We start from the raw sequence: 101297 nt of genomic DNA on the forward strand, positions 1-101297 counted from the left end.
TAAACAATGCTTTTTTGTATACATTTAGAAACAATAAGAAGCATACTGCCATGCAAAATAAAAAGTGAAACTTTACATAGTAAAAAAGAAAAAAAAAAATTAATGGATATAATAAAAGTAATTGAATTAAAAAGCAAATTGTAAATAACTTGTAAAGAATTCAAACAAAAAAATAAATACATTTTCATATACTTATAAGTATAAAAAAAATGGTATCAACAAATTATTGTTAAAAACAAATAATGAAAATTAGTTAACAGTAAGTATATATGTGAAAATAATATAATATACGGGACACAAAAATATTTGATAAATTAATATCAGAAAGAGATAAGATAATAATAATACACATCAAAAACAGAGAAAGAATTGTATGAAAAAGAAAGTTTTATTACGACATTAATAATTAGTTTCAAACAGTGCATTTAAGAACGTTTTAAAATGGATAATTGTCGTATTAAAAATGTCTATTTCACAAGTAAACTTGTTGGCTACGGAATGTAAACGCGGAATCGGAGAGTGTCGTGCAGAGTTAGTACCCACGTATGTACTCGTAGTTGCAAACAACTCCGTACTCTCATTTATTACGAATGCTCTCAAAGAGGAACGGAAGATTGGTTGATGCCTGGCAATAGCCCGGCTTCTCCTGTATGAGTTTCCACCACCAGATCCTCAGTAAGGAAATTAGAAGGAACATACTTTTTGCAGTTAATATAAGCCTTGTACATATTAAGAATGGCAAAAAATAAGCAACTCCTTTATTAAAAAAAATTAAAAAATCTCTAATTTATTATTTTACAGCCAATTATAAATAATTCGTAGCTTCTTCATCGAACATTGCTCAAATATTGCGAGTAGCTTTGGCAGCATTATTTCCTCGATTGAACGCACACAGAAAACGGGTCAAAAATGCCATTCCATTTTGAAGGATTGTAATTTTTAAAAATCTCAACAATGTTTGATTATGTCCAAATGCTTGCAGACTGGCTGGATTTCCTCCATAGGGAGTTGTTCATATTTAAATTTATTTCAACAGAGAGGGAAAACATTTTTGAGAAGGGAATATGGAAGTCTAGGCGTTTACTTTTTTCACTTTTTTATTTTGCACCACAACAGGCCAGAAAGCCTAATTACAGCGGTGAATTACATCACAGAGCACCCAGGCTTGAGAAAAATCACATTTAAAATTTTTGTGTTCTCACCGGGAATCGAACCCGGAACCTTCCGTGCGTGAGTCAAGCGTCTTGACCACTACACCACGGAGGCCGCATTTACGGGGCTTATGACCTGTGATTGGCTGGGTTTCAGCTCTTTTACTTCACAAAAGTCAACAGATGGAAGATTAAAGGAAATGTGGATGTTCAAACATGGGCAGAATGGTGAATGTTACAGTGTGTAAAGTGGCTACTTAAACCAGCCAATGACAGGTAAGCCCTGTAAATGGCAAGACTTCCATATCCCTTCTCAAAAATGTTTTCCCTCTGTGTTGAAATAAATTTAAATAAAAAAAATTCTACTAGTGGTGTAATGGTCAGCGCGTTTGCCTACCATGCGAGTGGTCTCGGGTTCGATTCCCGGCATGGTTGATATGAAATATTCATTTAAAAGGGTGTTTTCACACTAAACATATTTCATAGTCCATGGACTGGTACCTGAGGCGTGAGACTGATCATCTTACCTGTATGTAACGAAAATGCTCAAGATACGCTGCGATTGGTGTGCCAGTCTAGTGCCCTATGCACCAATATGTACGGAAAGGCAATGATGTTGAATTTTTTAAAAAGAGCAGAATCCCTTTTTCAAATGTGGTCATTTTAAAATTTGAGCAATGTTTAACACCCAAGGTAACAATATCTACTCACCAGTACTGTGACATTCACAAATACACCATTTTCTCCCTGTTCGCCTTTGTAAATTGTGTTCACCGAGCCGCTCACAAATTCATCGGAGTAAGGAGTCATCGAGAATGCAGAGTCAACCTAAAAATATCACAAAAGGTTAGGTAAGGCAAGTTTATTAATACGTTTTTACGCGTCAACGGAAAAATCGGCAGAACTGACTGAGAAGAAGCGCAAGAGAACTTGAGGCGTTACAAGCGGAGTAATTTCAGAAATACGAAACTTTAAAAATTACAGCTTTGATAATATGATACTACTTAGTTTAATAGTCTATGAACAAATGAAATATCATAACGCTGATAATACGATACTACTTAGTTAAATAGTCTATTAACAAATGAAAAAATCATAACGCTGATAATATGATACTACTTAGTCTGATAGTCTATTAAAAAATCATAACGCTGATAATACGATACTACTTAGTTGAATAGTCTATTAAAAAATGAAAAAATCATAACGCTGATAATACGATACTACTTAGTTGAATAGTCTATTAACAAATGAAAAAATCATAAAGCTGATAATACGATACTACTTAGTTGAATAGTCTATTAACAAATGAAAAAATCATAAAACTGATAATACGATACTACTTAGTTGAATAGTCTAATAAATAATCGACTAGAGGGAAAAGTTGAATTTTTATGAAATATAATTTGAATAAATAGTTTTCGTGCGGTTTCTTAAGGCTCAATATTATTATTATGGGCTCCTCATCCAATTATGCCATAAGAAAAAAAAGACTGAACAAAAGCATTGCAAACCATTTTCCTAGTGTATGGATGAACATAACTAGTTAAATGTTTGAAAACATAAGTCAAATACCTCAATTTGTTAACATTTTTCATAATATGATTAGTCCATTTAAGTTGACAGTCTGACGTTACTCCCAAATATTTTAACCACTTTAAATTTTTCATTTTTTTAGTTATAAATAAATGTTGTTATAAAATTCTCCAAAGTCTAAAAAATATCACTCACTGCTCGAACGGCTTCATAACTCAGTTGTTGGTATGACTCCGATTCACTGTCACTCAATTTGCTATCCCAGGAAATCTAAAACAAAATCATAACATTAAGAGACATTAATAAGCAGAGTTGGGCAGTGCCTTATACATAAGCCGACAGAGTTTGTATACCACCGCCTGTGGTGTGCGTAGCACAAAATAATCTAAATGTGTTTTTTCAATACCAGATCTAAGAGGTATGTTCATAGAGTAAGTGTAATGGATTTTTAAAAAAAGTAATTTGAAAAAACATACAGGATATTGTTGATACACTTATGGTCTTTTTTTCCACATAACCGTCATTCCATTCAATGCATGTGGTGAGCTGTGGCACAAGCTTCTTTACACCCTCCTCGAAGAATCCCACCAGCAACATTCTCCACTTCAGAACCTCTTTCTGTACCTGTTCGTCGATCAAAAATTTCATTCCACCCGTGTTGTGCCTTCAGAGAGATGAAAAGATGATAATTTAAAGGCGCCATGTCAGGGGAATACGGGAGATGGTTCAAAACATCCCAACTAAGTGGATCAAAAAGCGCCTCGGTGAATAGGGCTGTGTGAGGACTGGCGTTGTCGTGCAACAAGCAGACTCCTCTCGTCAGCATTCCCTTCCTTTTGTTTGGAATGCTCCTTTTGGAGTTTTTTTAGGATCTTACAATATCATTGTGCATTGATGGTCTCCCCTTGAGGCAGAAATTCCAAAATTATTTTTTGGCAGATTTGGAATTGGTGTGACGCCACTGTGACAATTGACTTTTCAGCTCAGTCGTGTAATGAGCTGCCCACACTAGAGCTCAGAAAATCGTCACTTCTAATTCAAATCGCTTAAGAAACTCGCGGGCGCGATTGACCCGATTTTTCTTGTGCTGCTCTCTTAGCTATTTTGGAACCCATCTTGCGCTCAGTTTCCGGTATCCCAGCGTTTCTGTTGCGCCACATTTCCTATATGTATTATGTATTGCACATTTATTAGGTTGTGGCATTAAATTTATTGCTACCTACTGCGCCCTAGTGAAAATGTTGTAATTATCCTACTATGGGTACAATATTTTTCTCTCCGGCCCAATAACAATTGAACTGTCGCCAAATGTGCATGTTATTTTGCTATTGGGCCGGAGAGAAAAATATTGTACCCGGAATAGCATAATCGCAACATTCAAACTAGGGCTCAGTAGGTAGCAATAAATTTAACGCCACAACCTAGAAAATGTGCAGTACACAATACATATGGTAAATGTAGCGCAACCAGTAATATCCATTCAATAACAACTGTGTATTATTTAACAATATTTTGGGTGTGTCCAAATTTTTGTAGACAAGGACTGGATTCAACTCCCTGGGGAGCTGTTTATATTAACATATTACAACAGAGATGAAGAACATTTAAAAGAACGTAATATAAAAGTCAAGGCATCTACAGGGCTTATGACCTGTCAATGGCTGGTTTAAGTGGCCACTTTACACACTGTGTAACATTCACCATTCTGCCCATATTCGAATCTATATTCCTTCAATTCTTTCATCGGTTGATTTTTGTGAAGTTAAAGAGCTGAAACCTTTATTTATGCGGGTGAGATTCATCTAATTGAATTAATTTACCTACATACTAGGCAACGCCTGAAGTTGTTTTTTTTAAAATTTCTATACTTCTTCATGAACCAAGTGGATTTATCAACAATATTTTGAGTGGTAATATGTTAATATAAACAGTTCCCCAGGGAGTTGAATCCAGTCCCTGTCTACAAAAATTTGGATACACTCAAAATATTGTCGATAAAGCCACTCCACGAAGAAATACAGAAATTGAAAAAATAACATTTTCAGGCGTTGCCTAGTATGTGGGTGAAATAATTCAATTAGATGAATCTCACCCGCATAAATTAAAGTTTCAGCTCTTTAATTTCACAAACATCAACATATGAAAGAATTGAAGGATTATAGATGTTCGAATATTGGCAGAATGGTGCATGTTACACAGTGTGTAAAGTGGCCACTTAAACCAGCCATTGACAGGTCACAAGCCCTGTAGATGCCTAGACTTTTATACTACCTTCTCTCATCCTACTTAACATGTACCATTTAAAATCATACATACCACACCCAGTGCTGAGACTAGTTTACTTGGGGCTAGTTGACCCAATTATTCAATATGGATTAAGAATATGGGGACTAAGTTTTAAATCTTATACGGATAGAGTCTTGAACTTACAGGTACAAATTTTAAAAATTATCGTACCTGTAAGAATAAAGAATGAGGCAAAAGACAACAATAAAATATTATTAGATTTTGTTAACGTTTTGCCAATTAACAAACAGTGTCAGTATAAAATAGTGACAGATCATTTCCTCGATTGCAATTTTAAATCCAAAATAAACCACCAGATCATGACCCGACAAGTATCGGCACAGCAGCTGATGGCACCACGACAGAAAAACTACTATGGTGACAGAACAATGGGTAGTGTAGTACCAAAACTGTACAATTTAATACCAGCTAAAAATCGTGAAGAAAAAAACCTAATTTCATTTAAAAAAATAGTCAAAAAATTATTAAACAGCAAGTGAAACTTAAGTGTATAAATATATTTTATTATTAAACTATGTACTTACTTATAAATTTAAAAAAAAATGTAATGTAACCTGCAGACAAGCTTCGGCTTTGCGGGAACAAAAATACAATTATGTATGTTACTTATTTATTAAAATGAATAAAACTTTTTTAAAAAAAATTTAAAAATGTTCTTCATCTCTGTTGTAATATGTTAATATGTAGTATTTAATGAAAATGTATTTAATTACTAATTTAGACACTTGATAAATATGTTATTACTGTATGGCAGTCTTGATGAATGATTAAAGATTATAGATAAATTATGTCAGAGTGCCGTTATGCTCTCTGTATGCGGTTATATTGAACATTTTTACTGTGGCAGTTTGGCGCGGTGTACTTCATTCCAAAATCTCCCAAAACGTGTCATACCATGGCTAAAAATGCAGTTCAGAACTTCTAGCTCCCTTGACGGGGGAGGAAATAACGTTTTAAAAAAAAACATACCTTTCTGTCATACATTCTGTCGACTCGCAAGCTGAACACCATTGCAGCAACCTTCCTACAAGGATCGCGATGGTTCCTTCTCGCATATCCAGGTCGGCAGTGACAACTTGAAATGCCTGCAAAATAGAGAAGTATTAACGTGAGCAGGAGAGAATAGGTGCCTTCGAGATGTGGTGCTGGCGTCGAATGCTGAGAATACCATGGACAACCAGAAGAACTAATGTCTCCATACTGGAGGAACTCAACGTAAAAGTTCGCCCGTCGGCCATATGCTGCAGTTCTTCGGACACAGCTAGAAGTGACCCAGAAAATCTGGAGGAAATTATAATCGCGGGCAGTGTGCCAGAACAAAGAAGTTGAGGCTGAGTTTCAGCTCGATGGATCGACCAGGTGAAAACAACGTCATGGGCGACTTTATATGCGCAGAGCCGTGAGGGGTGGAGACGCATTGTCTATGGAACAGCTGGAGATAGTATCAATGATCACGATCGTCTGAACTGAGGAACGACAGAGAACAAGGAAACATTCAGATTCGTTAATTAAATTACTTGGTTTCCACCAAAAATATCACATACTACAAGTACCGATAAATATATGTGAAACGGCTGTAAAAAAATTAGTCGTATTTTCAAAATCAACGTGAATATTATTGCGAAATGTTTTCATATACAACTTTTAAAATGAAATTCTTTAAAAAATATGTAAATGCAAAAACGTGACATGTTTAGCGTTGACAATTGTGACGGCAAGATTCGTAACGATGTTCTGTTTATATTTAAACAGTTACAAAAAAGATCAAAATTTAACTGAATCATGACGTATTAGGGGCGTGGCCAATGCGATGAATTGTTTTCGCGGGAGTTTAAAATCATTTTTATAATATTAATAAGTACAAATTTTTTTTTTACTCGACAGTACTTCTTAGATCCTTATTTTAAATTATAAGTAAGTGATATTCCAATATTTCAATAAATAAAATACAAATCTTGGTAAAGGACAAATTGACACATTAATTCACTCGGCTTGATGGATCAATATAATTTGTTGGACATGTTCAAGGAAAGCACTCTCAGTTCAAACAAGCTTGTCCCCTTTGGATCTCGAGGTCTAGCGACGATCCGCGAATGTGTATTTAAAAAAAAGTGTTCCTCTGAAATTGATAGAAGTCAAGGTCAAGGCCGGGACTTCCTCATTGATGAAGGGCACGGAGCGTACGTGAGGGTCCACGCTCGACCTCCATTCTCGATGCTGCCCTGGTGGTCCAGCAGATTTCAGACTGCCGTTCGTTTTCATGTTTTTGTTTCCTACCACACGCTCAATGACATTAAATATTAAATCTCAAAATCTTTACTTATGTCATTTTTAACCGATATAGGAGCTTCTTACCACATCCAGCGAAAATCGTTCAAAGCAGCATTTCTACCAATATGATATTGTACAAAAATTTAAAATTAATAAAAATGTTATTTCATTACCTAGATCTGTTTTGCACTTTTCATTTTGAGTCTGATCACAAGTAGAGTCGTCTCCAACTATGCAGGTATCAATTCTAGAAAAAAAAAGTTGAATAAATAATAAAAAATAAATCTTTGTCTCAATTAAACCTAGAGAGATAATTTATAAGCTATTGGTCTCAGGCGATGGTTTGTGGGCATATATTTGTGGTTGGAAATTATGTAGGCATCAATGGGTCAAGTATTATCACAACTTCTACATCTTTTTACCCACATTCACTATTCACCTCCCACCTCAGTATTTTTTGATCACCCGCCACATTAAGACCTCGTGTCGTACATCACGCGTTTATTTTATTGAACGTGCGCCGTATCATAAAACTTTTTTTTCACCATCAATCAGCCTTGAGCTCTAGATCAGGGCCTGTTCTCGTGTTAGTGCAGTTCTCCAGTGTGAAGTCGGATCCGGCAAGTCCATCAAGAACGAAGATAAGGTTAGTGGCATTCCTATCTAATTCATCTCATTTGCTGGGGTTCTGGCCGATTGATACTGCATTCCGCATATCGAGGCTACTCACTTGTTTTCATTAAATTTAATTACAGTCCACTCTGCACAATAATATCGTACAAGCCCTAGCGCTTCGCCCCCCCGAATCCATGTGGAATTAGTTGATCCACTAATTTGCTTGTCATACCTAAACGAGACCATTAACTCGGCTCCTGGGGGACAAGAGACTGGGGGAGAGGACCTACTCACTTCTCAATGGAGCAATTCTCATTCAGCCTGCCACGTCGCGGGGGTGGACACCTTTCACTTCAGTAGACCGGAGTGTTCAGGTGGCTAAGTTTAGAGGAGAACCCAGTATTGCGGGGTATAATACAATCAATTGCCCAGGGCTCCGGTCGAAGACCTCAGCGGCTGTGATGGCGGAGATAAAGAACATCAGTACGGCGGAGCAGGTAAAATCGGTGCAAATCTTCTCTCAAGCCACCCGGACTTACTTCGGACTGTGGGATGTCGGAAGGCAGTGGCGTCTGGCAAGGCATTGTGTCAATGATGGTACCGAGGAACAATAGTCAACAGTGACATCCGAAGCCACAGTTAGCAAGTGGGGTTACTACTGTCTCGACATCAGGTGGCAGCCAGCCGGAAAACAGAAACTAAATCTCCTAGTCCAGCGTGTAGACTGAGGACTAGAAGGCCTGACCCCAAGTAAATGGGCAAACTGCCAGGATACAGAAGAAGATTTTTTTTAAAGAAATATTAGCGTTCTTATAATCTACCCAAATATTTCAATTTTGGTGGCCATTTTTAACGAGTTGTAATTAAGTCACTATTGGAAAATGGAAATCAAGTTGGAGTAGAGTGGGGTTCGAACCTCGGACCTCTGATCCATGAGTCCACAACACTAGCTACGGGACTACAACCCGATTAAATAGATAATTAATTAACATTGGTAAAGTCGTTGCCAGATTAGAAAGTCTTCAGACAAGTACAAGGATAAATTTAAGAAAAGGTCACTGAGATGGTTTGGTCATGGAGACCAAACGGATGACGAAAGTAGAATAGTACTGTCGGTCGACGACGACCAAGAAAGAGGTGGGATGATTAGATAAACCACAATCTCAACTCTGGTCATGTCAAAAGCAGACACAACCGAAGGGCATGAACGTGGAAAAAGCTAGGAACGTATTTCAGGTTAGACTTGTGTGGGCAGTCCATCCTCTCTGCATATCATATGGTAGTAGTGGAGTAGAAGTAGCGTTTGCTTATCAGGCCTGAGGTCTCAGTTCAAATGCTTTTGTCAACAACTAGTCAGCTAAATTACCTGACTGGTGGCTGCTGTGTGGTTCTCCTAGAGGGCAGTGGAGGTCGCGCAGGAGCTGGAACTGGCGCTGCCTGAATCTCTGGCACTGCATACCCGGTTCCTGAAATACCTGGAACATACAATTATTAAGTGTATATTTTACTATGTTTTAAACACATAATATATGCTTCTAACTTTTTTTCCACTCAACATATTGAAGATGTTATTATTATAAACCTTGAGAGCGTAAATTAGAAAATTTTGCGAAAAACCGCACGTCAATCTGTCACGCCATTTTTGAGTTTTTGCGAGACTACTAACGGCGATTCATTTTTATATTCATAGATTTAATCATTGTTGACTGTATGTTTCTATAAAATAAATAAATAGCTTACCTGCAGTAGGCTTGACCACGTTGCTGGGACGGTAGAGGGCGGAGGTCGGCTCTCCCTCCCCGAGCAGGTTGAGGTAAGTCCTCTTGCCGTCTATGGACACGAACCCTTGCTCTCCGGAAGCGGACACGATGATATCCCCCGGTTGCCCACTCAATGGGTTCACGCTCTCGATATGAACTGCACGAAAGAAAACATTAATTGCATTATAAAATACAGCAGATGTTGAAAAAGGCATCTATAATACATTATCATCATCAGCCGGCTCTTGTCCAATGGTGAACATTGGCCTCCCGCTTTAGTCTCCATACCTTCCTATCCTGAGCCAACCGCATCCAACCATTTACTTCAACTCGTCTTATGTCATCAGACCACCTTGTCTAAGGCCTGCTGACACTTTTACCTGTTCCAGGATTTTTTCGGTCCATCTAAAGTCTGCAGTTCTGGCTATATGGCCAGCTCAGCTCCATTTCTGGTTGACAGCCCCGTGGACCACATCGGTGACCTTTGTTCTCGCTCTAATCCGTGTATTGGTTTTTCTGGCTCTCAACAAAATACCCAGCATTCTCCTTTCCACGGCTCTCTGTGTCACTGATAATTTGTGTAAATAGTTTCACAGCCATATGTCAGTACAGAGAGAACACAAGCACCAAAATGTTTCTTCTTTAAGTAATGCCTTTTAGCATGCTTTCCTATTTCGAGATAACTGACACTATCATTAATACTACTCTCGACTCAATGCACAGTAACATAAAGCCAGCTTTCATTGGAGACATCCATCGGTACAGTACTCGATCAAAAAACAATATATATATTGGATCTGTGAAGTCTACGAAGTTTGGTACTAGATCTTTACAATACATAGGTTTCAAGGAATTTAATAAATTGCCACCAAAATTTAAAGTACCTATTTCAAAATATAGAAACAGGACGTGCGAATTGAAGAATTATTTTTTCCAGAAGTACTTTGAATAAATAATGTTAGTTTATAGAGAATGCGCATCTTGAACAAATACCTTTTAATATTTCACCGTTTTTGCTTGTATATGTTATTTTTAATACTATTTAAATGTTATTTGTGTTTTTTTCTTTTTATATACTTTTTTTGGCTTGTATACATAATTTCAATTTTTTCAACGTTTTTGATAAAAAAAATTAACCTGTATTGGGTGTGCGCATATTTTGTTAATTAAAAAAAATGATTTTATTTTGTACTAGTTTAGTATGTATATATACATACATGTAATTTTTAAACTTTTTCAATTTTCTTTCCCAGATTGCATAATGTAAACATTATTTTGAATTTATTTCCATGCCTAGTATTCTGTTTATTCTGTTATTTTCAAGTATTTTTCATACCCTTTTTAATTTGTAGTTTATCATAATTTTAATTTTTCTGCTTTTGTTAAATAATATTATAGTTTAAAATTTAAAAACGTCTCTAAAAAAATTATTATCTGTATGTCCCTAAATGAGTTTTTTTTTTAAAAACTCCTTGGGAATATTGTATATAATTATGTATAATATGTTTTCAATATAATAAAAAATATTAAAAAAATGTGAGAACTTCGGAGATTTCGGATATATGAGAGCTTACCAAAAGCAGCCCATGCTAAACCTCAACTACTTTCTATTTCTACCTCTTGATTATCTTTCACGAGCTTTATTTCGTGTCCTTTGTAAATATAACTGTCAACCTTTTCAATGATTTGCCCATTTACTAAGATGTTACATGATTGGTTTGCATCATTTATTACTTTAGTTTTTGAAGCATTCATTTTCCAGTCTATTTTCAGGGATGCTGTATTGACTTCGATTATCATGTTTTCAAGTTCTTTTTCATCTTTAGCAAATAGGACTATATCATCTGCGAATCTGAGATTGCTAATGAGTTCGCCGTTGATGTTAATATCCTTGTCGTTCCAGTCAAGAGTTTTAAAGACATCTTCCAGAACTAGTGTAATAATTTGGGGGATATTGTGTCACCCTGTCTTACTCCTCTTTCGGATGGTCCATTGAGCTGCACAATAGAAATGGTATTATTGCATATGTTTTTTAGGAGTTGTGAGTAACTGTGATCCACTCTACAATTATTTAAACCTTTCATCACTGCCCATGTCTCTACAGAATCAAAAGCTTTCTCAAAATCAATGAATGCTTGTTGTAATGAAATGTCATAATGAATGCATTATATTTCTGGATGATATTTTTCAAGGTCTATACAACTATCAACTTAGGAATTTTATATGAAAACAAAAATGACATTGAAACCACTAAAACCATCAACAATGACCTGCAAAAACTATTAGAATGGACAAACAAAAACTTCTTAACACTAAATGCCAAGAAATGCAATATAATACATTTCCAAACACAAAAGAAGAACCATAACATGAACATAAAAATAAACAACGAAACTCTTAAAGAACTAGAACATGTGACTTACCTAGGACTCACAATGGACAGACAATTAAAATGGACAAAACACATAGACGGACTCACTAAAGTAATGGCATCACTACATAGCCTCTTCTACAAAATTAAAGATTTTATATCAAGAAAGGAAAAAATTATGATGTACGAAGCCTATGTCAAAAGTAAATTGAGTTACATGATCGCCTTCTGGGGAACTGGTAACAAGACAGACATAACAAGAATACAAAGACAACAAAATAAAATTCTTAAACTAACATACAACCTACCCTACCTGACCTCTACGACTGATCTGTACAAAAAAACACACCAGTTTGACATAAACTACTTGACTAAAATTGAGACCTTAAAAATTGTGCACAAAATAACACTGGGAAACATACAAGACGACGACATAATATTAGTCAAAAATGCTGACATACACAAATATAACACCAGACAACAAAAACACTATCATATTGAAAAAGCAAAGACAAACACAGGACAGTCAAAAATACTACAAAATGGACTTAAACACTACAACGACCTACCTTACTACTTACTTACTACTTACTGCCTATTTTCAGGGATGCTGTGTACATACAATCTATAATACAATTATTGTGTGGCTGTGATGTCACACCAGGCTACATACTAAACAAGACTTAATATATGAGGGTACTTTAAGCAAACCAAGACAACTCCATTGAAGGAGTTACTGAGTTATTTGCGAAAAACTAAGAAAAATGAATTGTGAGATTTCTAATTATGCTTCACCAATTTAATGGAGAATGCGGTGTCAAGTAGTATAATTGAAATCTGTTTTTGCAAGATTTAGGAATGGTTTTGAATTACGCTATAATTTAGGTAGGTATGTTTTTATGTACAGTTTCTTTTGAGATCAATAACTAATTTTTCGTTTTTGATGGAGATTTCCAAGTTTGCATCCAATACCCTCATATCTATCTTTTTTTTAATGATGAAATTATATTTTTCGTTATCTTCAAATAGACATTTTCACACCTGATTTGCAATTAAAAAATTGTATAAATATGCAGGATTAACAAAAACATTAATGTGACGCCAATACAACAATAAATCTGTACAATAGAGAGCTCAAAGATACAACTTATAACAAGGAAGACAGAGACGCTGTTCTGCGGCCGGTGTTTGTTTGATAGATATTCAGTCGGTTATTGGCAGTGAGCGGGGGTGCACGAATTTAAAACGACTACGTATTTATGATTTTTAATTTATTTCGGTTTAACAGAGATTAATTATTTTATTATTTTTATAAATTATAGAATTGTTCTATTTTTGTAAGTTTGTTTTTTGTTTAACTTATTTTAAATATAACTAAATCTCCAAACTTTATTGTCAAATAAAAAATAAAAAATGTAAATAGGGGCTAGATTTCTGATTGTCTATGCACTCTGTAGCTGCAAGACGTGCTGTAATCTAGCTCCTGTATATCCTAATTGGAGACTAGGAACAAGAATCTCAACCGTCCATTCGCTCTGTAGCTGCAAAACGTAGTGGGATATTTATTTATTGTACAGTGCCCTTGAGATGATTTTCACAAAAACGGCACTATATAAATTATTCAAATATATATATAAATCCTTATATATATATATATATATATATATATTATATATAAAGGATACTTTAATCCACAAATTTGGAATATCCAGTGACCGGTTTCATCGCTTTCGCGACATCTTCGAGACTGGTATCTTTATTAAAGAGTTAAATGTATTTATACAAAACAGAGGTAAGGATAGGTAATTCAAAGTTATATGTAAGTAAATTAAATAAAGTTATTTTTATCTTAAGGATCATTATCAACAAATTTTCTTTGGGTTAACTAATGAGTTGATATAATGCTATTTTAATGAGTTTAAGTATTTTATTTTATTTTTGTGTCCCATCCGTGTGGTTTTGTAAATAATGATTTCTGAAAAACAAAGGATGACTTTTTACCCTCATAGGGTTTTTACCCTCGAACATGTCGCGAAAGCGATAAGCGATAAGCGAAAGGATATTCCAAATTTGTGGATTAAAGTATCACTCGTGTTGTATTTATATAATAAATTACAATGAACTTCCATCAAGAATTTTCACTTACAAACTTAAATGTTTTATATATAAGGGAATTATTAAACAGTACGTCGGTAATAAGGATTTTTTTACCACAGCCAAAAAAAAAACACCCATCACGAGACTGTAGAACGCCACAAAAATATGTTTTTGCATACGGACCTCATTTCTTATTCATTATTATACCTTCTTATTCGACGATTCATTTTAGAAAGCATTCGCCCGTTACAAAGCACATAGGTAGATAAAATTATCAAGACAATAGTTTTACCAACATTGATCAGTCGAAGATGTGAAAAAAGAAGAATCGATATTACCTGTGGCAGAGCCGGTTCCTCCACCAGGGCCCTGAATGGCAGACACCGTAACATCGAATATCTCTCCCTTCCCGGGCAGGGGGCGCTGCTGAGGCCTGTGCGCTGTCCCCTGGGGGCCCTTGCCGCCTGGCCGGCCCTGCCCGGGGCGGTACTCCGGATCGTCCAGCACTATTCCCGGGCGGGGGCGATACTGGGATGGTGGTTTGCCCTTCCCAGCTGAAAAAGGTTTTACAAAATCAACAGCTAGCCAATGGTAGATATAACATAGTGTTGGTTGGAATACTGGGGTTTTTAAACGGGATTCAAAGGCAGATAGTGTTTTTCTGGGTTATTATGCCGTGTTTGTGGGCTTTGTATTGCCGACGTTTCGGAGCACATTGCAGTGTCCATCTTCAGGGTTGAATGTATGAGTGTAGTTTTTAGTGTGTTTAATTGTGAGGAATTTGTACCGTGTCGCAGTCGGGCAATGTATGTGGTTAAGTGTGTGGAGTTTGTACCGTGGGCTTTGGAAGCACCGGGTACCATGAGGTTCGTAGTCGTAACCCATCATCCCTGTTTATGTTATTAGGATGCTTGTATATTTCTATGGCTTCCTTTATTAAACGGGCTTGATGATTTTTGGGCTTTCCAAGGACATTTGGCTCAAATGAGAAAAATTATGCCCTGTTGAGAAATAGAGCGGGAAGGAATAATAGGGAAGCCATAGAAATATACAAGCATCCTAATAACATAAACAGGGATGATGGGTTACGACTACGAACCTCATGGTACCCGGTGCTTCCAAAGCCCACGGTACAAACTCCACACACTTAACCACATACATTGCCCGACTGCGACACGGTACAAATTCCTCACAATTAAACACACTAAAAACTACACTCATACATTCAGCCCTGAAGATGGACACTGCAATGTGCTCCGAAACGTCGGCAATACAAAGCCCACAAACACGGCATAATAACCCAGAAAAACACTATCTGTATTCTGAAGGCCGTGAAAACCTACGAACCGGGATTCAAAGGGTTTTGCCAGGGTTTCCTATTCTTTGTTGGTGCCCCAAATCGAGCCTTGGCCTCCTTCAACTCCGTCTGTCCACAGTAGCCGTTTTCCAATTTGCAACTTGTAGAAGCTGTGCTGTACATGTTTATGTCATCCTCCCATCACAGCCTGGGTCTTCCGATCCTCCTTTTACCCCATGGATGTCCAGTCCTGATTCTCCTGGGTACTCGCGCATTTGGCATTCTTTGAACATGTCCAGCCCATCTCAACCTGAGCAGTCATACGTTTTTTGTTTTTTTCGCACCACAACAGGCCATGGCTGGTATTCCAAACGCTCTCGCGGTTGTAGAAAAACTATTTATCTCGCGTATTTACATACATTTTGTCGGCCTTGTGGTGTGATGGTCAGCGCGTTTGCCTGCCATGCAAGAGGTCTCGGGTTCGATCCGACATGGTTGACATGGAATATTATTTAATAGGGTGTTTTTACACTAGAACATTTCATAGTCCCTAGACTGGTACCTGAAGCGTAATACTGATAACCTGACCTTCATGTAACAAAAAAAGATCAAGATACGCTGCGATTGGTGTACCAATGCAGTGCCCTATGTACCATTAGGTGCGGGAAAGGAATGATGATGATGATTTACATACAAAATAAACCAGATAAAGTGTTTTCTCGTGCCGCCAGAGCGGTTTAAAATAGCACTGCAGGAAGCCCAATTACCATGGTGAATACAGCACAGATCACGTTTGATTTTCGTGTTCTCATGGAGAATCGAACCCGGAACCTTCCGTGCGTGGGTCAATTATCTTAGCCACTACACCACCAAGGTCACTAAAATGTTTTCTAATAATGGTCTTGAATGGGGTGCAAGGATTTTAGAACAGGGTGACTATTAAAACAATTCATTGACAAGTGATAAGCCTTGTAAGATTACACTTCCATATACTGGTACCCATCTAAAAGATGTTCACCATCTCCGTCGGAATATCTAATATTCTTGATGGCTTCTTAGAGAGTGGGACTACGAAGATAGACAAAGAGAACATATAAAAGAAAAAAGACAAACTAGGAACCTTCTCGGATGAAAATTTGTACTATCTCTTCGTATTTAAATATAAAGTAATCAGAATTATCTTCAATTATCTATATGGTAAATAAAAAAACATGTACTGTACCAGGCAGTAAATAAAATACATCGGGCCAAAGAATTGAGACTGCCGACTTTATAGAGCGTCGTCTCTGCCGCAGGAGTTCGGTATTATTTGTGTGCATGTATGTATGACAAAGACGACGCTCTACAAAGCCGCAGTTTGCCCACTACACCGGCAGTCTCTTTCTTAAGCCCAATGCACTTTATTTCATGCCGGCTACTAAGCATTTTCTTGCAGGAAATTCAATTTTACTTTACATAGGTATGATCGAAGATAACCTTGTTTTTTTTCCATTGTGAATGGAACCCAGGCGGAATAAAAATGATTTGCTAATACAAAAAAATAAGCTGAATTTTCTTACTTGTTGTTGATTTTTGAATAGTGCTGGTTGGAGTCACCGATATAACACTTGTAGAAGGGCTACTTGTAGAGTTATAAGTAGTCCCTATACTCGGCAGACCCTCAGTCGGAGTGGCTGATGATGTAGTCAACTTATCTACTGAAGAAGAGGAGTCCGACAGAGAAGCGGAAACATCTACCTTCGAAGACTCGACACCCGGTGTCGTGAACGCAATGCTGTTATTAAAATCTTTGATTGCATCGTCTTCGTTTAATGTGATGGTGTTTTTGACGTTTTGTTCAAAGTCTTTGACTTTCTCTTCTTGTTTTTTGTTGTTTGGTTTTTCTTTTTCTACTTTGGTCATCGTTTGCTTCTTTTTGTCTGAGATTTCGTCTTTGAGCACTTGTTGCTTTGTCGGTTCTACAGTTGTTTGCGCTTCGGTCGTTGTTTTGATTTCCGGGTCTTCGGTTGTGGTCGGCGTTGTCAGTTGCTCCGTCGAACTCGGAGGATCTCGATCTCGTACAAAACTTACGTTTTCGTCGTCGGATATTTCGTATTCTGGTTCTTTGTGCGTGAATGTTTCGTTCATCGTCACGCTTTCGTCCGCGTTATCGTGCTGCGTTTTATCGTCTGTCGTCGGTTGTAATTCTTCGTTATCTTTTTCGTTTTCTTGCGGTTTTGCGTACGTTTCTTTGTGCGGTCGGAGAGCCGGTCGGTCGAATGGTATATCAGCTGTCGCAGATTCTTCCGAATTCATGTACGTCGGTGGCGGTGGTTCGGGCATATTGTTGAGTTGCGGTTTGTACATTGGGAGATTCGGGTTCGGCCTGCGATTCGGCATAGGTCTTGGCCTAGGGCGCTGCCACGGTGGCAAATTCTGTGGTCTCCCGTTATTTATAAATCCTGGTCGGTAATTATTTTGGAGTACCGGGACTATTTGTTCTGGAAGCGGTATTCCATTCAGGAAAGGTCTGATGGGTGGCTGTTCGCTCATTTGCGGGGGAGGTCTATCGAACGGGTAAGGCGGTGGTATTTTGGTCGAAGTTTGAGGCGGAATCGGCGGCAGCATCTGCCCTGGTCCGGCTGGTCCAGGGGTGTCGAAATCTGGTGGAAGAGGAGGAACATCTGAGATTCTCGGTGGTCCTCTGTTATTGATGCGGGTATTTGGAGGCCTGCCAGGCCTTGCGTTTGCCGGTTGCGTGTTCGCTTGCACGTTGACGTTTCCATTCAAGAGTTTGACGATCCCTGTGATTATGTCTTGGATGTCCGGGTTCGCCTGTCTGCCCGAAGAGTCGAATCTAACGGAGGAAGCAAAATCCCTCGTCTGAGCATTCGTGGTTTGGGGTCCCTTGGGAGACAAAGCTCTTCCCATCGGGACCCCTCTGGCTTCCCCCTGGTTCGAGTGATCCTGACCGGTTCCCATGATCGACGACACCATATTCGGCCCTTCAGAAGACTGCGGCTGCGTTCTTGTCGGTTGTATCTGATTGTAATACCTTGATTTTTGATAGACCTCCACGTCGTTCGTCTCCAAGGCTTCTTCTATGTTTTTAGAAGACTCCAAAGCGTCATACCCCTTGGACCTCCTCTCCACATTGTGCACGATAGGCTCCGCTGATCTTTTTACCAAAATTTTCGGATTCGAGTCTTCATTTTCTGGTTCTTCCAGATTCGCGTCTTCATTATCTCGGTAGCGATCGAGCGACACTCCAACAGATGGCAGCAGGTTGATAACCTCGCTAGTAGAGAGCCGGTCTATGTCTGGACCTCGCTGCTGGACGTACGCTGAGTGGGGTGATATTTGAGACACGCTGGGGTCATCAAAAGCTAAAACGAAAAAAGATCATAGTGAATACTTCAACAATAAGAAAAACTGAATAATCTAAATGCTTCTAAACTCCATTAAACAAATACGCCCAAGCGTTTTCGCGAGTTCGAATTTTTTTTTAAAATTGAATTTTATTGGTTTACACGGCACAAATGACTTTTATACACATAAACATAAATATACATATAAAAATAATACACAGTTGTTTTATAGATTGTACTACATAATAACTTTCAGATTTTTATACTTAACATACTTGGGTAAAAAATAATAAAAGTAAAGATAACGCGGTATATTTGAAATAGCAAAATCATAAATTATTGATTTGTTGGTATTGTTGCCATGTATAATGCCTTAGGTATAAACAAACTGTTTTTTCTTTTAAAAATAAAATATAATTAAAATAAAATATAATACACATTGATAATATTGTAAACAAATCTCTCAAACTTCTCGGTTTTACCAATAGAGTGACGGCGGACTTCAAAAATATTAATACCATCAAAACTCTTTATTGCTCACTAGTTCCACCCCATCTAGAATACGCTTCTCCTATTTGGTCTCCATTCTGCAGGACTCATATTGACCATATCGAGTCTGTCCAACACCGTTTTCTAAGAAAAGTGGCATGGTTGCTCGGATTACAAAGGGGTAATTATTCTTATTTTGAAATAGAGCAATCTCTCAATCTGTCTTCATTGGAGAGACGTAGAACTGAGATGGACCTTATATGCATTTTCAAAACACTTAATGCTTTAAGTGATGTCCCTTCTCTGTTGCAATCAAGTTCTTTTCATGTTCCCAACCGTGTCACCAGAAGTTAAAATCTGCTATTTATAAAATCTTCTAAGAGCAACTTTGGTTTTTATGCCCCAATGTCCAGAATGTGTAGATTAGTCAATTCATCACACGACTTGGAATTTTTTGGGATAGATCTTCCGGCTTTTCGTAGATCTCTTCGCGACTAAACAGTGTGGGATGAAGTTGGATTGGCATGGTTTAGCTCAAAGTTTTTGATCTTTTTTTTTTATATAAATTGTATAATATTATTGTTTTGCCCTTGTTTGTCTTTGCTAAATAGTTTCATGTTTTTTTTGTTTAGTTTCTTGCATTTATGTTTCTTCATGTAACTGTTGTAATTGGCTTAGGCCGTATATATATAATAAATAAATAAATAAATAATAAAAATAAAATATCATTTTTTTTTTTTTAAAATTAAAAACAATAAAAAAACAATTATCTGGCCATCCGTTTACATATACATATTTGACGTGTGTTTATTTATACATTTCTTTTTCTCTTTTTACAAATTAACGTAAATACTTACACAGCAGTCAGAATCTCAACAAGCAATCAGAATCTTAACACGGAATTTTCTAACAAGTCGGGACATAAAAAAATATAACTGTGCTATGATAAAATTATGTATTGTGTGCATTAAATAAATAAATGACGTTCTGAGCAGTTATTTGGTTTTTCTATTTGGTTTTTCTAATTGGTTTTTCGTATTTTTATTTTTTTCTCTATCTATCCTCGCCTCTGTTGTATACACCATGATTTGGTCTGACACACGTTTTGTATATCCGAATTATGTTTCCAATAATCGTGCGTTCATTGTACTATACGACATTTCTTAGGCATCCAGATGTTTACTAACTGAGATGGATATGTTCTCATCATCACTATGGCAGCATCATCTGCATGGCATGTGATGTTAATGACCTTATCTCCCTTAGTAGTTTCACTCCTTTTTTTATTCTTAAAAGCGTTTTTTTATATATATTTATTCTGCTTGTGTAAGAAAATGTTTTAGGCGTATATATTGTTGTGCTATATTAAAATAAAGCAAACATCAATAAAATAAAAGTTTTAAAAAAATAAATACAAGTAAATAAAGTCTTTTTTGATAACGAAATATATAAAAAATAATAAACAAACACTTTTTTTGACACTGTTTTAAATTGTTTGGTTTCCCCATTTTTTAATTTTTTTTTTCATACACTAAACTTACACTTAAACGTACATGAATTTAAGAAAAATATTTTTAAAACCAATTTTACCTTTTTTTTTGTTTATATTCTTTATTTAAACTAACATAACACATATTAATTTTTCACGGTGAAGGTATTATAAATTAAGCAATATAAATATAATATTAAGTATTATAAACAGTGTGGATGTTTGAACATAGGCATAACGGTGAATGTTACACGGTGTGTAAAGGGGACACTTGAACCAGCCAAAGGGCATAGGCCCTGAAATGCCTAGACTTATATATTCCCTTCTCGAAAGTTTTCCCTCTTTGTCGTAACAAATTTCGATCAAAATAACTCCCTAGGGAGTAAAACCAGCCTGTCTGCAAACATTTGGACATACATTGTTAAATAAATGTATATTTAAATCGATAATTCTATCTGTACTAAGATCCGTATTGCTACTTGGGGTTTGTGACTCATATAATTTTCCATTGTAAACTTTCACTGCTTCGTCACAAATTATTTCCAAACTCATTCCATAATACTGTATAACATTATATATTCGTACTTTGTACAATATGATCATCATTTCTCTATCCAGGTGTCAGAGGTAGATTAGGCACTGCATTTCAATACGTCCTAAAGGGATATGCGGTCGTAGAGCGATTTAAGGCTGTAGTCTGGTAAAACGAACGCAAAATTAGGAAATCATACGATGTTGCCATTTTAAAAGGAATGTTTCTTATTTTTTTATTTTTTTATTTAAATCTTAAAGTAGGGCACACATATCATACATATTGTTATGTATGTTCTAATAATAACATTGCAAATATATTTAATTTATAAATTGTTTATCACATATGTCTTGACCATTATTTTAAATTTTGATATGTTTTTTTCTTCATAAATATTTTTTTCCATTTCGTAATACTTTTTAATTGCTTTAAATAAAATAGAATTTTGTGACTTTGCCTTTTTCCTAAATGGAAGTCTAATTTTGTTCTTTTCTCTAGTATTGTGTTGTGTTCATGCTGGTTCCGATCAATTTTTTTCCAAAATTCTGTTTTTTTATTAGAGTTTATAATTTTATGAACAGATATCATTGTATTGTAAAATATTTTTTGTTTATATGTTAATAATTTCATTTCATTTACCATCGACTTTACCCTCGTATATCTGTTTTTTTTCAAAATGATTCTAAAGGCTTTATTTTGTAATACAGTTAGTTTATCTATGTTTTCTTTGTTTGATAAAAATAAAATGCTGCTACAGTAGTTAACGTGTGGTTCAATAATTGCTTTGTAAATAGTTTTGCAGGAGTCCTTATCAATAAATCTTCTGATCCTTCCCAAAATTGATATTTTTTGCAATCTTATTTATTACCATCTTAGCGTTTTGGTGAAATGTAAGTTTTGAATCCAACATTACACCTAAATATTTAATTTCAGTGACTTCATTAAGTTTTTCATTTTCTATTACAATTGATGGTGTAATTTCTATTTTTTTGTTTCCTATATTCATATATTCTTTATTTAACTTATTCATATTATTCATAACTTTATTCATTTTAAATCGTTTCCACCGTTTGTATTTTTATCCTAATATAAATATAAATTTTAATAAAGCGCGCCAGCGCACAGAGGAGTATTACTAGTCAAAAAGTGCGCGAAATTATTTATTGAGGTTTTATGGCATTATATGTTTTAAAATTGATGTAGTCAAGTCCATCAGAGATTTAGGAGTTGTTTTGGACTATAAACTGACATGCAACGAGCATATAGATAATACAGTAAATAAATCACTGAAATTACACGGCTTCATTAACAGAATATCCTCTGATTTTACTAATGTCCGTACAATCAAAACTCTTTATTGCTTAACTGTTCGCCCTCTTCTATAATATGCCTCCGTGGTCTGGTCTCCATTCTATGTCAATCGCATAAATCACATTGAATCAGTCCAACATCGCTTGCTTCGAGAAATAGCGTGGATGCTCGGACTAGAGATAGATAATTATTCTTATGCTGAAATAGAGTCAATGTTAAATATTTCTAGTCTACAAAAACGTAGAACTAATATTGACTCCATATATATGTTCGGCAACCTAAATGGTATAATCGATGTTCCATCATTACTGGGACAAGTCAAATTCAATATTCCGACTCGTAGATTGAGAAACAATGAAGTACTGTTCATCGATCAGCGTAGAACAAACTATGGCCTAAATTCTCCAATGACCCGCCTTTGTCGTATTGTTAACTCGAGACAAGATCATCTGGACTTTTTTGTTTAAGTTTACAAGGATTTAAACGAGCACTAAATAAATAGTCCAGATCTTGTCTCGATGTCCCTTATGTTTGTCAATGCTTCTTTTTTTTAAATGTTTTATACTATTCTTTTATTGTAATATTTAAACCTTATAAATTGTATACATGGACAATGTCCGTTAATAAATAAATAAATAAAAACAAAAAAAAAATGTTACTTATTTATTCTCTTAACTAAACGCAAATATTACATACTTTCAAGTGTCAATTATAGACTTGGGTTCCATAATTTAAGTAAACAAAAAATAGATAATTTCGTAGTTTAATTTTGGTATTTATTTCAAAAGCACAATTCATTATAATAATTTGTATGAGCAAAAAAAATACCTAACTAAAATATTAATTAGTATTTCGACTTAAAATCAATTAAAAAAAACAGAATCTGTTGAATTTTCAGTTTCAGAATCTTCTTCTCCGCTTTCTTCATCTGCTGATTTGGGCAAGAGCGAATTTATCTTGCCGTGGAAAAGCAAGGGTTCTGCGAAACTACTGCTTTTATTGTCATTTACAGTTGTTTGGAGTCTTGTGGAGACTAGTGAGCTATTTTGGAATTTTTGTTTGAGCTGTTGTTGTTTGGATCCGTTACAACCCCATTTCGTAGGCAGTTCAAGTTCTTTATTTATTTATTTTCTATTTATTTTCTTTTATTCAGGAAACATACAGTACAGTTACAAAGTTTAATATTTTACACAATTGGACTTAATTCTAATGGACCAGTGAAGTTTCCATATTAAAAAGCAATTAAATCTAATGTTAATTATGAAAGTATAAAAAAGAGAAGGAAAAAGAAAACATAAATGAAAGCTGTTTAAAAATTTAAATTTAAGTGAAAAAAAAAAATATTTTAAGGTTTGTAGTTTGTAGTGAGTATTTACAAATGGAAATAATATTAAAAATGAAGAAAACTTGTAAGAGTAATTAAGAATTAAGAATGGAAATAAAGAATGAAAAACATACTCAGATGTAAAAATAAAATAAAATAGTAATAACATTTTTTTTTAAAAAAGGAAAAACATAAACACATATTTATTTTAAGGGAGTTCTTCTAGTTCTTTTACAGCGAGTGCCTTAAAAACCTCTTATATTTATTTATTAGTAAAAATTTATATTAAAATAATGGATAATATATCTATATAATATAATATATCACGAAGTTACATCGTTTGAGTTGATTTCATGGATGAGAGTTGTTGTATCACCCAGAACCACAGAAAAATATCAATTTATAGAATATATTACTTACATTATATTATGTACCTCCTATGTAGGTACAAATATATGATATTTTTTATAGCTTACCTGTAAATAAAATCACCACTCGCCACTGATGCAGACAGAGGTTTGTTTGTCCGTATCAGTACGCCGACGACATTTAATTTTCGTTACATTCCAAGCACGCCATACGAGGCAATATTGTATAGAAATATGAAGAGAGGTACGCAACTTTCACGCTTATTGTTTTTGTGCAGTCTGCCTTGAAATTTCAAAGCCCGAAGTTTACTAGCAGCTCAAACAACTCGCATTCGTTCGTCAAACATTCAGAATGTTAATGAAGAAATACTCCCTATTGTGTTGTGGTCTAACCAGCTAACCACTACGCAAGGAACCTCTATAAACGTACCCGTCACACCAAATTATTTTACTGTGCCGACGTAAATACTAACGCAGGAAAAATTCATGCATACAGAATTTGCAAAATGTATTTATTCATATATTTTTTATTACATACTATGTAACCTCACTGCTGGGCATAGAATTAAGAATATTCCAGAAACCGCATACGCACATCAAAGTGGATGCACATCAAAGTGGAAACTTAAATGGACTAATCATCTTGAAGTAATTGTTATAAACTAAGATATTTAACCTATGTGTTCAAAAGACTAAGTATTTACGCCCAGCTAAATACGATTAAAATGGTATATTATGCACTTGTACAGTCATCGCTTTCCTATGGAATAATTGGATGGGGGGGGAACTTACAACAATCATATTAAACCACTAGAAACTGTTCAAAAATGTATATTAAAAATAATGCTTCACAAAAATCACACTTTTCCCTCTTTCCAATTGTTCCAAGAAGCTAATCTTTTAGACCTAAGACAAATATATTGTTTTCAATGTTTGAAATATATATTTAAGAACCAAAATTTATTTACATATAATTCAAATAGATCAAGTCAAAGAAGGAATCGTGTGTTAGAAATACCACATTGTAAAACGAGGCTCGCACAGAGACATGCATATTTTATAGTCCCAATTTTTTTAAATTATTTTTTTACTGATAATATTTCATTGATTACAAACTTTCAAAATTTTCCTTCTTTTAAAAAACATGCACTTTCTGGATTCAAACTAAAGATACGAACTCTTTTTTTCTATGATTTATTTTGTTGCCCTTTTAATAATAAGGAATATTTTTTAGTTTTTTTTAATATTTTTTATTTACTTTTTTAATTACTATAAAAAAAATACCATTTTATCTTTTACAGAATATCTAATTTTTTCTTTGTTATGTTACACAAAAATATTATAACTGTCCATTATTTATTATAGGAGCAAAAATTCATTAACATTTTCTTGTATACCCACGAATAGGCCATGCCTTTGTGGGATTTTTTTGTTTAATATGTATTTCATAGCTATGTAATTATGCTTTACTTTTTTAATACTCTGTTTTATCATTTATGTTTATTGTAAAAAAAATAATAAAAAAAGAAGGCGACTAAACTACTCATAAATGAGTAAGTTTACGTTTGTACCCCTTAGTTTCTTTGCAGACGTCAATTTAGTATTAAGTATTTTGAAAACTGTGATAAATATCGTGGCATCACGCTGCTAAGTGTAACAGGAAAAATACTTTCAAACTTTAATACTGAAAAGAGTTTGAAGACCCATTATGCGAGAATACAGATCGAACCAGGCGGGTTTCCTACCTGGTAGGCCACGTGCGGATCATATCCACAACATTCGCTGTATTCTACAGGAGAACAAAGAACTTAATAGTTCCTTGGCTATGTGCTTCGTAGATTACGAAAAAGCGTTTGATAGTCCGCACAGACCCACACTCTGGAAAATACTAGAAGCATATTGGGTGCCTATAAAACTAATCGAACTTATTAAAGCCCTTCACTCAAGTAGCGAATGCCGAATCAGAATTAACGATGTTGTCACAGATTGATTTGAGGTCACCACCGGAGTTCGCCAAGGTTGCGTCCTTGCACCGTTTCTTTTTATAATCTTCATGGACTTCATCCTAAGGAAGTCGATTCCACTAGACTGAGGAATGTCCATCTCTCGATGCTGATGATGTGGTTATAACAGACGATTCAGTCACGGGTCTTCAGGTCACTGTAGATAAGCTAAATATGTACTCCACATGTATGGGTTTAACAATTAATATTGCAAAAACTGTACTGTGTAACACTTCATGCCTTGATGCCCAAAATTTCCTGACTTTGCCAAAGCAAATCATCGAATGGATTGTGAGTTTCAAATACCTGGGAGTATATATTACAGAAAATGGCTGCTTTAAAAAGAACTGGGAGTGCAGCTAGGAGTAGGGGGCGCCACATTCAACAGTATGAAGGCTGTCTGGAGATTGGATATTTACTCAGTGAAAACCAAATGTGGCCTATATAACGCCTCCATAACGCCTATTCTTCTCTACGGGTGGGAATCGTGGCACCTCACTAGGGCCCAAAACACCAAAATACTGAGTGTTAAGAATAGGTGTCTCAGAAGAATCTCGGTGTGCGGTGGTTAGACTTTGTGAGGAATGAAGTAATAAGATAACGGACGCAGCAAACTACGGTGACAACTGTTATCAAGCGGAGGTGATACGATTGGCCGGGCTACATACTGCGGATGCCTCCTGAGAGCCTTAACCACGCTTGTCTACTGTACAAGGCATCAGGTTCTCGACGTTCTGGACGCCCACTGCTGACTGTTGGTCGGCAGTTTATGCCAGAGTTACGGGACGCACAGGAGCTGACAGCCGACAGAGATTTATTTATTTATTTGACAATTGTAGCCAGCATTAATTTAGGGGCTGTTTAACCCATCGCGTAATGCAGACTGTAAAGATAAGTTAGAAATTAATGAATAGAAAGCAGGTAGCTGCTAAACTGCTGATATGTACAGAAAAATAGATCGATATTATCCGCAGAAGCCGTATTCAGCAAGGGAATAGCCCCATTAATGAGTGAATTCTGACTTGCATTAGTGTGCGTGCTTCTGAGTGCGTAAAACAGTGCGTGAGATCTTGCTCTAGTATAATTATTGGAAACATACAAACTGATCTCTTTCAGATATTTGGATTGTAAATACTTCCAGAAATCAGCTTATAGAAATGTTTCACAAGAAAAAATTGACGACGAGATTCGAGGGTGAGATGCATGGGGCTCTTTGTAGACACCATATGCTCCAACTAGGGAGCGGACGTGGAATGATGAAGAATACACATGTTATGAAACTGGTGAAATTCCGGTACTTTTTGACGCAGACGTAATGACAAGACTATCAAGTCTATGAGTGGGTTATTAAAGTTATGTAGGTACGCATTCGCCCGAGTTCCGTTAGCCGGCCAGTAGTAGCACTCGGGTACCAGTAGCGAACGGTGATTATATTTACAAGTATGTTGTAAAAAAAAATTCATTTATTTATTTCTTTAACACTTTATTCTATTTAATAGGCTTTTAAGAAAAAAAGTGCCAACCTCAAAACGATTAAAAATATTAATAAATCATAAATCATAAGGAAAAATTGCTCGGTGGAACAAAATTTTTACACTTTTAATGCGTAGATAAACGTATCGTCGGTATAAAATGATGTTCTTACATCAAAACTTGATGGTGGGGGTATCGATACTAACCTTTGTTGTCGGTCGGGAGACTTATATCTTCAACTATGACGTCATACTGAAGCTATGTCATTTTAGAGCGTAGATATGTGTACCGTGACGTACGCTTCTCCTTGATTCATATCGATGTACCTACCCAAAACTTAAAGGTTGGGGGTTAGCAGTATATCTTTATAATCGATAGAGGGAATTTATCTTCAACCATACCGTCAAGGTAAAGGTATGACGTCTTTATCTTCCCATCATAATATGGAGACCAGATAACAGAGGAATATATTTAGTACGTAAAATTTTCTCATGGTTATTGCTATCTTTATTTAGAAATGTTATGTTTCTTTTTAACTTTTTTTATTATATGTTTACTAGATTGTTTAGTTTTAATCATTCTATTATTTCATACTATGTACTACATGATTATTGTGCACTGCTGTGATTATTTCTGTAAATTATTATTTTTTCGTCAAAGGTTCTTTGAACCGTTAATCTATAAATAAATAAATAATTAATAACACTTTATGGATATCCGGTTCGAAGGACCAAAATGTTCGATGCCTTTCAGGCGTTGAGCACTGATAACAGAGGGAATTAAAGTTTAGTGGACTGTATGGAAATTGTTACTCACTTAAAAAGTTCTTCCGATCGTTTCTTTTATGGAGCACTTTACTATTGCTGCAGCACGGATACCGGTATCGTGTAGATGTTGATGAACTGTAAAATTTAGCTGTTTATATAACACTAAATTTACTTTGTACGAAATATGCTGACGCAGTATATGATAAATATTTATCAGAGCGACAACTTTTCACATGTGGCTTGCTTGAGTTTACTGTCAAGTATAATACCTAAATCTCGTATACTAGACACCAGGGGCGAATGCTCCTTATAATCGATTACATGCAGCTTACCATATTTTTTGACATCGTAAGTAATGTTTTATAATACTTTAGTATTATTAGGAAAAAACACTTCACCAAAAAAATATATTACTTTTCTTGGATAAGTAAATTTATATCATATTCCTTTACTCCATACAGCGACCAGTTGCGCCTCTATTGGCCAAAATTATTACTACTGGATTACACGAGATTACTCTGCTCACTTTAAAATCACTAATTCAAATACGTCTTTAACCTAAAACTTTAGAATCTCGTTCGAAAAATTACACTTGCGATTACAGTAAAATCTTGCAGCTTTAATTAATGCAATTTAGTCTTTCAATACTTTGTCATAAGGGCTAGTATTCTTTAAAATACATCAATTTGACTTACGACAGTCTAAGGGAGGTGACAATATACGCACTCGTTGTGTGTGAGAAAGAGATAACGAATATATTTTGTATGCCTTAACAGGGAAGTTAATATATATAATCAGTAAGTAATTGATCATACTTATGTTTCGGTGGTTTGAAAGTAAATTTGCTTTAAAATAAATTAATATTTTTATATTTTAATCGAAACGAATTGATATTTTAATCCATTTTATAGTATAAATCCTTTAGTGGGTTTTAAAAAACAAAGATTCGCTAATTGTTTTTGAATTGTAATTCGTTTTTGTGCATACGATGACAGTTGAATATTGAAGGTTATTCTTCAGTATCTATTCAAACTTTTAAAATGTAGTTAGAGTTATGGTAAAAACGTTACTAGTGTATAGTGTTAAGAATAAATATATATGAAGAATTATAATATGTATAATTTATGTCGTTTTGTGAATAATAATGTGATATAAAAGTCGATGAAACAATGATTCTTAAAACGTAATTTATGTTTTGTTTGGTGAACTATCGTACTCGGTAAGGAATACTTTTAAATTATTATAATTTATTAAGAAATAGTGTTTTATTTCAAGACAAGTCATAATAGTCTGACTTAACCAAAGATGCACCGGTACGCTAATGAATTATCTAGTTTATTAATTACTTTTTCGACGCCTAGGCCAAAACGCGAAATAGCTGCGCGGATGGGTCGTTGCTTTCTAATGACGCAGGCGAGGGTTCGAGTCCATAGGGGTTCCATTTTTTTTTGCAATTATATTTTTTTAAATTGTATTTTTTAAATCAAATGTTTGTGCTACATTAGAAAATATTTTTACTGAAACTATTAGCCGCTGGAGCCATTTGTTGGGAATCATTTATTAAATATAAAATAGACTTAACATCTGTTGATGTTTGTGAAGTTAAAGAGCTGAAAGAATTGAAGGAATATAGATGTTCAAATATAGGCAGAATGGTGAATGTTACACAGTGTGTAAAGTGGCCACTTAAACCAGCCATTGACAGGTCATAAGCCCTGTAGATGCCTGGAACTCCATATTACCTTCTCTTAAATGGTCTTCATCTCTGTTGTAATATGTTAATATAAAAAGCTCCCCAGGGAGTTGAATCCAGTCCTTGTCTACAAAAATTTGGACAAACTCAAAATATTGTTAAAATAGACTTGTTTTTTTTTTTTTTTTGAAAAAAGAAATATTTGCGTGCTTATGATTTACCCAAATATTTAATTTTGAGGGCCATTCTCAACGAGTTGTAAATAACTCACTATTAGAAAATGGAATCAAGTTGGGGTAGAGTGGGATTCGAACCACGGACCTTTGAGTCCGAGACACTAACCACGGGACCACAACCCGACTTTTTATATGCCATACTACCGCCATGGACATTTTATCAGAATTTTCATAGCTTACCAATTTAAAAACTCACCGCTCGCCACTGCTAGACACATGATAATATTTCATCGTTCAGTGAGTAGTCGTATATGATTGGATTTTCCAGACGAAAAATTAGCTTGTTTAGAAGATTCGCCCCTGTCGGGTGCTCTGTGGAGTCAGTACCCGGCACTCGGCACTGAGCAGGTGTGGCGCATTCCTCCCTACATTCACCACGCTAACACTCGAGGAGCCATTTGATATTATTCACGAGATAACTGTACTGGGCCACGAGTTATGAATAGCCGACGCGAGAATCGTCAAAATGTGACCGAATGACTCAATAATCGATAGGCGTAATACTGGCGTAACCTGGCTGGGTATTGTATCATATGTGGGTTGTATCATTTTGAGTTTGCTCAATATTTGGACTGATATTTATGTATTCATATTTTTTGCTTACAAACTGTAGTTAATAATAAAAATAATGTGACCTCACTTGAGTTTCCCGTGCCGAGGACACTTAACAATATACTTTTTAAAATTACATTTGAGAATAAACAAAGAAGACTAACCTAAAAAACGAAGATAATTAACAAATATTCAGACAGTTTTAAAAACAAGGTATTTATGTGCATCTACTACTACTACCATCACGTCATTTCTCCGTAGGGTAGGCAGAGAGAATGGACCACCACACACGTCTATCCTGGCATACAATCCTAGCTTCTCCCACATTCACACATCTTGTCATACATGCCCTTCGGTTCTGTCTGCTTTTAACATGACCAGACTTAAGATTTTGGTTTATCCGATCATGCCACGTCTTCCTCGGTCGTCCTCGTCTCACGTTGCCGTTCATTTTCGCCATATATACTTGTTTTACCATTCTTTCGTCGTCCATTCGTTCGACGTGACCAAACCATCTCAGAGACCCTTTCTTAATCTTAAGCTAAACTGGCAGTGCACAACGGAGTTTTAGTCCCACCACTTATGTATGGAAGTGAAACATGGAACTGGCAGAGAAAGGATGAAAGCCGAGTGAACGCGGTTGAAATGCGATCTCTTAGACGAGTGTGTGGGAAATCAATGTATGACAGGGTTACGAATGATGAAATCAGGCGAGAGTGTAAATTTGAGTCAAGTATAATTGTACATCTATCTTATTTAAATTACAAAACACACAATGAAAATAACAAAAACCTAACATAAGCTATACACTTAAGGAGCAGTTGATTTAATATTGATTGGGGCGAATGAGACAATCCATTTTACTTCTACCTAGCTGCACTATCCATTTTTTTGTAGCCTTTTTAAACATTTTCTCGTTACTAATTGTTTTAATGGATAGTGGAAGTAGGTTATAGATTTTAATTGAATAATACTCAAAATCCCTTTGTCCGAAAGTGGTATTAGTTTGTAGTAGTAATAATGATCATGGTCTAACTTTTATTTATACAATATTTGAACTTGTCCAAATGTTCATAGACAAAATACTGGATTTCACCCCCTCGGGGGTCATTAAGATTAAAAAATTACAACAGGAATGGAGAATACCTTAAATAAGGAAATATGGAAATCAAGGCATTTACAGGGCTTATGACCTGTCATTGGGTGGTATAAGTGGCCACTTTACACACTGTGTTACATTCACCATTTTGCCTATGTTTGAACATCCATATTTCTTCAATTCTTCCATCTGTTGATTTTAGTTAAGTCAAAGAGCTGAAACCTTTATTGCTGTGAAGAGATTCATCTGACCCATATTCCCTTATTTAAGGTATTCTCCATCCCCGTTGTAATTTGTTAATCTTAATGACCCCCGAGGGGGTGAAATCCAGTCTTTTGTCTATGAACATTTGGACAGACTCAAATATTGTAATGAAACCAACTGGTCCAAGAAGAAGTTTAAAAATTGAAAAATTGTTTTCAGGCGTTGCCTAGTATGGGAAATAATTCAGTCAGATGATTCTCTTCACAACAATAAAGGTTTCAGGTCTTTGGCTTCACTAAAATCAGCCGATGGAAGAATTGAAGAAATGTGGATGTTCAAACATAGGCAAAATGGTGAATGTTACACAGTGTGTAAAGTGGCCACTTAAACCAGCCAATGACAGGTCATAAGCCCTGTAAATGCCTTGACTTCCATTTTCCCTTATTTAAGGTATTCTCCATCCCTGTTGTAATTTGTTTTATACGTTTTAAAAATATATTTTTATATATTATGCATCTACACCATTGATTTACGTATTAAAGGTTTAGTATATCCACGCCCCGGCTACGCATACTAGGTATGCCTATGTGGAATTTTTGTTTTCGTGTTGCTCCAATAAGCTAAACTTTTAGATATAAGACAAATATATTGTTTCCAATATTTAAAATATATGTTTAAGTATGGGCAGAATGGTGAATTTTACACAGTGTGTAAAGTGGCCACTTAAACCAGCCAATGACAGGTCATAAGCCCTGTAAATGCCTTGACTTCCATATTCCCTTATTTAAGGTATTCTCCACCCCTGTTGTAATTTGTTGATCTTAATGACCCCCGAGGGGGTGAAATCCAGTCTTTTGTCTATGAACATTTGGACAAACTCAAATATTGTAAGGCACTATCAGGTTTTGGTGGGTTTTTCTGTTGGTGTCTATTTCAATTTATGTTGAAATTTTTATTGGTTTGGTTATGTGTTTATTGATATTTTGATGTTATTCTTGTACTTATATTTATCTTGTCTTTTTTTATTTTTTTATTATTTATTTATTTAGTTCTATGTATTACATAGTCTAATATATATTTACAACACAATATTGACATCTATACTTTACTACGTAATATTTTTCACATATATACCTTTTACATTTAATTTTAAATATATTAACATTAATTTCATTTTTTATGCTTTCTGTCATTTCTTCAAATAGTTGTATTCCCTTGAACATGCGGCAGTTCTGGGACATTGCTTTTGATTTCTTTTCCAGTCTTATATTTTGAGATCCTCTTGTTGCATAGTTTCTATGAAAGAACTCATTATTTTTTAGTTTATTTTGAAAATATCTCGGAACTATTCCTTTAATAATTTTGTTTATTTCATTGGCAACATTGAATTTGATTCTTTGATCAATTGTCATGATATCTAGAAGTTGAATCATTTTCTTAACATTTGTTCGTCTCCCACATCTCAATATTATCCTCATCGCTTTGTTTTGTATTATTTGGAGTCTCTTTAGATCTCCTTCATTACTTAAATATAAAATACTGGAGCAATAATCAATGTGGGGAACGATAATACTTTTAAATATCAGCAGAGAGGTTTAAATGTCTAATTTATTCCTTATCCTTCCTAACAGGGATACCTTCTTTGCGATTTTCTTACTCGTATAGTCTGCATTTTTTGAAAAAGATAATTTAATTTTGTTTGTATGTATATTGTTATTCCTGTCTGTTTATGTTTTTCTTATGTGTACAAATGTAACTTGTTTTTGGCCGATGTTATCAAGTTTTAGTAGTAGGCCCTAATAAAGAAAAAAAAAAAAAGAAATGTTGACACTAACCGCACATTCTTCGGGCCGGTGTACAAGTTCTGGTTCCTGACCAGAAGAAACGAGTTGTCGAAATAACAGTTATCCCTACCCGCGTAGTGTGGAGTGTTGTGTGGGTACATGGAGCAGAAAACTAACTGCTTCGTCAATAAAGGCATAACACGGCCCAGAGGAATATCTAATAGGACCCGCGTGTACGAACTGCGGCGCCTTTTTGTTTATTTTTGTGCGTCGGAATGCGATCCCTCGGGCGAATGTGTGGTAAAACGATGCATGATAGGTGCACAGATGTCGAGATCCGTGAAGTGTGTGAGGCTGAGACATGCATCATCGACAGAATCAAGAAAGGGGCGCTGCGCTGGTTTGGACGTGTAGAGCGAATGGACGGCGAAAGAACGGCCGAAAGGATCTACGATGCGAATGTAGATGGATGCAGAAGACCGAGAAAGACATGGCACGATCAAGTCCGTCAAAAACTTGAAGATGGACATGTCAAAAGTAGGAATAATCGGCGTGCGTGCATAAGAAGATGTATGAATGTAGAGGAAGCGAGGTCTGTATGCCAAGATAGAGTGTTATGGCGTTCTATCCTCTCTGCCTACCCCTACGGGGAAACGGCGTGATGGTTTGTTGTTGTTGTTGTTGTAGAATACAAAAAATAGCATAAACGTCATGGAATTATAATTTGAGGGTTCTACTTGCAAACCCGGCAAAATCCAAAATCTAAAGTGAGACATTAAATTATCAACAATATTTTGAGTTTGTCCAAATTTTTGTAGACGACTGGATTCTACTCCCTGCGGAGCTGTTAACATTAACATATTATTACAACAGAGATGAAGAATATTTTAAAGAAGGTAATATAGAAGTCAAGGCATCTACAGGCCTTATGGCTGGTTTAAGTGGCCACTTTACACACTGTGTAATATTCACCATTCTGCCTATATATATTTGAACATCTATATTCCTTCAATTCTTTCATCTGTTGATGTTTGTGAAGTTAAAGAGCTGAAACCTTTATTTATGCGGGTGAGATTCATCTAAATGAATAATTTCACCTACATACTAGGCAACGCCTGAATTTTTTATTTTTTCAATTTCTATACTTCTTCATGGACCAGGTGGATTTATCAACAATATTTTGAGTTTGTCCAAATTTTTGTAGACAAGGACTGGATTCTGGATCTTCTCTGCCTACTCCTACGGGGAAACAGCGTGACAGATTGTTGTTGTTAAATTAACTATTGCACGGTCATAAACACTTCTAACGTTTTATTCTCCTGATGCCATGAACAAGTGGGCGCTGGGGTCGTTTGGTCCCCCCGTTCGGATCATGTGTAGTTTTTGGATGCTCAGTGAGGGAAAGGTTAAAAGTGTGATTTCACACCAGAATATTTCATAGTCCCTGGACTGTTACCGGAAGTGTAAGACTGATCATCTTACCTTCATGCAACAAAAGAAAAATGATCAAGATACGCTGCGATTGGTTACCAATGCAGTGCCCTATGCACCATCAGGTGCGAAAAGGGAATGATGATATATAAAATCATACTTTTAATTAAATTAAAACCGTTTAATAATGTTACCGTTGTCTAATTGCAGCCAGCCACTACCCCACGAAATGGCGGATGAATTCGATAATAGGGCCCGTGACCTACACTCGTAACAAATTAATATTATGTATGTATATTTTTAGCTATTTATTATAAAATACATATATTTGCATACACGTTACATAATCTTAAGATGTATTGGTATGTCATATGAAATGAGCAACTTATGACGTAGGTACACAAACGTGTCCATCTTATGTGGACGAAACACGGGACTTGTTCTTCTGCAGCCTTATTCTCTCCACTGCTGGATGGCGGATGGCGGCCTCTTCCAGCCGTCTCCATTCCTTCCTATCACCCGCTTTCATCATCCACGTTTTGCCAGCAATGGAGGCAATGTCGTCGACCCATCTTTTCTGTGGCCTTCCACCACTTCTTTTGTTTGCCCACGGTCCTTACTATATTATTCTGGGTGTCTACCTGCCATCATTTTGTCTCGCCGAGTGTCCTGCCCACTGCCATTTCAATTTCGCTGCACGATCCATGATATCCACGACTCCGGTTTGGCGCCTTATTTCTTAATTTTTTATTCTGTCTCTTAGACATACACCGAGCATCTGTCTTTCCATGAATCGTTGCGTGCATTTTAATTTCTGGCTACTTTTTTGTGTTACAGACATGGTGTTTAGTCCATATGTTGTCACCGGCAATATGCACGATTCATATACTTGTCTTTTCAAGCATATAGGGACTTGTTTATTTTCAAAAATATATTTAAGTTTTCCGAAAGCCGCCCAACTTAGCCCTTTTCTTCTTGGTAACTCCGCTATCTGGTTATCTTTACCAAGTTTGACTTTGTGTCCTAGATATATATATTCATCAACCACTTCGATTTTATTATTGTCAATGAAAATGTCTCGTCCTGTTGGACTCATAATCTCTGTTTAATGAATATTCATTTCCAAATAAGTGCAACTGAATACAACATAACATTACGTTTAGCTTTTATCAACTATCGAAAAGCGTTTGACTCAGTTGAAAAATGGGCTGTTATTGAAGCACTCCAAAATGCCGGAGTTGATTCTAAATACATTAGATTAATAAAATTCATTTATGACAACGCTACTATGGATGCGAGGATTAATGAGGACACAAAAACTGATACAATCAAAATAAACAAAGAAGTCAGACAAGGGGACACAATATCGCCAAAGCTCTACCTTAGAGGATGTATTTAAAACCTTAAATTGGGAAAATAAGGGTGTAAAGACTGATGGCATATACTTGAGTAACCTCAGATTCGCAGATGATATAGTGGTCATAAGTTAAGACATGGATGAACTAGGCGAAATGATTATGGAACTACATGAGGCTTTAAAAAGGATTAGTTTGGAAATTGATATTCATAAAGTCCGATTGTAGTCTACTAATTAGCGCGTTTGCCTATCACGCTTGAGATCCTGGACTCGATTCTCGACAGAGTTAATGTGAAACATTAATTTAAAACATTGTTTGAACTGCAATATTTCAATGTTCCTAGGGTGGTATACTGGATCTTCTCCACCCCCTAGAGAGTGATCCATTTGAAGAATTTTGGGTTTTTTTTTTCGCTTATATAATGACCACACCACAGAATTAAGAATAGTCCAGAAGGAGCGTAGAATCATAATTGAATATATCGGTTCGATTTTATTATCGTTAATGAAAATGTCTCGTCCTGTTGGACTCATAATCTTTGTTTTATGAATATTCATTTTCAAACCAATCCTTTTTGAAGCCTCATGTAGTTCCATAATCATTTCGCCTAGTTCATCCATGTCTTAACTTATGACCACTATATCATCTGCGAATCTGAGGTGACTCAAGTACATGCCATCGATCTTTACACCCTTATTTTCCCAATTTAGGGTTTTAAATACATCCTCAGGCTAGCGTAAAGAGTTTTGGCGATATTGTGTCCCCTTGTCTGACACCTTTCTCTATTTTGATTTTATCAACCACAGGACACGTAACTAAAATTATAGTCCTTAAAATAAAGCTTGATAAAAATGACAGATGCCAAACTAATTACTGATCGCTAATCATGTACCGATCAAATCAATTTGATCAGTTTTTTCATGCAAACATGAAACTCTATTTCCGAAAATTGATAAAGAAACGCAAAAACAAGTCTATTCTAGTGTGTTTAAGACAATTATTTACTAAAAAATCATCATCATCATCATTCCCTTTCCGCAACTAATGGTGCATAGGGCACTGCATTGGTACACCAATCGCAGCGTATCTTTATCATTTTTTTTACATGACGGTAAAATGATCAGTCTTACGCTTCAGTTACCAGTCCAGGGACAATGAAATATTTCAGGGTGAAAACACTCTTTTTAAATAAATATTTCATATCAACTATGTCGGGAATCGAACCCGAGACCTCTTGCATGGCAGGCTATCGCGCTGACCATTACATTAAATACTTTAAAAATAAGAAATTAAATACTTTTTTTCATGAACAACAACAAATGAATTTATTTTTTTATTCGAGCAATTCACATTTTGTCCCATTTCTCATTTTTGCAAAATGACGTAACCTTGTAAGAACGTCGTTAATAATAAGATTTATCTTAGTTTTTTATAGTTTTAAAGCTGATTTTATATAATTATGTTGATATTAACATATTACAACAAAGATAAAGAACATTTTAGAGAAGGTAATACAGAAGTCTAGGTATCTACAAGGCTTATGACTTGTCAATGGCTGGTTTAAGTGGCCATTTTACACACTTGCTAACTTGCTTTTACAGTGCCAAATTTCTAACGCCTAGATACATATATGTTAATAGGGCAGAAACTAGCGACATTATTTTTTGCATCTAGCTGCTCGTTTTCAAAACTGACAATTATATCGGATTTAATTCGAATTTAAAATTACTTATTTCAATCTCATATTTTAAATAGGAGTTTAAGAAAAAAATGCCAACCTCGGAACGATTAAAAATTTAAATAAATCGTTATTAAAAGAAAAACTTTTAGTGCGTAGATCAACGTATCGAGGGGTTCTAGACCCGTCGGTATTAACATTTAAATTTGATGGTGGGGGGATCGGTAGCGTATCTTAGTAATCGGTCGGGATAATTTTATCTTCAACTATGACGTCATACTGAAACTACGTAATTTTAGTGCGTAGATTGTGTACCGTGACGTACGCTTCCCCTTGTTTCATATCGATATCCTCACCCAAAACTTGAAGGTTGGGAATCGGTAGTGTATTTTCGTAATCGTCAGAGAGAATCAATCTTCAACTATACCGTCAAGGTGAAGGTATGACGTCTTTATCATCCCATTGTTATCGGGGCCAGGTTTTACCAGGATGAGTCTCCTTTTATGATGATTACGATTATGATTCTCTTATCATACTTGTATCTGCTCCCGATGGTGCATAGGGTAATACATTACTACTAAATTCGCAGCTTGTGCGCACTGGCAAATTATAAAACACACCTCCAATTTTAAGTTTACTGTTATGTTTCATATTATGAAAATCATCAGCATTGGAATGAAGAGTCATATCTCGTACCGACTTTTATAGTTATAATATTATAATATGTATGAGCAACATAATATGTTTAATGTAAGTACGAAATGAAATTTATAATATGTTAAATCTAGCGAGGTTACTGTTAAGTATCAAATGAAGCAACGGGACTTAAAAACCTTAGGCGTTAAACCAAATCTTGATTTGGAACAAACAGACAAACCGTCGCGCTATTTGGCCAGGGGTAGACAGCAGGGGCGAATCGTCTAAATAAGCGATTATACACAGCTTACCATTATATTTGAATTTTCCATAATGTTTTATTACCGTGTTTATGGGAAAACAAATTGTTTTTAAATTTTTTTAAAATATATTTGAAGCACCAACTTTGTAATAAAATAAAAAAAAACAACTTTATATCAAACAAATATTTTTTTATTTATTTTTTCCACCGACCGGTTTAATAATAATAAAAATGTTTTATTAACAAAAATTACAATTTATTTATCTACTATGTAGGGGAAGGGTCTACAAAATGACATAGATTTTTTTGTAAAATGAAAAAAAAAACAATTGGTAACATATTTAGTAAAAAAATTCTTTGGTTCAAAATGTACACTATTTTTTAACATGTTAGCACTGTTGTTGTAGGAAAAAATACAAATCTATCAAATAAAAAACATACTGCAAAAAACCGTTTTGCCCCACCGGGTGTACAAAATGACATACGGTATATACTTGGATGGGATGTTTATTTAACACTTTTAAAAAAAAAATTGATAAGTTTTTTATGAATATTAAAGAATTAAAATATTAAATGCACACTTCATAAACAAAAATCTTAGTTTTTTATTTAAACCAGCACATTCTGCATGAGCCCAGTTTCCACATTTCATGCATTTTGACCATGTTTCACTTGGCTTTGATCTCGTATATAACTCATTACAATTAATGCATGAGCAGTTACCTTCATCGTCTGTAAGTAGAAGGTTTCAGTGTCTGAATCAATAATCAATTTTTACATGTACCTTGTTTACACTTATACAGGATATGATTTTTGGAACCTTTAACTTTAGCCTCTGATATATTTGGAGTTGTATTCAAATGTCATGTTTTACGCACATAATTGCGAAGCATTTTTATTCTACTAAAGAAAAAGTATTAAGTGGGGAAAAATTACATAGTTTGTCATTTTACCCTACCGGTACATATGTCGTTTTGCCCCATTACGTGAGTTTTTAAAAAAATTAAAAAATATCACATTGCACTTTGTAAATTTTAACAAAATTTTAGATTTTCATGAAGATTAACAATGACACAACATGTCCTTTCAGTTTGTGTTGCAGAATAACACAAATAAAATAATAATAATACCTTCGGTGTCCGCGCAGCAAAAATATTGCTTTATTTCACAAAGTAACCCGCAACACGTCCTCCTCGGGCGGTCGCCATAAGCGTACAAAATATTGGTGAGTATTTATGTGTCGTACCAGTGCTCATTCTTGTGCGGGTTCAAACATGACCAAGAGTTTGGTTTCTGAGATATGATTACTATGTCATTTTACCCGCCTATGTCATTTTGTACACCCTTCCCCTACATACAAACTTTTTTTTTTCTGGATTATGTCTAATCTGCCTAACTAGGTACAACCTGTTTTAAGGTAGACATTTTTTTGCAAAAATACACAATAACATGTCAACCTACTAGTTAATAATAATGAAGTAACACAATGTATATAACTTTTATTACTTTAGAATGTTTTTTAGTAAGTTTTCTGATTTTTCTGTAGCTAAATCCAACAATCATTTTATAACAAATTTATTTAATAGAAGTCGGGTCATGTTTCAAAGCAAACAAGCTTCTTCGTCAAGGTTTACGTAACTAATGAATTCTTTCCTATTTTATTTTTATCATGTTTACTAAATACTACACGTGGACCCAATAAATAAAGTCTTCTTTTTCCTAAAGGCTGTTACTTAAACCAGCCAGTGACAGCTCATAAGTAGTTCAGCAACAAATTTAGATCTAAATAACTCTCTAGGGAGGAAATCCAGCCTGTCTGCAAACATTTAGATATACTCACAACATTGTTAACCTTTCCCTTACTGTCCTTAAAACACCCGCGCGTTACGGTGCTGTGTAGTCACTACACATTAAAAAAATGAGATATTTAAAAAGGGAAAAATGGAGTATTTATAGGGAATGGCTTTAATTAACCATAATTAACTTGAAGAAACCATTAGGTATCGCTAACGACTCGGGCGAAATGTGCACCCGCGCCAACTTCCCGAGAGCTACTGAGTAGCTATATAGTACTGGACTACGTGACTGACTGAGAGTATCCTTTTGATGATATTTGTAATTTATCCCCGATTTCCGATAAAATGCTTTTTTTGCGCCTAATAAGTACTTATTTTGTTTTATTTATTCAGAAAAACAACAGCAATACAAAAAATATACACAACATTATTAAAAAAATATAAAATAAAGCCAATCAGTTTTCTACATAAATACAATTATAAAAATCCAGTTCAGTTAGATATTAATTCATAGAAGTGCATGTGTGCGAGTTTTTTTTGTGAGGATGCGTGTGTAAAAAAGTGGAGTGTGGTTTTGGTAGGTATGTGAATATGTGTGTGAGTGTATATGGATGTGAGGGTGGGTTTATGGACAGGGTGTGTTTGATATGAGTGAATAGAAACAACTTAAATTTATAATGTAAAGATTTTTTTTTTTTATAAAGATACATATTTTGTTCATGTAATAGTTTTTTGAATTTTGGTTTTAAAAGTGAGTTTACTGCAGTTAAATGTGTCTATGTTATTGAAAAATACATTATAAATACGCGTCAAGCGAATCAGAGGAGAGTTCTGTGCATAGTTGGTGCGAACTGTAGGTACATGGAAAAGAGATAGATTCGTGTGACGGGTGCGGTAGCCAGGTACATTAAGGGCCAACTCAGAAACCAGAACAGGACTATCAAGACGTCCATTAAGAATATCATGTAAAATCCCCATATTATTTAATAACAAATTATTTCAGTCGATACGTAAATGTGTAATTTTTTTTTTTTTTTAAGAATTAACGGTACAAGTACCTTTTACATTACATACATACATAAGTATTTACAGTGGAGTATATACAGTAACAACTTTTTCAATGCTTACTTAGAAAGAACATAATTAAAATATTGATTCCACACTGAAATGTTTTACAAATAATTGTTTATAAGCTGGAAATTTCAATAAAAATATGTCACCTAAATCCGAATATTTATTACCCAGCGCATGTAGACGATTCAGTACTGAATTGCTAGAATATATTGAGATATAATTGTTGCAGTGATAAAGTTGAACTAGCCTAGTCACTCTAACTGGTACTTTAAAACCAATGAGGGCCAAAATGAATAAAAATGGAGGAATACTGAAAATCTAAACCCAATATTTATTAAGATATTATTTATTTATTTATTAACGGACATTGTCCATGTATACAATTCATAAGGTTTAAATATTACAATAAAAGAATAGTTTAAAACATTTAAAGAAAAAAAGAAAGAAGCATTGACAAACATAAGGGACATCGAGACAAGATCTGGACTATTTATTTAGTGCTCGTTTAAATCCTTGTAAACTCAAACTAAAAAAGTCCAGATCTTGTCTTGAGTTAACAATACGACAAAGAATTTAGGCCATAGTTTGTTCTATGCTGATCGATGAACAGTACTTCATTGTTTCTCAATCTACGAGTCGGAATATTGAATTTTACTTGTCCCAGTAATGATGGAACATCGATTATACCATTTAGTATGCCGAACATATATATGGAGTCAATATTAGTTCTACGTTTTTGTAGACTAGAAATATTTAACATTGACTCTATTTCAGCATAAGAATAATTATCTCTCTCTAGTCTGAGCATCCACGCTATTTTTCGAAGCAAGCGATGTTGGACTGATTCAATGTGATTTATGCGATTGACATAGAATGGAGACCAGACCACTGAGGCATATTCAAGAAGAGGGCGAACAGTATAAGTATATTATAGTTATAAGACGCAATGTGAACTACTACACATCACCTCGCACCGGGGAGGGAGGCTTAAAGAACGAAAGCCAGACCTAAACTAAATAAAACACAAAAAATATGTTGGAAAAAAGCTTTAAAAAATATGGTATATTGTAGTTACCTAAAGTGGCCGCTGTGAGCAGCAAAGCTAGCAGCACTCTCCTCCACTCCATGTTCCTCTTCCACTGGCTCTACGCACTAGAGGCGCCCGTCCATAGGAAAGGGGGCGTGACTCCCGTAGTCAATTGGTTCTTGGCACACTGGCGCCCAACTCGTGGTCCTGAAAAATCAAAACAAAACTTGAACATGCGTAGGAATGTTGATGGTTGTTCAGGGTCTGAGCTCCGAACTAGGCTGGAGTGGACGGGTGAAACGACGCTGGCGCTCATTGGAAAAATGGCGGAAAAATAAATAATCAGTAAAAATATGTTAGATACTGATTACCATTTTGCGAATGCAATAAATTGTATTATTTCTTACGGTAAACGCCGATTTCCCGCCAGTGAACTGTATTTATTTATTTACGAGGAAAATAAAAAACAAACCAACACGAGCGTTGACTTAGAGATTTCTTCTTTCTTTTTTTAATGTTTTAAACTATTCTTTTATTGTAATATCGTCAAATCTATATCAAAAATGTATTGACAGTTTTCTGGTCGGGCGACTTCGGAAGGAGGTCCCAACTGCCAACAGAATGCCCGTACGAGGTTTTCGCGTAACCTAAACTACTTAATACCGAGAACGCGTACGATGTTTGCTCGGAGACACTTTTCATATACAGCTCCGAGAGTGTTCAACGTCTTGGATGAGCATATTAAGTTCTCCAAAACAACGTCTATATTTAAGATGAAGATCCATAACTGAATTGTATCGAGGGGTAGAGACCACTGTATGAGATTGCTCCGGGAATAAATGCATAACATCGCTGCTGTTTTCATTATTATCCATATACGTATATCGTATATGTGTAAGTCATCACTGTCATACGTATTATTATATAACTTTTGATTCCATTTTCGACATGTATTATAAATTTTTATTATTTTTATTGTTCTATTATTATTTTGTATATTTTATATATTGTTTTGATTATTTTGCATATTTTTTTTGATTACCTGTATATTGTTTTAATATGTCAATAAATATTTTTGATTTATACATCGAAGAGTCCCGACTTAACACGGAATTTTCTAACAAGTCGGGACATAAAAAACATATAATTGTGTCTATATAAAATTGTGTATTTTGTGCATTAAATAAAATAAATAAAATAAATATTTAAATTTATTTCAACAGAGAGGGAAAATTTTTTGAGAAGGGAATATGGAAGTCTAGGCATTTACAGGGCTTATGACCTGTCATTGGCTGGTTTAAGTGGCCACTTTACACACTGTGTAACATTCACCATTCTGCCCAAGTTTGAACATCCACATTTCCTCAACTCTTCCATCTGTTGACTTTTGTGAAGTAAAAGAGCTGAAACCTTTATCACGTGGGTGAGATTCATCCGGCTGAACCAAATCACCTACTAGGCAACGCCTGAAAACAATTTTTCAATTTTTATACTTCTTCTTTTACCAGGTAGTAATTCAACAATGTTTGATTATGTCCAAATGCTTGCAGACTGGCTGGATTTCCTCCCTAGGGAGTTGTTCATATTTAAATTTATTTCAACAGAGAGGGAAAAATTTTTGAGAAGAGAATATGGAAGTCTAGGCATTTCAGCCAGTCTGCAAGCATTTGGACATAATCAAACATTGTTAAATATTTAAACTTTATAAATTGTATACATGGACAATGTCCGTTAATAAATAAATAAATAAATAAATTACGCACGCGTTGACTTATGACTGCGACAACTTAAGCATGCTCATTATTGTTTGTTGTGATCGCTCAAATGCTTAGCATGGTTTTATCACGTAGATTGCTTTAAATAATATAGGTATACATTAATTAAATATAAACATAAATGCGTAGTGTTTAAAAATGTCTAAATATTATCTTAATTATCTCTGTATATAAAGTCTACTTTGTATTTTCTCCCATGTAAAAACATTAAAAAAAGTATATTGTTAAGATATTACAACAGAGATGAAGAACATTTTAGAGAAGGTAATATAGAAGTCTATTATTATTATTATTATGGATAACTTAGATAGTGCCATTTTCGTTACAAAATACCTCAAGGGCGCTTTACATAGTGATTCTTTTAAATTTGTAATTTAATTAAAATAATTTATTTTGCTGTCACATGCTACGGATTTATTCAAATGATTTAGAGAACAAGTGGGTTTTAAGTTTTTTCCAAAACATCACTTTACTTTCACAGCCTCGCACCTCTGCTGGGAGAGCATTCCATGCCATAGGGCCTGCGACCTAGGAAGTATAGGCATCTACAGGACTTAAGGCCTGTCATTGGCTGGTTTAAGTGGCCACTTTACACACTGTCTAACATTCAGCATTCTGCCCATATGCGAACATCTATATTCCTTCGATTCTTTCATCTGTTGATATTTGTGAAGTTAAAGAGCTGAAACCTTTATTTATGCGGGTGAGATTTATCTAATTTAATTAATCAACCTACGTACTATAGTCCTTAAAATATAGCTTGATTAGAATGACATTTGTCAGAAAAAGTGACGACATAACTTTGTAGTAACGTCTAAGGAGTTATTTATATTGACACACGAAAAATCATTCGTATCTGGCGTGTTAATTTATTTTTTAAATACAATGCTTGACACATAAATCAACATAAATATATCAAATCAGATTTAAAACAAAAAATAAACTTAATTATTAACGACGTTCTTACAAGGTTACATCATTTTGCAAAAACGTTAGAGATGGGACAAATCGATCAATGTAAATTGATCGAATAAAAAATAATTCATTTGATGTTGTTCATGAAAAAAGTATAAATGTCTAATTTTTTGGTGAATAATTGTGTTAAACACACTATAATAGACTTTTTGCGTTTTTATATCAATTTTCGGAAACAGAGTCTCATGATTGCATGAAATAACTGATAAAATCGATTTGATCTGTACATGGTCAGTGATCAGTAATTTCCCATCACTAATGAAATTAGTTTGACAGATGTCATTCTAATCGAGCTATATTTTAAGAACTATAGGCAACACCTGAAAATGATATTTTTAATTTTTTGTCAAATTATGACTGCAATAATTTAAGATTGTTCATTATTGTTCGTTGTGATCGCTCAAATGCTTAGCATGTTTTTAAGCACGTCGATAGTTATTTGCGATTGCGCTACTGGCTGGAGGTCAAAGAACGGCTAAATACGCTTTGGGATAGATCGACCGTTTGGGCATTAGTTAAGTGTCATTATTCTTCAGGTCTAAGGGCATGTTAGGTGTGCACAATTTGCCAATGTAAATTCCTCGCGATTCGAGCGAAATGCGTTTCGTGTTCAGGTTCAAATTACCATCGCAAATGGGCAACTGATCACACAATTCGAGTATATGTACAGCTTCTTTATATCTACAAATAACGGTAGAAGTCTTTGAACGAATCCAGTGGTTATGAACCTTTTCGAAGTCACGGTACACTTTTGACAATAGGAAAAAATTTGCGGTGTACCTAAATTTATTTTTTTATTTATTTAAACGCCTTTTAGGCTTTTACATGTTTTACATACATACATACAAATAAAGACAGACATGTATTTTACAAAGAAGTAGCAAAAAATATATAAATGATTTTTACCAGTGCTTCTAAACCAGTGCTCCGCCGAGCACTGGTTTAGAAGCACTGAACTAATCATTTGCATGATAAAAGCAGGTGTGTCTTTATGAAAGAACGAACTTTTTTATTGACAAATGAAATAATGTTTTGACTCGGTATAAATTTTGATCGACATGTACTTAATTTATCCCTTAGTACGTAATTAATTATAGAGCAGATTTCACTATGTTCGGTACAACTGTCGGCATACCGACGCAGACAGGAGAGATAAGAGTACTATCTGACATTATAACGGCGGTAGACTTTAAGCTAGAGTTTCTAAAGCTAGGGTTTCCTAGGACAGCGGTGCCCGTATTTTAACGGCCGTAGTAAACGGTGATGCGGTAGACAGCCGTCGTAACGTCGACTAGAGAGTGGTTTCCCAGGGAAACGGTGTTAAATGGTGTTGATAACACCGTTTTCCTAGGAAACCACACTCTAGTTATCCACCGCATCACCGTTCACTACGGCCGTTAAAATACGAGCACCGCTGTCTTAGGAAACCCTAGCTTTAGGACTTAGGAATGCTAACGGAGAAGTTTTTGGCAAAAAGTCAGAAACTAATTTATTTATTTTATTTTATTAACAAAAACGGCAAATCTGTCTTTTACAAACATTTGTAATACTACATATTTGGCTTGATATATATAAATATATTTTTTTTAAACATAAATTTCTATATACCTAAGATTTATTAAAAAAAAATTGAACCCAAATATTATACAAGATTTATATTAAAAAAAATAACCTAAAAATTCTACAGCATATTCAGTAGTAGAAAGTTACAATAATAAAACATTCTACAGTAATACAACAAGAAAATCATACGTACTGTTTCATACAGCTGGGCAAAGCGAACAAAAAGCTGTGTATATTATAAAATGCATGAATAAATCAATATAATTACCATTCACCATCTTTAAAAAGTTCAACAGGTTTGTTCTATAGGAACAATACCCTACACTAAATATATCAGATACGTGGGAATAACTATTGCCGAGTTCGTGAAGTCTGTTTAATACGGCATTACAAGTATACACTGTCCGTGAATTGTTGCTACAAAACGGTGGCACCTGTCTAGTTATTCTACCAGGCACCCTGAAGTTAATGAGAGATAATAGTGCAAGGCAATCTCATATTGAATTTACAATTTTAAATCAATTTAAAAGGTCTATATTTTTTCTTCTATCGTTAAGTTTGAACAAATTTAATGTTTTTAGTAAAAAATCGTAATTTAAAAATTCATGACTGATTCTAAGTTTAAAATTTATATACCGTAAGATTTTTTTTTTAACTCTTTCAAGAGAATTTTGGTGACAGTTGTAGTAATGAGTCCATATTGTGGAGTTATACTCTAACTGGCTTCTCACTAATGAAGTATACATCAACTTCAAAGTGCCTATGTTTTTTAATTCCTTAGCCACACGTAACATAAAAGCCTAGAATGTTTAGAGATTTACTAGTTATATTATTTATGTGCCTAATAAAGGATATTTTTTTATCAAAAACGATACCCAGGTCGCGCACCTCAGAAGTTGAGCCTAATTGCATATTACCCATCAAATAAAATTGAGTTTTATATTCTTAAAAATCTCATTATGCGGCATTTTTTAATATTTAATTGTAGTTTATTGGTGGAGCACCACTGGAACATTTTATTTAAATTCCGTTGCAGAGTCACACAATCATTTACGGAATTAATAACTTTAAAAATCTTCATGTTATCGGCAAACAGCGCATTTGTCGATTTGCAAAAAGCGTACGATAAAGTAGATAGAATGAAATTGTGATGCGTGTTGGAAAAGTATGGAGTAAACAATAAGCTTGTACGTGCAGTATCGTCTCTCTACGAGGAGAGTTCAGCGTGTGTAAGAGTTAATGGGGGATTCACGTCTTGGTTTGCCATCTCAAAAGGCGTGAAACAGGGATGTGTAATCTACACATGGACAACTGTATGGAAGATATAGAATGTATGGGTATTGGAGCAAAAATGGATAATTTTTCAGTAAGCTGCTTGTTGTATGCTGATGATGCAGTTCTGTTAGCAAGCAGCAAGGATGATTTGCAGCAAATAGTCTCTAGAATGTACGATGTATGCCTGGAGAGCGAATTGGCGATGAACGAAAGAAAGTCAAAAGTGATGGTATTTGAAAGGGGAAGTGAGGTGACTGCATAATAAATGTAAACAACGAATTTCATCAACAAGTAGAAGAATTTGTGTATCTGGGAAGCATGATTTCAAGAGATGGAAGAGTAGAAAAAGATTTTGAAAAGAGAGTGAATGCGGGAAACAAAATGAACGGAGCACTAAGCACAGTAATTGCTAATAATAATATGTCAATCGAAGCTTAACTGGCAGTGCACAACGGAGTTTTAGTCCCAACACTTATGTATGGAAGAGAAACGTGGAACTGGCAGAGGAAGGATGAAAGCCGAGTGAACGCGGTTGAAATATGAATGTTTGGGAAATCAATGTATGACAGGGTTGCGAATGATGAAATCAGGCGAGAGTGTAAATCTGAGTCAAGTATAATTGATAAGATTAAGTTAATTAATTGTTCCAATTCATGAAGGTACTGGATATTAGACCATTTTTTTTAGAGTCATTGACTCATTTCTGGCCATGTGGCTACAGAGGAAATCCCAGCAGAATGCTCGTACGAGGTTTTCCTGTAATTTGAATTATTTAATTCCAAAAACACGTACGGTGTTTGCTCAGAGATATTTCTCTTTTGTGGCCCGAGAGTGTTCAATGTCCTGGATGGAACATATCGAGTTCTCCAAAACGAAAGCCATTTTCAGGTGTGTACAAGTCTGGATTTTGTCTAAGGGAATAGACCATTGCAGGAGACTGCTGCGAGATAATGCGTGGATTTATATACTATTAAGCGTGTTGTCCAGTTGCCCTTTAAAATATATGTATGTTGATGTAATAATATTTAATTTTTGCTATTATTTAATAATGTACGTGCTTCCACTTTCCATTATGTTGTATCCCAACTCAACACAGGGCCAAAATAAATAAAATGAATAAAATATATCAAATGAATCAAATGAATAAAATTTATAAAATAAATTAAATGAAAAAAAATAATAAAATTTGTAAAATGAATAAAAATTATAAAATTAATAAAATGAAAAAAATGAATGAAATTTATAAAATAAATAAAATTTATTAAATAAATAAAAAAATAAAATGAATCAAATGAATAAAATGAAAAAAATACAAAATTTGTAAAATTTATAAGACGAATAAAATGAATAAAATGAATAAAATGAATAAAATGAATAAAATGAATAAAATGAATAAAATGAATAAAATGAATAAAATGAATAAAATGAATAAAATGAATAAAATGAATAAAATGAATAAAATGAATAAAATGAATAAAATGAATAAAATGAATAAAATGAATAAAATGAATAAAATGAATAAAATGAATAAAATGAATAAAATGAATAAAATGAATAAAATGAATAAAATGAATAAAATGAATAAAATGAATAAAATGAATAAAATGAATAAAATGAATAAAATGAATAAAATTAATAAAATGAACAAAATGAACAAAATGGACAAAATGGATAAAATGGATAAAATTCATAATATGGATAAAATGGATAAAATGAATAAAATTAATAAAATTAATAAAACGAATAAAACGAATAAAACGAATAAAACGAATAAAACGAATAAAACGAATAAAACGAATAAAACGAATAAAACGAAAAAAACGAATAAAACGAATAAAACGAATAAAACGAATAAAACGAATAAAATGAATAAAATGAATAAAATGAATAAAATGAATAAAATGAATAAAATGAATAAAATGAATAAAATGAACAAAATGAACAAAATGAACAAAATGGACAAAATGGATAAAATGAATAAAATGAATAAAATGAATAAAATGAATAAAATGAATAAAATGAATAAAATGAATAAAATGAATAAAATGAATAAAATGAATAAAATGAATAAAATGAATAAAATGAATAAAATGAATAAAATGAATAAAATGAATAAAATGAATAAAATGAATAAAATAAATAAAATGAATAAAATGAATAAAATGAATAAAATGAATAAAATTAATAAAATGAACAAAATGAACAAAATGGACAAAATGGATAAAATTGATAAAATTGATAAAATTCATAATATGGATAAAATGGATAAAATGAATAAAATTAATAAAATTAATAAAACGAATAAAACGAATAAAACGAATAAAACGAATAAAACGAATAAAACGAATAAAACGAATAAAACGAATAAAACGAATAAAACGAAAAAAACGAATAAAACGAATAAAACGAATAAAACGAATAAAACGAATCAAATGAATAAAATGAAAAAAATACAAAATTTGTAAAATTTATAAGACGAATAAAATGAATAAAATGAATAAAATGAATAAAATGAATAAAATGAATAAAATGAATAAAATGAATAAAATGAATAAAATGAATAAAATGAATAAAATGAATAAAATGAATAAAATGAATAAAATGAATAAAATGAATAAAATGAATAAAATGAATAAAATGAATAAAATGAATAAAATGAATAAAATGAATAAAATGAATAAAATGAATAAAATGAATAAAATGAATAAAATGAATAAAATTAATAAAATGAACAAAATGAACAAAATGGACAAAATGGATAAAATTGATAAAATGGATAAAATTCATAATATGGATAAAATGGACAAAATGGATAAAATTGATAAAATGGATAAAATTCATAATATGGATAAAATGGATAAAATGAATAAAATTAATAAAATTAATAAAACGAATAAAACGAATAAAACGAATAAAACGAATAAAACGAATAAAACGAATAAAACGAATAAAACGAATAAAACGAATAAAACGAATAAAACGAAAAAAACGAATAAAACGAATAAAACGAATAAAACGAATAAAACGAAAAAAACGAATAAAACGAATAAAACGAATAAAACGAATAAAACGAATAAAACGAATAAAACGAATAAAACGAATAAAATGAATTTAAATCAATTTTAAAAATAATTAAGAAGATGCGCAGTCTGACTTTTCTTTATACAAACGTATTCCCTTATTTTCTCCCGGAAAGGCACTGGAGCTATGATTTTTTTACACACTTACGCGTGTTCCTATCTGTCCCGATCTTTTAGTATTTTTTTAAAAATTGTCTTTCATAGAAGCGAGAACCATCCAAAAACCTTTATAATTATATTACTTGCATATTATGTACAAATAATCAAACATTTTTTGTAGATTACCGATAAAATAAATCACGGCTCACCACTGCCACTGCCGCCTACTCATTTCCAAAAATAATGTTGCTCATTTTTAATGCATATTTTTTTTTCTTTCTGAATGAAGAATATGTCAATCAGTCGCTCACCGTTGAGACGTGGAGGAACACAAACAAACACAATTTTATATTTGTAATATTAGTTCGGATAACACAGTATATGGTTTGACAAATAAAGACAAATTTAGCCTAAAAATAACCCAGAATAGGAGAGAGATTATTTGCGTTATAATTTATTGTGGTTTTAAGTATACCACTTAAAACTTTTACCAACTGTTAGAGAAATCTTCATACGAGTTTATCATTATAATTAGAATGGTCTTCATAATAAATTTACTTACTAAAATCCAGTTTTAATCCAATGGAAACCAAAATAATTTACAGAGACTAATGTTTAGTATAAAACAGAATTTATCGATGTTATTCCTGTGCCTCGATTATGAACGCTATCTTCATCTGTGTATATCGAGACGGCATACTTAACTTCTGTACTATCTGTATCTTACCTCGGTATGTTCTACCTGCTTGTCATATCGACATCATATGATCGAAACAAGCCAATGGAATGACCGCAAACAATTACTCCGCGTTTCTTACGTCATTAACATTTAAAATAGTTCTCATTTTTATTTAAATAGGCTTTTGTAATAAAAAGTGCTCACTTCAAAGCGATTATAGACTCCAATAAATCTTTCCCCTTTCTGTACATATCGGTGGTTCAGCAGCGATCTGCTTTCTATTCAATAGTTTCTAACTTATATTTGCAGGCTGCATTACCTGGGCTGGTATTCCGAACGCGTTTACAGCGCGCTATAATGCGTATTTAGTACGTAAAAACGCGCTATACCGCGCTATAATTTCGTTTGGAATACCAGCCCAGGGGCTCAATCACAAATGACTATCGACGTGCTAAAAAACGTGCTAAGTATTTGAGCGATCACAACGAACAATTATGAACACGCTGAAGTTATCGCGGTCGCGTTGCAAAACGCCGAACGCCTTCAACAATAGTTTCGTTTAATAGCTTTCTCAATTTGATCCAAATCAAATAAATAGCATGATAAATTGTGAACAAAAAAATAAAACTAAATTATTTTACATACAGTTTATGAATATTCTCCATATTTACAAGGGTAAAATTCAAATATGTGATTGATTTTGCTTTGCAAAACGTAAATATTTTGAATTTTGACATTTAATATTAGGTGTTGTCAAGCATCAAGTTGAAGTATGACAATATTAAACGAATATAATAATCCCGATCGATAACTTTCACGGATGTTTCATTGTGACGGCGCATACGATAAACAACCACGGTGAAAAATTGTTATCACGCCGCTAATTAGCACGTCGATAGTCATTTGTGATTGTGCTGCTGATGGGTTAAACAGTCCGTAGAGTAATCCAGGCAATTATCATGGACTTTTTTTATTAGCTAATAAATTAATCTAAAAAATCACTGTTAAGAAATAAGGGAGATATAAACAATTAAATTCTAGTCATTTGAATGGTGCCAAAAACCAACAATTTGTGACGTCTTCGGATATTTTGTGACGTCATCGGATTTTTTTTCATCAATGTCTATGGATTTTATAGAATATTGTAGATAGCTTCCGTTTTCTATGTATCGTTTGTTTACGTTTACGGCGTCCTGTCACTTATCAAACGCTACGAGTTGTGATTAATAATTTTCATGATAAATTTAATTAATTTAGAAGAGATTGAAAACCATAAAACAATAAAAGAAATATTTAAGATGTAATCCGTTTTCACTTTCGTCTGTCAGTGCCTGGAACTGGAGTGAGGAGTGTGGAGTGGGTAAGGGGGGGGGGGGGGGGCTTAAGATAAAATGCACAGACAACTCTCCTTATATTTCTATCTGTGGCCTGTGGCCTGTGGCATTACCAACATTAAAATGAATGCATTACTCGTAAACTTCTGTGACAAAATTTATTACCAACTTACGAAACGATCGTTTTCGAAAGACCTTATTTTCCAAACGAAAATAATGAATGAAAATATTAATTATAAGGGCTTATATAAACACTAGGAGAATCTTTAAAAAATCTTTTATTTGTAGAATAAGTTAAATCTGATATTTCTCCCGAGTGATAATATCCTATTGTCAATTAAATAAATAATGTTGGGCATTTTTGTTGCATTCCTCACATCGTCCACATAATACCAGCATGAGCCAGCGGCCTCAGCTCTGTAAGTAGTGGACACGCTCCGTTTGTTACCCACTGCTTCGGGCCTATGCAACGTGACTAGCAAGTGGTAACTACGCCAACAGTCGGGGTCTACGTCCGTGGCGTGCGCGGTAGAATCTCCGCGCCTCACGTCACTCAAAAAATTTTTTTTTTTTAATTTAAAAATAAAGTTACATAGTTAACATAATATACTTTTAAGACATAATAATACATACATTATATTATGTTTATAATATAAGGCATAGTAGGATTAAAATAAAACATTATTATTATTATTATTTTTATTTTTTTTTTACACCGGTAAACTAAACTTTAAAGTGAAGTTATCCAAAATGTTGAAAACTGAAAAAGGGTTTTATAAACTAAAAATATATAACATAACACGGGCTAACTTTTAAATGTATATAAATTTTATATACAACCGGCAGCGTCACAAAACTGGCGCATTCCTTCCGTGCGCCATAAACGTAGACCCCAACGTGTAGGCGCACCTTGGTTCCGCTTGTTTGCATTTTCTTGTCTAGGTAAGTACAGCATCTCCACGTTTTCAACTCTTCCATATATTGAACTTAGTGAAGTAAAAGAACTGCAACATTTATTGATGTGGGTAAGATTCGCACGAACCATCACACCGTTTCCCCGCACGGAAAGGCAGAGAGGATAGATCGCCGAATCACGTCGTTTCCTCTACATACATTCGTACACATGGGCATTTTAGTAATTGCGAGGAGAAAAGTAGCCGGCGAACGCTCGCCACAGACTGAAGTCCGTTCAATCAAACATATGCCAATTGGCCGCAGGTTGAGGGAACATATTTTGAGCGCATGTTTACTCTTGGCTTTACTTGGCAAATAAATGTTGTCGCAAGAGGCAAAATTGGCAGTTCACAACGGAGTCCCGGTCCCGACCCTGAGGTATGGGAGCGAAGTATGGAAGTAGGCTGAATGCTGTCGAAGTGCGATCTCTCAGGCGAATGTGTGGTAAAGCTATGCACGATAGATGCACAAATGTTGAGATCCGTACATTATGTAAGGCTAAGACGAGCATTATCGACAAAATCAAGAAAGGAGCTCCGCGCTGGTTTGGACATGTAGAGCGAATGGACAGCGAAATAACTGCGAAGAATATTTACAACGCGAATGTCGATGGATGCAGAAATAGAGGAAGACCGAGAAAGACTTGGCATGACCAAATACAACAAATACTTGAAGATGGACATGTCAAAAGTCGGAATAATCGGCGTGCGTGCATGAGAAGATGCATGAATGTAGAGGCAGCGAGATCTGTATGCAAAGATAGAGTGATGTGGCGTTCTATCCTCTCTGCCTACCCTTACGGGGAAACGGCGTGATGGTTTGTTATTGTTGTAAGTTTACACTAATTATATACCTCAATGCTTCAATTATTTTCAATTTATTTTTTTATTTTCTGGGTGGGGGGGTTCCCCAAAAAAAGATAGATCGATTATTTGCGTTCCATGGCCAGAAAAAATGGAAAACCCTAGTTTACTGTGTAATTAGTTCTCATTTCCATACATAATTGTAGAGAACTAACAATTCCATACATTTTCACAGTAGGTGTTGACGATGGATGGGACATAAAACCTTTTTCTATTACAAAAAATACTTGGTAATAAAGGCTTAAAGAGCCATTCCTTTTGAAAAACTGACAATTATTATATTGACGCGCCTTATATGCGTTTTCAAAATACTTATTTATGACCAAATTCATCGTTTTTTACTTTACATATTGAATACGTGCATAAGGTACATTTTTGGCCTTAGGAAATATGACTACATTTCTGATTATCGTAGGCAACTGAAATGGCTCAAAATTAGACAGCGGAGAGACTATCACTCCCTCTCACTTCTGTTCAATGTACTTCATAGTCCTAACGCTCCTATATACCTGCGTGAAAAATTTCAACGCTTATCGGTTCATGCTTTATCCCACTGAGTTTCTCCAGGGTATGCTTGGTTACAGCAGTTTGAAGACTAGAAGGAATGTGTATTTAACAACGCACTTCTTTCGATTGTTGCGCGGTATTATTGACAACCCTGAAATTATGCGGAGCATTAGCTTTTATGTTCCTGATAATTACCTTAGACAGCGTCAGCATAGACTGTTTCACATTCCAATATACAGGACCAACCTGCCAATGGTTATGCCTGTTGGAAGGGCTATCTCTATGTTGAACAATATCACTTTGGACATTGACATTTTTCACGTCTCTGAGGGAGTTTTTCGTTACAAGATTCTCTTACTTTTTTAACATGTTATTCTTTGGATATTATGTATACTAATGTGTTTTTTTTACATATACCTAATTTTACCTAATTATTTCTATATGTATGAATTAAGATATTTTATTTTGTAATGTACATATATATAAATAAATAAATGATAAATGATAAAAAATGGTTTACCTCTTCGTTCTCATTCTCAAGGCACTCTCTTAATACCCATCCACAATTTCTCTTTCTTCTCTAACTCATATAGTGTCCATGCGGCTCGACTGTGGAATCATCTCCCACCCACCATCAAAGATGTAACTACATTATCTCTGTTTAAATCACGTCTGAAGAAACATCTCCTTTCTCTTTTTTAATCTCTCCCCCTTTCCATTTTCCTCTTTTTTCATTTTTCCCATTGCGTAATAGTTTTGATTTAACGTAATTTATAAACAAATACGTTTATTTCTATTTTCACATAACTTTAGCTTTTTAATCTTTTTTTTCTATTGAATATGTTCTGTAACTTGAATTATAAAAATAAAACTTTTATTTTATTGGTTAGTTGGAAGAAATTGCCATTTGGCAATAAGCCCGCCAATGTACAAATAACATTATGCACAAAAAGTTAAATAAATAAAAAAATAAAAATTATTTTGATGAAATATTCCCAATCAGCAAAAGTGCTGTGCCTCAATTATGAACGCTATCTTCATCTGTATATATCGAAACGGTATATTTAACTTCTATATTATCTGTATCTTACCTCGGTATGTTCTATCTACTTGCCATATCGACATCGTATGATCGAAACAAGCCAATGGAATGACCGCAAACAATTAGTCCGCGTTCTTTACGTCATTAACATTTCAAATAGTTCTCATTTATATTTTAAATAGGCTTCTTTCTTTCTCACTTCAAAGCAATTATAAACTTCAATAAATCCCAAATCAAGCAACAAATGCTCGCTTGAACATAATTTTTATACGAATTTTGACCATTGCCATAACGATATGCTTAACGATCGTTTGCATTTATCTACTAAGGTAGTACGTAGCGATTACAAAGCCGGCTCTCAATACGTTCTCTCAAAAAGATAGTAAAACAAATGGAAAAAATATAATAACTAAATTATTTTTTTACAGTGGTAACTTTCTAACTATAGGACAGAACCTAACGAGATTATTTTTGCATCTAGCCGCTCGTTTCTCATAATCTGACAGTTATGTCGGAATACAATTCGGTTTCAAAATTTACTTATTTATCTTTCATATTTTTAATAGGCGTTTAAAAAAAAGTGCCAACCTCATAACGATTATAAATTTCAAAAATCGTAATTAAGGAAAAATTGCTCGGCGAAACTAAATTTTAGTCATTTTTAATGCGTAGATAAAGGTTCTAGAACCCCTCGATACGTTTGTCACGGGTCTTGACCCGTCGGTATAAACCGATGTACTTACATCAAAACTTGATGGTGGGGGGGATCGGTAGTCAGTCAGGAGACTTTTATTTTGAACTACGACGTAATATTGAACCTATGTCATTTTCATCATCACCACCGTCGTTCCCTTTCCACACCTAATGGCGCATAGGGCACTGCATTGGTACTCCAATCGCAGCTTATCTTGATCATTTTTGTTACATGAATGAAAGATGATCAGTCTTACGCTTCAGGTACCAGTCCAGGTACTATGAAATATTCTAGTGTGAAAACACCCATTTAAATAAATATTTCACATCAACCATGTCGGGAATCGAACCCGAGACCTCTTTGCATGGCAGGCTAACGCGCTGTCCATTACACCACGAGGCTGACAAAATGTATGTCATTTTAGAGCGTAGATATGTGTACCGTGACGTACGCTTCCCCTTGTTTCATATCGATGTACCTACCAAAAAATTGAATGGGGGGGATCGGTAGTATATCTTTGTAATTGCTTAAGTGAATTTATCTTCAAATATACCGTCAAGGTGAAGGTATGACGTCTTTATCTTCCCATCATAATTGAGGCTCAGGAGGCATACGCAGCACATGGCCAAGCCTATCGTACCGCCTCCGATTGATGACAGTTGTCAGCAGAGTTTGCTGCGTCTGTTCTCTTATTTTTTTATTCTTGTGAGACAGCTATTCTCAAAAATCAGTATTTTTCTGTTTTGCGTCCTAGTGAGGTGCCACGATGCGCATCCATTGGGGTTAAAATTTTTGACTTCATTTACAAAATTTAAGTTCGAAATAATTTGATAGTTGATAAGATTCACCGACATATAGAAGTTAGATTTCCAAATGTCTTGCCGCTACAAAGCACATTTACGTGAAATTCTGACAACTTACTCGAGAACGTTTTCAACAAAATACATTAGAAAATATCGCTGATACACTGTGATTGTAGACCAGTTCAGTGCCCTATGCATCATTACTTGTGAATCGAGGACGGACAATGACGGGAAGCGTGTTTTGTGCTTGTCCACGCGTTAAAATATTTTTAATGAATTTAAAACAGTATAATATAACAATCAACAATATTTAAGTACGTCTAAATGTTTGTAGATGGGCTGGAACTTTTCCCTAGGGAGTTATTTCGATCTAAATTTTCTTGCGACAGAAAGGGCAAACATTTTTGTGGCCACTTAAACCAGACAATGACAGGTCATAAGCCCTGTAAATGCGTAGACTTCCATATTCCCTCCTCAAAAATGTTTTTCATCACAGTTGCAACAAAATTTAGATCTAAATAACTCCCTAGGGAAGAATTCCAGCCTATCTACAAACATTTGAACACACTCAAAACTGGTATGAGAAGTTGTTGTCATCGACCTGCCACTGGTTTGAGTGGCCACTTTACACACTGTGTGACATTTACCATTCTGCTTATGTTTAAACATCTACCTACATTTCCTCAACTCCATCCATTGACTTTTGTGATGTAAAAGAGCTGAAACCTTTATTACGTGGGTGAGATTCATCCGGCTCAATCAAATCACCCACTAGGCAACGCTTGAAAACAATTTTCCAATTTTGTAAAATGTAAAGTGGCCATGCAAACCAGCCAATAACAGGTCAAAGGCCATGTAAATGCCTAGACTTCCATACTCCCTTCTCAAAAATGTTTTCCCTCTCTGCTGTAACCAATTTAGATCTAAATAACTCCCTAGGGAGGAAATTCCTCTTTCCTTTCTAGCTCATATAGTGTCAATGCGGCTCCACTGTGGAATCATCTCCCATCCACCATTAAAGATGTTGCTCTATTCAAATACCTTCTGAAGAAACATCTCCTTTCTCTTCCTTAATCGCTCCTCCTTTCCTTTTTCCTCTTTCCTCTTTTTTCTCTTCCCATTGAGTACTCTGATAAGTTGGGTCGATTGCAGAATATTTGTACACGTTATATCTTTGATCTTCGCAAATTTGACCACATAACCGAGTATCGCACGGAACTACACTGGCTCAGTATCAGGCATAGAAGAAACATTCACATTCTATCACTTCTTCATAATATCCCACTTCGCCTGTTTATCTGAGAGAGCTCTTCCGACCTCTATCACAACACGGACTATCTCTTCGCTCTAGTAACGAGAGAACCCTTTTAATACCCTTTCATCGCTCTAATTTTCTTGCCTCCTCTTTCACAGCAGTAGCTGCTCGATTGTGGAATAATCAACTAATGTTAGAGACGCTCCCTTCTATATTTACATTTAATTCAAGATTGAAATGTCACTATCTAAATATTTAAGTTGTTCCTTTATCCTTTTTCTTTCCTTCCCATCCCCTCTCGTCTCTTCATAGTATAGTGTTATTTTTTTAATATATTTATTTACTTTGTTTTTAATTTTGTATAAAATTGTAAGATTCAATATGTCCATGTACTTGTAATTTTCTCAAACTGAACGGTTTGGGTAGGTAGGAAGAATCTGCCTTAAGGCAATATGCCCGCCCTTATATTTATATATATTGTATATGTATATAAAGTGTTAAATAAATAAAAAATAATAGTATTGATTTAAGGTCATTTATATACAAATACATTTATTTATATTTTTATATATCTTCAGCTATTTTATTTTTATTTTCTATTGAATATGTTTTGAAACTTGATTTATAAAAATATACCTTTTATTAACATACTACAACAGAGATGAATAACATTTAAGAGAAGGCTATATAGAAGTCTAGGCATCCATAGGGCTTATGACCTGTCAATGGCCGGCTTAAGTGGCCACTTTACACACTGTGTAACATTCACCATTCTGCCCATATATTACCTTCTCTTAAATGTTCTTCATTTCTGTTGTAGTATGTTAATACAAATAGCTCCCCGGGGAGTTGAATCCAGTCCTTGTCTACAAAAATTTTGACAAACTCAAAATATTGTTGATAAAACTTTTATTTTATTGGTTACTTGGAAGAAATTTCCAATTGGCAACAAGCCCGCCAATGTACAATTACAGTATGTACAAAAAGTTGAAAAAGATTGGACATACTCAAAGCATTGATGATATATTTCAATTATACCAGACGGGAGCTAGATTACAGCACGTCTTGCAGCTACAGAGCGCCTGGACGGTAAGTAATCTAGCCCCATTTACATTTTGTTTTAATTTGCCATGATTAATGTATCAATTTGATAAATTTATGATGACGTATGTTGCGGAATCATTACAATGCATTTGTGTGGATAAGAAAGTCGAAAGTAATCATCGCCAGTGGAAGAAAGCTATGAACGAACGCTACTCACATGCGCGGAGTCCCGTTACAGCTGGAAAATCACCAAACTGACACAGATATGCTCATTAAAAACACAAATCAAAAACACACGTCAAACAGGACGCAAAAACACAGAAGAACAACCCAAAATCAACTCAAAAACTAGTCAAAAACAACGTAAAAATCTATCACAAACGCAGCGCTAAAATCTTTCAAACACACTTTTGGTACACAATCTTCAACGAACTGTTTTTTTGTTCAATTTTATATCAATGTAATATGCGATTATAAATGTTTTATTGTTTGAAATATAATTTAAATAGTTTTAAATTAAGTTCAAAGTGGAAAAGCGTCAACACCGCGCGTCTCTTCAAGTCAACTGGCGTTTGGAAAAGTTTCATATTTTTGATTCTCAGACAGGCTTTGCCGGGCAAACAGTTTTCTCCACAGCCGGTAAATCGAATGCTCCGAGTCGAAAATTTCCATTGGTAAAAAAAATGCTCTGAAGACAGTGCTGTAATATTATTATTGTGGTGCAATAGTTTATACGTCGCCATTTTTGTGAAAATCGCCTCAAGAGCGCTGTGCTATAAATAAATATCCCAGCACGTCTTGCAGTTACAGAGCGGATGGACACACGGTAAGAAATCTAACCCCCATTTACTGATTCTTCTTCAGCCTTCTGTCTGATATAAATTATCTTAAGAGTCCCAATCAGAACTCGCTCCCTCGGTATATTCGTGAATATTAATGTAAAATCTGTAAAACAACTTTATGTAAAAGCTCTGTTACTATTACGCACACTAACATTATTCTCTACCTTCCGTTACAAATACAAGAGTTACTAGATACTCCTCCCTGATGCTGCAAAAAAAATTAAAAATTAATACAACTTTCGGTCAAAGAGGATTAGCCTACTACTCGCTTAAAGTGTACACTTTACTTCCATTATCCATAAGGACAATTAGTAAGTACTCGCAATATAAAAATGCTATTAAGAAATTCTAGATTTTTTACTGTCCATGCGCTCTGTAGCTGCAAAACGTGCTGTTATCTAGCTCCTATATATCATAATTGGAGACAAGGAACTATAATCCCAACCGTCCATGCGCTCTGTAGCTGCAAGACGCGCTAGAATATTTATTTATTGTACAGCGCCCTTGAGGTGATTTTCACAAAAATGGCGCTATAAAATTATCCAAAAATATAAATATATATATATTCCAATATGATTCTACGCTCCTTCTGGACTATTCTTAATTCCAAGCTTTTCCCCTTTCGACACTAAGTAATTTTACTATCCTCGAACTTTTCTCTCGAATACTGGAGACATAGCGGTACTTTATGCCTGGCCGGCACTTTCTGTTTAAATTTACCCGCGCACCTGGCAAAAATGTACAAACTCACCGCATAAACACCGTCACCCAGCGTGAAAATGCTCCAAACCTTTTGAAATGATGCGAGTCCACTCGTAAAACTTCCTGCTGGTGAAATGTGGTGAGCGGAGTAGGAACGTTACAAAAAGCGACGTTTAAATCACTGCTTTGAAGTTATTGTTTCCTTATAAGTGTTTTTTTTTTACTAAGTGGTGTGATGAAAAGGATTTGACGCGAGGTTGGAATGTGGGTTTTTTAGGTTAAAAATTCACTTGTCTAAATACACCTGTTTTATTTTCTTCTTCCTCTTGCGCGTACCGCGTCGTATGGTGCATAGAGCACTGCGTTGGTAAAAAAAACGCAGTGTAGTTTAATAATTCATTGCATCGTAGTGTAATTACTAGGTACACTAGGAGAAATCGCGGTCTAACTTCCCTCTTTAAAAACGTATTCCCGTATATTCTCCCTGGATTATTTATTTATTTATTCTTTTTATTTTCCATTACTAATAATAAAAAATATTGTGACTTCACTGGGGGTTTTTCGCTATTGTTGATAAATCCACCTGGTCCACGAAGAAGTATAAAAATTTATAAATAACATTTTTAGGCGTTGCCTAGTATGAAGGTGAAATAATTAAATTGGATGAATTTCACCCGCGTAAATAAAGGTTTCAGCTCTTTAACTTCACAAACATCAACAGATAAAAGAATTGAAGGAATAAAGATGTTAAAATATTGGCTGAATGGTGAATGTTACACAGTGTGGCCACTTAAACCAGCCAATGACAGGTCTTAAGCCCTGTAGATGCCTAGACTTCTATATTGCCTTCTCTAAAATGTTGTTCATCTCTGTTGTAATATGTTAATTTTAACCATATACTTTTTCTAATATTTTTACATGTGAGAATATACAAATTAGACATAATATACAAAGATAATTAACGAAATGTTCAGCCTGTTTTAAACACTACGTATTTATGTTTATATTTAATTAATGTATACCTATACTATTTAAAACTATCGACGTGATAAAAATATGAGCGAACACAAAGAACAATAATGAACTCCAAATCCAAATATCGCAGACAAAAGACTGGATTTCTCCCCCTCGGGAGTCATTAGTGGTCACTTAAACCAGCTAATGACAGGTCATAAGCCCTGTAAATGCATAGACTTCCATATTTCCTTATTTAAGGTATTCTCCATCCCTGTTGTAATTTGTTAATTTTAATGACTCCCGAGGGGGTGAAATCCAGTCTTTTGTCTACGAACATTTGGACAAACTCAAATATTGTAATGAAACCAACTGGTCCAAGAGGAAGTTTAAAGAAAAATTGTTTTCAGGCGTTGCCTAGTATGTGAAATAATTCAGTCAGATGAATCTCTTCACAACAATAAAGGCTTCAGCTCTTTAACTTTACTAAAATCAACAAATAGAAGAATTTAAGAAACATGGATGTTCAAACGAAATATGAGTCATTAGTGGCCACTTAAACCAGCCAATGACAGGGCATAAGCTCTGTAAATGCCTAGACTTCCATATTCCCTTATTTAAGGTATTCTCCATCCCTGTTGTAATTTGTTAATAATGAACATATTTAAATTTCTTGCAACAGAGGGAATACATGTTTGAGAACGGGAATATGGGACAAATTGAAATATGAACAACTCCCTAGGGAGGGAATTCAGCCAGTCTGCAAGCATTTGAACATACTCAAAACATTGTTGAACAATGAACATGCTTAAGTTATCGCAGTCATAAGTCAATGCGTGTGTAATCTCTAAGTCTACGCTCGTGTCAGTTTAATTTTTGTTTTCCTCGTAAACAAATACAGTTCGCTGGCGAAAAATCGGCGTTTACTATACAAAATAATATAATATATTGCATTTGCAAAATAGTAAGGAGTATCTAATACAAAAAAGTGAAAATTAAAATACAATTGCCATGGCGACTGCTTTTCTTGATATTTGGCTCGCCAACCGCCGGCTAAATGCAATAAATAGCGTGATAAATAATAAATAAATCAAAATTGCAGTTTTGGAATATTTTCTTTATTTACACTGGTGAAATTCAAATATGTGATTGTCGCTTATTAGCACGTCGATAGTTATTTGTGATTGAGGCGCGGAAACGGGACAACGAAACGTCGAATGCAGTGGTCTTTTTCGCACAGTATTGGGGAGGCATCTGCAAGACAGTGACAGAAGAATAATATTCAATTGCCTAATTATTTAAATTCACTGTCCCGCATAATTTATGCAATCCGGAACACAAAAATAATAATGTATAAATTTACAACACTAATTTTAATTTGGTACAATAATTGATATCAAACAATCGATTGTGACATTTAATATATTTACGAGTATTTACTCAAATCTAGCACTAGCAAAGCATTGCTTGGTTCAGCTCGTTTAAAATAAAAGTAACCCAACAATGTTTTGAGTATGTCCCAATGTTTGCAAACAGGCTGGATTTTCTCCCTTGGGAGTTATTTAGATCTTAATTTGTTGCAACAGAGAGGGAAAACATTTTTGAGAAAGGAGTCTGGAAGTCTCGGCATTTACAGGGCTTATGACCCGTCATTGGCTGGTTTATGTGGCCACTACACACTAGGTAACATTCACTATTCTACCCATATTTTAACATCTAGATTCCTTCAATTCTTTCATCTATCGATGATTCTTTAACGTCACAAAGCTAAAACCTTTATTTATGCGGGTGAAATTAAGTAAAGTGGCCACTTAAACCAGCCAATGACAGGTCATAAGCCCTATAGATGTCTAGACTCCTTCATTACCTTATCTAAATGTTCTTCATATCTGTTGTAATACGTTAACCTTATAGACACAGTTTTAAATAGTGTATTTGTTGCACAAAAATCCATAATTTAAATAATACTCACATCTACTGAAGGAATATTCTACAAATCACAACTTATGACACCAAGGTAATTATACGCTTAAACAATACTTACAGATTCAAAAACTACTCTTACTCAAATGAAAGACATAACCCCTTCAATACATCACATACAAATAATATAACCTCAACACAAAGACAACATAAACAAATCCAAACTAATACCACTTTCGGACAAGGGGATTTTGAGTATTATTCAATTAAAATCTATAATTTACTTCCACTATCGTTTAAAACAATTAATCACGAGAAAATGTTTTAAAAGGCTATAAAAAAATGGAAAGTGGAGCTAGGTAGAAGTAAAATGGATTGTCTCATTCGCCCAAACCAATATTGAATCAACTGCTCCACAAGTGTATAGCTTATGTTAGGTTTTTGTTATTTTCATTGTGCTCTTGTAATATAAATAATATAGATGTACATATATGCCTAGTTTTTAAAACCGTGAATATTTTGTTAATTATCTCTGTTTATTAAGTAAGTCTTCTTTGTTTATTCTCTAATGTAAAAACATTTCATAAAAGTATATTGTTAAGTGTCCTCGGCACGGGTAACCCCAGTGAGTTCACATTATTTTTATTACTAATCATAGTTTATAGTGGAAAAAAAATATGAATAAATAAATATTGACATGACTATGTATATACGGCGATGGAGATTTCGCAGCTTAGAATGTTTATTGTTCACATGGGCGACTCTACGCTCTACAGCGGTAGCGTCTTGCAACTTTAAGATTATAACTAACATCGATGTTATAATCGATGTTTTTTAGTGATGGATCGATGTTTTTAAAGATTGATGTATCGTTCGCATCCCTAGTCACCAGTTATTAAGAAAAAAATGGCGGGCGAGGTGTCAAAGGCGCAAGCGGCCGTATCTGACGTTGAAGATACTATATTTGGAAAGATTATCAGGAAAGAAATACCATGTAGTTTCATTTACGAAGATGAGAAGGTAAACATCGATAATATAAACATTGCTGTAATAGTTTTTATAATATTGTATCTTTGAGTAAAAAACAGCTGTCATTTGTTTTGAGGTTATGCCTGCCGGCCGCTGTCACATTCATAGTTTTTCTAAATTGCGTTTTATTTTATATCTTAGACTGTATTACAGGCATAGAATTAAGAATAGTCCAGAAACCGCATACGCACATCAAACAGAAGGCGACTAAACTACCCTTAAATGAGTAGGTTTACGTTTTGACCCATTGGTTTCTTTGTAGACGTCGCTCAGTACGCAACTCCTGATTTAAATTCAACGATGCCGTGTTGTGTCCTTTTAAAGTGTAGAAATACTGCTAGGATCTAAAAGAAACAAGGTGGAATCACATTTTATGTGTAATTAGCAAATGAATGTGTATGTAGCAAATGCATTACTTAAAAATTGAATTATTTTTCCATGTGTCAGATTGTCGAAGAAACAAAACGAACGTTAATATGTTAATATGAACAGCTCCCCAGGGAGTTGAATCCAGTCCTTGTGTACAAAAATTTGGACAAACTTAAAATATTGTTGAATCAATATCTGACTGAAGCAGCGAACAGTCATTTGTCTTTATTATTTCCAGTGTGTGGCCTTCCATGATATCAATGCTCAAGCCCCGATCCACTTCCTGGTCATCCCAAAGAAGACCATTCCTCAACTCTCCAAGGCTACTGATGACGATGAGCAACTCTTGGGTAAGGAAGTCCCCTCTTTTAGATATCCCAACCTTTGACATAGGCAAAACGATGAACATTACACCGTGTGTAAAGTGATCACTTAAACCAGCCAATAAAAAGGTCATAAGACTTCTTAAAAATGTTATTCTTTTATTGCAATACATGTCATGTCTTTAAATGCTCTTTTCGATGCTTGGCAATCGCGATGGACTGTTTTAAACACTAATACCATATAATGAAGTAAAGTTTAGTTGCATTAAAAAAAAATCCCCAAATTGACCAGTCTTTAGGGGATAGAGAAGATTCAGAATACCACCACAGGTCACCTCATAATAGTAACCTGCAAGTTAACCTTGATGGGCTGGGAGGGAGGCAAATTGAGTGAAACCCCAGAATATAATCATCCACTACGAATACTGATAAAAATATATGAAAGGGATTTAGACTAATTAGTTGTATTCTCGAAATCAATATGGATATTGTGGAGAAAAGTTTTCATATATAACTTTAAAAAAAAAATATAGTGTAGTGAACTCTTGTTGGAATGAAATAGTTAGTTTGACGTGGTTTTGTTGTAAGGTTGCGTGAAATTGAATGAAAGATTCTCACTTACATTGTTCTGAGATTTAATAGATAATATGATGAATACAAGATTGTACAAATAATGATTAAACTAAATAAAACACTGAATGAATGAACCGTGACACGAATTTATATTATATGGCTATTTGTAAGTCTTAGAAAGAGAGAGCAAAAAGCTAACTGAACCGAAGCCGACACGGGACACGGAGATTCTGTTGAGTTTCGATCGTGTCGACGTTGAGCAGTTCCGGTGTGCCTTGCGCGGTGTTGTTAGCGGTAAAAATGCAGCGTGAATGCGTGCCCATAATAGAAAAATATGTCACTAGAAAAACGCTACATGTTTGGCATTGATAGTTGTGACGTCAAGATTCGGGCGATGTTCTATAAAAATTTTAATGGAAAGGAACAAAGTTGAAAATAAACATGAATCAAAGCCAATACAATGACCGTTTTTTGCTAAACTGTATTTCATAGACCCTTATTACTTTAAAAATGTAAATAAAAAAATGTGATATTTCCTTATACCTGCAAGTTGACCTTGTGCTGGGAGGGAGGCAAACCTAGTAAACCCCAGAGTATTATCATCCACTACAAATTGCTTGTTCTCTTTCCAGGTCACCTCATGATAGTTGCCCACAAGGTGGCGGCACAGGTGGGTCTCACTAAGGGCTTCCGTCTCGTGGTCAACGATGGACGCGATGGTGCGCAGAGTGTGTACCATCTTCACCTCCACGTGCTGGGAGGGAGGCAAATGCAGTGGCCCCCGGGATAAGATCTTTCTACTTGAAATAAAACTTATTTTCGTTTGTTAACCTGTGTGTTTTTTCAACTATCATTACCTTATCAGTTATGAAATGATTTAATCTTCTTTTTCCACAATGGCTCCTAATTGCAACATGTGGACGTCACTGGACTCCATTGGACGTCACTGGATTCCTCAGATAGGATGACCAGAGTGATTTCCTGTAGTGATGCAACAGACCTATGCTTCTCTGGGTTTATGCAAAATTTAAGGTTAGAAAAAAGATGGCATTCTATCCTCTCTACCTACCCTTGCGGAGGAACAGCGTGATGGTTTGTTCTTGTAGATTCATAGATTTTGATTCGGGGCAAAGGAACATTAAAATAAAATAATTTGATCTGTACATTTTATTATAGGAAATAACTTTTTATTGAATTATTATTTATAACAAACCAAAATCAAACCAGTCAGAGGCTTAGCCTTCAAATCAAAGTACCCCTCTGTAAAACTAGATCAGGGTCCCGATCACAATTTGATCTACAAAGTAAAATGAAGTTTTCTGTATGAAAAGCAGAATATACATACAGTTTTTTCATTTCAACATCTTCAATTATAGGTTACCAATGAAGATATTTTAAATGCTCATGCAAATATACTCATTTTTGTACACTTCATGGTACACATAATGGGTCATGGACAGAGATGTACTTGATTTCTTTAGCTAAATTGCTAGCAAAATATAAAAATATGTTATTTGCCCTAGAGCATACGGTTCTGAACCTTTTTGAAGTCAGGGATCACTTTTGATCATCAGGAAAATTCGCGGTACACCAAAACTAAAGATTCAAAAAACATACAAAGATAACTTTTATTAAAAATAAAACTGATTATTTTATTACAGACAAGTTAAAAATTACATTCAATTAAAAATACATAAAAACATAAATACTCCAATGAAACTTTTTGTGACAGAAATAATTTAATGTGACACCTGAGCTTGTCGGCTTTTACAAATTTCAGCGATATTAGGTCTAAAATTTGATATTGCTACTCCCATTTCTTCATCCAAATTGCTAAGTTTTTTGCTTTTCTTTGTTTTAATATTAGTTAATGTCGAGAAACCTAGTTCACACAAATATGAAGTTGAAAACTGTAATAATTATTTTGTTTATTAAAGATGCACTTATGTTATAAACATCATACATACAACACTGTCGAAATGAACCCACAAAATACAATTTAATCACAGGGTCTGTCTATTAGCTATATTAACGCAAGGGGAATCCCCTGCGTGGAAGTGCTAGTTACTAGTAACCGAGCAACGGTTCTTGACCGCTGGCGCTGTTGTGAGGTGAGCGCGCACAACTTCACTTTGCAAGGCTGCTGCCACCCAGCCATTATATCTGCAACTCAAACGGCACAGTAAATGAGTCAACATTCAATTTTGGCTATCATAATTTCGCGGAGCACTTGCAACAAGCTCGCGGAGCACCGGTTAAGAACCACTGCCCTAGAGAGTGGTTAATTTGGGGATTTTTTTTTAGTGCAAATACACTTTGCTTCATATATGGCTACACTGGTGATTAAACGTGAAACAAACAAACACGTGAAACCAGATATGATGATTTTCAACGAGTTTGTCCAAATTTCTGTAGACAAGAAACAATTATAACTTACCTTAGGGAGTTATCAATATTAATATATTACGACAATATAAAAAATAATATTTTCACAATGTACATAAACATTTAAAATAAATAAATTTAATATGTTTTTACTCCTAATTATATTATAATCGAAGAATTTATACACATTTTTATGAAGTATTGGTAAATATATTAAATTTTATTCTAAAGATTCATAGTTACCTTTTCATTATGGAGATTTAACCTAATTTAGGTACTTTATATACAACTATTTTATTCTTCTACTGATAGTCCAATGCGGTTACATTTTACATTCACTTTCACAAAATACAGTCATTGTAATTACAATTTACACTAAATTCACTCAATTTTATAGTCTATATTATAACAATTAACAATCACTTAAGTGAAAATCAGTGCAATAACAATTTATAAGCTATCTTTAGTAATAGTCAATATAACAAGGATAAATTATTTTCAAGCCACTCCAGTGTCCACTTTAGTGACAGTCATTGTAATAACAATTTATAAAGCATTGTTCAAGAAGAAATTAATACCTACACAGTCAACCTACATTCTCATTTTAGTGACAGCCAGTATAAGTCATTTTTAGTGATAACCAATATACAGACTGTCACTCTAGTGACAGTCATTGTACTAACAATTTATAAAGCATTGTTCAAGAAGAAATTAATACCTACACAGTCAACCTACATTCTCATTTTAGTGACAGCCAGTATAAGTCATTTTTAGTGATAACCAATATACAGACTGTCACTCTGGTGACAGTCATTGTACTAACAATTTATATAATTGAATTCCTCACACCTGCGGGAGGCCGCCGACTCGAAAGCCGTGAATGATGACCTTCTGGCTTCATTCGGTGGAACCAAGGGACAAGGGATTGACATGGAAAGAGGCGAGAGTGCTAGCTAGCGATAGGGTCTCCTGGAGGCATCTGGTGATGTCCACATGTTCCACCAACAAGCAGATGTCGAAAATGAAGAAAAGATTACACGTATCATCATCATCATTATTATTTTTCCGCACCTAATGGTCCATAGGGCACTGCATTGGTACACCAATCGCAGCGTATCTTGATCATTCCACATCATAGGGGCCAGTACGGGGACAATGAAATATTACAGTGTAAAACACCTTTTTAAAATATTTCATGTCAACCATGCCGGGAATCAAACCCGAGACCTCTTGCGTGGTAGGCAAATGCGCTGACCACTACACTATGAGGCTGATATTACATGTATAAAGCGATCCAATGCAAGACATGGAATCTCCTTTTCAGCTTTCAAAGAAAACAGCTAGAGGCGCGATGCTGGGGCTTGGGTGAGAATCTATGCGACATCCCATCGCTGATAGGTAATAAAGAACTCATACGAGAGGTAGTATCATACATGGTCAATATAGTGCGGGCAATTGGTAAAATAAACCAAAGTAGGGAACAAAATGCCCAACACTCCTCTAGTGGAACGGCAGGCCTGTTGACTGCTGCCAACCGGCCGGCTTCTCCTGAAGAGTTTTAAGTGGTTTCCTCTCCACATGAGTAAATGCTGAGAAGTTCCTGATCGGCCCATATTAGTATATCCCTCCTGATCCCGACAGTTTAGATAAATTTAAGAAATTTAATTGCAGAAAAATCCACTTTTGAAATATAAACCTTGTATATAATAAGCAAGGTAAATAAATTTAAAAAAAGACATGGAATCCTTTACTATCCAATATTTGTCTACAAAGATTTTTAATCGGATTTTCTAGCGAGTCAGAACCAGCAGGGTATGAGTCGTTCCCATTTTCTAAAAATAAATATTTGCGTTCTTACAAGTAACACAAATATTTCAATTTAAGTATGAATAACTCCCTGTTTGAAATTGGGGATCAAGTTGGGGTAGAGCGGGGTTCGAACCTCAGACCTCTGCTCTGCGAGTCAGCATTACAAACCACAAGACCACAGACTGCTTCACCTTATGTTTACAAACATTATTAATTTTATTTTTTATCTTTTTGTTATTTGGTAATTTTATTATATCGATTATCTTAGACAATTAACTGTCGCTGTCTCCCCGTAGAGAGGATAGAATGAGACATGACTCTTACAAGTGTGTTCAGAAAATAACGGGATTATTTTAATTTTGCGGGTTTGAAGAGTCTGACTGTCAATGTCAATGTTTTATTATGTTGGTATACACGCCCCTGAAGTATGCTAAATTTTTCAGCTGTATTCATTGTTTACTTTGTCTGTGGCGGCCGCTAAGGTAAGACGTGTTTTTATGAGCTCGGCGATTTTCGTTTGTTAAAAAAAATGTATCAAAGAATTTGTATCAAATCTTGTGTAAGAATTAAATAAAGTGTGTGAAATGTTAACATAGGCCAATGGTGAGTCTGCTGTGAGTAAAACAAGAGTTTGGGAGAGGTATAAGTGTTTCCAAGATGGTTGTAAAGACTTTGAAGATGACGAACAGCCCGGACGCCCCAGCACATCAACAACCGATGAAAATGTGGAAAAGGTGAATGAAATGGTTATGAACGATCGCCGAATCACAATCAGAGAAGTCTGATGATGTTGGCATATCGATTGGCTCATGCCATGAAATTTTAACTCAAAACCGTGTTCTTCGATTGTCATGAATTCTTGCCACGAGGTCAAACGGTCGATAAGGAGTACTACCTACAAATTCAACGCCATTTGCGTTAAGCAATCTGAAAAAAATACCCAGATTTGTGGCAAAACAATTCGTGGCTTTTGCACCACGATAATGGACCTGCTCACACTTTATCGCTAGTTTGTGAATTTTTAGCCAAAAACAATACTGTAATGATGCCCCAGCCTCCATATTCGCCAGACATGGCTCCGTGTGACTTTTTGCTATTTCCAAAAGTTAAAAGAACCTTAAAGGGCCATCGAGCATAGATGCCATTAAATGCGCATCGCTGAAAGAGCCACAGGCTATTTATTTACAAATACGCCCAATGGGCATTTTAAAGGACATATTTATACAAAGAAAATTATTATAAAAAAGTAGAAAGACTCCATGGTATATAGTAGACTCGGTGGGAGTGGAAGCGGGAGAGAGGTGTTTATAATTTAATTTGATTCAGAGATCATTTGAAAGAAGACAACTTGTTATCAAAGAAATCAAGACTGGTATGTTTGTTGGCAGACCTGAGAATTCTGGGCACAGGGGAATGAAAACCATAGTTGGTTCTATGGTTATCGGTATGAAAGAGTCGGTTTTGTCAGAGGTTTCTAGTTGGGATATTTAATTTTATCGAGCTCAGTAGTTCAGGCGCATCAAAGAGTGAGTTGAGAATTTTAAATAGGACTAGGTCAGATTTATTTCAACGGTCTCGAAGAGAAGATATATTTAAGGTAGTTTCTAACTCATTATACGTATATTGGTCTCTGGATAAGCCCAACCTCCAGCCTACCTTTCTCAAAAGTCGATGTTGAACTGATTCAATACTCTTGATGTGATGATCATGATATGGAGAGCAAATAACAGAGGAATACTCTGGGTGCGGGCGAACTATGGAACAGAAGCGAGTTTTAAGGGTATTGATATTATTATTTGCTATCCCAAAGATGGAGTTTAAGAAGTGTTTTGAGGATTAGAAGAAATGCTGGTACAAGGGCATAATATCTAATGGGAGCCATTTTTAAGGCGACAGACATCATTGTAGATAAATAATTTTATTTTTTCAAAAAATTAAAATTCCTGTTACTTCGAGTTCGGATTCAGTCGAGCCATGTCTTTCTCGGTCTTCCTCGTTTTCTGCATCCATCAACATTTGCATCGTAAATCTTTATAGCCTCTGTCCGTTCGCTCCGCATGTCCAAATCAACGCAGCACCCCTCTCTTGGCTTGATTGATAATGCTCGTCTCGGTCTTACTTACTTCATGATCTTCTAAGTATCGGAAACGTCTATGCATTTTGCCAAAGACAATATACATTTTTGACAGCTGCCTCGAGGGTCGTACGCTTGCACGATAGACAAAAAAAAACAGAAGGGAAAGGGGTAAAAAAATAATAATAAAGAAACAAAAGAAAATAAACACCAATTTCAAATTTCAACAATACTTTTTGTTTAATAATAAAAAATATATATAATATTATTTTAAATACTAATTTTTTGTCCGCGACATTCACAAAATGTCATTTTTCCACCTTACTTCTAAACAATTGTTAGAGATTTTTATTATTTATTTATAAATATTCACAGTCAAGTCTTCTTCTTTACGTTCCATTGCATCAAACGAGAGATAAACAAAAAAACAAATAAAATATAAAAAACTAAAAATACTACAATACAACCAAAAGTAAAAAGTTAAGAATCTCACCTACGCCGATAAGATTTTCGGCTCTTTTACTTCAAGTCGACAGACGGAAGAATTGAAAAAATGTGGACGTTCAAACATGGGCAGAATGGCAAATGTTACAGTTCATTAACAAGAAAATGGCACGGTCATAAGCTCTTTACATGCCTAGACTTCCATATTTCCCTCTCGAAAATGTTTGTAATCTCTGTTGCAATACACGCGATTATTTTCAGGTTTTTTAATTTTAATAATACATAAAAAAATTCAAGTTACATTTAAAAAATTATATACAAAATATAAATAAGCTAAATAAACACACACGACTTTCAGTTTAAATGCATTTTCTGTGTCCGGGCGGATGAAGAATACAGTTCTGTGTGCGAAACAGAACCAGAATCCTGGAGAAACCTCGGTGTTCCTGAAAAAAATTCCATTCCCGGGAGGGTCAACGTGAAATATTTGCCCGGAAGCGTAAGATTGATCACCTTACCTTCCTGAACTTTTCCAATGCAGTGCCCTATGAACCGCTGGGTGTGGATTACAGTTTGACGATGATGATATAGAGACGGGAGGTTGAATCGGGCTGTGGTCCCGTGGATTCTATTTTTTAATAATTTGACCTAATCTAATTTTCAACAGTTCAGTCTGGAATTTTAGTTAACACCTAATCAATACACATCGAAGCATCAACGTCGCTTTTCTTCTGTCATCTCCAACTGGTGTAGGAGTTCGCTGCCTACACATCTGTACTGCCATATCTTAATCTCTTCGATTGTACCTTCCTCGGATTTGCACTCTCGTGTGATTTCGTCATTCGTAACCCTGTCATGCATAGATTGTCGTCTGCGACATTGATTGTCTCTGGATCAGTGCCTCGAGTATGAACGCTATCTTCATCTGTCCATATCGAGACGTATACTTAACTTCTGTACTATCTGTATCTTACCTCGGTATGTTCTACCCACTTGCCATATCCACATCATATGATCGATACAAGCCAATGGAATGACCACAAACAATTAGTCCGCGTTCCTTACGCCATTAACATTTCAAATAGTTCTCGTTTATATTTTAAATAGGCTCCTTTGATAGAAAGTGCCCACTTCAAAGCAATTATAAACTCCAGTAAATCCCAATTCAAGCAAAAAATGCTCGCTTGAACATGAATTTTGCATGACTTTTGGAAATCACCTAGACGGTACGCTTAATGATCGTCTGTATGTATCTACCGATCGACTACAAAGCCGGCTCCTTTAACGTCTCGATACATACACTCGGAAAGATAGTAAAACAGATGGAAAAAATATAATAACTAAATTATTTTTTTAGAGTGGTAACTTTCTAACGCCTTTATTTGTTGATAAGACAGAATCTAGCGACATTATTTTCACATCTAGGCGTTTGTTTTATTAAAGTGACAGTTATGTCGGAATTTAATTCGACTTCAAAATTGACTTATTTCTCTCATATTTTTAATGGCTTTTAAGAAAAAAAAAGCGCCAACCTCAAAACGATTAAAATTTTTAATAAATCATAATTAAAGGAAAAATTGCTCGGAAAACGTATCGAGAGGTTCTAGACCCGTAGGTATAAACCGATGTACTTCCATCAAAACTTGATGGTTGAGGGGAGGGGGGTATCGGTACTATACCTTTGTAGTCAGCCAGGAGACTTTTATATTCAACTATGACGTCATACTGAAGGTATGTCGTTTTAGAGCGTAGATATGTGTACCGTGACGTACGCTTCCCCTTGTTTCATATCGATGTACCTACCCAAAACTTGAAGGTGGGGGGTCGGTAGTATATCTTTATAATCGCTAGAGGGAATTTATCTTCAACTATACCGTCAAGATGAAGGTATGACGTCATTATCTTCCCATCATAATCGAGGCCCAGGTTCCTATAATCTTTTCATCTGCCCGTTAAAATTACAACGCATTTAATCTGAAACGCCAAGTAAGTTTTTACACCTAAGATTTGTAAACAAACAAAACAAAAAACATATTTTTTAACAAGGATGAATAATGTAAGAAAACAAGTATTGTAAAAATTAAACCATAAAAAATTGCATCTAACACATCGTTAAGTCCGTGTGATGATTGTGAATCTAAAGAAAAATCACATTTTCAAAATAACAGAATGGTGCACAGGGCACTCCTAATGTGCAACTTGATCATTTTTGCTACACGGAGGTGAGATGATCAGCCATTCGTTCGCTTCGGGTCCCAGTCCGGAGACTATGAAATGAAATGTTCCAGTAAAGACAGCTTTTCAACTAAATATTTCATGCCGGGAATATAACCCGAGACCTCTTGCATGGCGGGCTAACGCGCTGACCGCCACACCACGAGAATCGGTCTATAAAATCGTCCATTCAGTTCTGAACAATCATAAAGGGAATTTTTTTTTTTACAGAATAATCTTAAACACCAAAGATCCAATATTTTTTTAGCAACTCATTGTGTATGCAGATAATTGGTCTGATTTTTTTTTTTTTTAAGGGAAAATAAATATTTGCGTTCTTGATTTACCAAAATATGTAATTTTGAAGGCCAGTTTCTACGAGTTGTAAATAACTCGCTATTAGAAAATGGGAATTAAGTTGGGGTAAAGTGGGATTCGAACCACGGACCTTTGAGCCGTGAGTCGGAGACACTAGCCACGGGACCACAACCCGATTCTAAAAATTTGATAAGGTATCCAAAGTTAGGATAAGTAGTTTGATAATGTCCTAACTTAAGTTGTAGAGTTACGGGTAGTTCAGAATTGAATAGGCAAAGTTGTTCTAACTCCACCGGGCATATACAAATGTTGGTATTTTCTTTATTTTAAAAATGCCATTTTTTAAACGTGGTAAATTCACAACATTCGCACGATTCGAGATATTCGATCCGCCGATTCGGGGATCGACCCGCAAATTCCCGGCGAAAGCGGAGACACCGAGCCGAAAGGTCCACGAAAGAAGGGAGAAAAGGAATCGAAAGTTTGTACAAAAGCGCGGCCTTTCCGCTCGCGACCTTCGCTTTCCCAGTGCGAGACAGCCGCTTAAAACTAATGATGTAATCCGAAAAATCAAATATTGCTTTTTTCAATTTTCAAAATATATACAGACATTTCTTAAAAGTTACGTCGAATTTTTTTGATAATTTTTGGATGCGCCGCATCCGTTTTTAAAAATTAATTATTTAATACTAAGCTAACTATTCAAATTAAAAAATATTATTTAATATCACTGTATAAAAAAACCCCCGTAGAGATACTCGCACCAATTCGAAAATAAAAAAAAACCTATTTTAGTCATTGGTGTATTTGGGCTAACACGGTAACACACGAGCCGGCAATTTATACAAAGCGAAGTCGCCAATTTACACGAGTGAGGTCGCTAATTTATTCAAAGCGAAGTCACCAATTTATACGAGTGAGGTCACTAATTTATTCAAAGCGAAATCACCATTTTATATGTGGCGGATACAAGTATTTATATTAGGCGGGGTCACCCACCTCTCGAGAGTAATAACGCGCGCGCTACCGCTTACAGAGCCGCCCATACGCACGAAAATTGAAGCAGAATTATCAACTACGAAGTAAGCTACAGTTTGCAGCAAAACGATGGGCCGTAGGAACTCGGGTCGAGTATTGCCAAATCAATATAATTTTCATTGTTGTACCCATGTGTTTATTTCTTTAAAGGGTAGGTGTTATCAGGCCCTGGGCAACGAGATGTATAGGCCCCCCCTTATTTGCACTATTTATTGAGTTTTTTTTACACAATTTACATATAAATATGCTGTTGTAGCAAGAATTTTTTTTATTCAAAACTAATAATATACTTAAAAGTTTCAGGACCTCGGTTGGTTTTATTATTATTATTATTTAAGTAGTTATGTGTGAGCAAATTTAAGTTTTTAAAAAATATTTTTTTTTTATATAAAGAAAAAAATTCTTGATTCGGTCCCGGTGTAATATTGCACCTTTTTAAATAAATAATCTACGTCAATCGTGCCGGGAATCGAATCCGAAGCCTCTTGCATGGTAGGCAATCCCGCTGACCACTACACGACGAGGCCGACATTTTATTTTTAGTATTTAATACATCAAAATTTTCGTAGCGATAAATATTTTTTAATTTCTTAAAAAATAAGAATACCATAAAAATATTTTTAAAAAGCTCAATGACGAAATTATTTGCTTTACTTTTATTTAGATTGTTCATTTTTTACTATTGTAATAAAGAAATTTTAAAGTTATATTTGTGAACGAAGCCAAGCACAGCGACAAAGCTTCCGTTATGCGTCTGTTGTCAAACAAAAATTAGCAACGCTTTTGTTCTGTGTAATAGAGCGAAATGGCATCTCGATAAGCGGTAGCGTGCGAGTTATTACTCTAAGCGTCACCCGTACATTTGAATGAGGTGAAGTAACTAATTTATATAAAGCAGTCACCAGATTACTTAAGACAGTTAAACAGAATTGAGTCACCAATTTATAAGCTACATATTCACCGATATATAAGTGAGGATATATTTAGTTATTTTCTAATGAAGAAAAAAATTTTAAAGTTCATATAAATTTGATAAATTGATGACTCTTGTTTGACCATTTTTTTAAAGGATACATCGTGACCTGACAAATTTTAACAGTAAAAAAGCCTCATCGACAATGAATGAAGTCGCTGATTTCATGTAAGGAAAAATGACAAAATAAATTAACGTGTCATTAATTTACACGCAGCGAAGTCACAAATTTATACGGAGTGAAGTCACCAATTTATAAATGTATCTCAGTCGCCGATGTCAGCCGTTTACTTCTGGTACGATCCGTGTTGTCCATTCCCCATGATGAGTCCCAAGCCCTGGAAATATACCAGAACATCTTCAAACAATCGCTCCGTGTCCAAAAAATTTATAAATTTTTTAAGTATTTTAATTTATAGCTTAGAAATTACCACATTTAAAACACATATTCATGTTTATGAGACGTTTGCTACATCATCAATGGATGAACAGTAAAAATTCTAGAATTTCTAAACACAAACCATGCTAATTTCATGCTTCAAAACCAAATCTACGTATAATCATGCGACATTAATATTTTGTAAATTTTTTACAAAATCAAATTCAAAATGCGCTATGCAAACATTAATTTGGACTTGCGGAGCCATTTGTAGATATTCTGGTTAAAAACTTTGCTTTTTTTGTCGTGGTTAATGGTAGATAAATTTGGAAAAATACTTACCGTTTCAAAGTGGCTGGCTACTGTTTCCCGCACAGACAAAAAAAAATAGCTATAAGGATTACAACAACACAGATGGATATTGGCAGTTCACACTATTCAAAGTCGTAAATTTGTGTGCGAAAGTCGTAAATTTATACAAGTTGAAGTCAAAATTTATATGAAAGTCGACAATTTATTGAACAAAAAATGCAGTTTTTATTTGGATTCATCGTCCACTGTGACAAAAGCTGTTAAACAAGACGAGTAAAATCTGAACAGATAAGTGTCTCAGTATGTTCCTTTTTTGGATGATACCGTGTGTGTTGGATTTGTTCCGACGTTTCGACTACCATTGCAGGAGCCATCTTCAGTTTACCCTGAAGATGGCTCCTGCAATGGTAGTCGAAGCGTCGGAACAAATCCAACACACATGATACCATACAAAAAAGAAACATATAGATAACAAAGACCGTGAAAACCTTCGCACCTAGATAAGTGTATATTTGTAGGGCTTTCCTTACTTTGGCTATATTTCCACAAATGGTCACTTTTTACACCTGTTCACCGCTTGATTAAAAATTAAAACGTAGGATCCTTTGAATACACTATTTTTTTGTCTGTTGCTTCCAAATATCAAATCATTAAATTATTAATGAAGTCATCATTCCATTGAATACAGGGAAGGAATTTAGGTACGGGAATCATTTTGATTTTTTCAAAATACATATCTAACTTTTTAAAAGTAATTTTCGGAATTGAAAAAATTAACATTTTGTATGCCATTGAAAAACAAGAGCTTTGGGTTTTTTATAGATAAAATAATTATAGGTTATATAAATAAATACATTACAATGTGTTATATTTTTTAAATATGTCATAACCACCCGAAAGTTTAAATCAAATGTTAAACCAAACCCGGATTCCAAGTTAATGATGTTAATTTTATTAATTTTAAAATTTACATGGCCTGGGGTGATAAATTTCAAGATTTCAATGACCTCAGATAGTAAATTTCAATATTTCAATGACCTCAGATAGTAAATTTCAAGATTTCAATGACCTCAGATAATAAATTTCAATATTTCAATGACCTCAGATAGTAAATTTCAATATTTCAATGACCTCAGATAGTAAATTTCAAGATTTCAATGACCTCAGATAGTAAATTTCAATATTTCAATGACCTCAGATAGTAAATTTCAACATTTCAATTACTTCCAACACATATGTTTTTTTATGAATTTATTATTTATTTAGCGAATGGTGGGAAACAAAAAACATAAAAATGAGAAAGGTAAAATAGAATTTAGAGGTCGAATTAATTAATTAATAAATAAATATTAATAAAAAAAATAAGAAAAAGTGGTTACAAATTTCACTTGAAATTATTGTGACCCAGTAAATTAGCTCTTGAAATTTTTATTTTCCAAGAATTTTGCACTTGAAATTTGAAAGACCTTGGGAATTCCACTTGAAATTTCAATTTGCCTTAAAATAAGCACTTGATATTCTATGACTCAGGGAATTTTCACTTGAGGTTTTAAGGACACGGGAAATCAGCAATTGAAATTTTAACTTCTCTGAAAACCATCACTTGAAATTGTATTTTCATCGAGATAATTCACTTGAAATTTTAACTTCACGAGAAACTGACACTTGAAATTTTAACTTCACAAGAAACTGACACTTGAAATTTTGATGACCCAGGCAATAGCACCCGAATTTCGAAAAGCCAAGCCAATAGACAGTGGAAAGGACAAAGCGGCCGAATTCAACACCATGACAAACGTGAACACAATGATTGCGAATGCGTCCAAATATAGGGGAAAGCTCGCGGGGGTGTGAGTATGAATGAATGTGGTTATAGATATAATTTTTTAAAAACCCAAAACCCAATGAATAGGAGAGATTAGGAGATTGGCTTTCATGATAATATTTACACAAACCATCTTAACAATATTTTGAGTATGCCATAATCTTTGTAAACTAACACTGGAATTAACGCTCTTAAGATTTCAGAAATATCAGTGAACATCCGCTTCTTGAATGAAAATCATACTGGGAATCGAACCCGGTACCTCAGGTGTGGTAGCCAAATGCGCTAACCAATAAACAACAAAAAAAATAAAGAAAAAAACAACAAATACATTTATATAAAAACTCTAAATTTTAACTTAAATCGATAAAGGTTTCATCTCTTTAACTTCTCAAAAATAAACTAATTCAAGAAATGCGGATGTTCAAACATACGCAGAATGGTGAATGTTACACAGTGCGAAGTGAAGCAATTGACAGGTCATGAGCCCTGTAAATGCCTAGACTTCCAAATTGCCTTATCTATAATGTAATCCATTTCAGTTGTAAAATGTTAATCTTGGTAACTCCCTAGGAGGTGAAATCCAATCTTCGTCTACAAACATTTTGATAAACTCAAAATATTGTTGAAGTATTTGTCTATGTACGAAGCCAGTCTCATGTGCTAACACGGTGGACACACCTTCACACAATACATTTATCTGAGAGTCGTACCAATGTGAGTGTGTTAAGTTAGTTTAATTTGAAAATACACTAGAAAGTTTGGCTTGAATTAAAGATTGCACAAAATATTTTGGCTTAAATTTGAAAATGTACTAGAAATTTAAACTTGAATTTAACACGAGTTACAAAAAGCACTAGAAAATTTGCCTCAAGTTTGAAAATGCACCCGAAATTTAGTCTTGAATTTAAAACAAGTTGGAAAATGAACTGCAAATTTTGGGTTAAATTTGAAAATGTACTAGAAATTTAAACTTGAATTTAACACGAGTTACAAAAAGCACTAGAAAATTTGCCTCAAGTTTGAAAATGCACCCGAAATTTAGTCTCGAGTTTAAAACAAGTTGGAAAATGAACTGCAAATTTTGGGTTAAATTTGAAAATGTACTAGAAATTTGGACTTGAATTTAAAACACGTTGAAAAACGCACTATAAAATGTGCCGTAAAGATGAAATTGATCTTTAAATTTATGCCTCAATGAGGAAGTTCAGTGCTACTGGAAATTGGATATGAATAATAATTTCTTACACGCGGTAAAAATTACAGCATTTAATTGTAGGGTGCAGTTTTTCGAAAATGTACAAAAAAAAAAAGTTTACGTTAAACTACATCACAAATTTTTCAGAATTAATCAACGATAAGAGTGTCGTGATAGATTATCGGTTTCCGGGAAGCCAACTCGCCAATCGGCACAACTCACCGACTAGAACTTGTGACGTCACACCTCCTGTCTGATGGTAAAACGATGCATCTACAGTTGCATCGTTTCGCCGTGATACGGCTCAAAATATTCTACTCTCTGAGATACGGTAATTAAGATTATTTTTTATAAAGCTTAATTTATAACTACCTATGGAAAAATTCCAAAAAATTTAATTTCCATGAAACATTTTAAAAGCAATGTTTGATTATGTCCAAATGCTTGCAGACTGGCTGGATTTCCTCCCTAGGGAGTTGTTCATATTTAAATTTATTTCAACAGAGAGGGAAAAATTTTTGAGAAGGGAATATGGAAGTCTAGGCATTTACAGGGCTTATGACCTGTCATTGGCTGGTTTAAGTGGCCACTTACACACTGTGTAACATTCACCATTCTGCCCAAGTTTGAACATCCACATTTCCTCGACTCTTCCATCTGTTGACTTTTGTGAAGTAAAAGAGCTGAAACCTTTATCCGGATGAATCTCACCCACGTGATAAAGGTTTCAGCTCTTTCACTTCACAAAAGTCAACAGATGGAAGAGTTGAGGAAATGTGGATGTTCAAACTTGGGCAGAATGGTGAATGTTACACAGTGTGTAAAGTGGCCACTTAAACCAGCCAATGACAGGTCATAAGCCCTGTAAATGCCTAGACTTCCATATTCCCTTCTCAAAAATTTTTCCCTCTCTGTTGAAATAAATTCAAACATTTTAAAAGCAATTATCTCAGTTTGACCTTTTTTGAGATGCATCGTTTTGCCATAAGACAGGCGACATGAGAAGTAATTTCAAAATTACAAAACTTTAAATCGCAGCGTTTATGATAAGTGCATTTTATTTTTTTAATTTTTGGCATAGTTTGACTCTAATGACAACTTCCTCATTTGAATATAGTCTCGAACTTAAAAATACATTTTATTTTTATTTTTTAACCGTTAGAATGCTACGCGGCGCAAAAGCGCTGCGATCGTTTGTATCGAAAATTGCGAGTTTCAGTGTGTTTTCGGTGCTCCGCGGGAGTGCACGTACGCTAACCTCGCACTTTATGTTTAATAAACATTAATAAACAATAAACATTTTATCTTTATAATGCAAAAATAATTAATAAAATTGATTGATATTTGTCTAAGTTAGAGTGTTTTATTTGACACCATTACTTTTTCCTCCTAATTAATCAATATGTGTATAGCAATTTTCATTTATTTTTGCCAAAATTGCTTAGCACTAAAACGGTTAAGGTATGAGCGAATAAAGGGTAATAATACCGGGAGAATACATAATTCCATTACTATGATTGCCGCATACACACAGCCCCGTGTAAACTGTGCGTTTAACATTACCATCTTGTGCGTGTCAGTAGTAGCAGTCTAGATGGAAAAACCACCAAATAAGCAAAGTTTTTAACCAGATATCAATTGTATAAAACATTTGAACACATTTGAATGCAATGATACCAGAACCATACATACACCATATTTTTTCATTTTACATATTGTATTGATTTCAAACTGCTGAAATTGGGTCTCATTTCATTTTCATTACAATTTCATTAGTTTTTTGAAAACTTTGAAGAATGATATAAGTTAAAAAATTAATAAGATAGAATTCCACAGATTTAAAATTTAACAAGACAGAATTCCACCCGTTGAAAATTTAATGAGACAGAATTCAATCTATTAAAAATTTTAAAAGACAGAATTTTGCTACTCAGAAATTAAAAAAGACAGAATACTACTGCTTAAAATTTAATGAGACGGAATTATGATGGTCAAAAATTTTATAAGTCAGAATTCTATTCAAAAATTCACTATCGAAAATTTTATCAGACGGAATTCTTTTGATCAAAAATTTAATACAACAGCATTCTATTGATCAAAACGACAGAATTCTTTCGACTCATTAAACATTTTATGAGACAGAATTCCATCTGTTCAAAATTGAATGAGACAGAATCCCACCTATAAAAAATTTCAAAAGACAAATCTATCGTTAAAAAATTTTATAAGACGGAATTCTTTGTCAGAATTCTATTAAAAAATTCTATTAAAAAATTCACTATCAAAAATTTTATTAGACTGAATTCTTTTGATCAAAAATTTAATACAACAGTATTTTATTGATCAAAACGACAGAATTCTTTCGACTCATAAAAAAATTGATGAGACGGAATTCCATCCGTTCAAAATTGAATGAGACAGAATTCCACCTATAAAAAATTTCAAAAGACAGAAATCTATTGTTTAAAAATTTTATAAGACGGAATTCTATTAGTCAAAAATTTTATAAGATGGAATTCTTTGGGCAAAAATTTTATTAGTCAGAATTCTATTCAAAAATTCACTATCAATAATTTAACAAGACAGAATTCTACTCATCAAAAATTGTTTAAGACAGGATTCTACTCATTAAAAATTTTATGAGACAGAATTCTATCCATTATCAATTTACGTTTTTTAAAGAAAATGTACATACTAAGAGGGATCTAGCATGTGAAAATGAAATTAAAATATTATATTTTTAAAACTTTTTCATTCATTCACTTTGGTAAAAGTGAATGAAGGAAAAAACAAACACAATGGAAATATTTACACTAAATTATAATGCGAAAATAAAAAAAAAAACACAATTTTTATTTTGAAAGTTGAGTAACGTCTATTTCGTCGGATCGGGGAAATGTACATCCAGGCGAAACAGCCGTTACGAAAATTCTACATTTTGTTTATGATGAGCAGCCATCGAGTCGAAAATATTCACAAAGAGCTCTGGTTTTATTTCGCACACAGAACTGTATTCTGCATCCGCCTGGACACGGATAAACAAAGCATATAAAATTTACACCGGTCAATATGATTCTTGTCTCACGAGTACCAATAGGTCCATTTAATGCAGTTTTTATCCCGTTTTCAAATATGCATTTGGAATTCCAAATCAAAATGAATATCACCCAGAGAATTTCGTCAAAACCATGGACAATACAAGTTTCTTGTATTGTCCATGGTTTTGGTCACAAGGTTTCAAACTTCTAAAAACTATTGAATCTACTGGAGAATGCAGCTTGGCAAGCATTCAAAAATGTTACTCACAGTTTCTAGGCAAGTCAGAATGTTTGAATATCGTGCAGTTAAGAATGCAGAAAGTATTGAAATGTTCAAATTATAAATGCCCGTATCTTTGAAGCCTCGTGAGATGGAGAAAAAATAATATCATATTTGAATTCAGGAGAAAAATACTGTTATTATTTTTGAGACGAAAAAAAACGTTTTTTATTGTTCCTTTAATTTTCAAAATAAATCGCAAAATTGAAAATTTTATTACAGTATTGTTCAAAATTAAAAATTGTGTTTTAGTTTTGATAAAAAATAAACATCGAACATAATTAATTTAAAGTATAAAACGGTGCTACGGTGTATTTTTTTAATGGGAGGACATGCGAATTATGAGGGGTGCTAGAATTAAAAAAATATATTATATTTACAGCGTGGATAACATTGATGCAGTATTAAGAGTCGTAAATCATACCATCACCGAAACATTAAAACATAATTATATATATATATATATGTTATTTTACATGGTCATCGGATGCGAAAGTTGTAAATCTGTAGATTTCTCATTTTTTTTTATTTATGAACAACATAAAACGATATGCACATATTATGTAGATATATTATAAACATTGAGGGGAGACCCTTAAGCCCACCATCCACCCGCAGCTGTTATAGAGTCCTGAGCGACTCTCTGTCAGCTGCGCATAGAGGAAAGTTAATATAAATATTCCTAAGGAATACAAACTCTATGCAGATTAAGGAGGGGGGAGGAGGACGTATGGACAGAGGCCAACACGTCGTCCCCACCCCTCAGGATCCCCTCAATGCCTCTGTTTTTTTTATTCAAAAAAATATTTTTTTTATTCAATATATTATAAACAGTAGAACTCTGTCTATCCAAACTCCAGTCATCCGGATTAACAAATTTATTTATATTACAATATTGTAATCTGCATTACTTTACGGGCTGTTTACTTTTTATATATTTTTTTTTGAAAACTTTATAGATTTTTTTTGTCAAAATTTTTTTTTATTAATTTATTTTATTAATTTTTTTAAATTTAAATTTTTAGTTCTATTTTTTTAATACATTTTTTTTTGATTTTTAAAAAAAAAAAATTTTTTTTGTTTTTTTACAATATTTATAAGAGGTAAAACAGAGTATGCATAAAAAAAATAAAGGATAATTACATAGCAATGAAATACATATTGACAGTAAAAATAGGAAACAAAAAATCCCACAAAGGCATGGCCTGTTCCTGGGTATACAAGAAATGTTTATGAATTTTTGCTCCTATAATAAATAGACAGTTATAATATTTTTGTGCAATATATAAAAAAGAAAATAAAATATTCTATAAAAGATTATAAGGTTTTTTTTTATAGTAATTAAAAAAAGGAAATAAAAAATATAAAAAAACATAAAAATATTCCTTGTTATTAAAGAGCAAAAAAAGATTTAATATCTTTAATTTGAATCCAGGATAGTGCATGTTTTTCAAAAGAAGGAAAATTTTTAAAGTTTGGGATCAATGAAATATTATCAGTAAAAAAGTATCATTTTTGGGTCTATAAAATATGCATGTCTCTGTGCGAGCCTCGTTTTACAATGTGGTTTTTCTAGCACACGATTCCTTCTTTGACTTGATCTATTTGAATTACTTGTAAATGAATTTTGGTTCTTAAATATATATTTTAAACATTGAAAACAATATATTTGTCGTATATCTAAAATTTTAGCTTCTTGGAAAAACTGGAAAGAGGGAAAAGTGCGATTTTTATAAAGCATTATTTTTAAGATGAATTTTTGAACAGTTTCTAATGTTCAACCCATTCGCTTGAATTTCGTCAACTCCTATGCGGATAAAGTCTGGCCCTCATGAATCTGGATAATTAGAGTTTTACTGTATGCTTTAATGTATTTAAAATCTACAAAGGTTGTAAAGGACGTGCAAAAATACTTTTTGTAACAAAATTGATTACGTAAATGCATATAACACCCAATTTCCTCTACGGATGCGAATCGTAGCACCTCACGCACAAAACAGAAAAATATTGAGTTTTGTGAGGAATTAAGAAATAAGAGAATGGACGCAGCAAACACTCCCTAGTTCTGACATGAACTGCGGGCGTCGAAGACCCGTTCCCTTGTTAAGTACGCGAGCGTCGTTAAGGCTCTCGGAAGGCATCCGCAGTATATGGCCCAGCAGAGCGTATCACCTCCGGTCGAAAACGGTAATCACCGGAGTTTGCTGCGTCCATTCTCTTATTTCTTCATTCCTTACAATACGGATTAAAGAAAACTTCATTCGAAAACAACTTTCGCTCGACTTGACAACATGTATTATATATTTTTTTAAATAACGGAAAAATATTTAAGTTAGATATGTATTTAAAAATCAACGTGCTTTCTAAAAATCATATTAAAATTATCGTAATGTACGCCGAGTTGCTTGAAAAGGATGGAAGAAAAGTGTTCTCCCGAAACTATAGTTGCGTTTCGTAAATTTATATTTTAATGTTTATATTGTCACCGTTCTTGCAGAAGTCACTAACCCAAAATATATAATTTTGAGAAATCGCAATTCGAAAGTTTGGTGACCGAAAAAATATTTAAGACAATTATTCACCAAAAAATAAGACATTTATACTTTTTTCATGAACAACATCAACTGAATTAATTTTTTGATCATGATCAATTTGTCCCATCTCTAACGTTTTTGCAAAATAATGTAACCTTGTAAGAAAGTCGTTAATAATATTATATAAAGAATATTTTACAATACAATGATATTTGTTCATAAAATTATAAACTCTAATAAAAAAACAGAATTTTGGAAAAAAATTGATCGGAACCAGCATGAACACAATCACAATACTAGAGAAAAGAACAAAATTAGACTTCCATTTAGGAAAAAGGCAAAGTCACAAAATTCAATTTTATTTAAAGCAATTAAAAAGTATTACGAAATGAAAAAAAATATTTATGAAGAAAAAAACATATCAAAATTTAAAATAATGGTCAAGACATATGTGATAAACAATTTATAAATTAAATATATTTGTAATGTTATTATTAGAACACACATAACAATATGTATGATATGTGTGCCCTATTTTAAGATTTAAATAAAATAAGATTTAAATAAAAAGATTTAAATAATTAGGTTTACTTTATAAACAATATTTTGAGTTTATCCAAATTTTTGTGGACAAGGACTGGATTCAACTCCCCGGGGAGCTGTTAACATTAACATATTACAACAGAGATGAAGAACATTTTAAAGAAGGCAATATAGAAGTCTAGGCATCTACAGGTTAAATCCAGTCAAATACCAGTTGAAACCAGGAAAAATTTGGACAAACTCAAAATATTTTTGATAAATCCACCTGGTCAATGAAGAAGTATAGAAATTGAGAAAATAAAATTTTCAGGCGTTGCCCAATATGTAGGTGAAATAATTCAATTAGATGAATCTCACCCGCATAAATGAAGGTTTCAGCTCTAACTTCACAAACATCAACAGATGAAAGAATTGAAGTAATATAGATGTTCAAATACGGGCAGAATGGTGAATGTTACACAGTGTGTAAAGTGGCCACTTAAACCAGCCAATGACAGGTCATAAGCCCTGTAGATGCCTCGACTTCTATATTACCTTCTCTTAAATGTTCTGCATCTCTGTTGTAATTTGTTGATTTAAATGTCAAGCATTGTATTAGAAAAATAAGTTAACACGCCAGATACAAATGATTTTTCATGTGTCAATATAAATCACTCCTTAGACGTTACTACAAAGTTATGTTGTCAGTTTTGCTGACAACTGTCATTTTAATCACGCTATATTTTAAGGTAAATACAGTGGTTGCTGTGTATTGCGCCTTAGAGGAGTTACATTATGAAAATGGCGCTATATAAGTTATACATAATAATTATTATGAAATGTTTACGAAGAAAATACCGATTCAAATACCTGTTTGTCAATAATATCAACACACATCGGTTTATAGGCTACTGCGTCAATCGTGAAGGTAAGGTAGTGGTCTTACACTTCAAATGCTAGTCCAAATATATAACACGGAAACCACTCAATTTCCTCGTTCAGGATTTTTACCGGAGTAGACATCGAATCGAAAGCGTTTGTTCAGGATTCAGGTTGCGTTTCACTCGCAGAACTGTATTCTTCACCGGCTCAGACACAGACAAGAGTGCGATAATATTAAAAATATGATTTTTAAAAGCACAGCACAAAAATTAATAAAAATTGAAATAATTCAAAACGTTTGATCCATGTAAAAAAAGGTGTATTATTAACAAATAAAACAATAATTTTCTTTTTAAAACTAAATACATAAAATAAACTCGGCAAACATACATACGATATATTAGTCATTGTTTCAATTTGTTGCAACAGAGAGGGAAAACATTTTTGAGAAGGGAATATGGAAGTCTAGGCATTTACAGGGCTTGTGGCCCGTCATTGGTTGGTTTGCCAATTGCAACACAAAGCCGGCAAATCGCCGGCCAAGGTTAATTTGTCACTGACACACAAAGCCAGCGATTCGCCGGTTCGTCTTTGAAGTGATTTTTTAAATTTAAATTTATTTCAACAGAGGGAAAACATTTTTGGGAAGGGAATATGGAAGTCTAGGCATTTACAGGGCTTATGACCTGTCATTGACTGGTTTAAGTGGCCACTTTACACACTGTGTAACATTCACCATTCTGCCCATGTTTGAACATCCACATTTCCTCAACTGTGACGAAATCAAACATTTTTAACTATTGGTTTTTCCCTCAATTATGATTAATGTACATGCTATAGTTCATAGGATTATTTTTATTTTCTACTTAAGTACCTTGAATTACATAACTATATAAGGACATTCAATCCATCTAATCTTCACATTCGTTTGAAAATGCCCTAACAAGGCGAAACAATTGTCACGAAATTTTTGTTTTTACATTTTTTATATTTGTAAAAATAAAATAAAGTGTTCAGTAGACTCAAATCAGTGTTTGATTTCTAATTATAAGTTTAAATATGGAGTTCTACAAAATAAACACCAAATCAATCAATAAATTATGTCATCTTTATTAGCGGTGCAATGGGTTAAATGGCCACTTTAAACACAGAAATGTGGATGCTAAAACACGAGCCGAATCGTGAATGTTACACAATGTGCAAAGTGGCCACTCAAACCAGGCAATGGCAGACTAGACTTGCATACGAAAATGTTTTCCCTCTCTGTTGCGACAAATTTAAATAAGAATCACTCCCTGGGGAGGAAATCCAGCCAGTCTGCAAGCGTTTGGACATGCTCGAAACATTTTTGTTTTGGTAATTATATCGGCAATATTTCGTGTATGTCCAAATTTTTGCAAAAAAGGACGAAAGAATTGTAAAGGAAAGACGCATTATTCTAACAAGCAAATCGCATGTAGTAATAACTGCCTCTTTATAAATACATATATATATTATAAACATAACATCTACAGAATAAATAACTTAAAAAATTGTGTAAATGATTTTTGTTAAAAGACACAATGAAAATGTTTTTTTTAAAACATGGCACCTCAGAGATAATAGTGGCACAAGTCCGAAATTGTTGGAATACAAAACTTCTAAAAATCATAGCGCTGAAAACACGATATACAGGGTGTTCTCTAAACCCTGTCACATCCGAAACCACGATGTTCAGTATGAGCAAGAAGACATATTAGCATATTAAAAAAATATTTAGCACAAAGAAAAGTTTTAAAAATAAAATATTTAAAAAAACAAATGGTTGCTTACTCCGCAGGGGAGAAGTGAGGGGAGCGCGGCGCCGTATCAGACTCTCCCCTCCCTCCTCCACGTTTCTCCCCTGCAGAAGTAAGCAACCATTTGCTTTTTTTGATATTTTATTTTCCAAAATTTTATTCATTCCAAAAAAATATTTTAATGTGCCAATGTCTTCTTGCTCATTCTGACCATCGTGGTTTCGGAGGTGTCAGGGTTTAGTGAACACCTGTATAAAAGTTGAAAAAAATTTTTTTTTGCCGTAATTTGATGGTCTATTAACAAAAAAAAAATTTAAAACCACTGAAATTCATTGTGACGTCAAGATTCGTGACGATTTTTTATTTTATTTTAATTTAAACGGTCACAAAGTTCAAAATTTAACTGAATCGTGACGTATTGGGGCGTGGCCAATGCGGTGAACTGTTTTCGCGTTAATTTAAACAAACCGACACGCTGTTTCCCCGTAGGGTTAGGAAAGAACGCCATATCACTCTATATTTGCATACAGCCCTCGCTTCCTCTACATTCAAAAAGCTTGTGAGTACAAAATGTTTACGTATCTTCAATAATTTTTTTTACAAACAAACAAACATCACGCCGTTTCGGCAGAGAAGATAGAACGCCATAACACTCTATCTTGGCATACAGACCTCGCTTCTTCTACATTCATAAATCTTCTCATGCACGCACGCCGATTATTCCTACTTTTGACACGTCCATCTTCAAGTATTTGATAGACTCGATCGTGCCATGTCTTTCTCGGTCTTCCTCGTTTTCAGCATCCATCAACATTCGCATCGTAGATCCTTTTAGCCGCTCTTCCGTTGTCCATTCGCTCTACATGTCCAAACAAACTTCTTGGATTTACTAACAGAAGCACAGCTGACTTCAAAAATATCAATACCCTTAAAACTCTCTTCTGTTCCCTAGTTCGCCCGCACCTAGAGTATTCCTCTGTTATCTGGTCTCCATATTATGATGTTCACATCAAGAATATTGAATCAGTTCAACATCAATTTTTAAGAAAGATAGGCTGGAGGTTGGGCTTATCCGGAGATTTATATACGTATAATGAGTTAGAGAAACTACCTTGAATATATCTTCTCTTCAAGACCGTCCAAATAAATCCGACCTTCTAGTCCTATTTAAAATTCTCAACTCACTCTTTGATGCGCCTGAACTACTGAGCTCGATAAAATTAAATATCCCAACTAGAAACCTCAGACAAAACTTACTCTTTCATACCGATAACCATAGAACTAACTATGGTTTTCATTCCCCTGTGCCCAGAATTCTCAGGTCTGCCAACAAACATACCAGTCTTGATTTCTTTGATAACAAGTTGTCTTCTTTCAAACGATCACTGAATCAAATTCAATTATAAACACCTCTCTCCCGCTTCCACTCCCACAAAGTCTACTATAAACCATTGAGTCTTTCTAATTTTTTTATAATAATTTTCTATGTATAAATGTGTCCATAAAAATGCCCATTGGGCGTATGTATATATAAATAAATAAATAAACAAACGCAGCGCCCCTTTCTTGATTCTGTCGATAATGCATGTCTCAGCCTTACACAGTTCACGGACCTGTTGACCGAAGCGCGGATCTGTGCCACTGTTATACCCAGGGTATGATATTCAAGTAAATAAAATTAATCACATAAGACTAAAAATTAATATACTACTGTGATAAAAAAAAAAGGTGTAATTTTTTATTTAAAATACGCAGGTTCTTCCATTCTGGCAAATCTTTTTTTAGGTTGGCGGTACTGTCACTGACATCTGCGTCAAATTTCATGCCAATATTACTCCAGAGATATTTCTCAAAATATACAAGACCTTTATTGGAGAGTGGGTATCGAGTATGGAGTCCCTACTTCGCTGAAGCATCGAGCTACTGGAAAAAGTCCAAAGACGTGCTACAAAAATCCCCAAATTACTCAAAAAGATGCCTTACCACATTAGGTAAAAAAACACTATAGTCCTTAAAATATAGCTTGATTAAAATGACAGCTGTCAAACTAAAGTCATTAAATTAACTAAGCTCTTTTACTTCACTAAAATGAACAGATGGAAGAATTGAAGAAATATGGATGTTCAAACATAGGCAAAATGGTGAATGTTACACAGTGTTTAAAGTGGCCACTTAAACCAGCCAATGACAGGTCATAAGCCCTGTAAATGCCTAGACTTCCATATTCCCTTATTTAAGGTATTCTCCATCCCTGTTATAATTAGTTAATTTATTTTTATGTCTCGAACAAGTAGAAGAATTTGTGTATCTGGGAAGCATGTCCTAGCTAATAAAAATATGTCGATCGAAGCTAAGCTGGCGGTGCACAGCGGAGATTTAGTCCCGACACTTATGTATGGAAGTGAAACATGGAACTGGCAGAGGGAGGATGAAAGCCGAGTGAGCGCGGTTGAAATACGATCTCTTAGACGAAGGTGAGGGAAATCACGTATGACAGGGTTACGAATGATGAAATCAGGCGAGAGTGTAAACCTGAGTCGAGTATAATTGATGAGATTAAGAAAGGGTCTCTGAGATGGTTTGGTCACGTAGAACAAATGGACGACGAAATAATGGTAAAACAAGCATGTATGGCGAAAATGAACGGTAACGTGAGACGAGGACGACCGAGGAAGACGTGGCACGATCAGATAAACCGAAATCCTAAGTCCGGTCGTGTCAAAAGCAGACAGAACCGAAGGGCATGTATGAGTGTGGAAGAGGCTAGGAATGTATGCTAGGACAGACGTGTGTGGCGGTCCATTCTCTCTGCCTACCCCTACGGGGAAAAGGCGTGGTGGTAGGTAGCAGTAGCCTTATTTTTTTATCACAGTAGTACGATAAAAATGCTTTTTCTTTTCTTTTCTGAATTACATAAAGGAGTCTCATAGATTTTATCACATTTTAAAAATTGTATATTTACAATTGAATATTAATTATAAAAAATATTCTACTTAAAAGTAATTTTTCTAGAATTCCTATTCTATCTGTACCAAAGGCAATACGAATCGAAATCCCTACAAATCGATTTGACGAGTACACGGAAACAAAACACAATTAATATGTACGCGGACATTACTTTCTCAAGGGATCAACTCAATTGGACATATTATATTGTAACTTTCATATATTTTAATATAATTTTAACTGTTTGCGGGAGCAAGCGTCAGAGAAGACGGTACAAATATGTCCTGGTCCAAATAATTCATATATCACGAATCAACGATACCACGAAAGAACGGCTCTTACCGCAAAAAGTGAAAAATTAAACAATGTTTTGAGTGTGTCCAAATGCTGGCTGGATTTTCTCCCTAGGGGGTTATTAAGATCTAAATTTGTTGCAAAAGAGAGGGAAAACATTTTTGAGAAGATAATATTGGAAGTCTAGGCATTTACAGGGCTCATTAAAATGCGTTAATGGGGGCTAAATTTCTATCTGTCTATGCGCTCTGTAGCTGCAAGACGCCCTGTAATCTAGCTCCTGTCTGTTATAATTTTTAATTGATCTTAATTGAAAACAAGGAACTAGACTCCCAACCGTCCATGCGCTCTGTAGCTGCAAGATGTGCTGGGATATTTATTAATTGTACAGCGCCCTTGAGGTGATTTTCACACAAATGGCGCTATATTAATTATCCAACTATATATATATATATATATATATATATATATATATATTATGACCATTCTGCCTATGTTTAAACATCCACATTTCATCAACTCTTCCATCTGTTAATGTAAATTAATCAATAAATTATTAATCGCTTTTAGTTTGCCTGTCCTGTGTCTATATTACATTATGTGACCTATTATGTCAGCTTATTTGACCTCTGCGACCTATAATGCCAACTTATTCGACCTCTGCAACCTATAATGCCAACTTATTCGACCTCTGCGACCTATAATGCAAACTCATTTGACCTCTTCTTTCGATTATTTATTGGGGAGAACGTAGCGGCCTTCGTGAGCCACCTGCAGGTGAAGATGCACGGAGACAGTCGTCCTACTCGGACCAAACCTTCAGGTCTGTGCGTGTCTACCGGTACGGATCCACCTCTTGACATTTAAGGTAAAATTTTGGATTCAGTTCATTTAACGTATAACTCGCTATGATGGCATGAAAATAAAGCCATGTTGTCGATTTGCTGGCAATATTAATATTTTTAATTTTTGTTTTGTTTGTGGGAAATGTTAACCCTCTCTGTCTTCAGTCTGCATATATTTGGACATACTCAAAACATTGTTTAATTTTTCACTTTTTGTGAGAATTTAAAATTATAAATTTAAAATTATTTTTTATGCTACTAAATTAAAAAAATATTTTTTTTACTTTACTTATGGAACAAGATTAATTAAATATGCCGACAGTGAGATGTTCCATTGTGGCCGCTAAAATGATGAACAATCGCGGTGAGAAAGTGCGGCCATTGTGATTGAGCAACTGAACTCCATTTCGTGGCGGACTGCTAATTCACCTACCGCGAAAAACATTTTTTTAATTTGCCAATGTTGATTTCAGTGCTCCATTCACCTTCCTTCCAATATCTTTCTCTGCTTTTCCATATCTAGTAAACGCACTTATTTCAAGTAAGTCATTTGACTTTTTGCAAATTCATAAATTTCACGTAATAAATACGTAAATTGTAATCCGGTATATATAAAATTATATACGCTTTAAACTAACTACACTATTAAAAAAATATAAACATTTAGAAGTTATCTACGATCATTAATATAAAAAATTAAATAACGTGATAATTTTTTTCTTGCGAGGACATGTAAACATTATTTTTAATCTATAAAATTAATAACTTAAATAAATCTGACTTATACCACTGTCCAAGTACGCCGATACAATATTCAAGTAGCTTATTTGTAATTGAAATATTATTTATTCAAAGTAAAAAAATGAATATGTACATTAATATCATACTTAAATAATATAATTTCTCTAGAATTGTATGTCAGTACCGAAATGAAAATGATCCTTATTGACATGATTTAATATGGGATAAGAATCAAAATCGCTTAAAGTAAATTCAACGCGTGGTCAAGGACACTACCCACGTATATAAAAAGAATAATTATTTTTAAAATGAATCGAGGAGTTAAATATAGGTAATTAAGATCAGAATATGAATAAAATCCTCTAATTGAGGCAAAATTTGAGAAAACATAAAAAATGGCGTTATGACATTTATCAAGCTTTATCAACTACTGATAAAATCTTTAGAATTCCCCGAGGTTTAGTTTAAAAGTTAGCATGTATATAAAAAAAAAAAACTAAATGTAAATGTGTATTTTCATTCTAATTGTTTTTTTTATTTTCTATTTCAAGTTGTATCACGTTTAAAAAAACATCCATTCGTAACAACCTAAAAATAACATAAATAATAACACTGACAGCCAGTGTTGTGGCTACGGTAACGAGTTAAACATAAATACCGACTAAGGAAATATGTATGTCTCTTTCTCACACAAACGTTTGCATGCGTATGGTTTTTTCAAATTGCTCAGGACAATACAATAGTTTCATATATCTCAGATGCAGCCGGTATAGGAATAAGGTGTCTATTACGAGCCAGTGATGACAGACATAATTCTACACAACTAGAAACATTTACAACAAATTGTTACGGCTACAAGATTGTTAAAAACAAAAATCTTCTAGGGTTGGTTATCGGGGAAAACTACGCAAGCCAATGTTTGCCTGTTGAGACAGAAATAAAAGACGCAATGCTTATTAACCATATGCTAAAATTTTCCTTAGATACTCTGGAACAACTTTTACATTAATTAACAGTTTTTTAAGCAGAAAAATGCAAGCGAGTATCGGTTTGACAAGCAGAACGGACAGTTTGGCTTAAACTATGGTTTCCTAAGAAAACGGTGCTCTTGACGGCAGCCAGAGATGTCAAATTATTAAGAACGGCGCTATTATCTGGCAGCCGTGATCAGCTAATTTTATTAACTGATAAAGTAGTTTAATTAACTGATCGGCTAATTTTATTAACTGATCAGCTAATTTTATCAACTTGATGCGCTAATTTTATTGACTGATCAAAGTAATTTTGATTGACTGATTTTGAAAACGGACAATTCAACTTGAGTAGGCATATTTAGAAGATGGGGAGTTCGTCCCTAGGGAGTTATTTAGATCGAAAATTGTTGCAACAGAGAGGGAAAACATTTTTGAGAAGAGAATATGGAAGTCTAGGCATTTACAGGGTTATGACTTGTCATTTGTTGGTTTAAGTGGCCACTTTACACACTGTGTAACATTCACCATTCTGCCTATGTTTAAATTTCCACATTTCGAGATTCATCCGGCTGAGAATGTTACACAGTGCATTGTTAGCCTCTAATGTAATAGTCAATACGCTTGCCTACCATGCAAGAGGTCTCGGGTTCGATTCCCGACATGGAATATTTATTTAAAAGGGTATTTTCACACTAGAATATTTCAGTCCAGGGGCTGGTATCTGAAGCGTAAGACTGATTATCTTACCTTCGTGTAACAAAAATAATCAAGATACACTGCGATTGGTGTACCAATGCAGTGCCCTATGCACCATTAGTTGCGGAAAGGGAATTACGATGATGAAAGTAGACAATTGAACAAGCCAATGACAGGTCATAAGTCCTGTAAATGCCTAGATTGTCGTATCTTTTCTTAAAAATGTTTTGCCTCGACGTTGCAGCATTAAAAAAAATTAGTGCAAATTTCTAATCTTTCGCAATTTTCTTACAAAATCATTTGAAATTTTGTGATCAGTGACGCTTTCACCGCTTTCTTAGGAAACCACAGCTTTTACGGCAGACTCCTCCGTGGCCCAGATCGACGAGATTCTTTGGCCAGGCGCTGCCAGCATCGAGACCTCATATTCCAGATGGTGTAAGACACGCACAAGTGACGACGGTTCTGGCTACTTTTAGTACAAAATTAGCTTACACAGTTTTACCCAACTCCAACGAACTAATATAGCATACGTACAAATGAGGCTATCGGAAGCAAGCTTAGAAATCGCCATTGAAGGGGTTGCGGAGATATTTGCGAAAAACTTTGAAAAAAGAATTGCGAGATTTGTAATTATGCTTCACCGACGCAATGGAGAATGCTAAGTTTGCGGTGTCAAGTAGTATCATTGAAATCTGTTTTGGCAAGATTTAGAGACGGTTTTGAATTAGGCTATTATTTAGGTAAGTAGGCTTTCTTAGCGTCGATAATTAATTTTCCGTTTTCAATGGAGATTTCTAAGTTTGCTGATTTGCTAGTCTCCGAAACCCTCAAATATTCTAAATACATTATTTTGCGATTGTGAAAAAACTTTTTACTAAAAATAAAATTAACTTTAATGAAAAACGGTCAATTTGCAAACTCGAATAAAAAAATTAAAAAACACGCATATGTTTTCTAGCGAGTCGGGACATAATATTTTCGTAAAATAAATTAAATTAAAGGGAAAACCGAAGAGATGTGTGAGTTCAAGCGTAGATAGAATGATGAGCGGTACACAGTGTGCAAGCCAAGCCCTGGATTCTCTATTTTTGTTGGAATATCAGTCAACAAATCGAATCGGAAATAACACCTGATTTTATAAAAATGGGAATCAAATTGCAGCAGAGCAGGGTTAGAACCTCGGACCTCTGATCTGCGACTGTGATTCCAATGCAGATAACTTATAAAGTGCCATTTTACGGTACTTAAAAAAATCTATTATCAAAATATTATTGACATTAAAATAAATTAATTTTATTATTATTATTATTAAGTCATTTTTAAATCATCCACAGGCTCCACCCGACCGTACCTGGTGCCTCCCGAGAGCCTCAGTGACGCTCGCCCACTGAGGCGTCGGGTTCTCGACGACTTGGACACCCGCTGCTGAGGACAGACAGGAGTTTAGGGCCGATGCGGAGACGGTTTATGTACGCCATGTGCCACACCCGAAAGAATTTAAACATTCTTAAATAAAATATTTATTTTATTATTTTTATAATATAAAAAGAAGATTGGGGGAATGAAGATATTTATACAAAATATACCCGTAGAGAAGTACGTAGTTTAGTTTTTTAATTTATTTACATTAAAATACGATATGAGTACGAATCGTAATTTATAAAATACTGTACTGATATTTTCTGATGGGCGGTTAGAGCGTATGGCCACCACAGGCGAAGTGCGGGATACGATTCCCGAAGTAATACAATGAAAGACTATATACACTAAAAACTATAACTATACACTAACATCGATATTTATGTACGAAAGAGTGTAATATTTGTATGAAAATTTAATTTATTTATTAAATAATATTTAATAGTAGGAAGCCGGTAATTAAACATGTTTAAAAAAAAAATTTTTAAACATATTATATTTTCATACAGAAAACTTGAAAATTTGACCCATCAGAATGCATACGTACCTGGAGCAGAAGTCTGATCATCTCGAATTGATCATAATTTAAATTTTATTTCTGCGTCCAGGCGCACAAGCTATAGTCCTTAAAATACCGCTTGATTAAAATGACAGCTGCCAAACTCATGTAACTAGTGGTGGGGAAGTACTGATCACTGATCATGTACCGATCAAATCGATTTTATCAGTTTTTTCATGCAAATGTGACACTCTGTTTCCGAAAATGGATATAAAAACGCAAAAACAAGCCTATTATAGTGAGTTTAAGACTATTATTCACCAAAAATAGGACATTTATACTTTTTCATGAACAACATCAAATGAATTATTTTTTATTCGATCAATTTACATTGATCATTTGTCCATCTCTGATGTTTTTGCAAAATGATGTAACCTTGTAAGGACGTCGTTGATAATTAGGTTTATTTTAGTTTTAAAGCTGATTTTATATAATTATGTTGATTTATATGTCAAGCATTGTATTTAAAAAAATAAAATAAAAATGCCAGATACAAATGATTTTTCTTGTGTCAATATTATAAATCACTTCTTAGATATTACTACAAAGTTATGTAGTACGATGATTGGTTATCTAGCTTTCATATATCAACTTTAAAATACCTAAATTTTGTAAATGGGGTCTAGCATTCCAATCGTCTATGCGCCTTAGTAGCTGCAAGACGTGTTGTAATCTTACTCTTTTTTACTATTTTTAAATATCAATAATACGCTAAATTTCTTTGTCAATTTTTAAAATGTGTAAATGGGGGCTAAATTTTCTAACTGTCTATGCGCTCTGTAGCTGCAAGACGTCTTGTAATCTAGCTTAGGAACAGATAGA

At 34.3% G+C, this 101297-nt stretch overlaps 2 protein-coding genes and 1 long non-coding RNA gene across 3 annotated transcripts; 2 read left to right on the plus strand and 1 right to left on the minus strand.

Annotated features, from left to right (window-relative positions):
• Positions 1 to 1622: 1622 nt before the first annotated feature.
• On the minus strand, positions 1623 to 61889 carry LOC148276281 (uncharacterized). Its single transcript, XM_088234490.1, has 10 exons — positions 61498 to 61889; positions 43387 to 43545; positions 16965 to 18770; positions 14447 to 14662; positions 9621 to 9797; positions 9247 to 9355; positions 7439 to 7512; positions 5964 to 6079; positions 2883 to 2957; positions 1623 to 1979 (listed from the first exon to the last, which is right to left on the minus strand). Exons 2-10 carry the CDS (start codon positions 43436 to 43438, stop codon positions 1833 to 1835), a joined length of 2772 nt encoding a protein of 923 aa, XP_088090616.1. The 5' UTR covers positions 43439 to 43545; positions 61498 to 61889; the 3' UTR covers positions 1623 to 1832.
• Positions 61890 to 66578: 4689 nt separating this feature from the next.
• On the plus strand, positions 66579 to 68825 carry HINT1 (histidine triad nucleotide binding protein 1). Its single transcript, XM_088234491.1, has 3 exons — positions 66579 to 66721; positions 67338 to 67449; positions 68628 to 68825. The coding sequence occupies exons 1-3, from the start codon at positions 66608 to 66610 to the stop codon at positions 68783 to 68785; spliced, it is 384 nt and encodes a 127-aa protein (XP_088090617.1). The 5' UTR covers positions 66579 to 66607; the 3' UTR covers positions 68786 to 68825.
• Positions 68826 to 84019: 15194 nt separating this feature from the next.
• Positions 84020 to 85570, plus strand: LOC148276283 (uncharacterized). Its single transcript, XR_015823810.1, has 2 exons — positions 84020 to 85457; positions 85505 to 85570. It is a non-coding gene; the product is annotated as an uncharacterized LOC148276283 (long non-coding RNA).
• Positions 85571 to 101297: the final 15727 nt, after the last annotated feature.

Source organism: Micrasema longulum, unplaced genomic scaffold (assembly GCF_059751315.1).
Source record: "Micrasema longulum isolate JH-2025_06_02 unplaced genomic scaffold, ASM5975131v1 h1tg001247l, whole genome shotgun sequence".
Taxonomy (NCBI): Eukaryota; Metazoa; Arthropoda; class Insecta; order Trichoptera; family Brachycentridae; genus Micrasema; species Micrasema longulum.

Excerpts from the sequence above, each read along its gene's own strand:
- LOC148276281 (XM_088234490.1), bottom strand. The coding sequence starts at position 43,438 with ATGGAGTGGAGGAGAGTGCTGCTAGCTTTGCTGCTCACAGCGGCCACT. Across the intron at positions 14,663-16,964 it reads TATTCAAAAATCAACAACAA|CTGGGAAGGGCAAACCACCA; the intron begins GTAAGAAAATTC and ends AACCTTTTTCAG. Across the intron at positions 9,356-9,620 it reads CGTGGTCAAGCCTACTGCAG|GTATTTCAGGAACCGGGTAT; the intron begins GTAAGCTATTTA and ends TGTATGTTCCAG.
- HINT1 (XM_088234491.1), top strand. The coding sequence starts at position 66,608 with ATGGCGGGCGAGGTGTCAAAGGCGCAAGCGGCCGTATCTGACGTTGAA. Across the intron at positions 66,722-67,337 it reads TCATTTACGAAGATGAGAAG|TGTGTGGCCTTCCATGATAT; the intron begins GTAAACATCGAT and ends TATTATTTCCAG. Across the intron at positions 67,450-68,627 it reads TGACGATGAGCAACTCTTGG|GTCACCTCATGATAGTTGCC; the intron begins GTAAGGAAGTCC and ends TTCTCTTTCCAG.